The 143,093-nt window shown below is 48.9% G+C and overlaps 1 protein-coding gene across 1 annotated transcript; it reads left to right on the top strand.

Annotated features, from left to right (window-relative positions):
* Positions 1 to 37,036: 37,036 nt before the first annotated feature.
* Col15a1 (collagen type XV alpha 1 chain) lies at positions 37,037 to 138,652 on the top strand. The gene is made up of 40 exons (XM_057790402.1): positions 37,037 to 37,240; positions 37,324 to 37,412; positions 71,482 to 72,029; positions 73,328 to 73,402; positions 75,307 to 75,387; positions 81,338 to 81,482; positions 84,735 to 84,844; positions 86,583 to 86,717; positions 87,652 to 87,804; positions 89,627 to 89,950; positions 90,350 to 90,478; positions 93,404 to 93,490; positions 94,556 to 94,681; positions 95,145 to 95,207; positions 103,908 to 103,943; positions 104,316 to 104,456; positions 104,634 to 104,702; positions 105,544 to 105,579; positions 105,679 to 105,762; positions 108,332 to 108,397; positions 110,931 to 110,966; positions 113,447 to 113,509; positions 115,857 to 115,925; positions 116,019 to 116,054; positions 118,646 to 118,699; positions 118,796 to 118,855; positions 119,526 to 119,594; positions 119,698 to 119,739; positions 122,881 to 122,926; positions 125,185 to 125,265; positions 125,752 to 125,801; positions 126,304 to 126,396; positions 126,944 to 127,088; positions 129,665 to 129,729; positions 131,840 to 131,968; positions 132,107 to 132,166; positions 132,848 to 132,907; positions 135,725 to 135,910; positions 136,145 to 136,260; positions 137,592 to 138,652. Exons 1-40 carry the CDS (start codon positions 37,230 to 37,232, stop codon positions 137,803 to 137,805), a joined length of 4,182 nt encoding a protein of 1,393 aa, XP_057646385.1. The 5' UTR covers positions 37,037 to 37,229; the 3' UTR covers positions 137,806 to 138,652.
* Positions 138,653 to 143,093: the final 4,441 nt, after the last annotated feature.

Below are 143,093 nucleotides of genomic sequence, written 5' to 3'. Positions count from 1 at the left end.
TGGGATGTTAGCTGAAGGAAGTAGGGGACTGGGGGCTGGTTCTTAGGGATAGCTGGTCTCTGTCTCCCTTAGTCACTCTGCATTCTGTCTGTGTGAGAGGAAGAACGGTGTGGAGCCAAGTAATGTTGGACAGAAATCTTTGACAACCTCGAGTTAAGGTGACTCGCTCCTCCCTTATGCCATTCTCTCGGGTATTTTGGTGGCATGGTATGGGAGAGGAGTGACAGAAACAGGCTCAGAGTTGGTTTTGAATGCTGTTTGCCATAACCTAAAATCACCCGGGGAAGAGAGTAGCTGTTGGGCACCGTCTACATCATGTTGGCCCTTGTACCTGTCTGTCGAAAGCTCGTCTTGACTGCGTTTGCTGTGGGCAGCCCAATTTTTCTAAGAGTGGAGAAAGCTGAGCAGAAGTGCAAGTAAGCAAACAAAAGTGTGGGTGCCTTGGTTTCTATGCTCTTGAATTTGGTGGGACCAGCTGTGTCCAATTCTTGCCTCTGTGTCTTCCCTGCAATGGTGGATTGCAACCTGGAAGTGTAAACCCTTTCTTCCCTCAGTGGTGTTTTCTCTGGCTGTTTGATTCCAGCAGCAGAAGTGAAACTAGAATGGCAAGAAAAGTAATTGCTACATATGTCTCAGCCTGCCTTCTGTTGCTGTGATACACAGCCGGATAAAAGCAACCTGGAGAAGAAAGGGGCTTTCAGTTTACATGTTACAATCCATCATCAAGGGCATCAGGGGCCGGGCTTCAGAACAGGAACCTGGAGGCAGGAACTGAAGCAGAGACCATTGAGGAGAGCTGCTTACTAATTTGCTTCCAGGCTCACATTCTCCTTTCTTTCTTTCTTTCTTTCTTTCTTTCTTTCTTTCTTTCTTTCTTTCTTTCTTTCTTTCCTTCCTTCCTTCCTTCCTTCCTTCCTTCCTTCTTTCTTTCCTTTCCCTTCCCTTCCCTTTCTCCCTTCCTCTCTCCCTCCTTCCTTCCTTTTTAATAAGGGAAATCCTAAGCTTTATTTTATTTTATTTGTTTTTTTGATACAGGGTTTCTTTTCGTAACCCTGGCTCTCCTGGAATTCTCTCCATAAACTAGGCTGGCCTCGAACTCATAAAGATTTGCCTAAGCTTTATTTCAAAAGTCAAGACTGATGGACAACAAACTCGAAATGTGTTGTCATTCCCAGGCCATCTTCTCCCTCACTTGGTGACTCTGAGGTTGCTCCTTCTGCAAATTCTAGGGGTCTGGACATTCTCTTGATGACTTGTCTGGAATCTTCCTCAGGTAAGCAGGTCAGATGGGACATCCCATGCAGACTAATCCAGAAGCAGGAGCAAGGAGGATCAGCAGGAAGACCAGAAGGCACTCTCCTCGGTTCTCCTCCAGCTTGCTCACGGGTGGCCTGCTGGGCTGCAGCATCTTCTCCGTCTCTCATTCTCAGGCATGTGACATAGTTGAGGAGTGGCTCATGTTAAAGCAAGAGGAGTCCTGGCACTGGTTCACAAGTCACTCCCACTTGGTGGTGAGGGTGTGGCCTGTGCAGAAGTACTAAGGCTGCAGGAGCTCCAGCTAGCTACGGATGGTGCACTGTTGTGGAATATTAGTTGAAGATGCATTATGTTTTTTTTTATGCTGTGGAACATTTGTTTAATGGTGCGAAGATGTACAGCATCCTTTTATTTTGCTTTTATTTCACTCTGTGAAGCTGTGTTATTTTGCCTGTCTAAAATACCTGATTGGTCTAATAAAGAGCGGAAGGGTCAATAACTAGGCAGGAGAAAAGACAGGCAGGACTGGCAGGCAGAGAAAACAAAATAGGAGAAATTTGGAAACAGAGATTGAGGATTAGGAAAAGAAGAAGGAGAGGCCATCAGGGGCCAGTCACCAGCTATGCAGCAAGCCACAGGGTAAGAAGTAAAGAAAGGTATATAGAATAGAGAAAGATTAAAAACCCAGAGGCAAAACGTAGATGGGATAATTTAGTTTAAGAAAAACTGCTTAGAAACAAGCCAAGCTAAGACCAGGCATTCATAAGAAAGAATAAGCCTCCATGTGATTATTGGGGAGCTGGGTGTTGGGTCCCCCAGAGAGTAAAATGTAAAAAAACAAAAACAAAAACCAAAAAACCAACAACAGCGTACCAGTCCGCCATCTTGCTGCTCTGCTCTAGGCTTCCAGATCAGGAGCTGCTGCTCTCCGTGTTCAGGAGGAAGAGACACTTCTACTACAGGGAACCTCCACTCCTGCAAGTTCAGTAGAAAGACCCAGCAATGTTTCTTTACAGCCTGACCTACATGCCTAGGGATGGTACTGCCCACAGTGGGCCCTCCTGAATCAACAAACAACAAAAACAAGACAAAAACCTGCCCAGACATGCTCACAGGCCAATCTGATGGAAGCAATGTCTCTAGTTGTGTGTCAAGTTGACAGCCAAAGCTATTTACAATATCCATCAGCATTAATCCTGAGAGGAGGGCATTACCTCTGCTTACGGTAAACATTCAGGGAGGCAGAGTTGATGCTGAACGTGAGTCAAATAATCCCAAGCTAACTCTGAATTGAGTGTTCTAAGGTTTTTCTTTGTTGAAAGGGAAAACTCACAGAATCAGAACTGGAGTCCAACCTCAAGGAGTGGAGCTCAGGAAGAAGAGGCTGAGCTGGGTGGGACTGTAGCTTTTTGGGTACCCCAAAGCCATGCCCCAACCTGGTGCAGCCTCTTAAAGGCCATTGGCTGAAGGAGGTTCCCCATCACCGAGTAGCTTTTCCAAGGTTTCTACTTGTTAATGCAACACTGAGCTTCACCTCAGGCTGCTTAGAGTTGTGTTGACCTTGTCTACTGAGAATTTCTCATTGCCCTCTGCTTCTGTCCCCAATGGGTCTCCCTCTGCTCCAGGTCACCAGGTTGACACTGTCAATAATTTAAGTTGTGGAATCCTTCAGCTATTAAACGGTGTGGCAAAACAATGCCAGCGTCACCCAAATGCCCCCCCATTTTGAGTCAGTGATACCCCATTTTACACTGTGTGCTCCAGCTGTCAGTCCATCTGTAGGACAGTAGTTTGGGGGATGGAACCAAGGGCCACATTATTGCTAGGCAAACACCCTCCCCACACCCCTTAAAAATGTGTTGTGTGTTTGTGTGACTGTCATAGGTGTGTGGGGAGGTACCCTCAGAGGTCAGAAGATGGTGTTAAATCCCTTGGAGCTGTAGTTACAGGTAGTTGAGAGTCCCTGGCGTGCATGCTAGTAACCAAATATGGGTCCTCTGGAAAGACAGCAAGAGCTCTTAACCACTTAACCACTGAGTCATCTCTTCAATTTCTTCACAGTTCTTTTATAAGCAAATGAACAAACAAATGAATTCATGTGTGGGGTGGAATGGTGTGGGAGGGCGATATTTTTGCATGTATGCTCACCAGTGTGTGTGTGTGTAGGGGGCCCAGGGATCAACCTCAACTGTCAATCACTCTTCATCTTATTTTGTACGACAGGGTCCCTCACTAAACTTAGAGCTCACCATTTCTGCTAAACTGGTGGGCTAGCAAGCCCCAGAAGTCTACTGTCTCCCCTCCCCATGCCAGGCCTGGCTTTCATGTGCCTGTTAGGGCTTCTGAACTTCTTTCTGTCCTCATGAGCCTTTGGCCCGCATTCCCTAAATCTGAGCCACCTCTCCAGCCTCTTTCAATTATGAGACAAGTCTCACAAAGTTTCCCAGAGTGACCTTGACCTCACTGTGTTCCAGATAGGCTTTGAGCTTGCCATCCTCCTGCCTCAGTCTCCCAAGTGCCTGGGACCACGGGCTCGCACCACCAGGCCCTGCTTCTCTCTCTTTTCCACAATTTCAGCTGCACCCTCGTACATCAGTGACTGCTTTGTCCCCAGAGTGAACGTCTGCTAGAGTCAGGGTGAACTTTCCCCACACTAAGCTTTCTGCTGTGCGACCTCCACAGTCCACGTGTGGCATTGTGTGTGTTTTAATTGCTATCATACAGATCCACCAAGTTCATAGTTTTTCACAACTTGGCTTTTCTCCTCCCTGCTCATTTTGTTTTTCAGCCTTATCCTTAATATGCATAGTTCTGACTCTTAAACTTGTCTACTCTAGAGTGTCCCGCCATGGGAATGGATCGAATATTATACTCTGTTTGGCTGCGGATGCCTGCATAGCATTGGTCCCCAGACATCTTTGTACACGTGTGTGTCATTTTAAATTGTAGAAACCAACTGTCCAGTGAGATTTCTGTCACTTTGAAACAAGCCAGAGTCCAACGGGAGAAGAGGCTCAGCTGAGAAAACACCTGCATCAGGATTCCCATAGGCAATTTTGAGAGACATTTTCTTGATTGTTAACTGATAGAGATGGCCCAGCCCCCTGGCAGGCCACCCTAGTGAGTATAAGAAAGTAGGCTGAGAAAGGCAGTGAACAGCGCTCTTCCATGGCCTCTGCTTCAGTTCCTGCCTTCAGTTCCTGCCTTCAGTTCCTGCCTTCAGTTCCTGTTCTGACTTCCCTTCAGGCTGGACTCGAACTCTCAGATTTAATCAAGCCGTTCCTTTTCAAGCTGCTTTTGGTCATAATGTCTTATCACAGCAATAGGAACCCAGCCAAGCCACCAGCAAATGGAATTTTAGTGTGCTCTATTCTGAATGTTTGTGTTCTCTGCAAACTCATATATGATTACCCTGCAACAAGGATTTGTGCCCTTCTAACGTGGGCTGCTGGACCCTCGTTTGCCTCTTCTGAGAGTGAGGATGAGCAAGAAGGTGCCAAATACAAACCCAGAAGTTCCCCTCAGCAGTCAGGGAATCTGCTCGCACTTCGATCTTCATTTCCTAGTCTAGAATCATGAAAAATAATTTTCTGTTGTTTAAGACATTGGGTAAGAAATATGCAAATCCTTAGTTTGACTAGGTCTTACCAAAATTTCCAACAGCTCTTAACATGAAAGTGCTGTACTTAATGCGTCTGCCCCACGCGGTGTTTCTGTGGATTGGGAATTACAGCGGCTCTAAATTCTCACAACTACTTGGCATTGCCAGCAGTTTTCCTCTCTTTCTTTTTGAAAATACGTTTTTAAAAATGACTTAATTACTTTTATTTTATAGGTAGATGTTCCCTGCATGTATATGTATGTGTGCCTCATGATTGCCTGGTGCCTAAAGAGATCAGAAGAGGGCATCTGACTCCCTGGAATAGGAGTTAAGGATGGTTTGAGCCACCATGTGGGTGCTGGGAACTGAACCCAGGTCCTCTGCAAGAGCAGCAAGTACTCTTAACCAATGAGCCATCTCTCTCCAGGCCCCCTCCTTTTTCTTTTCAAAAATTAATTAAGTGTGTGTGTGTGTGGTGTGTGTGTGTGTGGTGTGTGTGTGGTGTGTGTGTGGTGTGTGTGTGTGTGTGGTGTGTGTGTGTGTGTGGTGTGTGTATGGTGTGTGTGTGTGGGTGTGTGTGGTGTGTGTGTGTGGTGTGTGTGTGGTGTGTGTGTGTGTGGTGTGTGTGTGTGTGGTGTGTGTGTGTGGTGTGTGTGTGTGGTGTGTGTGTGTGGTGTGTGTGTGTGGTGTGTGTGTGTGGTGTGTGTGGTGTGTGTGTGGGGTGTGTGTGTGTGGGGTGTGTGTGTGTGGTGTGTGTGGTGTGTGTGTGGGGTGTGTGTGTGGGGTGTGTGTGTGTGTGTGTGGTGTGGGGGGTGTGTGTGTGTATACAACTTACACTAGTCAGTTCTCTCTACCACTTGCGGGTCTCAGAAACTAAATGAAATTCATCAGACTAGATGGCCAATGCCTCCGGCTGCTGAGCCATCTTGCCAGGCCTCCTCCTTTGTTTTCTTTCCTTTTTCTTTTTAAAGTCAAATATTTTTCTTTCCATGCAAAGAGAGGCGTCTGTTTAACGTGGGCATCTGATCATTTCCTGTTCCTGTTTCTAAGCCCTCCTTTGGGTCCTCTGCTCTCTGTCAAACAAACTGGTAAAGTTTCTCCCTGCTCACCTGTGCAGGTTCCCTTTTCCTCCTGTCTCCCACGGTTTGGCTTAGACAGACAGAAGGACGGACACATACACAGGTGTGGGCATGTATGTGTACACTGCATGTATTATTTAACTGAACCAAATTAAAAACATGCTCCTTCTTCCTGTAGGCCCCTCCTACATTGTTGAACTCCCAAGCTGGCCGGCTACATCTTCTCCCTAGACTCCTCCCTCCCACCAGCCCTCAGCTCTCACCAACATCTCCCAGGACAGCCTCAGCAAGCATCCCAAACTCCAGTGAGATTTCTTTCCCACATGGCCCTGGTGCCTTTGCTCACAGGTACCACAGCTCTCGGAACACTGTCCTGGAGTGCATCTTCCTGACTCACTAGACCGTGAGCTCCCCGAGAGCAGGGCCTGTGTGGCGTGGCCAGCATTTGTGAAAGGAATCCCTTAGGTAGTCAGCAGGAAAGAAACGAGCCTAGGATGAAAGTGTGAAGAGGGGATGGAGTGTATTGCTGCTAAGAGCACGGCCATGTCAATGGCTCATACTCAAGGGAAAGTGGCAAAGTCTTCCCCTAGGGTTAGGCTCAGAGAAATGGCAACGCCTTCCTCTGGTCCAGGTGTGAATGTTGGCAGTCTGTGTAAAATTAGCAATTGCAGATATCTATAGCCAGGGACTGTCCATCTGTGCAGACCTCTACCGAGACAAACTGACCTTTTACCCTGTCCTGAGGTTCTGGGTGACTTTGCAGTGGGTACCACTCCATCAGAGCATTCACAAACCACTCGATGCCAGCTTTTCTGCATGTGTGTCTGCCCTTTCTGCCTTTCCTTGCTGCCCCTGTTCAGGCTTCCAGGACCAAGTCATGCAGGATGGAGTCATGGGGAACAGCTGGTCAGGCTGGGGAGAGAGAGAGAGAGAGAGAGAGAGAGAGAGAGAGAGAGAGAGAGAGAGAGAGAGAGGGAAACCATCCTAATAATTTCAATGTTCAGATCAGGGGATTGAGACTTAGTGACATTGGTGACCTCATCTGGAGCCACATGCTTGGTCTGTGCAGAGCCAGCTCTGCCCAGCCATCTCCTGACTGCGGGCTGGGTGCTCTCCCCTACACTGCACGCGGAAGAAGTGGGTCACACTGCAGTGGAAGGACGCATCCTGAGTCCTGCTTTCTGTCGTCAGGGACACTAGCCTCCCACTTGTCCTGCACGCTAGGAGCTAAAGGCCACCGTTCTACACGCTCGAAGAAATGAAGGGCAAAGTTAGTGACCTGTATTGAGAATCTGTTGTGCAAAGACACGGTCTCAGGCCTTTAGGCAGCTATTTCCAGGTGTGCATAGGACAGTCTGAGATTAGGCAGCACGCCCTCAGTCTCCAAAGCAGCAGATGGAGACTTGGCCGCCATATGATGGAGGGGACCAAATGGCATCTTAATCCAGTTAGTCCTCTCTGTTGTCTGTGTGCTCTATTCCTTTACAACAGAGGACCCCACAGAGGATCGGCCTGGCATAAGCAGAGCTGTCACACAAAGGTCACTGAAATTGTCCTCACTTCAGAGACTTCCTGGTCTTCTTAGTGTCCATCCTTTGCCCCAGGGTCCCCCGGTGACGTCAGTTCGAGCATCTGGTGGGCTGACTCAGGTGTCCAGAAGGAAAGAGTCTGGCCTCTTGATGGCTGCAGAAAGAAGCAGCTGGTTCCCACGAGGGGACCTATGAACCGAGCTCAGAGGTCACCCAGGCTGCCCAGGTCCACCCAAAGAAAGGTCCGGCAAGCACAATTGGCTACAGGGAATTTGATGAACGCCATCAGCTGCAGACTCCTACAAAACAAACAGAGCTTGATCCAGAGGTCTGAATAATAGCCCCTCCACCAGATGGCTTGCAGGAGCCTTGCCAGAGACAAAAAGCTGCCTCCTCTTCCCTGAATTTCTTCTTTGTTATAGACCTGGCTTCCAGGATGTCAGTGGGGTGTCTCCATGCTCCTGTGGGACAGCCATCCAGATAGTGTCTTGTGCTCAGGGAGATTAAGGCAGTTTTCCCCAGATTAGGATTTGGGGACATGGAACTGGACAAAGAAGCAGCTTCCTTGTCCCAGCATGAATCATCACAAGCTGAAGGGATCACACAGCTGTCTACATCTGGCCCTGGAATGCTGGGACAAGGCCATTCCCAAGGGGCCTCAGACCCTTATGGCCTAGAACAGGAAGTCATGAGCAAGGCCACCCTGCGTGAGGACAGACCCTCTGGCCACCTCAGGTCTCTCCTCCTTTGACCTACTGGGACCCAATGCCACCTTGTTGTCGAGTTAAACTGAAGCTGTGCTCGGGCAGATTTAGCCAGTATTTAGCCTCTTCATGGCTCCAAGGAGCGCAAGGTTGTAAGTTCAAGGCCACTGTGGGTTCAAGACCTTGCTATGTACCATGGGCAACTTGTTTGACCTCAGTGAGCATCCGTTTTTATTTCACTGTGCTTCAGTGAGAATAATAGACTACATTTTCATTGCCAGCAGCACAGTATCTGGCTGCAGGAGACAGCATAAACACTGGTTTCCTCCCTTTAGCATCCTGGTCCAAAGCCTTTGTTACCAAGAATCAGTCCTATTCCATCAATGCCTTCAGTGATCCATGATCTTATCTTTGCTGTTGGCCACACTTCCAGGTATGTTCTTACCCTGTTTTCCCCTAGTAGATCGCTGTTATCTACCAATTTTTAGCTACTCAGTTCGCCAGCATGCAGCTGAACTCGCTAAACGACTGCACATTCTGTTTGGAAGCCGACAGGCAGGGTGTGATTACAGCAAAGTTGCATCAGGCTCCTCTGACTAGCCAGCTGGCTTCAAGAACTTTCCTTTCCCTTCCTAAGATGAAAAACTACTTTCAAAAAAATCTTCACAATCACAGTGCATCTATTAAGCTGTGTAAGTTTGTTGGGTTGGACTGGGATCTGCTGCACTAACCACTCCTTGGTGTGGACAGGTTAACCATCGAAAGTTTGCATTCACCCCAGGCGGTTGCCAGGTCTCTGTTTACAAGGTCAGTCTTCAGGAACTCAGGGCTCAGCTTCACCTTCTAGAATGTTGTTAGTCACTGCTGCAGAGGGGGAGATGAAGATGAGGGTCAAAAGCTCTACGAGAAGGGTTTTGAAACCCTGCAGAAAACAGAACTTGGGAATCTTCCACCCTGACATTCACCAACAAGAGTTTACCAGATGGCTTAAAAACAGACGATGCCCTGACATTTGTGCGGAGCGATTCCTTGCCTCTCCCTTTGGTCTGCTTCAGTGGGCCTCAGCTGCCAATGTGCCAGGGACATGTTTTCACAGTGCGTGGCACTGATGGCACAGTTCTAAATGGTTCTGTGTCTCGGATGAGCACCAGATCTACTTCAGGGGGACTACTATAGTTAAAGAGTTTTGTTTTGGTTTGTTTTGGATTTCGAACATCTAATTTTCTTTCTTTTAAAAATATTTCAAATATCTAATATTTTAAGGATTCTTTTTATTTTTTAATTTTGTGTCTCTGTGTGGGTATACGCTGTGAGTGTAGGCGGCCTCAGACACCAGAAGAGGGAGCCAGACCACCCTCCCCACCCCCCACCCCTAGAGGCAGTTGTGAAGTGTCTGACATGGGTTCTGGGAACTGAACAGGGGTTCTCTGCAGGAGAACTTCTTGCCCTTCACTGCTGAGCCATCTCTCCAACCCTACAACTATACTTAATTGATCACAGTTGATCCCAATGAGTTCCACCTCCTTTTCTTCTGTGCTTTTCACTGCCAGCCTGAGAGGCCACTAGATCTCTGAATCCAATTGAAGTAAATATTTGTTTTTTTAAAATATGGACTCACAATTGTGAAAACATGGACTATTTGCCATAGAAATGATTAATAACTTGTGTGTGTATGCGTATGTATGTGTATGTGCATGCACATGTGTGGTCAAAAGGACAATCTCAGGCCTCATTCCCAGGTACGCTGCCTACTTCCTTTTGAACACGGTCTCCCATTGGCTGGGAGATCACCAATTGGACTACACTGGCTGTCCATTAAGCCCAGAGGATCCTCTTGTCTCTGCCTCCACAACGTGGGATTACAAGCTACCATATCTGGCATGTTTATGTGGCGTCTGAGGACCAAACTTAGGTCTTCATTCTGACAAGGCAAGCACTTCGCTATCTGAGCTAGTTCCCATGGCAATATAAAAAACTCTAAAATCATCTTCCACGTACCTTTTCTACTTAGTAATCCTCACTACATCCTCACAGCCATTAACAGAACCTCCACGTTATTCCCAGATGCTAACTGACCTGTCCAAGAACACAGCATGAAAATATCAGAGTCAGGATTTGGAGCCTTTTTCTGTCTGGCGTCAAATGCAGTGGCTTTTCCTTTATCCCAGGGTGACTGGATTTGGACAAAGAGGTCCTGTTTGGAAAGGGAGTTCAAGAGCACTGAAGTCTGCTCTGGAAATCTGAAAACTCAAGAGATAAGAAGAGGTTCAGACCCTGAAAGCTCCTCTCCCCTTTGTTATCCCTGCCAGCCAGGACATGGAGCTTGCTAAACCCAGCTCTCTTGTACGGATGACTTTGAGGAGTCTTGTAGGCATGCATTTGAGGAGCTGCGTGGCCAGAAGTTTGGGTTCATGAGATCTTTATTCATGGATAAATATCCCCAGAGCATCCTTGGCAGTTGACCACTATTGTAGCTTGCCCCAGTTTGCTCTCAGGCCCTGAGATTCCCATTAGTGTGCGGTGCGAGGTATGTATTGGTTGAGGTATGTATTGACATGTGAACTGCTTGTGTGAAGCTGTAATATGTACAAGCGTATAAGCTGTGTAATTTTCTGTGCGTGATCCATGTTTGCTTAGCCTTTCCTGTTATAAGACCACCAGATTAAATACAGGATGATCAATCATATTTGGATTTTAGTTGAGTAATGAATTATCTTTTAGTGAAAGTGGATGAAAAAAAAAATAAAAAGGAAATGACATGATTGGCCCCGGGTTTCAGCACCAGATGAATGAAAAACAGAAATAAAAAGGAAGGGACATGGCAGCTCCTAGGTGTGATGGAGGAGAGAGTTTACTACAGATAGTGGGATAGCATAGTTAGGGGCAGGGACATCTGGGAGTCCAGAGTGGACAGGACCTGACTGAGCAGGGCCATGTGAGGAGAGGCAGGAGGTGAGAAGAGAGAGGAGAACCAGGTGCAGCAGATGAGAGGCCCAAAGGAGAGCTGATGAAAAAGACCAGGGAGTCAAAATGGCTGGATTATATAGGGAGAGGCAACCCAACCTCTGAGTTGGAGAAATTTAGTGTAGGGGATGGATTATGCCAGCCAGGAGGGCCCTGTAACAGGCAGGGACTGAGGGATGCTGGGAGAACCTGGTGGCCAGGTCAACTTTGATGTTAAAAAAGGCACCCCTGCCATTTGTCCCAGATTTGAGACCTAACAGTAATTATGTCCAAAGTGTCCTATTGGACATCCTTATACTCAGGAAAGCACAACCCGAAAAGCAGATGTAACCAGTGTCTGTTTGTATTCTCTGAACCTGACGTGCAGATCCGCATGCAGGTGTGTCAATGTCCCCATGAGTTTACATATTTACCTGTCTCTGGGTGTGTACAGGAGTTTGTGTGCTTGTGTACCTGGCTGAGAATATGTCAGCAGATAGAGTCAAGAGCCCCACCATTCCCAGCTCATCTCCTATCAGGCAGACTTGTTGGAGTAAAAGGGAACCAGATGGGCTATGACACCAGGCCAGGGAACCTGGACTTTCTCCACATCCTACATGGCATGTAACAGACATTCTGTGGTGTTTATTGTATACATGCATGTGATGTATGTGAACGAGAGATGGGAACAGGAGAAGGGGGGGAAGGGAACGAAGTGGGAAAAAGCCTAGGGATGAGCCTGGCCTCAGCTATTTGGGGAACCCTTAAGTTTGAGATGACAGTAGGACCTTTAGGAGAAGCATCCAACAGGCTGTGTCCCTGGGTCAGCTCAGGTTGGAAGTCTAGGCTGGAGAAAGTGATACAGGGGCATGTGTGAGAAGAAAAGGGAGAGAGAAACCCCTGCAGAGAGGCAGCGTCCAGACCATTAGAGGACAAGGTGAACCAGGAGGGCAGTGGTCAGCCAAGAAGGAGGCTTCGGGGCAGCAGGGGTTGGGAAACTGGAAGAAAGGGTCTAAGATCTCAGTTGTTGGGGGCTGGACAAGGTGCTCACATGCCACCAAAGGGGGCCAGACAAGGAGTGAGGCAGAGCAATGAGAAGCATGGGCCAGTGGGGTCTGGCTGAGCCTTGAATCTTTGGGTTCCCAGCTGTGCAGTGTTAATTCCTGAGCTGCTGGATCACAGATGGGCAGGGGGTGGGAATTTGCATGTTCAGAGACACAGGTGCACAAATAGAATTTAAAAAGTATTATATATTCTGCCAAGTGGGACAGCTATATAGGGACATCCCGGCTAACCCCGAGGGCTGCCAATATCTATTCCAGGCCCGGTTATAGCTCTATGTTGAAATAGCGTCTGGCACTAATGATGGCCCGAAGAGAAGCCTAGCAAGTGTCTGGCATATAGTAAGTGCCCAATGAATGTGTTTCCAGCTTTCTTTTCAGGGTATCAAGGCACCTCAGAAGTTTCTAGGAAATCTCTCCCCTAAGCCCAGTTTTTCTGTTTAGGGAGTTCAGATTCTTCTCTTTGTTGGCAAGACCTGTCTTTTCTGACATTAAATTCCTGGGGATTTCAAAGGAACCAGCCCAACAGCCTACTGTAGTTCAGGGGGCAGTGGAGCCTGAGTGAACAATGGCCATCCCAGGGGACAGCTCTGATCAGGGTCACCCCTGCTAGCCTCCCCTTCCTTCCGATGCAGCCTAGTCATCCGTGGGGGCTTCTCGCGGGGCTGGCTCACAGTGTGTGCTGTGTAAATGTTTGTACTGATTATTTTTGTTATTGCTTTCCCTGGGCCTGGTGTTTCCTGAAATTGAATCATTTAAGTGACTCTAAAGTCTAGTTTATTTTAGTTAATCCAAACCTCAGGCTGACACCTCAGTGGCCCTGGGTTCCCAAGGCAGGGAAGAGTAATTCCAACACAATCTCCTTCCAGTTCTTTGAAACCCTCACAGTGTGGGGGAAGGTGGGCCGGCATCAGGAGCTCACTTGGTTTAGATAAACGTTTGGCCTGTGGGTACACATAGGCATCAGGCACCTTCCCCAGGTTCTGAGCATCAGGAGTCTGGATAAAAATTTGGCCATTGACTTAGACCAAATGTTTTCCTTAAAATATCACACAGGCCAGGCTCCACCCCTGCTTGGTTCACTACTGAAGATCCATTGCTGCTACACTCTGTGTCAGGGCTCAGGACACAGTTGTTGAATGAATGAGTTGAATGAATGAGTTGAGTGAACGAGTTGAGTGAATGAGTTGAATGAATGACTGATGCTAGAGTCAGACACAATCTCGGATGTTCACACCATGCGGCGTAGCACTTCTTCATCCTATTCCCTTTTCCCAACATTCAGCTGAAATTCACACCAGACCAATATGCCTGACTGCCCAGGAGCTTGCTGACACTCCTCGGTCTTCACAGGAATCAGGCAGGAGGGGTGCCATTCCACTGGGAATACAGCAACTTGTTGTGGGTGGGGTGACCTGTGATCTGACTGGGAAGAGTTGGAAGAAGAGCCATAGAGGAGACAAGTCCCGGAGGCGGGCGGCCTAGGCTCAGCAGGCCGGCCTGGCTGTGCAGGCTGCTGGAGTACTGGCTCCATTAGGGCAGGCGCAGTGTCTGCCTCATCCACCGTGAGCACAACTTAGCAGTAAGCACAGGGAAGACCCTTAACAATCTGTAGAATGGGGGCCTGGGAAAGCACCCTTGGTTTGCAGAGTGTTTGCCTAGTGGATATGAGACTCAGCATCATGTTACTAGGCCTGGCGGGACACATCTATAATCCCTGCACCCAGGAATTGATGGAAGAGGATTAGAAGGTCAAGAACATCCTCACTGAGGCCAGCCTGGGTTATATGAGACCATGTCTCCAGAAAAAAAAAAAATTGGAGGGTGAGAAGAGACAACTTGATAATAATAATAATAATAATAATAATAATAATAATAAAAGGCAGGAACTAGAAACTGTTAGGTGGGTTGCTTAGCAACCTTCCTGGGTACCTTGACCCCTTCCACCCCAACCTTTCACCTCCCTGATTCCCATAGCACTCTACCACATGAACCTATACTTTGGGTTGTCATGCCTCTTAGTGATGGGGTGCCCTTCCCACTAGGGGAGCAGTCAGCCTTAGGGTAAGGATACAGGCAGAAGGGTAGCAGGAAAAGGCCCTGAACTCAGAGTCAGAAGATGCAGGCTGACCCTGTCACTGTCCTGCCAGGCAATCCTTGGGCAGAGTGGTGTCAAGTATGGAGTCTGATGTCCTACAGAACCAAACCGTCTTTCTCTGATATCTGTGCACCTCCACAATGTGTTTGCAGACTGAGAACGGCCCTCTCATGGTTCTCAAAGAGTACGGAAAGACACGTGAGAAAATCTTGTCTTGCTTGGCAAATCCGTTTGTCCTCGGTGAAAGCTAGCTGAGGATTGTGGTGTGGCCATCTTTCTGGATCTCTGTTTCTTTGTCTATGCAATGGGAGTAAGAATCCTTGCCTGGGTGTCAGAGAGTGTCAGTGTGCATGGGGAAGAAGCAGATGAGACACGGGCCAGTGGCAAAGGCGAGGGATTCTATGTTATCCCCTTCAGTGTGGTCTTTTGCTGCAGGAGACCCCACCCACATCCCTCTACCCACCTAAAGCCTAGTTTTCTCTCCCTCGGGTACCTAGGTTTCTCTTCCTTGGTCTTGATCTCTAAGATAAATCTGTCTATGTCAGACAGGCCAGCGAAGAAAAGAGAAGGAAAGAAAGAAATGGGCAAGGATTTCTGCAGGTCCTTCGAGTGCTGGGGCCTCTGACTCTGAACCCTTTGCCAAACAGCTAGCCCATTCTTTGAAATAACCATTTCCTGCCCTCTTGGCATGCTCAGCATCAGAGAAGCAGGAGGGGCGCTGAGGTCTGGTTCCGGAGACTATAACTGGAGCTGCCTGCTTCCCTCTGATGTTGCCTCCTCTTCATGCCCTGGCTCTGGGCCGGGCTCGCTCAGTGCAGCGGCCCTGCCTGGGGTCTACCTTGGACTCACCGCAAGCCCAGCTGCCTCTGACCATGCAGGCCCCTTTCAAGAGGCTTGGCTGGCTTTCAGCACAGCTGAGATGTCCCAGGACCTAGAGTGTCTAGCACAAGAAGCTTTAAGATACCCTTCTTCCCTCCCGCCCCACCTCCAATGGCCCCTCAGAGCAGGGGTGTTCTCAGACGGTCTCCAGTTTTTCCAAAAACCTAAAAGAAAATGTATATAGCTCCCACGAGAGGCTCTCGGGCCTCTAAAGGTCTCAGACATCTCGATTTTTCCCAGGGTGGGGTCTTTGGCAACAGTAGAGCCTCTGATTGACCTATTAGCCAGCTTCCCACACCAATATCAGCTCACTGATCTTGGGTCCCAGACTTGGACACTGAAGATCTTAGTTTCACAGGTGGAGAAACTAAGGCTCAAAGGGTAAGGCGCATACGCTAAGGCTGCACATCTAGCTGCCTGAACCCCAGCTCCAGTCCTCCTCATCAGAAATTAGTCTCCTGGAAGCTAAGTTTGGGGTCTGGATGCCCAGTGGGGTTGTAGGGAAATTCTAGGATGCATGCACTCTCTGTGATAGGAAAAATAGACACGTGGAGGGATCCCGGAGGTCCACCCACCTGTTGGGGAGGACACACCAGATAGGGAGTCTTGTCCATATTCATCCTGTGACTTGACACCCTTGCTCACTGCAACCGATTCCTTGGGCCTGTTTCCAGAGGGCCTGCAGTGAGCCAGGAAGCAGGGCAGAGGCAGACCATGCTGAGCGGATGGCACATGCCCGCAGGCCTGCCTGGCAGGGTCTGTGAGTCTCCGTGCCTGTAGGCCACTCCCTGGCAAGGGTCAGACCACACATTCCGCCTGATTTTCCACCAGCCCCCACTTCCCGCCCACCAGCTACACAGTGCCTCAGCCAGCCTTGCCAGACCGCAGAGGCCTGGGGAGTTGGCAGGACCAACAGTGTGCATCTTCAGCAAACTCTCCCACTGCCTCCCCGGCACCTTCCTATCCCATGCTGGTGCTTGCACTTTACAGTTTATAACAGGCCCCCACGACAGTCATATTATGTAAGATGAGCCCAGGGTGGTTCTGGAAGCTGGCTAATATAGCATTTTATAAAAGAGGAAAGGCAGCCAGAGTCATCTACCCCAAATCCCAGTGCTCAAGGGGTTGAGACCGAAAGATGGTAAGTTTGAGGCTAGCCTGTACTACATAGTGTGTTCAAGGCCAGCCTGGGCAATTTAACAAAACCTTGCCTGAAAAAAATAAACAATGACAAAAATAAGATTACAGAAGAACAGAAGGGCAGTTTTAAAAGGTGAAGTACCCCCTTCAAGTTTATGCACTCAGATAAGAAATATTGGGGTCAGAGGTGGGGAGCGGGTTCAGTCTGTCCAGCCCCACTACAGTCCAGCAGTCTGTCCAGCCTCACTGAAGTCCAATTCTGTCCAGCCGTCTGCCCAGCCCCACTGCAGTCCAGCATCTATTCTACCTCATCAGAAAAGCTAGAGAGCATCCATGAGTCAGGGCACAGGCTGGCTCCTGCAGAGAACTTCTATATCACTAACTCTATCGGAGTTAATCACATCTTTCTTTCCCAGAGTACATTAATACAGGGACCCGTAGGTCCACACAGGTCCGCATACTGAGAGTTCAGGGTGCAGATGGTTTGTCTGGAAACAGCATAGATCCCAGACCCGCAGTCTTATGACCCTGGAAGGATCATTCCTTACCTCAGAGCTCAGTTCGCCCTGTGTGCTGAAGATGGTTGTAAGTACCTTGCTTGGTCTGAAAATAAGCAAGCCTGTCATTTCCAAGTACCTCTGCCAAAATTTAAGGACTGTTATTCAAATGTCACACATGCCATTGAGACTTTACAAGCAGCTGAGACAAGAGAGACCTGCATGCAGTAACTAAGTCATCCCTGAATAATTTATGCGTCTCCCCATATTCGTTTGAACAAAAGCCTTGTTATGGCTTGGCTATGAAATGCTTCTTAGTGCTGGCTCATGTTTTGAGAGCTTGGTCCCCAGCTTGTGGAGTTATTTTGAAGGCAATGGAGCCTTTAGGAAGTAAGTGGGACACCTGGGGAGAGCATTTGCAGGTTCTACTGTTGTGCTCTCGCATCCCCATCTGTGCAGAGCCCACACCATTTGCTCCTGGGCCTGGAGCCACCACTGCTCTTATGGCCCCTCCTGCCATGGTAGACTGAACTCTTTGAAATCAAGAGCTACAAGAAACCTGTCCCCTATAACGTTGTTTATGCTGTGAATTTTGTCACAACGACAAAAAAAAAAAAAAAAAAAAAAGTAACCAAATAAGTCTCAGGAGAGCTGGTACCATTATCATCCCAATTTTATAAAAGGAAGTGAGACCCGGAGGGTTTTGAGTAATGGGTTTCAAATGGCAGAAGCAGGCCGTCAGACCTTAGTAGTCTGGCTTTAGCAGGTAAGCTAGCAACGTTGGTGCCTCAGAGCCTCGCATGGGCTGATTAAACACATTGCCGAGCACAGCCCCGAGTTTCTGATTCAACGGGTTGGTGATGGAATCCCAGCTCCCAGGTAATGCTGAAGAAGGTGGGTCGTGGATGGGGAGGCTGAGGAGCTCTTTTTCCTTCCGTGTGACGGAAGATATTCCATCCATCCACTTATGCCTGAAACCCAGGAGATAATTGAATCCTTGCGTTAGCAACCCAGACCCCTCCAAGCAGCCAGAAGAGCATGGGACTTGTCTGGGACTTGGAGAAGATGTTCACAGCACCCCTCCTTAGACTGCATCAGTCTTGTGTCCCTAAGTGCCTCAGGCTCACAGAGCTCAGGAAACCGTCTGTGGATGGAGAGATAAGGCACAGCCTTTGAGCACAGAGAGCGTAAGTCAAGAATATATAGACATAATTAAACAACTTTATGGTTTTGGAACAAAATTAGAAGATGGCTTCTAGAACAGAAGCTTTCAGGAAGCAGGAATTTAGCCACACAAAGTAATCACAGGCAAAGGAGAGCGGAAATTCAAAGGCAAATAGTTACCCATCTTGTCCAGAGTTCTGTTTGTGATGGTTGATCTTAGATTTGGAATCACCTAGGAGACATGCCTCATGGGAAGGAAGAACTGTTCTGAACGTGAACAGTGCCATCTAGGCCAGGGTCTCAGACTCGATGGAAAAGGGGAAGTGGGTCAAGTGCTAGCATTCATCTCTCTGCAGGCACCAAGTGACCAATCACTTCACACTCTCACCACGATGGCCTATGTCCCCTCAAACTACGAGCCAGAATAAACTCCATTCTCGCTTCTGTTGCCACGGAGAACAGTAACAGATACAAATGTGTTGACAAGTCTATGCTTTCTCCACTAAACTCCTTGTGCATGTTCAGTGAAAGTCCATCATGAAAGCCTGGAATCCAGTGTTGAAAAAGAATGCTTTAGGAAGACTCCTACTTAACAACCACAGATTTCACCGCACGTCTGCAGCAAAGTGACCCTGTATGGTACTAGCAGAATCAGACATAAGGCTCAATGGAATAGAACTTGAGAGTTGAGAACTAAGACTCCACGGTTTTGATGGGAAGACTTTCTGCAAGGTGATTTGATTCAGGAAGGGCACTCTTCAACCATGGCTTTGGGACAATGTGTCCGCATGCAGCAGAGTGAAGTTAAACCATTGGCTCACACAGATAAGGAAATAGGTTCCCAGTAAACCAAAGGGACGAACGTAAAGGCCAAAGTTACAAAACCGGGCGTAGAAAGCAGCTGTAAATCTTCAGGATCCTGAGTTGAGCACGGCCTTATTTAGGTCTGGATCTCTCAGTCACGTGTGCAGTTTTCTTTGTAGACTTTTCGCATTTTGAACCAGATTTGTCCCTGAGCGTTTTATATTGTATGCTATTTTAAATAGTATTCTTAGTCAGATGTGGTGGCATACCCCAGTAATCCTAGCACTGGGAAGGCTGAGGCAGGAGGATCACTTCAAGTTTCAGACTGCTCTGGACTACATAGCAAGATCCTGTCTCATAAAATTAGGGGGGAAAAGGATTACTTAGAATTTTTATTTTCCAAGTTTTGTGTTTCTGGTATGAAGAGACAGCGTGTTTTATGTATTGCTGGTGCCCTGCAACCTCTCAGTCTGGTCTGTTGTTCTAGCAGCTTCAGTGTGGGTGCAGGGGGTTTTCTCCCTGGCTAATGACATCATCTATAAAATGAGATTGTTTCGATTCTTTTCTGATCTGAATGTCTTTCACTTCTCTAGACTTCAGCAACTTTCTAGAATCTTTGCGATAACAGAGCATCGGAGAGAGAGCAGACGCCAGTGTCTGTCTTGTCCAGCCTTCAGGGAGAACAGCAGCGTTCTGGGTTAGGGTGATGATAGGTACCAGCTTGTAGCTTCTGGACAGGTGGAAACTCTCCTTTGCGCCCTTTGACTCTGTGTTCTGAGACTTTTGACCGGGACTGGACGCCACACACTGTTGAGGCTCATAGGACATGGAGAGTGTAGAGTTCACAAATGAGAATCCAAACCCAAGAGCAGCTTTGACTCTCTCTGAGGAAGGAGAGGAAGGAGCCCTGACAGTGACCAGAGGCCTTCTTAGGGAGCTAGGTGTGCCCTTCCTTGTGCGTAGAACGTCGGTTGGTGAACTGTAAAACCATTGTTCTTTCTTTACACCAAACTCTCAAAGCCTTTGCTCTACCTGGGAAAATCTGTGAAGATGGATGAAAATCCAGATTTCTCCACAACACGAAACAGTAGCAGTCATTTGTGGAACATTTCCGAAATACCACAGACTGGCCGGGACTTTGGTAAGGTGAGAGAGCACCTTCTGATGTCATGTTTAGAGAGACACTCACTTCAAGACCCTGTGTGCCTCCCTGGTCTTACACCCTTCCCAGACCCAGGAAGAAGGGGGATAAAGACACTCCTTGAATTCACTCCCTTCGTTCTCAAACATCCCCGGAGGGGCAGGGGCTGTTTCCACTCATTGTGTTGTGAGGAAACCGAGGTGCATAGTGCAAAATGACCTGGCCAAGGAGTGAGTGGCATTGCTGGCATTTTGAAGTAACACATGTTCGTGCCTGTTTTGTCTGTGCTCCTTTCAACCCTGTGACAAAACCCATGAGAAACAGTTTAGAAGGGGGTAGTTTATTCTTCCCAGTTTCAGAGGTTTGAGTCCACCATGGCAAGCAGAACATGGCAGAGTCAGAGCAGATCACTTTATGCAGCCAAGAAGCAGAGAGAGAGAGAGAGAGAGAGAGAGACAGAGAGAGAGAGACAGAGACAGAGAGAGAGAGACAGAGAGGAGAGAGAGGAGAGAGAGAGAGAGAGGAGAGAGAAGAGGAGAAAGAGGAGAGAGAGAGAGAGGAGAGAGAGAGAGAGAGAGAGAGAGGAGAGAGAGAGGAGAGAGAGAGAGAGAGAGAGAGAGAGAGAGAGAGAGAGAGAGAGAGAGAGAGAGAGAGAGAGATTCCCTACCCATTAGGAGGTGCTGGCCTACATTTAGGGTTGGTCTTCTCCTCTTAGGATGTCCTCCCTGGAAAAGCTCTCAGACATACTCAGAAGGGCTCTCCTAGGCTGTTGTCAGTCTAATCAAGCTGACCGTCAGGATAAACCACCACTCTCTAGGCCCTGAGGGAAATCACCTGGAAGGCTTAGCCCCACCTCTGAGTGTCTGCTTCAGAAGGCAGAAGAATCTGGGCTCCTAACAGTTCCCAGAGTTCTGGTGTTACTGGTCCCGGGAACATACTGTGAGAACACCCATCTTCCAGACTCTGTGCGTCCACTGGCTACGTGAAGATTCCAAGAAAAAAAAAATCCTAGAAGGCAAGCCAGATCCATCTGGCTTGTGAACGAAGTGAGAGCATCCGTTTCCCAGGGTTGGGTAGAGGAGTCCCAGTATCACCCGGAATCATCCGGCAGCTGCGGTTTGAATTAGGGATGGAGTGTTCAGCAGTGGGAACCTTCGCAAGGATAACTCATCTAAAAAGAATGCTTGACATTTATTCTGAAAGATGCCTGTCTCTCAATCGCTGTGGCTCAAACTGATACCCCCACCCCCAGTATATGCCAGTGTTTTTAAGCCGTCTCTAATTCATTCCTGTCCATCAGAGGGGCATGGTGCATGAGATTCTGAAAGCTTTTCAACACTTTGTTGCAAGAAATGAATTGAAGCCAGGCTTGGGGAATCCTCTAGCTATAAACAACATGACTTGGGTGTTTGAGGGGTTGTTTTCTTAAACCGTCCACACCTTTGTTTCTGAGTATCCCCCACAAAGTGTTATTAGAGAAAAGCTAACTTTTCTCCATTCATTTGCTCTTTCCTGGGATTATCAAAGATTCTAGGAACACAAGAAAATAATCCTAGAAGGCCACCCAGATTCCTCTGGCTTGAGACCAGGATGAGAGCATCCATTTTCCGGGTTTGGGCAGGGTTAGTCCCAGTATTACCTGGAGCCCTCACCCAGAATCATCCAGGTAGGGATTCCTCACCCTGCTAGGATTTGGGGGAATTTGGGGAAGCTTTTTACAATCTCTGTATGCAGACTACTGCCCCCAATCCAGAGCAAGCCCAGAAGAGTCACTAGGGGCAGAAACAGTCTTGCTGGAACCTGAGTGCCAGGTGCAGCGGCCCACCCCTGCTTTCAACACCAAGTTCTTGGTAATCGCAGTGGTCTTTGTGCAGGGCTACACATTCCCTCCTTAGTAAGACCTGTGGACGCAACCGCTCTTGGGCTCAGATCTGAATGGGAAGGAACACTCTGTCAGCGGTCTTCCAGGGGCCAGCAGATTTCACAGGTCTAGTATTCCTAGGAGATGGGCATGTGTTGTAAGGAGGCCCTTAGTTTGTTTCCGGACCACCTGCCAGCTCAGACCCGAAAGAACCACACAGGAACCATATTATTTAAATCACTGCTTAGCCCATTAGCTCTAGCTTCTTATTTGCTAACTCTTAGATCTGAATTTAACCCATCTCCATTAATCTGTGCATTACCACAAGGTCGTGGCCAACCAGCAAAGTTTCAGCGCATCTGTCTCTAGCTGCAGCTGCATGGCTTCTCTCTGACTCCGCCTCCTTTCTTCCAGCATTCAGCTTAGTTTTCCCCGCCTACTCTATCCCCTGTGCAGGCCCAAGACAGTTTGTTTATTAACCAATGGTATTCACAGCATACAGAGGGGAATCCCACATCAGGCATTGTCTTTGTAGAGGAGTCAACAGAGAGGAGAAGTGACTTGCCCATGGGCATCAGCTAGAGTTTGAAGCCAGTTGCATCTCCCCCTCTCTGCTTGGGAACCTGTCCTCATTATAATACTTGCTGCCTCCAGACACAAGGAACCCTTTCCTTCTCAAGGGAGCTAGCTCCTCATTCAGACAGCTGTACCTCCCCCAGCAGCCTCTCCATCCCTCCCATATTCAGCCTCAGCCTTCGGTCCTAGTTTCTAACTGAGTTCTTCAGGCTGCTCTCTGAAGTAGTCTAGGTGGACAAATGGTTTGTGCTTCCACCCAGCTGTGACCAGTTTTTAGCCTTGCGCTTCCTGGTGCTGCCTTCTCTCCTAAGGGAAAAGAAATGTCCCAGTGATGGAGAGGATTGTTCAGATTACTTGCCTACAGCAGAAACTGAACCATCGTTCTTTTATGGCCTTTGGGGCTGCCCTGGGATCTACTGGGCGTGGGCAGTGTTGTGCTTGCTGGTCCTTGCTGTCCCTGCCACATCTGGATATGAAGAGGAAAATGGAGGGAGCATTTGCTACAGATCCTCACATCCTCATTACAAATAGAACAACAGGAGTGGTCCCCAGAAAGAGCATGTTTACAAAGAAGCCAGCGGTTCTGGGCATGAAAACGGCACACTTGGCTCTGCCACAAGCTGGGATATGGTGGGTGTGGACGTTTCTGGCCTGTGGGTTACCTTACATATTTGACAAAGATGGGATGTTCTATAGCGTGAGTCCTAGATCAGAGGCCAGTCTGTGGGTGTTCCAAAATGTCCGGTTTGACCACTCACCCCAGAGAAAGCAAATAGAAGCTGTGGTGAGAGGGTGGGAAAGGAGCTTCATCAAAGCAAATGTCTGGGACAGCAGGCACTGAGCATCTCAGCTGTCACCTAGAGCTGACGCCTGCACTAGGTGGTGGGTGGGGCTTCAGACCTAGGCAGTCTGGGGCCAGCTGTGATCTGGTTAATCTTTATCTCAGTTCTGGTCTCAAGCTGACCCAGGGAGAAGTCCATATTGCTGGATAAGAAGTTCATTTCCATAAGTATTGCTTGCACTAGTGGGAGGCGTGTCCTCCAGTACCTCACCAGGGGGTGATGGGTCTGGGATGCTCTGCTACCCATGGGATGCTCTGCAGGGTTAGGGAAATGATGACTAAGAGATGGTCAGGTGTCTCTTAAGGGTCCTTACCCAGACACTGTAGAAAGAAAGCAAACAAGATAACCCCAGGAGGGAACACACAGAGCCCTACCTCCTGGCTGATTCTAGAGGCTTTTAAGTTGACATGAACACTTACCATCACAGATGGATGCCTGGGGCGGGAGACTGGGACCCAAGCAGATGAGTAATGTCATGTGTCATGATCTTATTGAGAAGACTTCTCAAAATGGTCTGTCACCAAATGTGGCTCCTGTCTGTCATCCCAGACTTTGGGAGGCTGAGGCAGGGGAGTCCTGAGTGAGGCCAGCCCCCTGGGCTATAATATTGAGATATTTGTCTGTAAATACATAATAGAACAAGGAAGTAAACAAATGCCTTACCAGTTCGCAGCACCTACAGCCTGCCCAAGAAATCTACCTTCATGCTCTTGTCTGCGATGGGTTTCCTGCCCACCACCCCCATTTACAAGTTTTTTCCCAAGTGAGCCCATGCAAAGTGGTTCTGTGGTGTGCCTATGATGATCCCCAAGTCTTTGCTGCCTCTCTCCTTGAGAGGTGGAGTTCTAATCCCTTTGCATTGAACCTGGGCTGGCTTGAGTGTCCTTGATTAAGTGTATGATGGTCTGAGATATCTGAGTTCCTACAGGAAGCCTTGATGCTTCTGCCTTGGACTGTCGGGATAACCACTCCAGAGGTGGCAGCCACCAGGACAGGGATGCGGCCACTGTGAAGATGCTCTTGCAAAAGCTTCAGATTCTCCCAACACAGTCTCCTGCTGAGTGTCCTCAAATGCTACCAAGAGCAAGAGGACTGCCCAGCTGAATGCTGCCTAACTTCCTGACCCTTGAGATCGTGGCCCGCATCAAATGTATCCTAATACGCTGAGATTTTAGGGTGCTTTAATTAATGCAGTGACAAATGGCAGGGACAGATACCTTTGTTTCCCTTCTTTTAAAAAAGTACAATGGTTGATTGATTGATTGAGTGTGATGCATGTGTGGAGGTCAGAGAAAAATTTGTGAGAATCAGCTTCCTCCTTCTACCTTGTGGGTCCTGGGTATTGAACTCAAAGCATCAGACTTGGCCAGTAGCACCTTTACCTTCTGAGCCAACTAGTGGGTCCTTCTTTTTCCAGCTCTTGTGTGAAGTGGCTTGGTTAGTCCTGGGGTAGGATGTTGACTCTGTCATAATTGGAAGACCCTGTATGTCTGCCTCCCGCCCTCATCACTGGATCTACAGCACCTATGGAGGAAATTTCTACTCCAAAGCTCCCATCCAATTCCCCTCTATCTCCAAACTTCCTGGATGAGAAATGGGACAAAGTCAGTGCCCACAAACAACTGGTCCAGGCACAGAGAGTGCTGAGGGTGAAATAGGAACTCTGAGACACTCAGCATCAGTTCAGAGCTCCTCGACAAGACGGTCCTTGTATGTGTGTCCATGGCAACCAAACAACACAGAAATAAGAGGTTGGTTAAACACGGGATGATTTCTGCAGTAATGGAATCTCGTAGTTTTGTGTCTAGAACAAAACTCTATTAAAATTTTTTTCTTTTCTTTTTTTGCATACATTTGTATTTACCTCATTAAAAAATTGGGTGCATTCTAAAGACAATTAATGATAGAACAGGCAGTTTTCCTTCCAACTTCTAATCTTGTTATTGATGTTTCTTCCTGGCTAAATCAATAATAATATCTATTGATTCTTCTTAAAGAGTTTTCAACTGTTTTGAAAAGGTAGAGACAAAAAAATAACAAAAGAGAAAATTGAAAACAGGGTACAAATCCATAGGCCTACCATTTTGACATAGTGGCAACTACATGTTTGCATTTCCTTATTGCTTTTACAACTTGTGTGCATCTGAATATTTTTCCAAGCATTTCCACCTAGTATTTTATCATAAGCATTTTCTATGACCCTTCATAAATTTTATATCCTTTATTTTTAATGGCTATAGAATATTTCTTCAAGGCTTAGACTTAACTACCCTCCTTCCCCTTTGTTGAATGTGTGGGTTGATTCCAGTTTTTAGCTGAGTAGCTCTTTGATAGATATTTTTCTGCATAGGGCTTTTTGCTATATTTCAGGGTATTTTCTTAGGCTACCTTCCCAGAAGGGGATTATTGAGTCAAAGCTTATGAACATTTTTATGGCTTCAAAGTCTCTTTTGAAGAAGGTAGGTGTTCCATTTCATGAGGTCCCCAAACATGAGAGAGGAAATTTAGCTTACAAAAAAAAAAAAAAAAAAAAAAATCCCCCATCACTCGTGTCTGTTAGCATTTTGGCAGAAGTCCACTCTGATCATTTTCTGAGTATTAAAACTTGCCTTTTCCAATGCAACAAATATAAAAGGTTATGTCTTATTTTATTTGTTTCTGAGGACAGTCTTTTCTGAGACACTATGTGCTTCTGAGATTTTGTAGAGTTCAAGAAGCCTTGTTCTTTCCTAGGTACTCACAGACCACAGGCAGATTTTAGCATGGGGGCCCCAGGGGCTGCCCCTAATCCAGTCACAAGATACCACGTCAGTCTCGGCCCTTATGGGTTTCTTTGCACTACCATGCTGGGAGGAAAACATTCCCAAGAAAAGACCATGTGGATAGTGAGGTGGACTTAAGTAGTTTGATTTTGATTGATTTTTCAGTGTTGGGGCTTGAACTCATGGTCTTATGCTGGACAATCAGTTCCATTACTCTTGGAGGAGGCCAGAGAAATGGAAAGAACGAACCATGTGTGGAAAGATGGAAGGCTCTGCCCCTTCCCCTTCAACTGACGTGGGGGAAGTCAGTGCTCTCAGCGTCCTCATCTGTAATCTGAGGGTCCAGCCCTGCCCTTCGCTGGTCTCCTTATCCTTTGAGCTAAGGGTAGAGGGTGTCATGAAAGCCTTAGCCCTGTGGCCAGCACCACCTCATTTCCGTTCTAAGAACATAAGTCATAACAGAACCAAGGCTTTCCTCAGCTTGTTGGTGAAGAAAAGACATGAAGTTGGGGTCTCCTGGCTACTGCAGGGTTCCCCAGGCCGAGAGTGGGAGTGAGGGCTGGGCCGGTGTGTGTAAGCGCCTAGCTACAGAGGAAGAGGAATAGAGAGAGGCAATAATTTACAGCAGCCTATGTGTATAGGAACTCTGAGTCATGAAAGTGAGCAAGCAGGAAACCGTGAGCCAGGATCCGGGAGGAGCGGCCAGGGTGAGGGGCGGGGCTCTGGTTTCGGAAAGTGGTGTCTTTCAAACCACTTGGGAGTAAAGCGCAGGTAGGATGGTTGCTGAGGACATTGTTACAGTAACAGAAGAGGTGAGACAGTTCGTGAGGGAAGCCTTCACGACAGCAGAGGGTCAGCGGTGAAGGCTGGGGAGATCTGAGGCACAGAAAGAGCTGGCAGAGATCTCTACCCGCTGTGTCCTGGCTCTTATCACTGTTGGGGAAAAAATTCAGAGAAGAGACAGAGTCAAGAATTGGGAGCAAGTTTATCTCAGAGCAAGGCCCACACTCTCTGGGTGAGAGGGGGCAGAGACTGCAATGAAGGGTAGGGTGGTTATTCTTGTGTTAAGGTAGGAAAAAGTGGGAAATCCTAGGGCCGAGACGGGATTTTTTTTTTTCCAGAGAGAGTTTTCTCTCTTTCTTGGATGTGTCGTGGTGTCGGAGGCACGAAGAGAACACACAGTTTGCAAGGTGGGTGACGTGGAGATACCATTATAATGAGACAAAGCTCTCTGTTGACCACACTGGTTCCTGATGGCTGGTTCATTTATTCGTTTATATTTTAAATGGTGTGTGTGTGTGTGTGTGTATACACGTGCACACATGCACACACACAAAGCTCAAGCACACATGGCCCGTGGAGCCAGAAGAGGCATTGGTTCCCCTTAAGTTGGAAGCAGCTGTGAGCTGCTAGATGTGGATGTCAGACTCCAGTCCTCTGCAAGGGCAGCGCATGCTCTTAAGCGCCGGCCGACCCATCTTTCCAGCCTGAAGCCCTGTGATTTTTACAAGTCAAGCATGAGAGCAGAAGAGTGAGTCTCATTTCAAGAATTGCCCAACATTCCTTTCCAATGGCCGACTGAAGATTTTGAAATCATCACATGGGTCATTGCCTGTTTGTGGATCATGGAAACGATTTAAGGGGGGGCTGTGATCGGCGGATGGTTCCCCTTTAATAAAGTGGAACAGAAGAAAGTCGAAGACATCTGAGGGTGTCATATGTAGCAGGAAGTGTTGCTGCATTGTGTGTGCAGATGGCATTGTGCGTTTGAGGGTCTCGATCAAGAAAGACTGACAGCTACAGTCTGCGGCATCTCTCATGGGCACCACTGACATGATTTTGCTTGAACACTTCATGTTGGGTAGATAACCTCTCATATTGCACCACTAGCCTGCCAAATGCCCATAGCATCCCCTTCTGCTGTGATAAAAGAGATCCCCTTTAGCTCCCCTTTCCCCAATTTCTGAATGTCCCCAGAGCACTGCTGAGCAGCTGCAAACCTTTGAATGCAGGGATGAAGGAAGAAGCTGCAGCCTGCTGCCGGTCCCAGGGACCACTCCCTCTTCCCGGTGGTACCCAGGGGAGCCAGGTTCTGATAGCCAGAGACAAGAGGCAGTGTGGACAGAGAGCTGGTATGCCGCTGTCTACTCTCAAGGCGAGGTGAGGCAGTTCCAATTATAAAACACCTATCACTCGGGACCCATGTCCTGCCATCTTCTTGGGCTTAGATTAAGGACACATTTACCAACCCTTATACTTGACACAAAAATAGTAGTCCCATCTAGCACGCTCACTTTTGCCACGTCTTTGGTATAGTATTTAAGGAGGGATGGCCATTTTCTATGCATTGATGGGGGAGCCAGGAAGAACAGAGGGCAGGCAGCCTGAAGGTATGGGTTTCTGTTTGCATCCTATTGCACAGGCCCCTTTCCAACACCAGCCAGGAGATTCCTTAGCTGCAGTCTGGAAGGTTCTGCTCTACCAAACAGCACTGGTCAGCCATGGTGGGTTCATTTTCTAACCTGGGCCCCGCCTTCCTCGAAACCACTTTGTGGAAGGAAGGTGAAAAGTCTAGATTCCTAGTCTCTATACAGTCAGAGTAGGAGCTTCACGCTGGGCTCGGGAGTTGGAGATCTGTGCATCTCCTGAGTGTGCACTGCCACCGCTGGTCTGTGGCACCCAGTGACTGAACCCCGTCCTAGAATCTCTTGCGTCAGAATACATTTATATTTCAAAAACGTCCCAGCAATGATGTGTTTGCTGTTTCCAGTCCGGACACACTGTTAATACCTCCCTTGGATGGATTTCATCACCTATCTGCATTCTGCTGAGTTAAGGTTTTTAGGACCCAAGGAAGTTAACTGGGATTAAAAGAGGCCTCACACCTGCGCTCCAGCCAGTCAGAGACTCTGCTGTGCAGGTTTACTCTGAATCAGTTCACTCAATGCCCCGGGCACTTTTTATTATTATGTCTATTTTTTCCAATTCATGAAATTTGAAGAGCAGAGAAGTTAAGTAACTCTCCTAAGGTCACACAGTCTGTAATGGACAATGTCTGGATTTAAAAGCCCAATCGTCTAATTTTGGATACTCTATATTGCTCAGATGACATAGACCGGAAATGACCGCTACAGCCCTCCATTCTGCGGCTCTCAGAAGCCCAAAGTCATCTTCAGTATTTAGGCAAGTTCCCAGAAGGCCAGTATTCTTGTGTTTGCCTCTGATGCTGGCCTCCATGTCTGGTAACAAGATTTAGAAATGGTCCCTGAGAGTAGTGTCTCCTTGCTTCAGTGTTCTGCTTGTAGCTCACTGTAGCCTTCAGTGTGGGCTGGCACAGAATTCATCTCTCGGTCAATGGCACGAGACTCACTGCCCTAATTGCCCAAGCATTTGGTAGACTGAGCAAGGTTCCCAGGTTGTTGATTCTGGAAGAATTCTTTGGAATGAAAGGGCAGAAAGAAGAAAGAGAAAAGAAATAAACAGGGTTGTCTTCCTTATGCCTCAGAGAAGCTGCTTCTTGGGGGCTCCTGCGGGAGAGGAAGGGAAAAACACTTATTTGCGCATTGTTTATACTTGCCACTGTTCAAAGATGGCCACATATTATTTCCTGTGCCTTTGCAAGGGGCTTAGTCTGCACAGCAAATGAGTCCCACAGCACTTCATGCTTTGGGCTTAATGACATCCTAGAGCAGGAGAAAGATGTGGGCATGATGGCTAGAGATCCGAGGCACTGCCGGGCTGTGCCCATGGCAGATACCGAGGTAACATCACCAGCCATGGCTGTACTATGGCGGGAGCAAATGACCACCCAGAGGCAGGTAATGGTAAGAGAGGGTGGTCAGTGAGGTGGTCAGAGTGGTGCCCTGGGCTGTGCACCCCACTCCATGAACTGCACAGAGCTGTTCCCAGACAGCAACAGAACCCCACTCCTGGACAGACATCCCGGCTTTCTGTGGTTCTGATTCCCACAGTTTCAGGTGCCTGCAGTTAGCTGTGGACTGGAAACGTAAGTGATAATTCCTAAGTTTTCGTTGCATGCTACCCTGTGCATACCATCTGCCTCACTTGCTCTCACCATTGCACATCATCACCAGAGAAAGATGGAATATGGTCAGAGAGAGAGAGACAGAGAGAGAGAGAAGGAGGTGGGGGGAGGGGGAGAGAGGCTAAACCCACAGGCATTTTACTGCTGTCAGTTATTTTTGCTTTATGGCCGTGATTCTTTTACTGTTCCTAGTTTACAGAGTTCTGCTTATAAAAGTCATACATACGTAAAAAATATTCATGGTGCTTTTAGGGTTCAGAACCACCTGCAATTTCAGGCATCCACTGGGGGGTCTTGGGATGTTTCCTAGGGATAAGGGGGTTGGCTGCGCACGGGACCTTCAACTTTATGGGAACACGATGTTCTTCACATATTTTAAGAGAAGGGATGAAAGACTGGTAGTCGGGGTCCCTTGTGAGATCACAGCCAACTGACATCTCTGAAAAGCAAGAGAGCAAAGGAAACTCCGTCCCCAGCTGAGGCCCTGGTCTACTCCTCCACCCATTCTAGATTCCCTTTGTTCTCAGCCCACACTTCAGATGCTCTGGCTGGCTTGCCTGGTGAGATGGTCCAGACTTCTTCATCCTTTTGAAGTCTGGTCCCATGCTTGCTTGGACCACTTTTGGACCTCGTAGCCTTCATCCTGGGACCCAGAAGCCCCAGGAATACTCTAGGGTGTGCTCTGTCTGTGTCCTCTGGTCCATACACAGCAGCAGCCACGCTGGCTCCTGGTACCCATCAAGGCTCACTGTCCTCATTTATAGCTACTCCCTTTCCCCCCTTTTTTCTTTTCTGTTTCCCTACTATCACGAGGAACTCAAAGCGGCTCAGTTGTATGCACAGTGTCAAGTTTCATGGAATTACTATTTTATTGGAAAAGCTTTTCAGTTGGATAACGCTATCCTGAGCAGTGATAGCCCAGGGCTTCAGGGCTTCTCCGATCAAGGAAAAAAGGCTTAACCCCAACACTACTCCTTGATTTCCAGACCCTATTTGGCTCTTATATATGTGGATTCTGCATCTGGGGATTCAATCAAATGCAGGCCAATACCAAACATTCTGACTATACTGGGTGTGTGCAGACTTCCCTTGCTACTATTCCACAAACATGTCCGATAACAACCGTGCACATTAAGTTAGTAGTGCAAGCAATCGAGGAATTATTTAAGATCTATGGGAGTCTATGCTGCCTAGCTCTAGCTGATGCATCTACAGCACAAGCTCCTGTACTCAAGACTCAGGAGCATCATGGGAGATGGAGCAGGAAGATTGCAAGAGCCAAAGGACCAGAAAATCTACTGTGTCTTCTAGAAATGACAGAGGTTGGGGTTCTATGGCTGCCTAAGTAAGGCCCGAATGAGGACAACACTAACAGACATGGTGACATGGAAGAAAGAAATCTCATGGGATTCCACCCCTAGGCAAAGAACTAAGCAACTCAGGGTTGCTGAGAGCAGAAGTGGTCTCCACCAGTGGGGAGCCCTCGCTGAGCCTGTTAAAGGTTTTCTACTGCACCAGAAGTCAGCTGCGTTCTGGTGCTGGAGCCCAGGCTCACACTGATGGGTTCTTTAAATGACCGTTCATTGTGTCTTCTGTCCTAAAATGGGTCTTCCCATTCGAACCACAAACAAGATGGATGAGGCAAGTGTTGTGTGTTTGGGGATATGGCAGAGCTGGCAAAGGCACTCAACCAGGGAAGGCAACCAGCATCAGCTGTTTCAGTATTGTCAAGGAAGGCTCACTAAGTCAAGCCAGAATGGTCAGTGGCTGATCACAGGAAAGAGTCCGTGCCATTGGACAAAAAGGAAGACTGACAGACCTTCACAGGACCCTGACTGCAGAGCCTTCTCTGCAGTGGGTAGTGTCTAGAGAGCAGGGTGAGATGCAAAAGCTTTGGGCCTGTGTAGGCCAGCCCACACTCCCCTTCCCTATGTTTTCTTGTGTGGGTGGTGGGGCTTGGGGTATCTTCATATATGTTTGCCTCTTTGGAGACCAGAGATCAACTTTGGGCATCTTTCTCTATCACTAACTTAATGTTTCAGAGAGAGAGGGTCTCTCAGTGGACATGTGAGTTCCCCATTTGCCATTTCATGTAGTCTGACTGACCAGCAAGCCCCCAGGATCCGCTAGCCTCTGTGCTGAGGTTAGAGGTGCTCACACCACACTGGGCTTTTACGTGGGTTCTGAATTCAGATCCTCATGCTTTTTACATCAGGCATTTGAGCTGCTAACATCTCTTTGGTCCTCCCTGGGTCTTCCTGTCCAGAATCAGTCAACCTTGTCTTTCAAACTGCTGGCCATCATCCAAGACCTGAACCAATTTCTTGGGCTTCTCTGTGTCTCTGAGACTGGTCCTCTATCCTTCAGAGAGGCGGTCCAGCTGCACGACTTGGGCTGTACCTAGAGGGAGGGTTCCCACCACCTTTGTCCTTCAGGGTCTTACAGAGATGCTGGACTGTATGATGTCCCCCCCCTCAAGCTACAGCCCATGAGCACCTGCATAGCACCCCAAATTATCTGTGACACAGCTTGGCTCTCCTCTCCTCTTGTTTACTGGTTGCAGGAAACAACCCCATGGAGCCATAGATGTGAGTCGAAGAAGGGGCCTTGGTGTAAGGCAGTAAATAACTTGGGGAGTCTGTCCATCTGTCCCCATAGTTGGTGTTTTCTGTGCCTTTTGGTTCTAATCTCAGGTACCTCACTGGGTGCTTTACACTTCATCTCTCTCTCTGTCTCTCTGTCTCTCTGTCTCTCTGTCTCTCTGTCACTCTCTCTCTCTCTCTCTCACACACACACACACACACACACACGCACTGAGCCTTTACGTTAACAACTTGCCTCCTGCAGGGATGGCCAAGTGGGCACTTTGGAGACTACTTCCCCCACTTTGAGATAGCAGAGCAGAAGCAATCCAGACCCCAGGCAATGCTAAGGACGCCAGAGGCACCGCCAGAACTTAAAAGGCAAAGGTGTGCTGGGCCCCTTCAAGAGCCAAATGGGCGGTGGCATTGGACAGCAGCTTTTCCTGAACTTGGCCAGAGGGTAGCATCAATAACAGCTGCTGGGACAGATGCAGGGGATTTGCTGAAACAGATCAACACAGCCTTTGGCAGGGAGCTGCAGTATGATCTGGCAAGCGGGGTCCCAGAGAAGGTTTCAAAAGTCACTTTCTCATGGCAAAGATGGGAACGTAGTTTACAGTTCTCCCTTACAGCTACATGAACTCGTCAGTATCCATTATCAGGTAACTCATAGGACAAACTCTGCAATGTTTGTCCCCCTTCGGTGTTGGTAGCATCATACTAACAGCAGCCTTGAGCAGTAAGTGATGGCTACCTCAGATGCTGGGCCAAGGCACACGAATGTGTGAAAATGTGGGAGATGAATTCCCTTTTCTGTCCTGGGCTTCTCAGACAACAGCACCTGAGGCAAGTCTTAGGCGCTTCTGTTGTGTAGTGAGTACCATCCTAGGAAGCAGGGGTGGGAGAGGGGGCATGAGGCTAGGAAGCAGGAAGAGCCCTTTATAAGTGGCATTAATTGTGCCTGACCCGGTATTGTGAGACTACATTTCAAAATGCCTAAAAAAGAGCCTCAAAATGGAGCTGGAGATATAACTCAGGGAAGAGCACTTGCCTGCTGTGTGCCAGGCCCCCCTGGGGGGGTATTCCCAGGAGGGAGGGAGAGAGGCAGAGACCACGAGCGAGAGCAAAGTGAAGAAGTTACTTTCGTGGAAGAAAGAAAACGTATTAGCCAGATTCCATTGGCTAAAAAAAAATGGGAAGGGAGAATTTAATTCTGTTGTGCTTAAAGACAGAACAGGGTCCAGGGCCAGAGAGAACATTCAGGTGCTGACAGAGGAGTGATGGATGCTATGCACATACATGACAAAACGGAGGCGGGAGGGACACGTGAACAGGGCACAGGGCACAGGGTGCGTGCTTAGGAGCCCTTTGGCACACCCTCCTACCTGTTTTCTCTCATCCCCCTCACTCTTGTCTTCTCAGATTTTCACACCCATCCTTGTGTGGCATGCTGAACAAGTTTTCTCAGCCTTCTTTGCACAGACACAGTCAAGGTCATCGGAATACAAGCCCCTTGGGCAGCAGCTGTGTGGAACAGTCATGGTTTTCTCTCGGTTAGCCAAGAGGCAGCCCTCTTCTCTGACAATTTTAATAAGTTCACTTCTAGCCGGCCAGTGAAGTCTGCTTCTTCTGCTCATTAATCAGATACACAGGGCTGTCCTTGTGTACCCTGGGAGATACAAAAGACAGACACTTCATACCCACGTACTGAAGAAAGTCCCGCTCAGAATGGCGTGCACTGATTCTTGGTAACCTCTTTCCAAACAAGGCCTGAGATGCGTCTCCCAGGTTCCTGTGCCCTTCCAGCTGCTGGAGATAGTCTGAAGAATGCCCCTGGATACAGAACCTTCTGGAACATTTGACTGGATTCTAGGGAAATGGACAGCCTATTCATTTAGTCCAGTTCTGGAGAACTTGGGACGTTAAATCCCTGGTCTCCACACGTCCCAGTCCTGCAGATTGGCCTGAACCGCGGTAAACAATTTAGACTAGCTGGAGTATGACATGATGCTTCCTTTTGGCTATTTCTACAACTTGACATTGAATGGGAGGAAATCACTTAAGCCCTCGCAGCACTGTCTGGCAGGAGGTGGAATGCCTTGCTTGGCTTCCTGCCCCATCCGTCCCATACCCACAGCTGAGACTGCCAGCCTCCCCTCCACACACAAGCCCCTTCAGCTCCTAGGCCTAAGAGAGCCCCCATCCCCTCATCAATCTTAGGCCATAACTCCCATCCATCCTCAGGCCAGATTCCAAGGTAATAAATAGTCTTCTCATCTCTGAACATGGTCTGGCTTCTCAGATGAAGTAGACACAAATCAACACTATTGGCAAGGGTCTATTTCCTGTCCCCATGTAAGAAAAGGTTTGCAGGGACTCTGGTCCTCAGATTCCAAGGAGTTGGATGTTAGGCGCTTACCTAGAGTCAACAAATGTGTACGGAGGACTTGGCTAAGAGAATAGGAAAGGAACCTGATGCATTATCCACTTTGTGCTTTGGATCGATACGCTGAACCATAGGCAAGCCCATCAGTTGAAACGCAGGTATGCCTTCATCCTGCGGACAACACGGGACTGGGACAGGCCAGGCTTGCTGCACAATCCCATCTTACCCGTGTAATTAAGCTTTCTCTGTGTACTTCATATGTGCTCTTCTCCACCTTCCTTTAAACACGGCCTTCTCTCTCCATACATGTTTTGTTTGCCTGTTTGGAACAGATTGATGAGCTCACAACCTAGCTCCACTCTTTCTTATGAGCAAAGACAGACAGACTTCATGTGTGATATTAATTGGAACTGATTCTTTTTGTCTTGGTGTTGGGAGAAACAGAAAATGGTGATGAACTGGAGAGTATATTGCCTTAGCTGATTCAGTTCCAATAAAATTTGATCTAGAGAATATAGGCAGATTTACCTGAAATTTTAAAAGCCATAAATCTGAGTTTTAAAGCAAGGTTTATTTTTTGATTTGTGTGAGACTCTCTCTTTCTCTGTATGTGTGTGTGTGTGTATACATGTGTGCAGAGGTGCCCACAGAGGGTAGAGGAGGTAATAGGTCCCCAAGTGTTACAGACCATTGTGGACTACTCTGTGTGGGTGCCTGGAACTTGGGTCCTCTTCAAGAGAAGCACACTCTCTTAACCTCTGAGCTGTCCCTCCAGCCCTGACATCTAGCTCTTAATGGACATTTCATAATTATAAAATATTGTTGTTATTATTAACCCTTTAATTTGGAAGCTATTGCCCAGCAAACCAATCCAAACTAATCTGTGGGCCGCATGGAGCCTAGGGCACCAGTTTCTAGTTTCTGGCCCTAACTAGCAAACAGAAAAGCCATGGGTGCTGCTGTCTTCTCAGGTAAGATCTATTCAGGAAGTCAGTTCCAGGACCTGCTGATGCATTTTTGTAAGAAATACAGACCTGAGAAAGCCATTACCTGTGGTTAGCGGTTTGTAACAACAATTATGCCCATCCCAGAAAGCTGCAGTGAGTGGGGGGAGAGGGCTCACATCCATAGACAGTGTGAATGGATGTTGTCAAAGCCATCTAAACTGGACAGTGTCCTTAAAACGCCGTTTCTTCCTTGTTAGTTCCTCGGAGCCCTCCTGGCTCTGGGGTAACTTTGGTTCCTTGTGCCTTAGTTCTTTAAGAGCCTATGGTCCTGCCTGTATTGACCCTTGCCATCTGAGGATATGATCAGGGTAGTGCCAACAGCAGGGTAGACACACTGTTGATCACTGTCCTGAGCCGCCACTCTGAGAATTCAGTTGTAGCTTACTAACGTCTAAATTCTTCCTGGCCTGAGCAGGGACATGTCCTCACCCCCACTTTTCATGCAGTGCACTAGTAACTACAAGGATTCCTGGGGAGAATGTGTCCAAGAACTGAGCCCCGATTCTCACTTCTGTGTTCCTTGTTGGTTACGTGGTCTATTGTCTCCCCAGGAGGCAGGTAACACACCTGACCCTACCTGCCCTAGTGAACACCGAGACTTGGTCCTTTCCTCCTATATGGGGTCTCCAGCCCTGTGTCGCTCACTGGGTGTATATCTTGGTAAATCGTTTGCCTTCTCCTGACCTCAGTTCCCCCATCATTAACTTGGGGGACAGGCGGGAGGAGGCTAGATCAGGTTTCTGCGCCCCTTGATCAAGGTTTTGGGATTCCAAAATGTTCGGGGTACACACAACGTGACCTTCAAAGTCCTACCTCTGTGCACGACTTCTGTCCCCACTGCAGCTACTCTGGGACATACAAGCAGGCCCCTGGCTGGCGTGCTGGGCGTGGCACAGCAGCCGGGAAACACTTTAGTTGTGTGGCTTTGGGACACTGCAGCTCTTTTCTGAGCCTTAGTAGACTGGTCCGTCATGTAAGGAAACCCCAGCGATTCCAGCCGACCTGGGTTGTGAGGCACTGTGTCGGCACGCGGGGCTTTCTTTGCGGGTTACATAAGACCCTGGGGTGGCGGGAAGAAGGGGGCGTGGGGAGGCTCGGCCGGGACCAGCGGCGAGGTGGGGCACCGCGCGTGGGGGAGCGCAGGGCGCGGCGGAGTCGGGTTTCAGTGCGCGGGTGAGTCAGGCGCGGGCGGCAGCCGGGATCCCGCCGTCGCCACCGAGCTCCGCCTTTGTTCCGCGTGCGAAGCGGAGCTGGGGTCCGGCGACTGCACCATGGCACCCAGGTAGGACCCGCGCCCCGAGCTCCCGCGCCCTGGCCTTTGCTGCCCCGCCGCCTCTTCACCTTCTCTGTTACCGCTTCTTTCAGGAGGACCACGCAGAACCGGCGCCCGCGGTGGCTGCTCTCCATCGTCTCCGCGCTGCTCTCCGTCGTCCTGCAGACGCGCGCCGCGACAGGTAAGCCACCGCAGCCGCCGGTTGCGCGCCCGGGTGCCGCGGCGCCTCATTCCTGGACATAAAAGGGAGTGCTTGCTTGGCGCAGTGCGCTGTGCTGGCTCTTCTGTCCCGGGTCCTCCCGGGTACCGGGGTTTCTAGGCGCCGGGGAGATAGCTTCAGCCAGGGCACGCAGAGTGAGCTGGACGCGGCTCCCCAGTGAGGGCAGAGAGAGGTTTTGGCTGCACAGTGACACCACACTGCCAGAAAGGACAGGGTCACCAACAGTGTTGGGCATCCTCGCCGAGTTCCTGGCGCGCCGGGCTCTGGTTGAGCAGACCCGAAGTCCATTAGTCTATAGAAGGCACAGTCATGGGCAGGACACCTTTGCGCCCTAGTCTCTCCTAACATAGCGGAACAGAGTGGCACGCACCCTTGGTTCAGCGGGTTACCAGAGGTCCCCCCTCCACCTTCCCCATCCCTGAGGGACAGAGGCACGGTGAATGATGGACTAAGCCTGGGCAAGTGACCCTTCCTTCTGTTCGCTGTGCCTCATCCTTCCCCCCACTCCCAAACCAGGACTCTGAAACTGTCGAATTAAAGTGGATTTGGGTTAAAGCTGGCTGTCTGGGTGTGAATCGCGCCTCTGTTGGGTGACCATGGGCAATACCTTTTTATCTACGTGCCTCAGTTTCTTCATCTGAAAAGGATATACTAGACCCACTTACTTCCCAGGGATATTGTGAAGTCTAACGGACAGATGGGGGAAGAGTTCTTTCCATGCTTCTGGGTACTGGGCAGCCAGAAAATCAGAGCGGAAGATATCTTCCTCTTCACAGGAACTTTTGTGCTGAGAAGTACCTCAGCTGCAGTGGGGAGACGTAGGAAATGCAGGCAGCTCTGAAAGCCAGAACTCAAACCCAGTTGGGCAGGTTCCGGTCCCTGTTCGGTCTTCGCGCTATGCGCTCAGCAAAACCAGGCTTTTGGAACAGCAGCCTCTCAGCCCTTAAAGGATTAGCACATAGCCCAGATGAATAAATGAAGAAGGCTCAGGAGCGTGTCATGGTCCTCTGATGGAAGCTGGGTTAGGATTGGTGGCCTTGTTTAACTCCTTAGGTACTTGAAGAAGCCAGCTACCACCCGGCCTGTGGTCTGTGAGGGAGTAAGACGCAGATGCAATGACAGCTCTTCCTGCCAGGGCGTCCAGCCTGGCATTTCTTGCAGATCAAAGGGCAGTTGGAGCAGAGTTCTGGCTTCTCTCAGGATGACCAGTGTGGAAACCTTGCAATTTCCCATATGATATAGAGCTTTGCCAAGTCAACTGCAGAGGGCAGCTGACAACATTCAGTGCCCCTTTGGGATCTGAAGAGGACTCTGGGAGCCCTGAGCTCTATAGAACATGTGTGCAGCTTACATGGCTAGCTCTCATCCAGCGGTGCATCAGATGAGGTGTGAACAGCCTCCCTTCTCAGTCATTATTCCAGGGGCTGGGGAATAAGGACCTTAGCTCTCCTATTCTGAGAACTCTGAATCCAAGTCAGTTTTCCAAGTGTCTGGGATAGAATTTGACTCGGGTACCCTCACTCCAGAGACTTTGTTGTCAATCATCAAAGGAGTCTCCCAGAGATGGCCTTAAGGTCCCTCAGTCTCCTGTGAATGGTGTAGAGGGCGTGTCCTACTCATGACAGGAGCCCAGTGTATCCCCAAAGCTCTTGTAGCCTGTTGTGCTGGAGGGTCATCTCCATCTGGAGGCCCAGCAGGGCAGGCAGTTTGCCTAAAGACACTCAGTTGTTCCAAGATAGATCTGTGATAACCTGCAAGTCTATGGGAGAGATTCTTCCCACAGGGCCACTGCTCAACTCGCTATTACGAAAAGAAAAGAATAGAATAGAATAGGAAAGGAAAGAAAGAGAAAAAAGTTATAATCCCAGCACTTGGAATGCTAAGAATGAAAGAGGATCCTAACTTCAAGACTGGCCTGGGATGCACTGATAAACTATTTTTCAACCAGCCCAAGACTTTACCGTTTTATAGGAGTCCACCAAGCTCACATCAGCTCCACAGATGCAGTTTCATGGACGAGGATACTGAGGCAAAGTCATTTGCCCAAGAGCACACGACCTTCATTGGCAGAAGTACGGCTGGAAGAATTTATGCTCTTGACCACTAAGCTAAATGTTTAAGCTTGTTTCATGTCGCCAATAGTTAAGCAGCTCCTTAAGCACTCAATATTGATTACACCACTACCGAGTGAGTCTACTCGTTAAGCGTCTACTCAAGAGAAGGAAAACCACACACCCACTCAAAAGCTTTTATGTAACCATTCATAACAGCATTATACATAGTGGCAAAGTGTAGAAACAAACTTGCTCATTGGCTGTTAAGTATGTCCTTTCAATGGGATACTATTCATCAACGAAAAGGGAGGAAGCACAAATCCATGCTACAACACGGTAAGTTTACATGGCCAGATAAAAGCCTGCAGGTTCTCAGAGCCTGTTCAAACATAATTTCTGAAAAGGAAAAACTACAGAACTGGAGGGCATCCATGATGGCTTAGTCCCAGGGACAGTTGGGGACTTTGTACGGGATGATCCAAGGCTGGACTGTGGTGGTGGATGTGTTACCACGCAGACGTAGTAGCTGACCTGACTGCCTTCAGTCCAAGCTGCACATTAGACCTCAACAAAGCTGTTTAGAAAAACGAAAGACTGCACTTTGCAGGCCTCTAGACTCAGGTGAGACCCTAGAACTCAGGTCTGGTTCCCAGCAAGCCTGCGGAGAGTCTGCACCTGGCTGGCCATTTACAGACTGCCAGCCCCGTTGAGGACTGCTGCCCCCTGAAGGTTGTTCTGAGTCCAGGCTACTTCTCCAGGTCTCAAGTTCTCTTGTCTGTGCTGTCCCAGGCAAAGCTCCTGGGGGATGGAGCCCAGATGTACAGTAATCTGCGGACAGTGGATTTATTAAAAAGTAGATCTTTGTAAACTTCCTCGTTGCCCCTCCTCCATCCATTTTTTGAGCATTGGAAAACCCAGGTTTCATCTGTAAAATGAGATGACTAACTTCTCCTTCTGAGCCTCAATTTTCCCTTCTATGAAATGGGATGGCAAGATTTGCTCAGCCTTGCATTTCTAGCTTTGAATAATGGGAAACAAAATGGCATTTACCCAGATTAAGACTTACTTAGGTTCAGCAAATGGATTAAGTACGTAGTCAGTCAGGCCTTCTGCAGACTGGGGATACAAAGGAGCCAGATCCAGATCTCTCCCGAGGGATTCTGAATTCACAGTCAGAAAGAAAGGGCGTACCTCATCCCACATCTGCTTCCTCCTGAGGGCAATCACGCTTCCCCTCCTACATCCCTGAAGCTTCACACCATCATGGCCCCTTGTGTCTCTGAGGGTCAGGGCTAGTCTGCAGGATTGCCCTGTGGGTTCCTCTCCTAATGAAGCTAGCTTGATCAGAAGGGCTGCTGTTTCGGAGGGTGAGGACATTGCTGGAGCAGGAACAGTGCTGCCAGTCCTGTGCTCCCCCAAAGTACAACCCAGAAGGGAAGAAAACACCCAGGGCTTTGCTCTGCTCTGGTGGGGGTGGGGGCTCCCCACCTTTCAGGGCTGATTGCCACATGAAATTTTATAGCTATCACTTCTGTTTGTTTAAAAACAGAACTTGACACAAACACACCTCCTTCCATCCCAGGCTCTGTCTTCCTTGACTCTGAGCCTTTTCCATGAAAAATGTACTTTTCTGTTTCGAGTTCTTTCTCTGAATGTTGAGGCTTTGAGATCCATGCATGAGGCAAATAGTTTATTTTCACCGTAGCGCAATAGTCCACACCACGACTATACCTACTGTGACCTACCCGCTTTTCCCCAACAGCGTGTGGGCTGTCATGGACCCGTGGAATCTGCCAGTGTGGTGCGACTGTCCTTATGTGTATCTCAGGACACACGTGTATGCATTTCCTCTAGTTTCCCTCGGTGTGGTGTTGGGTCACAGGAGTGCACAGTCTTCAGACGAGCAGGTACTGCTGGTGTGCCTTCTTCTGTGTTTGTACCCAAGACACATAAGCATCGGGAAGCAGAGCCCTCATTCTCATCCGCCGGCCAGCATCCAGCCTCATGGCTGCATTTCCTGTCAATACTTCTAACAGGTGCAGTTAGAATCTTAATGAAGCCTTAATTCCTATTTCCCTACATGTGTGTATGTGTGTGTCTCTCTCCCTGCCTGTGACTGCATGTGTGGGTATCTGCGTGTGTGCGTGTGCTGAGGGCAACCTTGGCTGTTCCTCTGGAGCCATCACGTTGTTTTGGAAGACAAGGTCTCTCGCGGCACTGCTCACTTACGGGTGTATACTGTGTGCCCAGCTATCCCTAGGGATCTTCCTGCCTCCACCTCCCCCAGTACTGGTGTTACCAATGCGCACCGTGCTCAGTTTTTATCATGGATGCTGGGGATGGAGCTCAGGTCCTTATGATTTGTGGCAGACACTTCATCTGTGGATCCATCTCTCCAGTCGAGTTGATCAAACTTTTGTATGTCTATGAACCATTTGGATATCCTGACTGACTTTTAAAAACTGACGAGGAGCTCATCACTTTAAAATATGGAGATGGGGTCTCCCACAGAACCTGGAGTTCACAGGTTGGGCCGGACTCGCTGGCCAGCAAGCCCCAGGGATCCTCCCATCCTTGCCAGGTAACCTTTTTTTAAACATACTTCTGTTCTACTTTTTCTGGCCCTCTCATATTCCCCTAAGATTCTGCCCAGGGAATTCAGCCTCTCCTCCCAAGCATCTTGGGTGCCTCTCAGTGACAGGGAACCCATACTGCATGGTGACCACTGACAACTCCTACATTCTCTACTGCAGGAGGAACCATGACACAGGCCTGGGCCTTGTCCAACTCTGAATCCCAGAGTCTCAGACAGGGTCTGACATAAGTGGACACTCAGTGAGGCTTTTTAATAAATAGAGGCAGAAGTGAGCAGGTCTAATCTGACTTTTCACCTAACATATTCTCCATGGTACATAAGCCAAACCAAACTTTCCACAGCTCTGCCAACTCTAGAGTGACTGGCTGAGTATTCAGAGAACATTAAGGGGCTCCGTTTCCTTCCACAACTTCATAGCTAGGTGGCCTGGGATTCAGTTAAGATACCCTGATCTTTATTATTTATGATTGCATGAGCCAGGTGACCTGTTTGTTTGCTAGCTCATCTGTTCTCTTGTTTCTGATGACTGATGTAGTCAAGGGTGGAATATCATCTTTCCTCTTCTCGTTAAGCTTCTGAGTTTATCTTTGATGGCTACAGCTGATCCATTTGAAATGGACCAAAGGTGAAGGTGTGAGCTGAAGTTAGCTCTATTCCAGGAGGGAGCCAGGAGTCCCCGAGTTACCAAGTGCCAGCGGTTGCCCTCACTGTGCTTCTTTGTATATTTTCTCATTTAACCACACAAATTTAACTCTTTCATCACTATAGTACTGATTAATTTCATTCAAGAATGTGTCTGTGCTGCCTGTGTGTACATGACTATGTGTGTGCTTAAATCCACAAAGTTTTGATGAGTGTTGTTTTAAAGTCAGATGAGGGACATCACCTTCACGCTGCCTTCACTAAGCCCTGAATTCTTTGCCTAAAAAACATTTTATTTATTTATTTATTTATTGTGTACCTGCACACATGCCACAGAGCACATGTGGAGGTCAGAAGGCAGCTCCCTTGAGTTGTTTCTCCTTCCATCGTGTGGATCCTGGGGATGGAACTCAGGCCATCGGCCTTGGGAGCAGCCACTTTTACCCACTGAACCATCTCAATGGTCCAAGTCTTGAATTTTTAGTAGGTTGTTAAATAATTGCCTCATGATGTGATTGAACTCCTGGAGTGCCCTTGTATGGCTAAGGGAGGAAGGGCAAAAGGAGCCAACCTTGCACAACTCAGTGAAAGATGTGAATGATGGAGGAGAAGGGATAAACACCCAGGGCTCTGTAGTCAGAGCACCGGACTGTGGGGTGGGAACTGCTGCCCTCCACAGAGCCCAGGAAAGCTGAGATACTGTCAGAGGTCTTCAGAGGAGTCAGGTTTGCTGGCTGACCAGCTGCTGCTCCCCACCAATGAAAGGACAAACAGTCTAGGGTAAGAATAGAACCTAGAAGAAGGTTCTGAGCAGCGTATAAGGAGTTAACTGGGCCAGCGGAATTCAGTGCATGCAGCCCACACACCATCTCCATCAGAACACAATTCTACTCAACTCAATCCAACCCAACCCAATCCTACAAAACTTATCAGTTCCTCAGTCCAGTTTAACCATCATGACACAACTGGTCCCAACTCAACCCAACCCAAACCAACCCAACCAAACTGAATTCAACCTAATTCAGGCCAACACAATCATTCCATCCAAATTCAGTCTGATAAGGCATCTCTTGGGTATATTCCCAAGAGTGGTATTGCTGGGTCCAGAGGTAGGTTGATCCCGAATTTCCTGAGAAACCGCCACACTGCTTTCCAAAGTAGTTGCACAAGTTTACATTCCCACCAGCAATGGGTGAGTGTACCCCTTTCTCCACAACCTCTCCAGCAAAGGCTATCATTGGTGTTTTTTATTTTAGCCATTCTGACAGGTGTAAGATGGTATCTTAAAGTTGTCTTGATTTGCATTTCCCTGATCGCTAAGGAAGTTGAGCATGAACTTAAGTGTCTTTTGGCCATTTGAACTTCTTCTGTTGAGAATTCTGTGTTCATCTCAATGCCCCATTTCATAATTGGGTTGATTAGCCTTTTACGGTCTAGTTTCTTGAGTTCTTTATATATTTTGGAGATCAGACCTTTGTCAGTTGCGGGGTTGGTGAAGATCTTCTCCCAGTCAGTGGGTTCCCTTTTTGTCTTAGTGACAGTGTCCTTTGCTTTACAGAAGCTTCTCAGTCTCAGGAGGTCCCTTTTATTCAATGATGCCCTTAATGTCTGTGCTGCTGGGGTTATACGTAGGAAGTGGTCTCCTGTGCCCATGTGTTGTAGAGTACTTCCCACTTTCTCTTCTATCAGGTTCAGTGTGTTCTGACTGATATTGAGGTCTTTAATCCATTTGGACTTGTGTTTTGTGCATGGTGATAGATATGGATCTATTTTCATTCTTCTACAGATTGACATCCAGTTTTGCCAGCACAATTTGTTGAAGATGTACTCTTTTTTCCATTGTATACTTTTAGCTCCTTTATTGAAAATCAGGTGTTCATAGGTTTGTGGGTTAAAGTCCGGGTCTTCTATTCGATTCCATTGGTCGACTTCTCTCTTTTTATGCCAATATCACGCTGTTTTCAATACTGTTGCTCTGTAATAGAGTTTGAAGTCAGGGATGGTAATGCCTCCAGACGATCCTTTATTGTATAAGATTGTTTTGGCTATCCTGGGTTTTTTGTTTTTCCATATAAAGTTGATTATTGTCTTCTCCAGATCTGTGAAGAATTTTGATGGGATTTTGATGGGGATTGCATTGAATCTATAGATTGCTTTTGGTAGAATTGCCATTTTTACTATGTTGATCCTCCCAATCCAAGAGCAAGGGAGATCCTTCCATTTTCTGGTGTCCTCTTCAATTTCTTTCTTCAAAGACTTAAAATTCTTGTCAAATAGATCTTTGACACAATCTAGTTAGTCCAGTTCAACCCAACTCAATTTAGCTCAACCCAACTCAATTTAGCTCAACCCAACTCAACTGCGTTCAGCTCAGAACAGCCCAGGTGAACTAACTTATCCCAGTCTGAGACAACAGACTCAACTCAATCCGTCTTAATCCAGGTCAGTCTGTTTGTATCCATGGTGACACAGGCACAGAAGGAATCTGTTTTGAAGACACTGTTCTTAAGCAACCAGGACTCTAGGTTTAGGATTTAGGGAGCCTCTTTCTGGGTTTGAGAAGCTTGCCTGAAATACGGCTTGCAGGTAGCAGCCTCTGTAGGAGTTTCCCTTCCTATTGATGAGGGCCTCAAATAAGTCCAGCTGAAAAGGCTCTCAACCAAAGTCTCTTTAAACTAACTTCCTTCCCAAAGGATCTCCCGACAATGTCTTCAAGTGATCTGTCCTTCTCTTGTGGTTGCTCTTAGAGATGTCTGTCTTCTTCCCATATTTCCTGGTGGTCCTGTTCACTAAAGTGCTTTCTGGAGTGGAGGCAGGGGCTAGAGAGCTGCATGGGATCCACTCTCCATCCTGGGAGAGACTCAGGAGCTGGTAGTAGAGGCTTGAGTGTAGCAGGTGACTTGTGTGTTTGGGGCTTGTTATGAGTGTCCCCATAGATAGACAGAAAGCTTGTGCACTATCAAAATAGGGATGTCCATTTCCACTAGAAATGGGGGAGATAGAGGGACATAAACTGTGAGTGTGTAAGTGTGCATGCAAATGGAGACCAAAGGGCAAACTTGAGTGGCATGCCCAGATACCATTCATGTTTCTTATAATTGTTTTTTTTTTTTTTTTTTTTTTTTTTAGTGACACTATATCTCATTGGCCTAAAAGTCACCAAGTAGGCTATGCTAGTTGGCTGTTGAGTTCCAGGGATCTTCCTGTCCCCACCTCCCCTGCCCTTGAATTGGACATGCTAGCACATCCAATAGTCAGCCTTTAAAAGAGAAGATTTTAAAAAATACCATAAAAAGCGATGAAAGTAATGCATAGTATTATAAAAACCTGGGGGAAAAGAAGAAAAATTCTTTTTTAAAAATAAAGATCACATGTTATCCATACTCAGCAGTGAAGAAAGCCTGCTCACATTTGGGGGGACTCTCACACATGTTTTCCACATGTAAATATGCATATGATAGAATGTGAATAGGTAATTGTTGGGGGCTTTCTTCCCTTAGTAATCTTGTAGACACTTCCTCAAGAGCATTAAACATTCTCTAGCATTCTATGTACCTGAAGTAGCATTTTATAATGTCGATACCCCAATTAAGCTCATTCCTGTGTGGGCTTCTAGCTGCTACTGCTGCTGGCTCAATGTAAATCCTACTGTGAAGACCACAATGGCATCTCTGTTTGATGACTCTGTGATTATTAGTGACCACGAATTCCTAGAACAAATCAGTGGAGGTTTTGTTGCAGTCTTTGGCCAGGTCATGGTAATTTACCAGTCAGGACACAGCCAATGAGAAAGCCTCTGCCTCTTGCCCTTGACCCAGGCTTCTGCCTCTTCAAGAAAGGACAACAGCCGAAAGCCAGGGTGTGTGTTGCTTCTTCATGTTCCTGCCTCAGCCAAACAGAGATGGGGTCTCCTCTCTTCTGTTTATTCAACCATTTTTCAGGCCTTGTGGTAAATGCTAGAAGGGTTTTTCAGAAAGTTAGAATGTGGATGTGCAGGTCACAAACTTGGTGTCCATGGCCCCTGGAAACCCTCGGGCCAGCCACCAGTGGTTTTAATGGTGTCTGGTCCAATCAATGCAAAGAAGCAGCAGCTTTATGAACAACCAGTCTAAGCTGGACGTGGCAGCTCACACCTGTGATCCCTGCACTTATGAGGCAGGAGAATTGCCAGAAGTTCGAGACCAGCCTAGGCTGCATAGTGACAGCCTGTCTCAAAACAGCAACAAAGCAGGCACAAACACAAAGCAGAGCAAACCCTCCAGTTCCACAGTTTCTTTTAGGAGGTGATGGCCCTGAGTCTCTGAGGGAGTCTATATTTGACCACAACTCAGATGCAGAGCTGGTTCCCAGGGAGAGATTTAGGATGCGGTTCTTGCCTCTGGTCTTCAAGTTCTGGATTCAAATCTTAGCTCTACTACCTTCCTTTGAGTGAGATGTTTCAGTCTTTCTGATTTGTAGATTGAGACGGGATTAGAGATGAGTCAGGAGTCAGTCAGTGATGATGAAGTGCAATGTCTCATTAACCCCTCCTTCCTCACTGTGGGTCCCTTGGAGACAGGACCTTTGTCTCATTTACCTGTCTTTCCTCAGCATATGCCATGACACCCAAAGGACACAGTGAGCTCTTGAATTCATTAAAGAATCTTTAAAGCCTGGGGCTGAGGTGACCTCAGAGAAAAACCAGCACGGTAGGCCCTTTGACATGACCATCTGTGTGCTGCAGGCTACTCTGTCATCCATTCTGGTTGCAGGAGGTGGGAAGGGGGTCAGAGCAGGGCTCACAACATAGATACATCAGGAAGAGCATGTGTTTGCCGGCTGGGAATGTAACACAGCGTTAGAGGGCTTTGCCTGGCGTGCGCAGAACCCTGGTTCGATCCCCAGCATTGCATAAACCACATGGTGTGCTCAACAGGAGTTCAAGGTCAGCTGAAGCTTCCCAGGTAGTCTGAGAGCAGTGTGGGCTAAACAAGATGCTTTCTGAAGAGCAGTCTATGTTTGCTTTCCGTGCTGTAAACATTTTCTGTGTTTACAGTTTCTATGGAAACTGTCATGGTTCCATCCACTGGAGCAGAGGTGCTGAGGTCCAGCTGATGACTAAGCAACTTATTCTGTCCGTATCTTCTGCTTTTCCACCTTCAAGTCACACAGGATTGTGGCTGCTTGACTCTGCCCCTTTGTCCAGCCTAGATAGGTGCAGTGACCAGCTCAGCTAGTTGGGGGTTCCTGGTGCAAGCCATGGGTATAAAAGAGGGCGTCCTGGCTCCTCCGTTACTGTTCTGGGATTTAGAGAGTTTGCCATGGACCTGGGTACTGACAGCCATAGGGTGCTTTCTATGCATTTTATTCCATATTTTCATATAATATATTTGAATTGCTTTCCCCCAACTCCTCCCATACCCTCCACAACTCTGGGACACCCAACTTTATGTCCCTCACCTTTCTCTTCAGGAAAATCAAAACCAAGAACAAAACAAGTGAAAATCAGAACAAACAAAACCAAAAAGACAAAAAATCAACAAAACAACACAATTCTAGCACCTTATGATGTTGTTAGCACCTCCTGCTTCTCCGCCCCCAGCATAGTTTGCTTTGTGTTGACCAACTACTCCCAGGCATGGGATCTGCCCTGGAGTGTGGTCCGTCTACCCGCTGACTCTCCACTGCTCTAGAGTGTGGTCGGTTTACCCGCTGACTCTCCACTGCTCTAGAGTGTGGTCGGTTTACCCGCTGACTCTCCACTGCCCTGGAGTGTGGTTGGTCTACCTGTTGACTCTCCACTAGAGAAAACTTATTTTCCCTTTCTCAGCAGGTATCAATTGCAAATGACTTTTTGGTTAGTGGTGGGAATTTGTGCCTACTTCTTGTCAGTGCTAGGATTTTGTCTGGTTTGAATCTGTGCAGGTCTTGCATGTGCTTTCACAATCTCTCTGAGTTCATATGTGCATCAGTCCTATTGTGCCTGGAATACACTGTTTTCTTGGAGTCACCTACCATCTCTGACTCTTACAACCTTCTGCTTCCTCTTTTGAATAGAGTCCTGAGACCTGAAGGGAGGAGTCTAATGAATTTCTGTTTTAGAGATGTATTCTGGCTATAGAGAGGTGTGTGTTTCATGTTTATAAACTATAAGTACATAGTACATCTGTGCATTTTATAATTATCAACTATGTATACATGATATATATATATTGTGTGTAGCAATTAGAGGCATGTTAAGTGTTTATATGATCTGTACTTCATACATAAGTTGTATGTATATATAACCTTTTATATATTGTGTACATGTATATATCTGGCTTTTAGGTTTTGTGTAGTGTATATATAAGTGGCATTGTGAGTGTGCATGTGTGTGCATGTGTGTGTAACATACCCAAAAGCCCTGTGGTAGGAGAGAGTTCAGCCAGGAGCAACCATGTCTGTCCCATCTCCAGCCCCGGGCAGACCTCTATTCTGCACCCCCCTCAGTCTCCAGCATCTTTCTGTTCTGCTGTGGTCCGTAAACCAGCACCTTCTGGCAACTCCATGGAAGGTAGAGTCTCCAGCCCCATCTGGAACCCAGTAAATCAGAATCTGCATTTCAGTTAGAGCCCCCTGATCTCAAGGTGAAGCTTAGCCTGTCTCTGATTATGTTGCCCCTGCCTAAAACCCTTCCCACAATAATCCCTATAGCAGGCAGAGCAACAACCCTCCGAAGGAGTCCAGGTGCCACCCGTAGGCCTGTATCAGGCGATGTGGCAAAGAGGAATTAAGGCTACAGGGGGAAGGGACAGCACCTTGGGTTATGGGGTTGGACCCAGGAGATCCACGAGGTTCTTTGAATGGAAGAGAAAGGGTGAAGTAGAGGCAGGAGCTAGCTGTGTGAGTGGGGGTGACGTGATCAGCCTTCTTCAGGGGTCTGGGAGTTGGAGGACTGAGTCACAGGCCAAAGGATATGGACACCCTAAAGGGGCTGGACACAGCAAGGGGGCAGACTTTTCATTTAAAGCTTCTAGAAAAATCCTGTCTTTGCTACCTTGATTCTTATTACAGTGAGACATTTCTAACCTCCAGAGCTGTAAGGCGCTGAATCTTTGCTGATCAGAGCCATTGAGTTTGTGTGATTGATAAAAGCAGAACTTCTTATCAATCACAGACAGTCGCTCCTCTGTGGACCTGCTGCTCCTGCCTGGTCTCTTAGACCTTTGCTCTTCTCACTCTGACCCCACGCCTTCAGGGTTAGAAGGTGAGGTGGGACTCCCTGAAGAGCCAGGTCACTCCCCCAGTACTTAGCTCTGTGCCTGGCTGGTGGGCTGAGCTGGAGCTCCTAACCCTTGTTAAAGAAGTTCACGTGACCTCACTCCTGGTTAGCATGAGGCAGGAAACTGTCCCCTTCCCCAACCCACCATGTGCAGGATGCAGCTATGGCCACGAGAAGGGGTGCAGTAGAGACCAGCCAGAGCCTGTGTTGGGATTCTCCTGCTCTTTCTCTGCCCAGGCAAGTTTCCATAGCTCCCTGGGTCTCAGTTTCCCCATCTGAGAAACAAAGAGGTCAGACCAGGTGAACCCTACATCACCATTAGCAAGAACATTCTAGAGTGTCTGAGTTCAGTTTGGCCTTGACTTTGTGACAAATGAGGGCATGGATGTGACTGAGCAGGGCCCAGCCTGGCCGTCTGGTCATCTCTCTCTGATGGTCCATTCATGAGCTGGGCCCAAATCTACGGGACAACGGTGTATATTTGGTACCAAACAGAGACTTCAGCTGCTCTAGCTGCCCAGTCAAAATGCCAAATTACTCATTCTCCTGCAGAAAGCACAGGGAAAAACGAATCATTTCTCTCCACACAGTTTTTCCATGTGACAAATTTTCTAATTTTACTTCAGGTTAAGCTGACTCCAGCCGATGGCCTCATTTCAGAGTCTCCCGACCCCCTTTTGAGTTTTGAGTTTCCTGATGAAAAACACACAACGGCTTTTGTTGGTTTAATATTTGCAAGTGTGAGGTGGTACCAAATTTGCAACTGAAGGCCTTCCTCTTCTCTGCTCTGTGATGCCCAGCAATGACTTCTTAGTCTAGTTGTTTGGTTGGTTCCAGGCCTGGCCAAGTCCTGTTCACTCTTTGGATGCAGACACTTTTATCTGAAGGGAGGGGGCAGCAGCTGCTGAGACGGTGCCCGTGTGGCTGTATGGGAAAGGTGGTTACTGGGCATGTCTCTAAGGGCAGCTGGTTCCGTGAAGGCTGCTGGGATGGGGACTCACACCTGCTGTCAGCTGTGGGTCTGGGCTCGGGTGCTCCGTGCGTGGCACAACTAGGAAGCTTTGAGCATTGTAAAGAATGGTGACTGTGTTTGTTAGACATGAATTCTGCCTGTGTGGCATCTGCTACCTACCAGCCCTGTCTTCCACCTCTTTGCCACCCTTGGAGACATACCTCTCTGAAAGTCAGGTATCCCCTCTCTCTGGCCTCTGGCTCATTTCTGTGCATGCAGAGAGGCTGTCCCAAGCGCATGTCCTATCGTGTCCCTTCTTCATATCCCTCTGTGCTTTCCATTACAGCAATGAGCTCTATACTGCCTGGGCTACAGCCAAACCCCCTCCTCTTCCATCTCTCCCAGCCTCTGGCTCCAGCCATACTGAACTCCTTGCTGGTCTCCTTTCTCAACTTCACCAGTTTTTCATAGACTTGCTCCTTGACTTGTGGTCCCTGGGCCAGCAGCTCGGGCATTACTCTGGAATGCAGGGCTTGGGGTCCTTCCCTAAAGCAACAGCACCAGGCTTTGTGCTTTAGATGCCCCTAGGCAACACATTTGATGCCAAAGTCTGATCCACAGTGCTCTGAGCACTGGACAATGGGGAGCCTGGCTCTGAAGTGTCTGGCAGAGCTGGCTTGGTCCTAGGCTGGTGACAAGTGCCAGTTGATGGCCTTGAATGGCTTACAAATCCTCTTCAAGCCTCATTTTCTTCATCTGTAACAGTAGGGATAAGAATAGGATTTATCTTGGGCTACTTGTGATCAGTAAATGCATTAACCCCCGCACCCCAAGCTCTTAGCACACAGTGTAGGGGGTAAACAGTCAGGGGTGAAAGGTCTCAGATATGTGGTTTGAGAGGGACATAGACAAGTTGTTGGGGAGTGTGGAGTTTATTAGAACATTTATTAGCTCCATGGACAGACAGACGACAGCATGGTGGGGGTTTGAAGGGAGGAAATCAGGGCCCATGTGGCAGAAGTAAGGGTCTCTTCTGTAACTCTCTAAGAAGGGGGCAGGTTTTACAGCATAGCCTGGTGGTTTCAGATTCTAAGGCAAGAGCAGGGAAGGGGATGGGAACAGGATGTGTGGCTCCCAATACCCGCTTTGATATAAAATCACTCTCCAGAAGAGATCCTGGCATCCGGAAGTATGTCAGCCAGGAGCTCACAATGCCCAGCCCAGTGCTTTGTTTTAGATAACTGTGAAGTGGGGGTGGGGGTGTAACATAAGGGCTGGCTTGTTGGGGTTACCGTCCTGCCCAGTTCTGAATCCGCTGAGCAAAGACCTGCCAGGTTCGGATGGGTGGGCAGAAATAGTTGTGAGGTTCTAGACCGTGGTAGACAGGGCTGCCCTCTCTGTGGACGCCTACTAGGTTTTTGTAAACTCATCCATTCGTTCCTTCCTTTTCACTTAAACATTTCTGGACAGCTTACTGCATGCAGGCTGTGTATGACATACCGGATGTAAAATGGTGGACAAGGCAGGCCTGGCTCCAGCGAGGGATGCGGACCCTAACAAACTGTGCAAGAACAATCCTCTAATACTGATAGACGGCAAGCAGGGGTCTGGAGAAGAATAGGAGCCAGGAATGGACACACATAACTTTAGCTTAGGACTCAGGAGGAGGCAGGAGGTTTTCCAGTTCCAAGCCAGCCTGGCCTCATGAAAAGCGAAGGAACAGGGCCCTATGAAAGCACCATCTGGATGCTCTCATCTGTTTGAGGGCATCAGGGAAACCTCGCCAAGGGTGACATTTAAGATGTGATCCGAAGGTGAATGGATTTAGTCAGGGAAGGGTACCAGGTAGGTCGTGCTGAGCGATCCAGATTTCGAGCTGAAGGGATCCAGATGGGGGAGAGAGTTAAGAAGTGGCCTGCTGGACCTGGAGAGATTGTTCAGTGTTTTACACTGGGTATTATTCTGGAGAACCGGGTTCAATTCCCAGCACCCACATGTCATATCACAATGGTCTGTAATTCCAACCTCAGGGGATCTAGTGCTTCTGTAGTGGCCACCACAGGTCCCAGGTACCCACGTGGTACACTGGCATACACGCAGGCAGCATACTTATAGACATAAAAATTTTAAAAAGTTGTAATGGAGTGGCTTGCCTTGGCAGGAGCACTTGAGTGTAAGGAGACAGAAGGGACCCTGGGAGGAAGGTGGAAATCCCATTGATAGCCCAGCTTGCTATCACGGCCCTTCAGGCTCCATGCGGTGTTCACAACCCAGGGCTTGGGATAGAATGAGAGCCTTGGACCCTGGAGGTGTGCAGAATGGGACTCTGGGTTTGGCTATCTGCCTTGCTTTTACCTCTGCTTACAAGAGAATGCACTAATTCCAGTGGAAGATAGAGGGGCCACTGGAAAGGGACAAACTTAAGAGACTTAGAGAGAAACATGGAGAAGCAGGACTGGAGTGAGAACCGTGAGCCAGGGGCAAGAGCTCCTCTCATGCCATCCCCACTGCAGGCTGAGAGGTGGAGAAGGGCATGGGGAAAGTGACCGGGCCCCCAGTGCAGTGGTACTAGGTGCCAACCTGCTCCTCCCTCTCTGTTGACGGCGTTGAGAATGTACACATGGAAGTGCATTGAGTGAGCCTTGGGCCCTCCTGGCTGAGGCAGAGGAGGGGAGGCTCTGGATGGGAAGGCAAAGGAACAACTCCTTCAGAGATGCTGCACCTGTGGGAAGGGAGCCTGGCACTACCCCCTCCCCATGTTGTCCCTTCAGACCGCTGTGCGGTGGTTCCTGGCCCCGTGACAGAGGCCTGCAAAGAGCCACATTGTTTATCTCCTGGAGCATGTATTTTACTCAGCGGTTGGGAAGTTGGGGCCAGAGACCAGTCACAACTGGGGACTAATCCAGACCATCGCTGGGAGAAACAAACACCCGTGTGTTATGACGCGGTAGCTGAAGGGCTATGAAGCAGGATGCTCTCTCATTGAGTCTCCAAGCATATGGCTCGTTGGCTAAGTCATGCCCACAGGTCTGAGGTCCTGGCTCTGATGATGATGAGGTTCCCAAATCATGGAAGAGGCACAAATTGTTGTCCAGGTACCAGGACCCATTTGTGCAAAAAAAAACAAAAACAAAAAAACCTCCATTCACAGCATTTGTGTGGGGGAATGTAGTGTTTGATGACAAAATGGAGACCACCGTGGTCCAAAGCTCTTGTCAGAGAACTCTCAGTTCCAAAAGGATTTGCCTCTGCCAGTTCTAGACCTCCAGCATCCAGAATTGTGCCTGCCATACAGCAGGTGTTCTGCAAATGGTTCTCTCTCTCTCCCCCCTCTCTCCCCCTCTCTCCCTCTCTCTCTCCTCTTCTCTTCTCTCCTCTTCTCTCCTCTTCTCTTCTCTTCTCTCCTCTCCTCACCTCTCCTCTCCTCTTCTCTTCTCTCTCTCTCTCTCTCCCTCCCCCCCCCCTCTCTCTCTGTGTGTGTGTGTGTGTGTGTGTGCTCTGATGGCCTTGAGAAGCTTGCCTTCTCTTCTCAAGCTGTGTTTACCTTTCCAGGAACAAGTGAGTGGGGCTGCTCTCACGCGGGGAGCTTGTGTGGAATGTGAAACATTCAGGTCATGAATATGTATGCAGGACGCCAGCCAGTCCAGCTCTGAAGTTCAAGATTTCGAAGAATCACCCTTTGGAGGCAGCCTCCTACCCAGTGTGGTCTGTGCCGCACATTGACTCCTTGTGGGTGAAGGCACAGTTTGCCTTTCATGTACCTTGCCTGGCTGGGCTTTCTTTCTAATAGGTTCTGCACATCCCTGATATTCATTAGACCCCTCTGGGAACTAGAAGACAGAAAATGTTGGGTACTGGGGACTATCTTCTTGGGCTTTTATAAATTGCAGCTGGGAAAAGGAAGGCGCAGAAAGTATATAATCAATACAAGATTTCAGAACTTAGTCTGCAAGTGTCTGCTGCTGTCTGGGTGAGTGCATACCCCCTTCTTGAAGTTTCCAAGAACACTTGAGCACAGGTGAGTTGTCTGCCTGTCCCCTCTCAGGAGGGGCTAGCCTTGGCTAGCACTCAGCTCAGCAAACATTAGATGAACTTCGGATTCCAGCTCAGTCACTTGCTGGTGTTGTGACTGGAGTACCTTACCCAGATGCCAGATCCACATCTGGACAGAGGAGCAGGAGAAATCCTGCATCCCAGACTGTGCGATAGTCAGCGGGGGGAGGAGGGGGGTCCGAGCCTGAGGAAAGCTGCTGGCCAGCACTGGGTGCTCCTGGGACCTTGGACCTCACTCTGCTGGGCAGCAGCAGCCTTGGGAGCTTCTTGAAATACCAAAGCCTGGGCCTCATCTCCTGACTGGCAGTATGTTCAGAAGCTCCCTGGCGCTTCAGCTCCCCAGACAAAGTGAGGAGCTCAGGGTACCTGTGCTGTAGAAACAGGATCATGTCTGTTCTGTCCTCTCTGGATGCACAGGACTGGCAGTGACCAGCACTTTCTGGTCATGGTCCAGCTGTCCTTGCAGTGCTGTCCTGAGAGCTAGGTACAGCATCATCTCCATGCCCAGATAGAGAATTAAAAGCTCAGAGATGTTGAAGAAAGAACCCAAGGTCCCCTGGCTAGGAAGCCATAACACAGGGTCTTGCTGGCAGGTCTCTCTGGTATCCGTGTCCATATCTTTTTCTCTGCACCGTGCTGGGGGAGACTGGTCATCTTCTGGTCCTCTAAGGTCCCTGTCTCTTCATTCAGTTTCTGATGCCTTAGCACCTTGCTGATTCTCCCACAGCTCCCTAGAGGCCACGGACTCTTTCTCCAGGAAACGTTTGGAGACTGTCAGGCTGTTTTTTCATCTAGTTAAACAAGAGTCGGTCTGTTTCAAAATATGACTTCAGGGTCACCATCTGTCCTGGCTGTCCTCTTAAACTCAAATCCTAGTTCAGAGCCAAGCCCTCCCTCAGCATCTCTCTGAGGGCAGGTCTCTTGGCACGATTGGGCCAGGAAATTTTTACAAAGTTGTAGTGTGTTTGATGACAGCTGCAGAACACACTTAAAAAAACATTTATTGTTTATTGTCCCCTCACCAACAACATCCAAATCATTGCATGAGGGCAGCAAGCCCAAGGACAAGTTCAGTGCACTCATCTCTCCAGCAAGCATCTCCTTGCTGTCTACCAAGCACCTTGCAAGGCTTTTTGCCAGCTCTCCTTTCTTTGGAACCACAGGTGGGCGTGGTCAGAGTAGCTTGGGGATTTGACATTGTGGGGATTTGCCCTCATGACATCAGCTTGGACCTTGCTTTGCTCATCTTGGGGGATCTGGCATTTCCCGAGACCCTTCCTAGCTTTCAAGGCGACCCTGGTTTGTCTTTGCTTTAGAGAGCGTAAGCATGATTTCACCCTGCCTGTTACAGTTGTGTGCTCAGTCTGCTATAGCAACTTGCCCGACCTGGCTGACTCCACACCAGTGCATCTGTGTGGATGCCTCGGGCCGTTCTCAGGGCAGCTTGATTTGCCTCAGGAGTCCATGCCAAGTGCTGAGAGACTGCAGGCAAGTGTGTCTCCTGCTGCTGCCAAACTCCCGCCTGGGCTCTGCATTCCAAGTCACCCAGTCCCACCCTCTCCTTGGCAAGGGAAAGGAAAAGGGGCTGACTGCCAGGGCAACCGCTGGAGGAGAAGGAGGGATTCCTCCTAAAATGGTCAGGGGAGCCTTCCTCAGAAGCCCTCCGAGGTGCCCTGCTGCCCATCCATGGCGTCTCCTGGATCTGATGGCCAAGCGCCTCTGCTCTGAAGAGAGAAGACAGATGGGCTCCACCTCCTTTGCCCTCAGTCCACTCACCTGAAGCAGGCACACGGCCCTCAAATTAAATGTGCTCACATGTTTAGCCCCCGCGTGGCCTGTGGGTGGCCTGACATTTCTGGCCCGTGAGCTCCTGGCAGTTCTTTGCCAATCTCTTTTCTTCCCTTCCCGAATCACTCAGATCTTAGCTTTCCTCACGTGGCCTTGCTTATGCACAGCCTTCTAGAGCCTGTCAACTGCCCCCTCTTTCAGGTCACTTCCTAGAACTTTCAGTAGGTGGCGAGTCCTGCGGGTCCCCTCCTGTCCTTGGCACATGGTCTCCAGACCCAGGCCTTCAATATCAAGGCTATGGAGATTGGTGACGAGGTTGAGAATTAGCTGCTATTAGGTCTCTCATTCCCTCCATGCCTTTAAGCTCTCCCTAGGCCAAGTCCTGACAGGGATCGATGAGGGATGCTGGTTATGGGCAGACATGGGCTGGTTTGGGATAAAGCGAACGGTGGGAGGGCTGCTCTTACTTCCTCTTCAGGGCTCCCGTCTCCCTTGTGACTGTGTTCCCAAGGGCCATGGCCTGTGGATGGCCACTCTGAAGAGGTTGCTAATAGCATCTAGGCTATACTCAAAGATTCAAGAGATGCCCTAGCCCATGCTTCACTTACAGCCGTTACGCTCAGGAAAGCTCCAGAATTAAAGAACTTTCTTCCCATCTCTCCATGCCACACCCACCCAGTGCCTGTCTCTTTATCGAGGTTGGGCTTCATCCACATAAGAGGACCAGGGGTCTCAGAGTTCTGCTCCTTGTTCCTGGAGGACCGAACAGTCTCGGCTCCTCTTGCCCAGTGACCTGAGCTGGTGTCTAGCACCAGGATGGTCTGTGGACACCCTCCCCCACAGAGGCACCCAGAAGGGGAAGCGGATCTTATCCACAAGCCCCACCCAGAACATTGTTGCAGGGAGAGGGAAGGTGGAGGCGGCTGGAATTTGGTCTGAAGTCTGAGAAGCCAGTGTTTCTCAGAGGCACTCCCTGCCCAGCTGGAGAGAGAGAGAGTCCTGGGTAGCCATCTTGCAGAAGGCTCTATTTTTCAAGCCCTTCTGCTTCAGGGTCAGCTGATGATGTGGGCTTGCAGCCCTCCTGTGAGTCAACAGCTAGGCTCAGTGTAGCTATTGATATGCTATTAATTATTAGTGTATTAAGTCTAGACAGCAGGGGTTAGATGAGGGTCGGGTTATAAAGTACATGCTAACTGAGTGGTGTTGGTAGAACAATGATTGACTTTTCTAAGAGTTCTTTATGATCAATGATAATAAATACTCAGTGCTGAGGGGAGCATAGAGCTATTCCTATCCAGAATCCATAAACTTATCCATTTATGCAATATTTGTTCATTCATTTATTCATCCACCAAATGTTTGATTTTTGTCAATTCTTGGGTGAGACCTATTTCAGAAAGATGTAGGGAGAGTTTGGAAGCTTTAGATGAGATGCAAAAAATACCAAGTATGTCCTTCAGTGCTTGCGGGCCAGCGGGCGACATGGACCTATGAATAGATGGTGACAGAGAAGTGGAAAACTGGGTCTTCCTGGACACTGGGCCAGGGAAGAGCTCTTCCTGGGGCATGGCAGAAAACACAGATGAGCAGGAGGGGTCCTGGAAAAATGGTAGCTACTTGGCCTACTCCCTCTTGTAGATGGGGGGCATTCCCTGGATGTCTGCCCATCTCTAACTATGTGGGACAAGAGAGACTGGGAAAAGCTGCAGAAACAGGTGCCTCAGACCCCTTGGGAGGACTGGACTCGTTCTGCTCTGGACTGGGCAGTCCCTTCATTGGTCAGCACCAAAAAACTCCCAACTCCTTGTGACTGGCTAGAGAACCCTTGTCCAGCAGTGCCTGGGTCTGCCCTTCCTCTACCCGTGCACATCCAGGGACATCCCTGAACAGGCTTCTTGCTAGTCAGCCTCCTTCTCCTCAGTGGAGAGCATGTGGCACGGGACACCATTGTTCCCTATCCATAAAATCTGGTTATTCATGCAGTCAACTTGGCTGGGAAGCTGCTTAGCTGCTAAGTTGCATATCTCAGGCAAGGCTCAGCTTTCCCATGTAGTCCTGGGGCACTTCCTGTACGAATCTCTTGGGAGCAGCATCTGGATTCCTGCCCTTGGGTCTCTGGTCCTGCAGCAGACTCCCGCACTGTTTGCTGTCAGCTCCGTGACTCCTCAAGACTGAGAGTACAGGTACCATATTAGCCTCAGCCACAGAGCAAGCCTCAAGTTTGAGTGTGAGCCACAGACACTTCCAGGGTTGGCAAATACGTGTCATTCAGGATTCCACCCCCAAATCTGGGTGTTTGGTGTAGATCCTGAGATCCAGCAAGCTCCCAGATGCTACCAGTCCAGGAGTCACACCTAGAGAACCTCCAGTGCCTTAGGACAGCAGATAGGCTGTGGGATCTGAACCCAGGCCATAAAGGTCCAGATTCAGCCTTACTTGTGCGGTTGAACCCTTCTGCACCTCCACCTCTGTATCTGACAAAGCAGGGGTCACTGTAATAGCTCTCCACTGGGTTCTTGTGAGTGTTGCCTGGAAGAGTGTTTGGATGTATGAGTTACCTGGAGCTGCTATAACAATACTCCACAAACTATAAGTATGCAAAAAAAAAAAAAACAAGCCAATGATTTATCATTGTACAGTTGGAGAGGACAGAAGTTTGAAATTGAGGTGTCCAGAGCCCTTCTCCTCTGAGCCGTTTTCCCCCAGAGCTGCCTGTGGGGTGCGATGGTGACTCATTACAGATGATGTCAGATTCAGGAGTCAAGGCCCTGCTTATGCTCAAAGAGCCTTTGTTCCCCATATGGAAAAGCAAAGTCCTCAGACTAAGAGGAGTTGATGGCAAACTCTTCCCTGATGCTCTTGACTGTATCTGGTCTACAGCATGACTTGTTACACACAATCTCTGGGACAACATCATACCCAGGTTCCAAATCAGGTGTGGGAAGGCAGGTGATGGGAGGAACCAAAGTCTGTCACTGCAGAGCCCACTGCACACTTCCTGAGGCTCAGATATGGATTTTGTGGGTAGGGTTGTTTCTGCTGTGTGCATGTGTGTGTGTGTTTGCACATATACATGTTAGGTAAGGTGAGCAAGTACAGCCCCAGAACGAGGGAGGCCATGCTCTGTAAGCCTGATTTTGGCAGTTTATTTCTTTCTGGCTCTATTCAGTTAATCACATTCTTTCTTTTGTGATGCATGGATGGGGTGCTTGTAAGGCCAAGCTGGGATATGGTATGTTGAGTTGCCGGAGAAGTGGGTGAACAAAAATCAACTTATCCAGGCCTCTGGCCATAAACCAAGTGATCCACACATGCCAGGCCATGTTCAGCACAATCCTCAATGAACGACGGGTCTTACTTTCTCAACCAGGGTCTCTCGCTGTCACACTAGACAGACTGGAAGACCCCAGCCCAGAGAGGTGAAGTGGCCAGTCCATGACCACACAACTGGTTAGTGGCGGACCCAGGACTCAGTTCAGATATGTCTGATGTTGAAATTGACCCTTGCCTGTGACTGCTTCCTGGGACAAGGCATCAAAGCCACCTATGCCAGATCCTAGAAAATTCTGCTCCCTTGAGACTAGTCAGGAGGGATGTAGCTGAAGCCATCAGCTCATATCATCCTGCCATTGATATCCTGACTCTAATCATGCATGACCCTTCTAGACCCAGAACAATGATAGAGCATCTTCCAAACACAGGTTTCCAACCTGTGAGATGGGGCTAACAGTACTTTATGCCCCATAGAGAGTCACTCATGAAGAGGAACAGGCCTGGCGAACTGCTGAAGAGTTCCAGACATGAAGAAAAAAAAATCATGGATGTTGTTGTTTCTTGTCATTCAGTTCATCCATAGGTCACCTTTGTTAAGCCTTTGCTGGGGCCTGAGAGAGAAGCCAGAGTGCTCCATCCCCAGGAAGTTCATGTGGAGGCCTAAGACACAGCAAGTGCATAGGGAGGGGGTGCCTAAGTGGAGGGATAGTGAGGTGAGCACAGAAGAAGCTGTTGTGGGCAAACCCATGGAAATCATGGAGACAGAGGGATGCAGTGGGCAGAGAGCCCTCTTTCAATCCCATTCCTGATCCTGTACTGAGCAAGCTGTCCCCTCACTTTCTAGGAGTCTTTCTTTGAGAGGTGAGAGAATGCTCCCCACCTTACTACCCTATTATGGGGGGGGTCAGGTGGTGAGGAGGTGATGGGGAAACTGGAGAGGGTACCGGGCATGTGACTTCTGATGCTTTCCCGTGGAAGACCAGAGAAACAAACTGCAATCCTAGACCCCAGATCCTAGACTCTTATTAACCATCCTTTCTTTGGGTTAGAACAGAAGAGGGAGAGGGAGGGAGGGAGGGAAGGAAAGAGGGAGAGAGGGAGGGAGGGAGGGAGGGAGGGAGGGAGGGAGGGAGGGAGGGAGGGAGGGAGAGAGAGAAGCCTAGAGCCCAGGAGAGATGGAAAGAGAAAGGAAGGTGGGGGAGAGAGAAAAAAGGAGGGAGAGAAAAGGGGGAGACCACGCACACTTGCTCGAGGGAGTGCTCACACAGTAACTTCATTGAGAAGGAAAATTCTTTCACTGTATATGAAAACCGGAAAAAGGAAGAGGCGTTCTCAGTTTACACGGAGAAAAATGCCCTTCTGTGATTCAGAAAAATGAGGTCTTTGATCGATGCCCGGCCAGGTCTCCTTTCTACGCGGGTCCAGGACTTTCCCCTGGCAGGGAAACATTCTTCTTCTAAGAACTGCTTTGGGAGGTAGGTTTGTCTAAGAACCTCTTACACCTCGCCAGATGGAGATTGATGCTCTGTGGCCTGGTGTTCTGCGTTCATGTCCCTCCCAGAGGGAGTCAGGTACCATCGGGGCCTCTAGAGACTGGAGGGTCCTTGTAGTTTCCTCATAGGGTGGGGCTGAGTTTCCTCACAGGCAGAGTGCAGTGACATTACCGAGGGCATGGTTACGTCCCTATGCTGGCCAGGCTACTCTGTCCAGAGACCAGGAAGTCTGCAGGGAAGAACTGTTCTCCTGGTCCCCGCAGGAGTCATTTCTTCCAGGCCTAAAGGGACGGCTGCCTAGGGTGGTTAGAGAAACTGGAAGGCAGACGAGGATGAGGAATTGGAGGCGCTCCGACCTGGCAAGGGCCTTGGGAAAACATTTAGTCCAGACTCTAGCTTGCAGATACTGAGCCAGAGACTTGGAAGCGACAAAGAGACTCCTGCACCCATGTGTTGAGTTGATGACAGAGGCGGCCTTGCAGGCTTGTGCCATTTCTATTATCCTTGTGACATCTGAGAGACCACCATATGGAAGTGGACTTTTTGTGGTTCCAGGGGGCGGAGCTCTGCCAGTTGGAGGGGATGGGGCATTCAGCCTGAGTTCATTCAGCCTGAGAGAGACCCTTGAGAACTTAGAACGTTCAGTACCTAGAGCTGTTTACTGTGAGCGAGCTCTCCAACTGTGGAGGTGAGCAAGCCAGAACCAGGTGGCCTTTGATGGGTGTGCACTGGGGAACCTCTGTCCCCAGAGAGGACAGAGTCCTCTTTGTCAGAAGTGTGCAGTTCACTGAACTCCTCATGTTTCATCCTTGGAGAGTGAGAGCAAGGGAAACCACAGGTCAGGATGGGGTGGGGTGGGGTGCCTTAGCCACACCCCACACTTTGGTACCTCGTCTCTGTATGGGTGTTCAGCTGGACAGAAAAACGTCTTAAGATGGGCCTGTTATCACAGGCCTGTAGTCTCAGCTATGGAGAGACTGAGGTAGGGGTTTTACAAGTTCAAGGCCAACCTGGGCATTTTAGTGAAACCCTGTCTCAGAAAGTGAAGCAGGCTGAGGGTATAGCTCAGCAGTACAGCCTTTGCCTATTGTGCAGGAAGCCCTAGATTCAATACTCAGAACTGAAAACAAAAATCTATCAGTCCCTAGAAGGGTGGGCATTACTGTTCCCAGTAGGATACCTGGAAAGGGGGCATGATCACGGAGTACTTCATTACGTCATGCCTACTCTCCTGGGTCGCTTTCAAATCTCTGGCCACGACTCTGTGGTTGGGATATGGGTTCCCCTCGACTCCCCAAGTCAGGCTCAGGCCGCATTCCTCGGACCCCAGGCAATGTGATCGGAGAAGACGCAGGTCCCTGTGAGGCCGCTAGGAGCCGCTGCCGCGCCCGACAGTGAAGCGTTCCCGGTTGTGGTGCAATACTCTTGGGACTTCTTGGCGGGCCTTGTCCCGGTGCCAGAAGAAAAGCAACTTAGTCTCTTGGGGCCTTAAATGCTGACAAGCGCGAGCCCTGGGCTCAGGTCCCAGATGGTCATCTGTGGGACAGAGCTTCGCAGAGCCAGATACGGTTCTTTAGGGACGCCAGGCTCCAAAGCCCAGATCAGCCCTGGGTACTGCTTGAGGACCCCATAGATGGAAAGGCTGGTCTCCCCCCAGTGCACAGAAAGGGAAACTGAGGTTGAGGGCAAAGGGAGATGCGGGTGTCCAGGAGCTTGTGGAAAAAGAGGAGAGATGAGAATTCTTGTTTCTCACCTCCTCCAAAGGCTGAGCCAGTCCAGTTTGTTTCCTCACAGCCAGGATTCTTTTCTGGTTTCCATGGAAACTGGCATTGTACCCTTGGGAAGAAAGTGGCACCCTGTGGTGACTGCTCAGATTTTCCTCCCAGGGCTCTTCTTTAAAACCCTCTAACGGCCCCTCCCTGTACCCCCGGGAAAGACCACCCTGAAATCCCCGAGGAATCTAAATCCAAGTTTCCAGGGACGAGAGGCTCAGGCTGTTTCTGTCTGTCCACCTTTCCCCGGGCCACGTTGCAGACTGCCAGCTCTGCCAAACCTTCTGAGTGTGTAAGGGGAGGGACGCCTGGGGCTCTGTTTATAGGACTAGAATGGATCTCCTTGTGTTGGGGTCCAGCAGACTGAACCGGGAAATACCGGTTAGAAGATGCAAAACATTAGGGTGCTGGAGAGATGTCTCCGTGGGTTTTTTGCTCGTTTCTTTGGTTGTTTTTTTGTTTTTCGAGATACGGTTTCTCTGTGAAATAGCCCCGTCTGTCCTGGAACTAGCTCTTGTAGACCAAGCTGGCCTTGAATTCACAAAGATCCGCCTGTATCTGCCTCCCGAGTACTGAATTAAAGGCGTGTGCCACCACCACCTGGCAGCTCCGTGGTTAAGAATATTCACTGCTGTGGCAGAGGACCTGGGTTCCACTCCCAGCCTCCATATCGTGGCTCATAACCATTAGTCATGCCAGCTTCAGGGGTTCGGGCGCCCTTTTCTGATCTCTGCAGGCTCTGCAGTCGCATGGTATGCAGACAAAAAAAAAAAAGTAGCAAAACTTACCCATTCACATAAAAAACACTTTAAAAATATTATTAATTAAACCAACATCATGGGAAAAGAAGAAGGAGGGAGAGGAGGAGGAGGAAAGAGAAGAGGGAAGAATGAGAAGCTGAAGTTTGGTGTGTGTCCCACCCTCTACTGTAGATAGACCCAGAACCCACATATGCTAGGCCCTACCTACACCCTAACCCCGTAAGTATCTGGAATGAAGCTTTGACTCCAGTGTTGAAGGTACCAGGGAGCCATTGGAAGCTGTGGAGCTTCCAGAAATGTGAATGACAGCGGCTGTCACCTAGACAATGAACTTCTTGAGGCTAGATGGGTCCATCTCTCCATATCTTCAGTACCGTGTGGGGAGGGGCTTTATTGGAACATCCTGCCCCCCCTTGGGAAATGAAACCGCTTTTATACTTTGAAGAAGTAAAGAAGCCAGGCAGAAGTTAGATTTAACCCTATGAGGTTGTCTGAGGGCCACAGCTATACACAGATAGCCTGTCTTGTTCAACCCGGAACAGATAGAGAAACTGAGATCTGAGAAGGTGAGCAATTTGCCCTACAGCACAGCTGGAACATGACCTCAAGCCCCACCTCTCCCACCTGGGGTAGTTTGATCTGAGGCTGTGTGGCCTTCAAAGAGGCTCCCTGGGAGATAGGAAGGAGCTTGCTCACCTACAGGACAGATGGATGTGCAGGTAGGTGGTTGTAGGATGTGGGACTGGAGTCTGGCCCTGCTGACCCTAATCAGGATTTCAGACTTGGAGCCTGGATTTCAGCTCAGCCAGCAAGCCCGTCTGGAGCTGAGGACCAGGATCTGTGCTGGGTAAAGGGGAAGGGTGGGAGCCAGCTCCAATACTCAAAGGTCTCCCAAGATGGAGAAGAGGTCCGTGAAGTGGAAAGGTACACGACGCCTGGAACAGGAGCCAAGTCAGATGGGAGAGGACCTAGGCTTGCCAGTGTGGGAGTCCAGGAAGGCTTCATGGAGGAGGTGAGGGTGGTATAATGAGAAGCTTGGAGACCTGTGGAGCGTTACTTCATATAGAAGGAACGGACCTGAAAGGATGGGACCTACCCGGTGTGGTGGCATGTACCTACGATCTCAGTGTTTAGCAAGAGGAAGCAGGGAGGGTCATGAGTTCCAGACTGGCTTGGGTGGCATTAATGAGACCACGGCTCAAAGTTTGGAAGGAGGATGGGCTAGAGAGCTAGCTCAGTCAGGAGAGTACTTGCCACACAATCGTGAAGAGCTGAGTTCAAATCCTGGAACTACAACACAGAGAAGAAAAAAGGAACTTCTTGTAATCCCAGGAGAGGCAGGTGGACCTAACCAAGTCAGCAACCCCAGGCCAGTGGGAGACCCCGTCTCAAAACACAAGATTATGTTTTTTGAGGAATGACAGTGGTCTTCGACTTCCACACATGCACACACACACACACACACACACACACACGGATGGGGCCCTTTCCTGACAGTTTGATCTCCAACGTAACGACTGTATGGAGAAATGACAAGATAACTATAAAAATAAGAGAAGTGTATGATGTATGTTCTAGGTACAGTTTTGCTGAAGACTTGAAGCTGCCCTACGATAGACGTCAAAATCTATGCAGAAGTGTGAGTCACTTCAAAGACCCCAAGTGTTCCAACTTCCCAGGCTTTGTCCCTCCAAGATGGAGAGATGTCTTCCTGCCAGCTGTGACCTCCCTCTCTCTCTTGCCCCCAGCTCAGAGCCATCCCAGGACAAGACATGGACCAAATTGCTGAGCCTGTTTCTCTTGGCTCCCAGGCTCCTCCTCCCCACCCCTTGTGGCTGCCTGAGCAGGTGGCCTTTCCACTGGAAGCCAGGACGAAATGAGCCAGCAGGCACGGGCCCAGCGCTGAGCAGGGGTCACTCCAGGCTAGGGGTCGTTCCCCTCCGTATCACACCATGGGACCATGCATGTGGAGGAAGGCGGGGCTGCAGAGCACAAGGCTGAAGGACTAGGGATTGCAGAAGTCTGGTGTTCTATCTGTGGCTGAGTCAGTGGAAACGGGGCCTGTGGGCCAGTGCCTGCACACTTGTCCCCGCCCCCCCGCAGGTCTGAGACTTTAGAGTCAGGGTGGGAGCAAGGAGGCAGCTGGAGAGAGCCCTCAGACTATGGCTTTTGTTAACTTACACCTTGCAGGTTGTACAGTTTGCTGATAACTTGGGCTTCATGTCATCATCCCATGGGATCCCCATAAGGGACGTGGGCAGGAAGGCTCCATGTCACCCTGGTCATTTACCCAAAGGCTGCACATTTGGTAGTGAGTAGGGACCCAGCCCTGATCAAATTGAAGGTGTCCTCTATTGCAGCCTGCTTCCTTTCCCCTTCTCCAGCTGGCCCATCATGGGCCAGAACCTGGAAAGACTGGGTAGCCAGGGATTTGGGTCACCCCAGATTCTGCTGCTGGGCCCCATTGCCATGCTTCTTCCCCCTTACTTCCTGCTCTCTGGCCCAGAAAACACGGAGTTTGGAGAGGGCTGTGAAAAAATTTGAAACAGATGTCCGGAAAAAGAAAGTCACAAAATGGCTGTGTGCAAGTCTAGATGTGCCTGACCTGGAGCAAGCCTAGGCAGATTTAAATGACACTTTGTGCCCCCCAGTCCCTCACCTGACCCTGTAAGCCAACTCAGAAATAGACCACTGGATGTGGGCCAGCCCATTTACCCTCACAGAGCCATGAGCTCCGCAGACACAGAAGCATCCCACCAGAAAGGTCTTCGCCTCCTCCTAGTAAGAGAGTGAGGGTGGAGCTGAGAGGATGAGACAAAGAAGGAGGTCAGACCATTTGGGCTTGGTCTTCATTTTATCTGGAACTGTGGTGGGAAGGGGGAACCCTGACTGGGTGTTAGATCCATTTCTTGTCCTTCTCCTTCCTTTCTTTCATACAAAGATGGCTACATCCCAATGAGAAAAGGCGTACATCTTTAAATTTCTCTCTTCTCTATCTTATCTTCCTTTCCCTTCTCATCTCTATTTTCCCTCCCCTCTCCTCCCCTTCCCTCCCCTCTCCTCCCCTTCCCTCCCCTCTCCTCTCCTTCCCTCCCCTCTCCTCCCCTTCCCTCCACTCGTCTCCTTTCCTCTCCTCTTCTGGTCTCTTTTCTTTTCTTATTCTGTCTTCTCCTTCCTTCCTTCCTTTCTTTCTTTTTTTTTTTTAAAGACAAGGTGTCTCTGTGTAGCCATGGCTATCTTGGAACTCATTATGTAGGCCTCAAACTCACAGAAATCCATCTGCCTCTGCCTCAGGAGTGCTGGGATTAAAGATGTGTGCCACTACACCTGGCAACAGTTTAAAGGAATTAACAATATGTAAACGATCTTTATTTTCACACCAAGCGAGTGGTGTAATATTGCAAAGGTACCCAGTGAAGAGGAATAGCTCCTATCTGCTGCCTCTTCTCCCTTCCCTGTACATAATCTCTAGCCCCACTTTCTTGGATGCTCTTCCTAAGATATCCTAATATATTCTAATGTATGCATGCTCATGCCTTGATGAATGACAGATGCACCCTGAGACGTATACCCTTAGCCCCGCCATTGTGGGGACTTCACAAGTTTCCTTCAGCTAAGAGCTTTGGTGCCTCTAGGCAGCACAAGCTCTTGGTCCACCTTACACATGTGGTTTATTGTTGGTCCAAACCATCATATATAGAACATGCCTTTGGACTTCAATATCCTTTACATACTTATGTATTTGCTATAAGCTAGCACTGGTATTTCCAACTGACAGTAATTATTCTGTGCCTTATTATTTCTGTCTTTTACTGACTGTGTCCTGGTTACCGCTCAGATCAGTATCCGGGACACACATCATTCGGAAAGCTACATTGAATTCTCTTGCATGAATATATTGTATTATTTATACCGGGTCAAAGAGTACATAAGCATTTGTACTTTTGAAAAATGTCACGTTGCGTCCCAATGGATGCGACACGCTTTAGGATCTCGCTCGCTGTGCAGGAGAGGGCCTCATGCTGCCTCAGCCTCTTGCCAGCATTTTCGATTAGCCAACATGCTGCATGGTGCCAATCTGATAAGGAAAATGGTTTCGCCTTGCAGCCCCTGCACTTCTTCCGTTATGAGGGCAAATATTTTCCATATACTTACGTATGAGCTGCTTTGTTTCTTTTGCTGTAGCTCGAATCCCCTGTTCTTTGCCGATCTTTCTGTTGACTGTAGCGTTATCCATTTGCTTTTCACGTTAGAGACGCGAGTTTGTTGTCCGTGATGCCGTGATTCTGCTCTCTCTGTCAACTTTGGTTTTTAGCTGGCGTTGTGGGGATTAATATTATCATGATTTAAAAAAAAATGTTTTGGTCCTCAGGGTTTCATTTCTTTGTAGTCAAATTTATGTCTTTAAGTTATGAAATCATTATTATGAGTTTTTTGCTATGCAGAATTTTATTTCTGTCTAGTTAAATTTAGCCGTATTTATTGTTCTTTTAGCCTATGATAGCCTCGTGGAGTTTGAGCCTCAAACCCGAGTTACTCCCAGTGGATGTCTGCCTGTTTTTAAGCAAACTGCAAGCTGGAGAGGATAGCATTCAATTGAGAAATAAACCTGGGGTCGTGATCATCGGGAGCTTCCCCTCCACTGATCTTGCCTTCATGTTCTGTGAAGTGAGAAGGTTGGAGTTTTCATCCTTCCTTCCACCCACCTGTCTGTCCTCACGTTGAGTCATTAGTTCGTCCATCCACTCCCTCATCCTCACTGGGCTGGGCCCTGGGAACACTGAATGGTGAAATCCCTGTCCTCATCATCCCCTGTGGGTAGAAACAAGAAGCCAATGGTGGCTTGAGGAAGGTGACATGGGGAGGGGGCTATAAGAGAGGCCCCCAGTGTGCGTGCAGGGGGCTTCTAGTGAACCCCCACCAAGAAGAGCTTATGAGCACTGGAGGGGAAATGGCTGCAGGGGAGGAGACCTGGGCGGAGGAGAAGCAGGAGCACAATAAGTTATTCTGAAAGACAGCCGGGGCAGGTGGGCTGAGTGACTGAGGAGAGGCATTGGGATAGAGGACCTGTGACAGCAGAGGAGAACTCAGGGAGCCATCGTAGGTTATTTTGAAGGACAGGGGAGATTGGCACTGAGGCGGCGGAGGTGGGCAGATCTCTGTGATGTTGTGACCAGCCTGGTCTACATAGCGAGTACCAGGCCAGCCAAGGCTGCTAGTGAGACCCTTTCTAAAAGTAATAACAACAACAATAATACAGCGAATGCTTCCTTGGAACTAATGTAAAAATCAAACATACAGAAAAGCCCTATGGACATCTCTAAAAGTGAGTCTCTGCTTCCCCCAACATGGCCATGCTGGGCCACCCATGGGTGTGGTCAGTGGCACAGAGTTAGCAAAGGGCACTTCAGTAGCAGTTAGTGGAATAGCGAGTGAGCAGCCCGTGTGGCCCACAAGTGCCTGTCACCTCCACCGTGGGATGACCTGTACCCATAAGTACAGGAGATGGGGATAAGGGAATCGGCAGCAACATTGTCTGGAAATTCACAGAAACCTTCCTCTCCATCACCAGAAAAGCCAGCCTGCCCACTGCGGCTCATTCACGCCATGAGTACCGTGGTAAGAGCAGAGCCACAGCTTCAACAAGGATTAATTCAAAATTTACAACTTCGGGAAGGGGGGAGAGAGGGAGGGAGGGAAGGAGGGAGGGAGGGAGGGAGGGAGGGAGGAAGGGAGGAAGAGACACGGGCATAGGCAGCAAGCAAGATGGTGGTCTGCTTGACTTCTTTGGTGCTGTAATAAACACTGAGGCCAAAAGCAACTTGAGGAGGAAAGGGTTTATTTCATCTTAACCCTTCCAAGACGCTACCCATCACTGATGGAAGCTGGGGCAGGAACGTAAGGCAGGAGCTTGAAACAGAAACTACAGAGAACTCTGCTTACTGAATGCTCCTAAACCAGCTCAGCTAGCTTTCTTACATAGTCCGGGACCTCCTGCCTTGGGGTGACACCACCCACAGTGAGTTGCCCACTCCCTATAGCAATAGCAGTCAAGAACATGCTCCCACAGACCACACTGATAGAGACTCCTTCAATTGAGACTGGAGTTATCTGAGGGATTCAGGTATTCTAGCCTGTGTCAAGTTGACAGTTGAAGCTAACGGGAAGTGATGGTCTTAGTCATTCGTTTGGGTTGTCCTCTGACTTCCTCGTGCGATAGAAGAAGAATCTTAGCCATGGTCTAGGGGCTCTCACCCTTGGCTGTAGCCCAGGTGGCCACTAGGAAATCTGCCCTGCCTTCTGGCCTTCAAGGAGGCCACAACTCCATTCTGAGGCTCATAATTTTAGGCCCTTTGCCCTGGCCAAATCCTCAGGATCTAGCCTTGTTTCTGAAGCCTTGTCCACAGGCTCAGTGACACTGGATGCGGCCACTCTGCCCGAGACCCGTATGCCTCTCTCACTCACTGCTGCCACTTCTGCATCAGTTCAGGGATGTGGGCAGACCCCCTGGACCAGCCTGTAGCTTTTGTCCAGAGACAATGGTCAGACCCAGGTTCTTTTCCAGGCCACTACAGGGGTCGTCTATCCACCCTCCCAAAAGTACTGGTGAAGAGCACAAGCTTGGGTCAGGGACTCCAGGACTGAATTCTGCGCTTGAATCTTGCTTGCACATTGGTTAGATTCTGGTAGTCTTGGTTTTTTTTTTTTTTTTTTTTTTTCAGAAGTAATCATGGAAATCACGGTACCTAACCTCGTGAGGGTTCTTGTGAAGATGAAATGAGTTCAATTGCATAAAGTGCTCAGAGCAGTTCCTTGTACAGAGAAAGAGCTGGGATATGGTTGATGGTGGGGATGCTGGGACTGCCGCTGCTGCCACTGCCACCGAACGGTTACCACTATTGTGCTGAACTCCCGGGAACACTTGCCTTTGTGCCTGCTTTCCCGCTATGCTCTGAGGATGTAAACAGGAGACCCCATTTAAAACTAAGCGGTACACTCCGATTCCACTTCGTTAAAGAGATCTCCAAGTTAATGGGGGGACGGGGAGCACTATATATTCTAGACGTGATTTGTAAATGTTTTTCCAGACCATAGATTATGACCCATTAGTGGGTAATCAAATCAATTAGTAAGTCTTTCCAGCATGGTTTTAATTTTAAAAAGAGAAAAACAGTAATTAAAGGGAAGGAGAAAAAGGTCAAGGGCCTAAGTGTTCGCAGTCGCGCTGGTGCTTTCGGAAATGGTGTCTCTGGGTTCTGTTCATGTGTGTTTGTGCACACTGCACATCGAATTCCATTATTGGAGGCTGCCGTTTAGGAAGTCTAGTTTCTGCGGATGCCCATGGGGTTGTGTTTGTGGCTCCTTTTCCAGTGTAGTGGACTCATGGCCTCTCCTCCTCCCTGCAGGGTCGGCCTCCCAGGACCATCTGGACCTCACGGAGCTCATCGGTGTTCCATTACCCTCATCTGTGTCCTTTGTCACCGGTTATGGTGGTTTCCCGGCTTACAGCTTTGGACCTGGTGCCAACGTCGGACGCCCAGCCATGACCCTTTTGCCACCTACCTTCTTCAAGGATTTTGCCATCGGTGTGGCAGTGAAGCCCAGCGGCGCCCAAGGAGGCGTGCTCTTTGCTATTACCGATGCTTCCCAGACGGTCATCTACCTGGGCCTGAGGCTGTCCAGCGTGGAGGACGGCCACCAGCGGATTATCCTGTACTACACGGATCCGGGCTCCCATGTGTCCCACGAAGCCGCTGCCTTTTCAGTGCCCGTGATGACCAACAGGTGGAATCGTTTTGCTGTGACCATCCAGGGTGAGGAGGTCGCCCTTCTCATGGATTGTGAGGAGCACAGCCACGTCCTTTTCCAGCGATCTTCCCGGCCTCTGACCTTCGAGCCCCGTGATGGGATCTTTGTGGGCAGTGCGGGAGCCATGGGACTGGAGACATTTAAGGTGAGTTTCTGTTCACTCCCCAAGGCTAGAGAAGCTGGGGCGTGAACTCTCACACCCCAAGAAGTAACGATGATCATTGTTATTTTATTCTTATGCTCTGACAAGGCACTCTAGCCCTGGAAGTCAATGGTCCCAGTACTTTGTCATAAACCGAGGCTGCAGGCAACTGTGCTGAAATAATTTCCGTAGAGATGGATGCACCTGACGATTGGAATGAGGAGTAACTTCCCCTTCCTCTTTTGAACAGTGCATCCTGAAACAAACAAAGCGGAAAACCAGCTTCCCTACCAGAACGAGCTTCTGTTAAGCCATTCTAAAGAAAGTAACTAGGTTATCAGAAGTTTTCATTTAATGCACTTGTGTATTGAGCCAGGGACTCAATACACAAAGGAAGGGTGACTCAAACACACTAAGGAAGGCAAGAGTCCTGGGTCTTTCCTGAAATCCCAGAATTCAGGTTACAGTGAGTCATGAGTTCCTGGTTAGCCTGAGCTACAGAGTGATTTCCAGGTCAGCCTGCAGATTGGAATTCTTTCTCAAAATTGGGCATGGTGGTACACACCTTAATCTCAGCATTCCAAACTCTGTGAGTTTGAGTCCAGCCTGGCCTACACAGTGGCTTCAGGACAGCCAGGACTACATAGACACTCTCTCTCTCTCTCTCTCTCTCTCTCTCTCTCTCTCTCTCTCTCATCTCTCACTCTCTCTCAATCTCTCTCTCTCTCTTTCTCTCCCTCTCTCTCTCTCTCCCACACACACACACATGCTCAAACTCAAAAAACTAAAAACCACCAACTACAAAGAAAAGAATACCACTAGAGGGCAGAAATTGAATTTATTTGTAGCTCGGGGGATACAGAGGTTATGTATACATATTACACAGGTGTACACACTGACTTTGCTGACTTTTAAAGACCAAGCATCAGATCTGGAGAGTCCTTGGGAGTGGGATGGGGAGGCTACTGGCAGCTCTCCATGTGGCAAGAATGTCTAGCAAGGAAATTTCGAGCTTTGGCGGGGTGGGAAGACACATTTCAGGTCTACTGTTGACCTGCAGGCACCCTGGAGACGGTCTGCAGGTTCTGAACACAGGCTAAGGTAGTCCATATCCAGTGGGAACAAGCAGGGAGAGTCCCCTGAATGGATGGAGAGCCTGGATGGGGTGTGCCCGGCGCTCCTGTCACCTCCATAGACAGCACACTGCCGGCCATGCTAGTCCTTCCCAGTGCTCGTCCTCATCTTCTTTGGACATTGTGATGTATACACGTAACCCATGCCTCTTGTCTCTCTCTTCCCAGGGCTCCATACAGCAACTTACCATCTATGCGGACCCCAGGACCCCTGAGGAGCTGTGTGAAGCCCAAGAGTCCTCGGTGAGCCTCCACTTACCTCTCCCCCTCCCCTGGCACGCTGTACCCTCGTCCCCCAGTCAGCCAGGGGAAGGCTGGTTGCACAGCCTTTCTCCCCACTCAGCGTCAGGCAGCCTAGAAGTCTCTCATCATGGCCAGCACTGCCCCAAGTCCTATTTTGGGCTTTTGGCTTTCCTTCATCCTTTAAAGCTCTTTAGCCGTCTCCTTGGAGTGGGGGCTGTGCGTCTTATGAGATGTTCCTGTGGCTGTGGCAGTCAATGGCCTGGTTTCCAGCCTTCCTGCCAAGAAGGGTGTCAGGATTCTAAAATCAGAGTTTAAAATGCTAAGATATTCTGGGCGTAAAGTCCTATAAAAATGAACCTAAATTTAGGTTCATTTTATGCTTGGCAAGTGAATTGATTCCTAAGTTGGGGGTGGGGTGGGGGCCAGGGAGGAAAGATGGCTCCTTTCTTCCTTCCTTCTTTCCTTCCTCCAGGGCTTGCTGGTTATGACGGTCCTGGGTGTAGGCTGGGGATAAGGGGACCGACTTCAGGAGCTGTCCCCTCCTCCATCACCTGACACACACCTGTAGACACAACTAAGTGGCAGAGCCTCAGACCCCACTCAGCCGGTCAGAGAGCAGGATGGAGGAGCAGGGGGAGGAGCCGGAAGCCAGGCAGGCAGAGGCGCTGTCTGAAGAGCCTTCCAGGCAGACAGGAGCATCATGCCAAAGCCAGATGCAGGCAAAGTGGTGTTTCCTGCGACTGTTGCTCTTTAAGTGATGTCAGCCCCTGAACAAATTGGAAGCCGGTTTCATTAATTTGGTGTTAAAAAAAAATCTGTCCACCAGAGATAGCATTTGGGCCAGTTTGAATGTCTGAACTCTTGAGTCTGTGGTGTTCCCGGGGAGCTAGCGGAGGGGATAAGGGTGTTGTCATGTAATTGTCTCTGCTCTGCATTCATGTTGAAGTATAAACAATCCAGGGCACAGCACGCACTGCAGAGCCACAGCACAGACTCCTGGGCTGACATAGGGCGACCCTAGAAAACTACCTTGGATGAGTGCTCCCTGAGTGGGTTCCCGTGAGCACTTTGCACAAAGTGGGAACAAAGGGAGCCTGGGCACAGTTGGAAGGTGAATTAACACAGACTGCAGCAATAATAGTGTGGATAGAAATAGAATAAACAACCGTGCATACAGCATTTTCCACCCTGTCCCTGATGCCCATGTTATATATACATACATGCACATACACATATACACAGGTTCAAATACTGCATATAATGTATTAATGTGCACAACCATGTATGCATGTATACCGCACAAACATGTATACACATGCATACATGTGTTTACATACATATACACATGCATGCATACCATACATATGCATGCACACAGATGCATACCCATGCATATACATATATGCAACTGTACACATACATGCACATGCAAATGTACACACATGCACACACAGTTCCCCTATAGGAGTCTGTTGGTCAGTCTCTGGCCTTCCCAAGTACCCCAATGCTGTATAACCTGCTTTCCTGCTTTGTGTGTTGTTGTGGGATATTTGTACACTGTGTGAAAATTGCTGTGATTGGTATAATAAAAACATTCAACAGCCAATAGCTAGGCAGGAGGTATAGGCGGGACTTCCAGAGACAGAGAGAACTCTGGGAAGAAGGCAGAGTCACCAGTCAGACACAGAGGAAGTAGCATGAGCAGTACAGAGAGATAAAGTAACAAGCAAGGAAACAGAACGTAGATTGAAATAAATGGGTTAATTCAAGTTAGAAGAGCTAGTGGAACAAACCTAAGTTAAGGTTGAGCTTTCATAATTAATCAGTCTCTGTGTCATTATTTGGGGGCTGGCGGAACAGAGAAAAACTCCTTACAGTGTGTGGCATGATGTATCTCCTCACAGGCATCTGGAGAAGCCAGTGGACTTCAGGAGATGGATGAAGTCGCTGAGATCATGGAAGCTGTCACCTACACTCAGGCCCCGGTGAGCATGGGCACCACCCCTGTGGGTGGGTTAACTGTCCTAGGCTGTTGTCAGATGTGTGAGGTTAAGTACAAGATCCTCTGGGGGAGTCAAGAGGGTTCTTCACAACCTCACACCCATACCCGAGCAAACATACCAATTACCCAGGGCCACCGGCATGGATGGCTATGAAAACTGGGCAGAGGCAGCCGTGTTCAGGGCCTTGGAGAGCTTGCTCAGTCCCTCTGAACTTCAGAGGTCTTCTACACTACAGAGCGATGATAACATCTCTTGTATCTTAGGTCACTGGAGATTTAGATGAGGCGGCTTGGGGTGAGTCTGAGAAAGTGCCTGGCATGAGGGAAACAGCCCTGAAAGATACTCAGTGCTGCTTTGGACCCAAGCAAAAGCAACCTTCACCTTGGTGTTTACGCTCTCCCTCATGGGGACGTGCTCTGCAGCTAAGAGGGAAGGGTTTGCAAAGTCTCAAGTCAGTCCATGGGGTTAGCAAGGAACACACACACATGCAGAGAAAGAGAGGTGTGTGTGTGTATGTGTGTGTGTGTGTGTGAGAGAGAGACAGAGAGAGAGAGAGAGAGAGAAAGAGACAGAGAGAGGTGTGTAATAATGCATGTATTAGACTATCAAGGAGCATCTGAGCTGCAAGCAAAGAAAGCCCCCAGATTGGGCTCATCACTCCATGAAGGCACTTCTGATAGAAAGCAGAGAGACAGTAATAAGGCTTATAAGTTATAGTTATAAGTTATAGACCTCAGGGATCAGGGATGCGGGCATGGCAGAACAGAACCATAGTCCGCTAAAGCTAGAAGGACCTAGAAAGACATGTGTAGCAAACTGCCTATATTACAGATGGGCAGACAGATCCAGAGAGGCAAGCTAGGCTGGTGCACAGATCTTCTGACATCTACCACTGGGTGTATGGTCTGGGTGGGAGTGTGGAAGTGTGCCCCCAAAACCTTGGCCAATCTTGGCTGAGATAAGAATGTCAAGGAGTCCATGTACTACTGCTCAGGCAGTGCTGGAGTCTTGTGTGCCTGTCAGGCCTAGCCACATGGGCACGTCCTGGGCACAGGTCAATGGGCCACACGCTCAGCGCTCTGAGCACAACGCTGCTTTGTGCTGTACATCCAGGCCCATACTGTAGAGGTAGACTGACTCAGATAGAGGTGCTAATGACCCGTGGCAGTCCCCAGAGAGGGTCTTAAAGGTGAGACTGGAACAACAGTTTAGGAGGGAAGGATGGAGACAGACAACTTGGGAGTAGAGGGAGAAGCAGAAGAGGAAGAGGGTTAGTGCTTCTGGAAATACGATGTCACTTCTTCCTTCAAACCCCTGCAAGGAAGGTGGCATCATTCACTGTGCAGATGTAGAAGTGGGTGCCCAGGGGGATGAGCAGATCTTCAGGGTCAGACAGTAACAGAGCCAGGAATCAAACCTCCTGAGCCTCTTCCCATGTGTCTTAGCTAGAGTTTCTGTTGCTGCAAAGAAACACCATGACCAAAAAGCAAGTTGGGGAGGAAAGGGTTTGTTTGGTTTACACTTCCATATAGCTGTTCATCATCGAAGGAAGTCAGGACAGGAACACAAATGGCAGGAACCTGGAAGTAGGACCTGATGCAGAAGCCGTGGAGGGGTGCTGCTTACTGGCTTACACTTCATGCCTTGCTCAGTCTGCTTTCTTAAAGAAGCCAGGAACGCCAACCTAGGAATGGTACCACCCACAATGGGCTGGCCCCTCCTCCATCAATCACTAACTAAGAAAATGCCCTACAGCTGGATCTTATGGAGGCATCTTCTCAACTGAGTTTCCCTCCTTTGAAACAACTCTTGTTTGTGTGTCAAGTTGACATAAGACTAGCTAGCACACCATGACATCAGGTACCGGGACTGATGGCCAACATCAGCCCAGAGAGGGTGTAATGGATCTCTGAGGACCTGGAGAAGTGACAAAGAAAAGTGTCTGGTGGTAGGGTGCCCTTGGAGTCTCTGGGGGCAGCTCATTCCTTCCTTTTCCAAGTTCTTAGGCACTTGGGAGAAGAGCTGTATGTCCAATCCTACCCAGAATAGGTCTTAGTCTTGGTGTCCCTGCCTACTGGCTTTAGCAAGAGACCTACCCTTTCCAAGACAGCTAGCATGGAACATGCCTACTCCATGGGTTAGTATGGCAGGTGGGCAAACCGCCTTGGCACATAGCAGTGATGGGTGAAAGCTGGTGGTGCCAATTGGCCGGCGATATTCCAAGAGGCCAGGGAGCTCAGGGCCAGACTTGAAGCAGCACACTATGAGTTCCCTGTTCCTTTGGGACCCCCTCCTGCTTCTTCTGGCATCTTGTTATGCCAACCCCCCGCGGCTGCCTTTTGCTCTAAGAGGATTCCCCTAGGCCCAGCATTGATGGCCCCAACACTCACATGCGAGATGCCATCCTCAGAGTTCTTGTGTCCTTCTGAAGGTGTCCCACTACCTACACAGGTGGCTGACTCACTCTCGAGACTCTACTGCTCGGCCTTCAGTGGCATTTCAGACAGGGCTCCTGAGGTCTATTCTGTAGGAGCATGCCTGGAACAATCATGTTGTTGAGGCCACCCAGCCTGAAGGTGATGGAACCAGATGTTGGTTGTGAATCCAGCATGTTCTCAGTCACTCCACCCTGAGGGCTTTATGGCTTTTCTGGCAGTTACCCTTCTAGCACAGGGAATTCCCACCACCCCCTGGTCCCAGACAGTCCTTCCTTTTTCTGTCTGGCTTCTTTCTTAGTCAGAATCCCACTTCCCCATGCCCAGCCTTTATAGCTTGCCACTCTTCAGGACACGGAGCCGAATGGGCAAACTAACTGGACTAGAGGCGGCCTCCCTCTTCCCACTTCCCATTTAGGGTCAGCGCCTTCACTGTTCTGTGCCTGTCTCTCCGGCCATGTCTGCTGCTGCTCACATACCTTGGCATTTATGGAAACCTCATCTCTGACTGAGTTAGGATTGACATGGCTGTGCCCGTGAGTCCCCTGTGCCCAGCTGTGCGGGACTGGCAGAGGCCTTTAATAAGGAGTCTCCTGGGCGGCTTCCCTGGATGTTCAGCGTGTCTGGAGCGAAGAATAAGAATGCACATTGGCGCCGGGCGGTGGTGGCGCACGCCTTTAATCCCAGCACTTGGGAGGCAGAGGTAGGCGGATCTCTGTGAGTTCGAGACCAGCCTGGTCTACAAGAGCTAGTTCCAGGACAGGCTCCAAAGCCACAGAGAAACCCTGTCTCGAAAAACCAAAAAAAAAAAAAAATGCACATTGGCAGAGAGCTACAGGCGGGTGATTCCCAGTCCCAGCCAGGCCTCCTTCCAGTCACACCTAAGGGCTCTTGGCTTCCCAGACATACCATCTGGGACTTCCTCCCAACAGCCCCATGCAGTTCTATTTGCCTGGAACCCCCCACTCCACCCCCACTCTTCCTTCCTTCTGGCAAATTCCTACCCACTTCAGGATCCAGGCCAAATCCTCCCAGTGAGGCCTCTCCTGCCATGCCCCCTCCCAGCTTGGCCCTTGCTTCTGCTGTTCTGTGTCCCATGAATAGGCTGCTGGGGTCTGATCTGTGCCCCTCTGAGCTCTAGGAACCGTGTATTCTTTATTTCTTTCTCAAGCCCCAGGGTTCAGTTACCAACCTGGCACTCAATGGGTTCATAGAAACCTGTCTGCGGAATGAGGACATCGCATTGTGACCATGAGGGTGGTCAAAAAGACAAACAAAACGAAAACACCTCCTTAATACCCTGAAGATGTACTAAAGTCTTTAAATATCTCTACATTGTCACAGCCCACGCTTGGTTCCTTGTGCATGTCATCTCTGAAGCTATTGGTTATGTGCTCAAGATGAGATACTTCACTCTCTCCCCAGCAGCTTCTGGGAGTCTCAGCTTTCCCCAGAGCCAGGGCCCAGGTGGCTATGGCTGCCGGGATACGATTCACTGTTAGCTTTTGGCTGAAAGGCAACCCAAGAACTCACCTGAGATCTCTTTGAGTAACAGCCCAGGCTGTTTCAGGCTTGTCCTCTTGTTGGCCCAGCCTCAGCCTCTCCAGGTGTCTGTCCAAGGCCCACGTGTCTTACAAAGTACTCTTGTTTCCAGCTATTGGCTCCCCTGGAGGCTACATTTGCACTTCCATGGGCTTTCCTAGCTCCATCAGGGACCCATGGGAAACAGCTTCTTCCTGAGCCCCTCACAGAAGAAGGTGTCTATCCCAGGATGGGTCAATCCTAGCTGGGTTTTGCTGCTTTTCCTTGGGGATTCCCACTATTACAGCACCCCTGTGTAGCTCCTGCCCTTTGGGCTTTTTCAGTGTCCCACCCAGACCTCCTGGGCTGGACCTCAGCATCCCTACTCTGGACTCTTTTGGCCACTCCCACCCTCAGCACCATCCTTGTGCCTACATCCAAGCCCACCTCTCCTTTCATTCACCCTCCACTGTGCTGCTTCCACAGGCTCTAGCCCAGCTCAGGTACCTGAGACCAGATGTCTCAAACACTCCCTCTATGCTGCGTTTTGCTGCCCACCTTCCAGGTCTAGTCCGTACAGCCTTCCTTCACACCTTTGCCGTGGACAAGACACTGCAGTAAATCATTGGCAGTGTCTTAGGCTTGGGGCTCAGAGTCATTGTTTCACGACTTCATTTATTTCAATTACAGCTTTCTAGTAATATAGAATATTTCACTACTAAAACACAGAAATAATCTTATGCATTTATAAAACATCTCTTTTCCTTTTTACAGACCTGTTCATTTTTTATTTTATGTGTATGGATGTTTTGCCTACATGAATGCATGTGCACCATATGTGTGTGGTACCCACAGAGGCCAGAAGAGGGCATCGGCTCTTCTGGAGCAACAGCCATTTGTTAGGTACCAAATGGGTTCTAGGAATTGAACCTGGGTCCTCTGGAAGAGCAGCCAGTGCTCTTAACCACTGAACCATCTCTCCATTCTCTGTGGAGCATTTCTTATTGTTACATTGCATAGAGGAGAAAACTTAGGCCCAGTGAGGCTGTATGATTTATCCAAAATAGGTCAGTCAACTAAATACAAAGCAGGCATTTGACCCAAGTCTGACTGTAAGGTCTGCACCACAAACTCTGAAGTCACAGGGCTCCTGACAGTCCTCCCGGTTATGAGGGACCAAAGATCCACTGTTTGCACAGTAGAGTCTAATGTTAAGAAAGGAGCTTGTTCTTGCTAGGATGCACACAGAGTGCTGCAGTAACAAACAAGCCCTGAAACCATAGCGTTGTAATACAGCAGAGATGTGATCCTTTTCTGCAGTCAAGTTCAACACTAGGTGGTTCCACTCAACGCCCCATTCTCCTCAGCAATCTGGAGCTTAGAAAAATTTTTTGAAGAGACCAAATGCTGACAACCCTGGGTCTCACAAACTGCTCTCAGCATCCAGGGCATTTAGGACCGGCGTTGAGTTTCCTGCCTGGATTTCCAATCTCCTTTATTTCCAGGTGTTGGGTTTTGTATCCACCCCCTCCTCAGCTGGTAAGACTGGTTAAGACCTCGCATGGCTGTCAGAGCCTCGTCCTCCGTGCTGCTCTGGGCTGGATTTACAGGGTGTTACCCGTGCAGCCCGACTCACTGACACAACGGCCCACACATTCCTGAACCCAGCATCTGCTCTGTGCTCTCTGGGACTCAGGCATTACAGAAGTGTGGTCTCTGAGCTTAGAGACCTTAGTCTGAGATCAACAATATCTCCCTGGACAGTGAGTGGAGATGGAATTACACTCAGTGTGTACCTCTTTCAGGCCTGGGAGGTGTGACGCTGCCCAGAGACACAGCCAGCATAGGCATTCGGGATTATTCAGGATTCTATGGATAAATCACTTTCTATGTTTTTTTCAGTGCTTCACTGTTAGGTAAATCCCTTTTTACTTAAAAGATTCTTTTTAAAGTAAATTTCATTTTTCTCTCTTCAGCCTAAAGAAGCGCACGCCAATCCCATAAGCATGCCTCCTACTTTATCCTCTCCTGCTGAGGACCCGGAGCTTTCTGGTGAACCTGTGCCAGAGGGAACCCCAGAAACCAACTTGAGCATCATTGGACATAGCAGCCCCGAGCAAGGCAAGTCCTGACACACGCATGAGAGCAGTGGTCTACCACGGCGTGGTCACCATGTGTGCAACATACAGGGCTCCCCTCACCATCTCTTCACCCCTCAAGGGAAGAATGACACTCACACCCCTTAAACACAGGACAGGGAAACCGAGTCACAGAGAAACTGGGTCACCTAGCCGAGACCATGCAACCTGAGAGGGGCAGAGTTAGCACTTGCTCTCCAATGTCTGGGCCTTTAACTTTCAGATTCCACCTCTGTTCTCCTGACAGGAAAGTTTATAATAATCATTACTGCTAATTGAGTACCTAGTCGGTGGCAATACCTTTCCATACCTCTCCAGTCCCACCGGCGTGCCTTCTAGTCAGTACGGCTAGCTGCAGTTTTACAGGTGGGAAGAGCCTGCCCTTGCAAAGGGGGCAAGCAGCATGCCTATAAGCTCATAGCCTCATCTCAGAATCTTCCCTTGACTTTGGCTACAAGCTGTCTGGGTCTCAGGGATCAGCTACCTGATGGCCAGAGACTGGCATGGTTACCCAGCAGGCCAACGGAAGCCTAAAGAGAGTGTGACTCCCCCAAGCAGCAGACTGACATGTACCCCAGGCCCGAGAATACCACTTCCCAGAGGTGGTGACCTTTGCTTCAGCCAAGGCCAGAGCTCTGAGATGTAGGGGTAAGGTCACCTCCAGAAGCAATGTTCACCCAAAGTGCCCATAGTAAGGATGGGTTGAGCCAACTTGACGTCATTCATCCACGTGATGGGAGGACCTAACGAGTTATGCCATGCTAATGGAGTCTTCACCGTAGGAGCAGATTTCAAACCTGCCTCGGCCACTGCTTTGAATACATGTTATTTGTATGTGTGGGAAATACATTACCAATTCAGTCCAACATACAGCGTGTGGTAGGACTGCAGGTGGTTTTGATTCTGTTAAATTTCTGTGTCTCCAGTGTCGTTTACAGTAATAGTCACCCTTGTTCTCTTTGCTTTTGCCATTGGCTGACGAGAGTTATTTTAACAACAGAGCTTGGGGAGTCTGTGGACAAGGCGTAGAGAATACTAGACTGGAAAATTATAAATAATTTAATAGAGTTACAATGGAAATACGGAGTTGTGGTAATGTGGCAGAGGGAAGCTTGGGAGGGGGAGTAGGAGGAGCTTGACACAGCTTTGAAGACGCCCTACTTGGCTGTCTATTTGCTGTGGGCCTGGGGCATGGCTGACATTGCAAGCCTTCTTAACCCTCCTTGGGTACTGAAACCGTCCTTGCCTCCTGATGAGTGAGAGGGTGGGGTGCCCTGTATTTTCTCTGTTCTTGGCGATATAGAAGCATTATCAATTGTGTTTACTGGTGGATGAATTGGGGCCTTTGCGTAGGGCAAGGGGTTCTTCCAGTCTAAGAAGGCAAGAGCCGAGTGAAGGCCGAGCCTCCCACCTGAGCCTCTCATCTGTACCAAAAACAGCTCTGCTCCGCATCTAGGAGAAAGAAGGCCATAGGGAAACCCTAGAACTTGTTTAGTGTTCCTTTTCTTGGTGAATAGATATTCCATTCCAGATGATAGAGAGAAGGTTAACCAGTGCCCTAAGTGCCGTTCTGCATGGGGAAAGCTCTCCATTATTGGAAGCATGTGTATGCTATACTTTCTGACAGCACCTGACCCATCTCTCTCCAGGGTGACCCTGGGGGCCAGTAGCTGCTTGCACAGCACCCCCTGGTGGTCAGAGCAGGGAGGACTCAGGCACAGGCCAAAGTCAGACAGACCACTCCTGGAGTTCCATGGATCCCACCTGAGGCCACATAGGATCAGCCGGAAAAATAGGGCATGTGTGACTGCTACATGCATGGAGAAACTTTGGTCTAGAGACAAGCCTGCCTGACTTACAAGCCCTTTGTAGCCACTACTCTCACAGTGACTTCACTTGTCTGGTGAGAAGGTACTTTGTAGCCGGTGTAAGATCCTAGGCTCAGTCTTCAACACTGCTAATAATAGTACTAATAATTATTAATTATTATTATTATCCTAAAGTTGTGATTAGGACAAAATACCTGCCTCAGGGTGTTATGGAGGAGGCTGAGAATGTGAAATTTTGGTCTTCTGAGAGAAGAGACAGCTTGGCTCACAGGATAACGGGCATGCATTTATTTTAGTGCCATCTCTTCTTTGTTTTAGGATTCGATTTGTCTTTTGATGCCCTCCCCACAGGTGTGCATGTGGTAACATTTCAGTCAATGTAGAGTTGTAGGAATAGCAATGACAACAGAAAATAATAATCTCCCCTCTCTTTCCGCTCCTATAATCTTGAAGAAGCCTAAATTCAGCACTGTGATTTAGCTGTGTATACATAAATATGCAGATGCCTACACAAGTAATACGTATGCTAGGTAATAATGACTTCATAGCATAAATATCTAATAGAATAGTCACATGTGTACTTGTAAGGAGTCGCTTGTTTGTTCCCAGCTGCCTGGTAGCTCAGACCCGAAATAATCACACACTCTATATTATTTAAAACTCTATTATTTAAAAACCTGCTTGGCCCATTAGCTCTAGTTTCTTATTGGCTAACACATAATTTAACCGATTTCTAGTAATCTGTGTATGCTACATGGCTGTGGCTTACTGGGTAAAGTTCCCAGTGTCTGTCTTTGGTGGGGCTACATGGCTTCTCCTTGACTCTGCCTTCTTTCTCCCAGCATTCAGCTTAGTTTTCTCTGCCTAGCTCTGTTCTACCCTACCGGGCCAAGCCAATTTCTTTATTAACCAATGGTATTCCCAGCATACAGAGGGGACTCCCACATCATGTACTCATATGTAGTCCTTTCTTCTGTTCATTGACTACAGAGCTCAAATGATAACAAATGTTTGTGAGTAGCTTGCTCTGTGCCAGGTGCTGTCCCCAGTATTTCTCCCATATCAGCTAGGTAGAATGATGCATGATCCTCAGAATAATTTCTACTCAGTGAGCTAGGAATCATGATCTCCTTGCAGATGAAGGAACCTGAGGCATAGGTTAAGCATTTGCCCTGAGTCCTATTCTGGGAAGGGGCAAAGCAGGATTCCAGACAGCAGGCAGTGCCAGAGTCCATAATGGCACCAGATCCTAGGGTCTTTCCCTGTCCTCTAGGCTGGCTCTTCCCTCTTAACACTGTATAATGGAATCATGGACACCTCCCCAAGTTACTAGGAAAAGAGTGGCCTCATTCTCTTCTAAGACTGCAAAATGTAGCTGTTGATATCACAATTTTTGCTTCCTGTAGGGTCTGGTGAGATTCTAAATGACACCCTGGAGGTTCATGCTGTGGATAGGGACCCCAGTACTGATGGTGGTTCAGGGGATGGAGCCCTGCTGAATGTCACCGATGGTCAGGTGAGTGAGTGGTAAGTTTGATATGATGGCCTAATAGGAGACTTGTTTGCTTATTTCAATTTGATGATGCTGAATGCCATCAGGACCAATGTCCCCAGGGTATAGAGGAAGCACAGTGGCCAAGCTTCAAGGGCACACCAGCATAGGTGGAGGAGAATCAACCCCAGCTTGCTTTCACCCATGCTTGGTGATGAATACTGGGTCCTCACCATGGTGACCCCTGGCACTGGACCCTTAAGATGACACAGTCTCCTCAGAACATTATTAACTGTGGCCATGTCCACACTGTTCTTAGCAGGTGTCTTTCAAATCTACAAAGCCAGTTTGAGAAATGCTTGGCTTGATAGGGTCACAGCTTCTCAACTCCAGCGTTTGTGCACAAGTGTGAAGAGCCAAGTGTGAAGACCCTAGCACGCCCATGTAAAACCTAGGTGCAGTGATAAATACCTGTAACCCCAGTATGGATGGCAGGGGGACAGATAAGAGGATCCTAGGGGCTTGGTAGTCATCCAGCCTAGATGAAATGGCAAGTTCCAGATGTAGTGAGATACCCTGTCTCAAAAATAAAGTGGAGAGCCGTGGGGGAAGACAACAAGTATGATCTCCACAGATTCATGTGTGTGTGAATGCACCCATATCACATGTGCATCCATACCCACCCCACCACACTGACACACACACTCACACATACATACTCACATACACACACACTCACATACATACTCACACACTCACACATACATACACACACTCACACACATGTCACACACATACTGTCTCTCTCACACATACCAACACACACATACACACACTCACACACACTCACACTTTCACACTTACTGTCTCACACATACTGTCACACAATTCACATATACACAGACACTCACACACATACTGTCACACATACACACACACTCACACACATATACACACACGTCACACACACTGACACATACACACACACACATGAAACCCTAGAAAACAAAAATAAACATGCCCTCCCCACCCCTTTGTTTTGAAACAGAATCTGATCTCGTAACTGGCTGGTCTAAAACTCACTATATAGACCAAGCTGGCTTCAGACTTAGAGAAATCTGCCTGCTTCTGCCTCCCGAGTGTTGGGGTTAAAGGTGTGCACTGTCATTTCCGGAAAGTTTGTCTCTTTCTGTGACAGCTGCAATCACAGCTGCTCTATTTCCCCATTCATTGTGGGACTTATCGCAATCTTTTCATTACTCAGAGGAAGCTATTCTACAAACCAAGAAAGAAAGGCATGTTAGGGCTGCAGTGGGCTGAGGAGGGCAGAGTGCTGCCTGCATGTGGCTGAAGCACCATGGAGAGAATGTCATTGTCCTTCTGTCCAGATGGGTGTACAGGGGTGATCACAGGAGTGATCACAGGAGATCTGTGTATCTAGACCCAAGGCACAGAGCTGCAGCCAGCTGACCTAGGAGGCAATTGCCTATGGCCACAGGGTCTGCTGACAGATGTTAGCATGAAATGCAAGACATCTGTGCCTCAGAGATGTTTCTTATCTCCTGACTTTTGCAAGCCTGGAACTGGTCTAAGACTGGGATGAAGTCACAAATATGGAGGTGCCTACAGTCGGGAAGCTGGTGGGATGTCAGATGCCAGGGGCCATGTAGTGATCCAGATACTCAGTTCTCTGCAGCCATTGGCTTGTTGATCAGAGCTAAGGGACCTGTTGCGGGGTCTCTCACTGGGCCCTTGTTTCTAGGTGTTATCAGCAACAGCAGCCGGGGAGGCCAAGGTGCCTGTCACCACTACCCTGGAAACAGAGATTAGCAGTGTACCTACTGGGAGCCCCAACCTGGCCATGACCACCCAGAACTCCAGGGAAGTGGCTACTTCGGTGAGTAACTTAGACACACATTTCAGTTCTGTTAGGAGCAGTTCCTAGCCTCCTGTTTGAAAATGCACGCAGGGGCAGCACTATGCAGAGTCCAGGTGGGCAAGAGCAACGGGCTGCAAGGGTATTCATTCACTGGGAAAGGTTTGCAGAGAGCCATGCCACACCAGGCTCTGGTTCTGCTTGCCAGAGCTGATTGTCATTAGGATAGGCTATGTTCCCAAGACACAGTGGTCAAGGGACAAAGGACTCCCAAAATACTCTGGGAGTGATCTTCCAGGTCAGAGAGGTAGAAGGTCAGCCTGGGGGTTTGAGAAAAGTAGTCAAGCAGATGGGCTAGATGGATGTTACAGGTGGGGCCCAGAGACGACACAGGAAGTGAAGAAGTACGGGGTATCATGGGGTCAGCAGGGGACCCTGGTGTCAGCTGTAAGCTGGAGAGTTCGGGAGCATGGCGGTTTCTGCTGGGTAGCTTGGCAGCATCCAGTGAAGAGGCGGCTACTGAAGCATAGGAGAGGGTGAACGGATCTTCTTAGGATTCAGATTCTAGAAAGATCACTCTGGCTTCTAGGTAGAGAAAGGATGGAGGAAGCTGGCAGGCTGGATCCAGGTCCAGATGAGCAGGGGTGGCCATGAACATGTCAGAGCTTTTCAAAAGCTCCAGCGAGTGATTCTGAGTGACAGTGGTGAGGGCCACTAAATGTGGGAGTTACTGATGTAGGGGAGCAGGAGGCAAGAAGCAGTCAGGTGATTGGCAGGTGTAGACCAGTGAGAGCAGAGGCAAAGGACAGGTCTTAGCTGTGCCTGTGCTTTGAAGGTGAGGGAGGGACAGGACACAGGTACATGAGGGGCTTTGACTGTCTATCCCCTAAAGCCACGGACATGGACCAAACTGGTGGTTCACTAACCTGGACCTTTGGGATGTCTTTCCATTCAGGATCCAGAGAATGAGGAAAATCTGGTATCAGCAGCATCAGGGGACGGCGAAGTGCCCACCAGCACTGCTGGGGAGGCAGAGGCTGACACCATGCCTACTGCAGGGCCAACTCTGTCAATGCTTACCCAGAAACCAAGAGGAGAGGCCACTCTGGTAAGTAGTATGATGAGTTAGAATAACCCTCTCAGCCTTACACTCAGCAAGCCCAGATACCCTGGCCTGGGGTGTGTGCGAGCACCTCTGACCAATGCTCATTCAGAGGTGGGACTTGTCGGCCAGGAGTGCTGCTTATGTAGCTCAGACCGTGTGGTCCAGCAGGGCCTGAAGAGAGATGGGGATACCCTGTGTGGTCAGAGGAGTAGGGAGGAGTCTTGGGGCCATGTGCAGAGTCTCTTGTCCCCACCAGCAGGGCCAAGGGACCAGGGTTGGAAGGCGTGGCCTGTGTGTGAGGAAAAGAGGTTCTGGTGTTGTTGTGGGTTGTCAGGAGAAGGGAGGCAGGGTACAGACAGGCAGGCCAGACAGGGTAGAGGGAAAGATCAATCTGCCTGTAGTATAGAGAAGGCTGGACACACACACCCCAGCTGGACACTGACTGACCCTGTCCCTGGGATAGCCCATGAAAGTCCTTTACACAGCAGATTCAAACCCCATGGCCACCCCTGTGTTCCCACCCCATGTGAATGGGACGGTCCCTTCCCAGCTGCCTCAAGTAGAATGACCTTCCCTCTTCCTCCGTCCCATATCCCAAGAGAATGAGGTCCTGTTGCTTTTCAACCTAAATCTGTCATTCAGCAGCATAGGCCCTGAGCGGCCTCCTTTCCCAGCCAGGCCTTGCTCACACCCCGTTGGAGCCTCTCTCTCGCAAAACCTGCCTGGCTGCTCCCCCTCTTCTGGGATGGTTTGCTAACCTTGACCTACTGACCTAGCTCCCCTGAGAAGCCAAGCAGGGTCTGGTCACTGGCCTTCTTGGCTGCACCTGGGGCTTCTGTGTTCCTCACCTGAGCCACAGCTTCCTACCTCAAGATTTTCTGAGTTTTTTTCCTGCCCTGTGGTCTTCCCACACCTCCTCTCTGCAGAAAGCCTTCCCCCTCCCCTTCCTTCACTTTCCTGCTTGTCCTTCACAGTCAATCAAACATCGTTTCTGTAGGAACACACCAGTGTAGACTGTGAAGGCTCCTAGGCCTTGTCCTTGGGAGACTTCATCCTAATTGTATTGGTAAAAAGCTCCTAGGGCATGCCTGACTTTCCTAGCGGATCAGGAGCCTGGTGGAGACAGGGCTTAGCAGCCCCCGCTTCCCAGATCTGCTTTGCTCCTTCCAAGTGGTAGGTGCTGGATGAATCGGCTGAGCAAAAGCATGAAGGCAGCAGGGCCCACCAAAGTCAACAACCTCCAAGTCCCTCCCCATGCTCGCTCTCCTGTCTGTAGTGAACAGTGCAGGCAGCCTGTGGTCTGTTCTCGTATCCACACAGCCTAGAGACAGAATTCTCCAGGTCACCTGACTGTCACACAGATGATTTCAAAGACCAAAATGTTTCCTTTTCCTTCCCTTTCCTTTTCTTCTTAAAGACAAAGTATGTGTCACAGCAGGAGAAAACCGGGGACCAGACTCCAGTTCTAAAAGTCCTAGTGTGACAGAGGCTGGAGCTTGGCCCTCAGAACAGGATAAAAGGGGGGGCTGCCTGCAGAGGAGATGAGCTCCCCATGGCCGGAAGGATGTGAACTAAGCCCAGATACTGACTGAACAGAGATATACAGGCAGATGGATTCCAGAGGTGGGCTGACGATGCCTGGAGGCCTGTACACTCAGTTGTAGCTTCCCATTGAGAGAGAACTCAGGCAAGGCCGCAATAGAGCTGATGAGATCTGGGGGTCCCAGTGGTTTCCTGTCTGTAGCATGTGCATAGCCCCCAAAGGAAAAAAATGGGGGGTGGGGTGGAGATCCTATGGCATAATCTGATGTCAGTTCTATTTCAGGGTCCAAATGGTGAAGAATTGTTAACCCCAGCTGTGTCCAAGGTACCACTCGGTGCTTTTGAGGAAGAGGAAGCCAGCGGGACTGCCATCGACAGCCTAGATGCCTTCACACCCACAGCGGCCCTTGAGCAAGCCAGCGAGATCCTTACAGACATCCAGAATGTTCCCACACCCACAGCAGCCCTTGAGCAAGCCAGCGAGATCCCTACAGACGTCCAGAATGCTCCCACACCCACAGTGGTCCTTGAGCAAGCCAGTCAGAGTCCTACAGATACCCAGGCCACTCTCACACCCACTGTGGTCCCTGAGCAAGTGTTCACTCCTGTAAGTCCCAACTGGCATCCTCTCTGACTCATGGGGGACAGAAAGCTCAGCACTCTGAACCAGGAGCCCTTAAGGTTCTCCGCAGAGGCACACACAGCTTCGTCTCTGTTGTGAGACCTCGGGAAACGCCAACTGAACAGAGACAAAAGACGGTGACAGAAGGAGTCAGGTGTTGGGTTTTATCCCAGTTGGCTACCTCCTAGCTGTGACTGAGAACTTTCCTAAAGATCAGGGTCCCAAAGATGGGAGGGGTTTTTAGCATGACAGAGCTGGGTGTGAGGTTGCCGGTAGTTAGGTGAGTGTTTTGACATTGGGTTGCCATCACAGACATGACACCCGCAATCCTACAGCCTTGTGGGCTGGGACCATGATGACCCCTCCTGTTGACCTCCTTTTCAGGCACCTGCTGGTGGAGAAGACTTGGTGGCCTCCACAGAGGACACTGAAGAGGAGGGGTCTGGCAGCATACTCCCCAGTGGGCCTCCGCTCCCCACACCCACAGTGACTCCCGAGAGGCAGATCACTCTGGTGAGTGTTGGGGCAGAGGGGTGGACTCAGCTGGAAGATCTTTCAGTGTGGAGAAAGGCCACCCTGACCTTCTCAGGGTTGATTCTCATCTTGATTTGTAATGATGAGATATTTGAGGGCCTTTGGCCTGAGGAACCCTAGATAGAAGACTGCAGGTTGGGTAGGAAAAGGCAAGAAAGAAATGTGGAGGGACCTTTCCGAGGCCTTCAGTTGCCTTTGTAATCACATCAAGGTTAGCAACGTCTCAGGACATAAACAGTGAGTGTGGAACTCAGCAGGGTCTATAGAGACAGAACATGAATGGTGTGTGGACCTGCCGGGGCCTCTCAGCTGAGGGTCTGAGGCTGTCTGTGGTCCGCTACTCCGAACCGTCAGCCATCCTTTGGTTTCTTCAGGCAGGCTTCTGGTCTGCACAGGACGGCTGGGGAGTCAGTTGAGAAGATGTTCACAATCATCTATGCACACGGTGCGGTCACCAGCTGAGGGGTGGCCCTTTGTCTCAGAGAAGCAGGCAACTCAGAGTCAGGCCTGTGTGAATCAGGGAGCAAACTGCAAGCCTGCATCAGGATGAAGATGGTTCTCAAGGAGAACCTCCTGTAGGTCACCCATCTCAGTGTGTCAGTGCCTAGAGTGGCTCTCTGAAAGTCATGATTCAAGGTTCAAGGTTCAGCCATGTGACCCTTCAGATGCAACGCTCCAGTGGCCTGCACTAGGGGTTCAGAGACAGAGAATAGAAAAAACATAATGAGAGAGAGAAAGAGAGAAAAGAGAGAGAGAGACAGAGACAGAGAGAGATGAGAGAGAGAAGAGAGAGAAAGAAGAGAGAAAGACAGAGAGAGGAGAGGAGAGAGAGAGAAGACAGAGAGAGACAGAGAGAGAAGAAAGAGAGAGAGAGAGAGAGAGAGAGAGAGAGAGAGAGAGAGAGAGAGAGAGAACATATAAAGAATAGCAGGGTTATAAGGAGAATGAGTAGCTGTGGTGTGGGAAGGGAAGCCCATGAGCTGGAGGGAGTTTAGGGTAGAGGAGGCACTGAGAAAGACCAGGATGATAGCGTGGACTGTGAAATGTGTAACAAGTACATGTGATGCTGAGGGAGCCTGAAAGCAGCAAGCACTTTGATATGTTAACAGGCGCCACAGTTAGCCATGTGTCCCTTCTGTCCAAGGTAAGGAAAATGGCTTCTTTTGTTAGAGGTGAACCAGCTTCACAAGTTCCTGAGGCTTTTTATCTAGCCACCAGAAGTCCTCCTACAGTCTAGGTGGGCTGCCTTTTGGAGTCTGGGGAATTGGAGTCTCCTTTGGACCTAACAATCATCTCTCAAGTTGTTGTTTTTTTGTTTTTGTTTTTGTTTGTTTTTTTTTTTTCTGTCTCTGCCTCCCACCTTTTTCTGTTTGGTGTTTTGGAGAAACTGGACCACCCACCCTTATATCCTTGAGTTTTCTGTCCTAAGAAGTTAGATTGGTGGGGTTAGTCACCCTGGTGGTGGGGAGTAGGGGTTGTGGTCGGGGAGCTGGATGTACTTGCTGCTTCTGGGAAACTCCGTCCACATATATTAGCGACCCTAAAGCTGCATATTAACAACTAGAAGTTAACCACCACACAATTGCAACCAGGAATTTGGTTCTAAGAATCCTCCTCAATGGAGATAACTTGATAAGTAACAACGGATTTTGTTTACTAGGATGTTAGCCTTAATATCTGCCCATAGTAGAAGAATTGGGTATGATTTAATTAACCAACAAAAGAAAGCTAAGTAAAGTCTATTCAAATAATGGAACATTCGACATTATTAAAATTATTCTTATTTGTACTCAATGTTGGAGAAAATGCTAACCATATCATGCTAAGTGAAAGAAGATGGCTATAAGTTCCTGTGTATTGTGTGGTCTTAACTGTTAGGAAATACAGACTCTGGAAGGAAGCGCCCTTCCTAAATGTTAGCAGCGTTGTTTCGAAGTGGTGGGACTGTGGGTGCTGTCAGGTTCTTCGTGCACTTTGTTGCTTTTGCTATGGGACTGATAACTTCTACAGTAGGTTGTGTTTTATACTGGTGTTTGTTTTGTGTTTATAGTGCTAGAGGTTGAACATAAATCTCCTCCATCAGAAAAGCAGCAACCTGATTGGGTCTCCTTACATCTACTACTATCCCTGTCTTATATACTGTTCTAAGACCAAGGCAACTTATAAAGGAAGGCATTTAATTTAACTGGGTGCCTGCTAACAGTTTCAGGGGTTTAGCCTATTATCAGTATGGTGAGAAGCAGGCAGGCAGGCAGGCAGGCAGGCAGGCATGGTCCTGGAGAAGAAGGTGACAGTTTGCTTACATAAGAGTCTCGACTTATGGATCAAGGGAGATGGAGACTGGACCTGGCATAGGCTTTTGAAATCCCAAATCCAATGGCACATCTCCAACGAAGCCACACCTCCCAATCCTTCCCAAATGGTTCCACTAACTGGGGAGCTAGTATTCAACATATGAGCCTATGGAGAACGTTCTCATTCAAACCACCACGCCTCCCTCTGATAGCCACAGGACAGTGACCTTCCTGCCCCAGCTCTAACTTGCAACCCTGATCCTCCTGGGACCTCTTAGTGGGGACTCAGGATATACATTCTCAGTGATCAAATAAAGCCTTATCCAAACCTCACCTTCAGGGTGGTTTCACACTGGAGGCCACCTAGGAACTAAGGAGTTCCCTGGAGAAGAAACGGGAGGGATTAACAGGATGCTGAGACCAGGCCACCTGCAGGCCGAATGATGGGGAGGCTGAGGCCGGACTCCCGCTGGAAAGGGGAATAGAGGTGAGGCCAGAAGTTGGCCACAGACATTTTAAGACTGCCGAATATGGGAGCACTTGAAACGGCATGGCCGTCTGTGGAGACTGGTCCCTGAACCTCCTTGTGGGAATTTCTCTTTTTCTGCAGGTAGGAGTGGAGACCGAAGGCTCTGGCCCTGTTTTGGACTCAGATGTGGGCTCTGGAGACTTTGTGGGCAATGAGGATCTGTTGAGAGTGAGTATTAGGGGTGCTGGGGGCTGGTGTTGGGGACCTGGGAGGGAACGTCATGGGGTCAGGCAACCGATGAAAGTAGATGGGCCCTTAGGGACTGTTTCCTGGAGTCTGTGGGGATCATCATACATTTCTCCTTTATTTTCACGTTTGACATTTCCGTCTCATTTTAGTCAAGTGCAAGCCTAATTTTCATTGAGATCTCTCTTCTCCACCCTTCTCCTTTCTCTGGAAGCTGCTCCTATCTCTTCATAGCAAGTTTGTTCATTTCTACCCATAACTCCCACCCTACCCTTTACCTATGAAAGAATTACCCTGGTCCCTTCTCTGTTTGGATAGCATTTCATGGTAAGTTTCCAGTATGAAACCCTCCCTGCTCTTAGCCCCCAGTCTGCTCTTAGCCCATTCTTGGTGCCTATGATACGTCTGGCATGCCCAAGGCTGGTTTTACTGGTCCTCTCTAAATTACCCACAGGGGAGTGTGGCTGGTTCTCCATGTAGCTGTTGCTCCATCCTTGGGCCCAGGCCTCTCTCCAGCCCTTCCCCTGAGCCGCCATGCTGCTCCAGCTTGATGCTCCACTTAGCTGCCCCCACTGGTCTCCGTGGTGTGAAAGCCCAGTGGATCTACCAGGAACAGTCTGGGCTGGTGAGACCCAACAGCCAGCAGGAGGCTGGGGAAACAACAAGTCCACTTTGGAAAGTGTTTCAGGACGAGGTCAAACACAGGCTGTTTGGCTGATCTTACAGTCAATTAGAAAGCAGAATTATCTGGGGTTCCTCTGGGACTCCAGCTCATTGGTTCTTTATCGTATAAGCCACTGGGGAGAAAGCCTGGTGTGAGCTGCTTGGAAAACCTTACATTCAAATGCCAACTCCGCTGCTTTTCAGCCGTGTGTGTATGATTCCCTGAGTTGTGTTACCTCATTGAGCCCCAGTTGCTGCCACTGCAAGGTGGGAACCCCACTCTTTCCTTATGGGAGTGTTAGGAGGATTGGAAAGGAGGTTAAACGAAAAAAAATACTTGGTATATTCACCCTCCTTCATTACTTTCGACACACTGTTTTTCAGGGTCCTCCGGGCCCCCCAGGCCCACCTGGATCACCTGGGATTCCAGGAAAACCAGGAACGGATGTTTTCATGGGACCCCCTGGCTCTCCTGGAGAGGATGGAGCTACTGGTGAGCCAGGACCTCCGGTGAGCAACCAAAGCCTCATCCTTCGCTCTGTGCTCATGGGGCTTCCTTTCACAGACAGATTACAGACCCAGCACCACTCAAGGCTAGGGACCAAAATCTTCCCCTTCTGGGTCATTTCTGAGGCTCCACGGGAGGACAACCAAGAACATACCAGATGCACCGCTTTCCTGATTCATATGGGGCGGGGTAGGAGTGCAGGCTCATGGAGATTTTGGAACCTGCCACAGGATCCAGAGTTAGACCTGGTGTGGGAAAGCCTTGGAGGCCATCTGGTCCTATGCTGCTCCTGATGTCCTCCTCCTCCGAGGAGACTCAGGGAGCCGAGGATGCTTGTCTTGGGGCATCAGCAGCTAGCCCTGTGCTCACTGGCCTCCTGTCCGCTCAACCTTCCCTCCTTCCTAGGTAGGGTTTTGTGTGGTCTTTAGCAACCATGCTGTGAGCTGATTGTCATATGTTCCGCAGGGCCCTGAGGGACAGCCTGGACTTGATGGAGCCTCTGGCAAGCCTGGGATGAAAGGAGAGAAGGTATGGAGATGGTATGAGTTCCCAACACAGGGAACCAGCCTGGCCACTCTCCGACCTCTACCCTGAGTTTGTTCTCTGTTATTCTCTTCGGTCATCTCTATTGGATGTCCGTCCCATCATTGGGTTGGGTTCACAGTTTTCTCGTCTGTTTCTCCTTCCCACTCCTGTATGCCCTAGCACCAGTGAATGGCAGTGCCGCCATCCACCCTGGGGCCTATCTTCCCAGGCTCCGTCTTCTGGTCCCTTCCCTGTCATCACTGGTCAGTTGCCAAGAGTGACTTGCACACCTGTGACTGTTCTGTGCATCCCAACCAGACATCTCTTTCTGCCTACCGTGTAGCATTAGGACCCTCACTGATGTCCTTTCTACCCACAGTCACCCCCCTATGACTGCCCACGTTCATGTAGTGGGCACTCCCTGGCTCCTGAGAAAATGCTAATGGCACTCTGTTACCACTAAAGCCCTAATGCCCATCTTCATTAGCACCAGCTGTCTCCACAGCGCAGAACCCCCTGCTCACTGCTCCAGCTCAGAGCAACAAGCCAGTTGCTGCGTGCTTCTCTTTGCCAGCTTCTAAATCTGCATGTGTTATTCGCCTCGTCTGGAATGCCATGTCTCTTTGTCATCAAGGCCCAGTTCAGATGCAGTGACTCTCCTTTATCCTAAGTGTTGTGTTGCAAGACTCCTCCCCACACATACAGATTATGATCTTTGTGCATTCATATCCATTTAATTTCTAGATTAAACACAACAAAAATTAGCTGCAATAACCAATGATACAGTCGAACAATCGTAACAATATAACAAAATCGCTAGCATCACTACTCTTCACTTTGGAGTCATTATTAAGTAAAAGAAAGGTTAAGGAACGGGTGGATGATTCCATACTTGGTTTGATAACAAGGTGGCAGCTAAGTTACTGGTGGGTGGGTAGTGTACACAGCGCGATATGCTAGACCAGGGAATTGCTCGTGTCCCAGGATGGATGGAGGAGGAAGCTGAAGGATTCCATTACGCTCTTCAAAATGGTGTGTAATATCAACCTTGTGACTTGCTCATTTCTGGAATTTTCCATTTAATAATTTCAACCTGTGGCTAACTGAAACCACAGAATAGAACTGTGGATAAGGTGAGGGGGACCCTGAATGTCTTCCTCCTCGTTCTTTCATTTGGGGTTAGTATTTTGTTTGAGGTCTGTTGAGGCAGGGGCTTGCTACACAGCTGGGGTTTGCCTCAAACTTGTGATTCCTCTGCTGAATGTCTAGTGCTAGGGTTATAGATATCACCTAATGCCCGACTTCTCTCAATTCCTCCAGCACCCGTCTCCTTCCTCTTTCTGTGAACACATGGTAAATGTCACTGAGAACTAACCAGTGACACAGAAGATGCTAGCCAGCCTGTGTACCCTACATCCTATCCTGCCATAGAGTGGAAACAGCCTTTCAACCAGCACAGGCCTCTATTAGTCTTTTATGAAGAAGTGGGCTATTCTTCAAACACCATTTTAAGCTATCGTTTCTAGTTAGTCTGCCTTCAGTCTTTGTTGGCAGGTCTGTCTGCCTACTGTCTGTGCTAGTGCTCCTGGAAGAAGGCAATTCCTGCCCCTGCAGCCTTCCCAGCCAAAATGAGGACAAGTCTCTTTCTGCAAAGAGAGATAATAAATGTTTTTAAAAGGCAGTTTGCACTAGGGATGCGCTAATAGGGTGAATGAGGGTTCAAGGCACCCACTGGATAGGAGGCTGGGCCCTAGGCATCACCTCTATGAACATTGTTTGAAACGCTTCCTTCCAGGACACCCCGACCTCTCAATCCAATCCAGTTCCACCAACTTAACGGAAAGAGTAGTCTGATTTTGGTTGCAAATTAATTTCTCAGAAAAAGACACAACGGTGAGATTTTAGGGAACTCATCTTATGCGAACCGACGGTTTCATAAGGAATCTAGGTCTGCAGGAAGCACCGCCAACCCACACTTACCTTGCCAGCGCCTCCAAACCAGCCGCTGGTCCTCCCACACTGTCTGTGCCTGAAGACACCCGTGTGCTGCTCCTGCTGCCCTTGTCAGCTGCAGCTCATAGAGCTCATAGGGCAGCAGGCAGGAAGAGTGGCCCTGCCATGGGTGACTGCTGAGGATCAGTTTTGCTGGTTTATCCCTGGGGCTTGTTAAGAGCCCCCATGTTGTGCCGGGTACATGGACTGCTTTTGGATTAAGCAAAAGCAGATTCTAGAAGGACTTGCACTTTTGCATTTGGAGAGTTGAAGGGCAACCAGACAGTCAGAAATAAGTGTCTCAGGACCCTTATGAGAATGGTACATTTGACCAGTGGTACATTTGACCCCATCTCCTGCCAGGGTCTGCTGTGACCTACACAGCTTCATCAATAAGGCCTAGACAGTGCCTCCTATGGCTGGATAGACTGAGCAGTAGGAAATCTTTTTTCATGCTATTTGCCAGGCACACAGAGCATCCCAGGCAATTATCTCAATGTGTGTGTGTGTGTGTGTGTGTGTGTGTTCTTGTTGCAAGATGGGGTCCCATGCAGCCCAGGTTGACCTCAAACTCTATAAAAGCTGAGAATGACCTTGAATGCTAATACCCCTTCTTATCCCACCCAAATACAGGATTTACACGTGTGCACTCCCACGCCCAGCTCAAAGTGAGGCGCCTCCCCTACACATGATGAATAAGACTCGATTTACTTGTCTGGGAAATTTAATACACTTATACATAACCATCATTATCACACATAAACCTGTTGTCAAGGGTGCTCAGAAGAATGTATCCGGTAGATTATTTATGATGTTTAGTATAAATAGAAGTATCTTTTATTTTCCCCACGCTAAGTTGAACTGACACGTTTGTCCCAGGCAGAAGGAGATGGAAGTGGCCTACTTTCCCAGCTGCAGAGCACATCTGGTAGGGAAGCTGAGGAGCCTGCTAGAGAGCAGGGTCCTCAGACACCACTGCTTTCTACACTGCTGCTTCTGCTCCCAGCTTTGCAATGACTGAGGGCATGAAGTCGTCAGGATTCGGGGCATTCGAGTTATTCCTCAGCCTTAGAAGGCTCTGAGACACCCACACAGAAAAAGTCTGTCCTCTGAAGTTTTCTCAATTACCCAGAATCGATGGGGAACCTTGAACTCCCAAGAACTGTCTCAGAGTAATCTCACTGGGCTGGAAATGTCACTATAGACCCAACTTCTGTCTTTTCATAAGTTAGAAGAGAAATTTGATGAAATCATCACCACTGTCCCCATCTCTTAGCAATCCCAATCTGCTTTGGAACGTGGTTCATGTAACAACATCAGGGTACCCTTGAGAACTCTGAGCATTGTGCTGCTTTTGCCCAGAATCCAGGAACCAGCTGTATTTGAAGTCCAGCACATCACAGTATTGGCTTGGCTTCTGTCTTCTCTCTTTCACTAGCAGCTGGCTTTGGCACAACATTTGCATGCCAGGCTTCTATAAAACCAAAGAGATTGAAGTCTGTAGGGGCTCCTGAAATGAAATTATTATTAATACTAACTCCATGAACAAATTCAGCAGACAAACTTGAAAAAAAAAGAAGAAAAAGGGCTACATATCTGCTGTCTTCTTCTGTGCTCCTGTATATTGACATCTCATAATGCCTTTGATGATTTAGTTTACCACAGTGAGTCAGAATTGCTAATGAATTATGTTAGCCTTCTTGTGCTGTGATAGAACACCTGAGAAGAGGTGGGAGGGTTTGCTTTCAGGTTTAGAGATGTCAGCTCGTAGTAGTGGGAGCCCATGGTGGAGCAGAGAGAGGTCAGAGGCTCAGGCCATCATGGTGGAAGCCCATGGTGGGGCAGGTGCAAAGCAGCTCATGTTGGCCAGAAAACAGAGTGCGTGCCTGAGCTATGAGCTCTCCTTTTTCCACTTCTGTTCTATCTGAACCTGATTCAGGCTGGCGTCCCCTCCTTATTTAATCCCCTCTGGAAACACCATTACAGACATGCCTGGAAGTATGCTTTGCTGATCTCAACACTGTCAGGCCAGTCAAGCTGACAGTCAAGATTGATCATCACAAATTCTAAACTACAGACCAGGCATGGTAGTGCACACCTTTAATCCTAGTGCTGTGGAGGAAGAAGCAGGAGGGTCTCTAAAAGTTTGAGGCTAGCCTAGTCTGCATAGTGAGTTCCAGGCCAGCCAGAGCTACATAGTAAAACCTTGTCTCAAAGCAGAATATATATATATTTAAATTCTGAACTATGATCTTGTGACACAGAGCCCTATTGTGACTCATTCTGCTGTGGAGGGTGAGCCTGTACAGTTTCCCACTCAACCCCGTGGCTCTACTAGATGGAGTTCCAAGAAAGTGCCTAGACTCGATGCACACAGATTTCTTCCAGCTAAGGAGTGGTGTGTGCTGCTGCCCCGTTTCGGAAAGCAGATTATTTCCTGAACTACTTATTAAAGCTCTCAATGTTCACCCTACTCACTCATGAAAGATCTAATAGGTTAGAGTCTTCCATCCCCTGTCTAAACTGCTCATGTTCCAAACTGCTGACCCCCATACCCATGAGCCGTGGACCAGACCTAAGTCCTACCTTCTCAGCATGTTCAAGCTGTGTTAAAATAATCAGAGAGAAAGATCAGGGACTAAGATGGATTCTAGAACTTCCTCTCAATCTGCTACAAGGTGCATTTGGCTTAAACAAACTTGGAAAGTAATGGAAAACAATGCAGTTTCCCACTTTGTGATAATAATTCTATTTAATGGCATCAGTTGGAAGCACAGCTGAGTGCTCTCAGAGATGGGACAGTTTTAAATGTGATTATAAGATCTCTGCTGCTGGCTTGATGTGTGGCTAGAGGTAGATACTTTTCTTAAGGAGGGGCTGAAGCTGGTCATATGTAAAGTCTAACTGCTCACGCCCAAGAGGAATAGAATTAAGACTGCAGCCTTGACTTTTAGTAGCTCAATAGGAACCCAGTACTGGAGTCACGTTTCTGCCCCAGGTAGAAGGTCCTACTCAATTGCTCAGTTTGCCTGTGTTGGTTCCCGGGGTGGACCGGGGTGGGGGTGATGGCTCTGGTCATGGCTACTTCCTCTGCTTAGTGTTCCATTTCCTTCTGCATCCCCAGAGAGCTAGGGCGTCCCTGGTGGCTCCTGGGCTAGGGAGGTACCAGGGGTTCTGCCAGGCTGCCTAGGACCAGCTACCGAATGATCTGAGTGTACAATTCGGTGTACTCCAGCACTCTCCCTGCCCTGGGGAGCCTCTGACAGGCCCAATGCTTTTTCTGCTGTTACCTGTACTGCCCACATCATTAGCCCAAGGACTGAGCAGGGTCTCCCAACCAAGGAGACTTTGTCCCCATGCCCCACACAGACCAAGCACTTGTCTTCATCCCAACACTCCTGGGCAGCCCTCACCAGAGAATCGTGAGCCTCACAGGGAGCCCCTCAGGGCCTGAAGAAGGTTTCGATCCTAATACATGAACTGGCTATGTGGGAGCTTAGCCTGTTTGGACGATCACCTTCCTGGACCTAGATAGAAGTGGGAGGACCTTGGTCTTCCCGCAGGGCAGGGAATTTGGACTGCTCTTCAGTATCGAGAGGGAGGGGATGGAGTGGGGGGAGGAGAAGAGGAGTGGGGATAGGGAAAGGGGAGTGGGGGGAGGGGCAATATTTGGGAGGAGGGGGAGGGAAATGGGAAAGGGGACAGGTGGAAATTTTAATTAAAAAAGAATAAAAATAGGGCGTGGTGGCGCACGCCTTTAATCCCAGCACTTGGGAGGCAGAGGCAGGCAGATCTCTGTGAGTTCGAGACCAGCCTGGTCTACAAGAGCTAGTTCCAGGACAGGCTCCAAAACCACAGAGAAACCCTGTCTCGAAAAACCAAAAAAAAAAAAAAAAAAAGAATAAAAATTTAAAAAAAAAGATTATTGCAGCGGCCGGGCTTCCCAGGGTTGCTCTCACTTTTGTTGATCATCTGAAGAACTTTGTTTAGGCTCATCTCCAGCAAGTGTTCCCAGAGCCAGCTGGAAGGAACCTGAGAATTATTCAGTTCCTGGCTTCCTACCTGTGTCTTGGCCAAGCCACTGGACGAGGAAGTGTGTTGGACTCAGATGGAGGGAGAGAAGTCCTGCCTTAGGCAACCTTTTGAGTGAATGTGTAGTTCCAAAAGCAGTCACCTTTCACTGCTTCCCACATCCTGCGCTTCCTCCACAACCGTTCTTGCAGGACCACATCCCTGCAGTGTTTTCAGAGCGGGTCTGTGCAAACTTTCTGATTTGGGCTGCTTAAAATTCTCCTTTTGGCCTAATGTGCAGATGCATGCTTTTAACTCTAGCACCCAGAAGGCAGAGGCAGGTGGATCTCTATGTGTTTGAAGCCAGCCTGGTCTAGATAGGGAGTTCCGAACCATAATAATGACATCGTGTTTTATTTAGCTGTGTATGCAATTTTAAATTTGAAACCATTTGCCCCTGAGGTTTGAAGGTAGTCTCGCTGTTTTCTGGGACAGATTTTGCTGCTGTGTTCAATCTACCTAAGGCCATCTGACTTTTCTCTTTGGAAAACTTCAGGAGTCTTTTTATTTTTTTCTTGACATGTTGAAATCCCCCATGTCCTGTCACTGGATAGGATTCTTTAAAAGATGTATTCTCCCATTTGGTACTCACTAGCCTTGGGTGGGGTGTTGTTTAATCTGGAGACCTCTGGATTGTGGTGTTTTGTTTCTTGGTTTTTCAGAAGTGCTCAGGAGAGCCCCTCTGCCTTCTGCCGAGGTCAAGTGCAGGGTTGCCCAGCTACTGCTCTCTCTTGCTGCTTTCTCTGGTCTCTTTATTTTTTATTCTATTTGATCAGATATCGGAAATCCTGCCTATGCTCTGAGCTCCATTTGGTCATTCTTTCTAGGTCTTTTATTCTTTTGTGCTGTCTTTTGGAGCAATTCTGTAGCCTGGTCTTTGGTTTTCTCTGTTAATTTTCTCTTTGGGATATGTCTCTTTTATTCCTATAGAGTTCTTCATTTTTAATCATGATATATTTTTATATCCATGACTCTTAACTGGTTCTTTTTCATACCCATTATTCTGAGATAATTCTCATCTCATAATAGTTGGTTCTTGTTTCATGGTTATACAATACTGTTTCTTTTCTCTCTGAGTATATTAAAGTTCTGGTTGCATTTGCTCCTTTTGTTCTGTTGTTGACTTTGTCTCCTTCCTAGTCTTGCCTTCCCTCAGATTGCTGATTCTTCCTCTGTGTTTGCTTTCAAAATTGGCATCTCCATTTCATTCTTAGGCCGCTGTTGGCACAGGCCATTAAGGAAGTGGGCAGTGACTGCGTCTGAGGCTTGTGAGTTTCTCAGTAAGTGTGGTAAGAGTAAACTGTCCATCAGACAGGGTTCCTCCAAAATTGATCTCATTTTGGGTGCCCATGCACCTTCTAAGCTTCCAGAGCTCTACCCCACTTCACTCCTAAAAAGAACTCATATTGTTTAATGTGGTACTAGGGCACCCACAGGTGCTCCTTGACAGGGGGTGTGCCTTGAAGGTGAGGGGAGCTGGTTGGTGTTGGACTGCCGTCCTGATGTAGGAACTCAGCCTGTCTCCCTGTCGTAGGCTCCTGGGGTACTTCTGCTTCCTCCAGGGTCACCCCCTACTTCTGCCTCCTCCTTGGCTGCCTCTTGCTCTTGTGTTCTTCACCACTATGCAGGGCCTTTCAGTCTCTACAGTTCCTCCCCATGGCAGAGACCTTGTCGCTTCTTGTCTGTTTCAAGTTGGCATTCCTAGTTACTTCCGGCCAGGTGACTCCCATCTTAGTTGAGGATGGGTATTGTAGACTCGCCACCCAGCCTGTGGGTGATGTGGGTTATTTCTATGGGTTTGATCTAGCCTGGGAAAGAGGCAAGGAGAGATGCAGTCTTCAGTGGCGGGCATGTCATAATCAATGTCACAGCTTCTGTGTGGCCACATAATGTCTGGACCGTCTCCCGCAGGACTCACAGGTTCAGAGGTTCAGGCCTGCTTGCCTAACTCCGTTGTTTGTGTCTGGGCCATGGTGAGGCAGACGGGTAGCAGCAGAAGATGTAGCAGAACGAATCTGGGAACTCCCTTGGCAGCAGAGAGAGAGATTGGGGTAGTGTGGATGTTGTGCTAGTTGGCTCTCTGTTTCTTCCAACTTGACCCATGGGCCCCCAGCCTATGGAAAGGTGCTACCCACATTCAGGGCAGGTCTTGCTCTCTTATGTAATGCTCTCTGGAGACTCCCTCACAGACATGCCCAGAAGTGTGCTTTCAGATCTTCAAGGTGCTCCTCAACCCAACTAAACCGATAATCAGAATTAGCCACTGCCTCTTCTCTTGGTTTAAAACTGGAAGCACCCCATAACCTCCGTCATGGCAGAGGGTGGGGGTGGGGCGGGGGGTCAGCCTCCTCAGTGTGAGTCTCCCAGTCTGCTTCATGCCACCTGCTTTAGTTTAATCTCAAAGGCAGGGGATGGGGGTGGAGTTGGTTAATTATTGAGGAATAGGTTTCTCGAGGTGTGGGCCTGACTTGTTTAGCAGACTGATAGCCATGGTAGTGTGCTCAGCTTGGAGACACCAGCCAAACCCAGATATATGATCCCGTTGAATCCTGCTATTCTCAATGACTGTAATGCTGTGTTTTCCTCTGAGCAGGACTAGTCCGACACATCCTAATTGGCCCCTGTGTTCATGTGTTTCAGGGAGCAAGAGGACCTAACGGCTCGGCTGGCGAGAAGGTAATGAGAATAGCTTTTCCCTCCCCCCTCTTCCCTTTGCTATCAGTGTACCCCTGGGCCAGCGGAGTGAACCCATAAATGTCACAGGGCAGAGAGAAGCACTCCTCAGAGCAGTGGCTCAGGGAAGAGAGGCCAGCTGGGACAGTGGGGCGCGTACCCCTGCAACGCTCCCCCTTCCTCACCGCTCTGGTGAGCACGTTGGCAAAGGGAAATGTCAATTAGCGAAGCAGCTGTTCTGGGCCATCAAGCAGCGCCCATCAGAGAATTCCCCAACTTAATTAGCTTCAAGGAGCCATCTTCTGACTCAGGTGCACACACTCTTCTTCCACGGGGGAATTGCAGCTGGTAACTATCCTGTCTTCTTCCTTACAGGGAGACCCTGGCAACCGAGGCTTACCAGGACCCCCAGGGAAAAACGGACAAGTTGGCACTCCTGGGGTCATGGGACCACCGGGGCCTCCTGGTCCCCCTGGCCCCCCAGGCCCTGGATGTACAACAGAACTTGGATTTGAGGTACTTTTGCCCTTTCTGTGGCTGCAGAGTGATGGTTAGGAAGGACCACTGGAAGGCACAGCACACCGGGTACTGACCCGAATGTAGAGGTCTTACTGAGCTCCCTGTAAGCCCCCAGTCCCCAGCATTCCACCTGGCAATGAGCTCTGAAATCCTCACTTCTCCTTCTCCCCCCAGGACTTCGAAGGCTCGGGGAACATCCAGCCGCTGAGCAAACCCAGACTCACGGGACCCTCTTCTCCAAGTGTAAGTAGACTTTTACAAACCCTTTTATGAGCACCGTCCTGCTATCATACCTGAGTGAAGAGGCCTGGGGTCACCTGGCCTTTCTCTTTTTCATGAGTCACACTCCAGCCCTGAGCCATGCAGCCTGTAAAGTGCTCATTGAAGGCTGTAAGGTACTCATCACAGGGTCCAAAATGTGCAGTCTCTAAGGCGCTTATTGCAGCCTGTAAGGTGCTTATTGCTGACCCTGAGCTGCGCAGCCTGTGAGCTGTTCATCACAGGCTCTCTCTCTAAGGGCCACATAGAAGCTTTGCACAGACTCACGTAGGGAAACTTGATAGTCATCTTTGTCCCCACCGGCCAGTTCCTCACTACTGGCCATCTCTGCTTCATGGCTTCCTGTCACCATGTTAGAGTCACTTTGCCCCCTTTAAAAATGCTGTGTTCCTAGCTAGTGCCCTGCGTGCTCCCTCATCCCCAGAAGGCATTGTCCTTGTCCTTTGTGGTAAGCCTGCATGAAGACCCTCCACTGGATCTTATCATCTTTGTGACATGAATCAATGCCAAGTGCCCAGGGAATAACTTCTGGCACAGAAACAGAGCTTCGTGTATACACCGGGATCAGAGGGTGGAGTCAGGGGACACTTGCAGACTGGGAGAGGGCCTCTGCAGCTTGCCCTCTGCGGCACTTCTCTTCTGACCCTGGAAGGGGAATTTTCCCCCACTTTTTGATTCCATCACCTGGTATAGCATCAATTGCAGAAATTAGGGAGAGTTGGCAAGATGCCAGTTAGGCCGAATGCACCAGTAGACAGGAGGAAACCAAAGAATGTCTCTTCACCTGTTTGGTTATTTTTGTCAGGGTCCTAAAGGAGAAAAAGGAGAACAAGGACCCAAGGTAAGTTAGCCCATCTGTGGTGGGGGTCTTTCTAGAAGGTTATAGAAGCATTATCCATGGACTGAGAGCTTTGTTCTTACTTCCCTCTACTACAACTAGGGCGAACGGGGAATGGACGGAACCAGCACTGTGGGCCCCCCTGGACCCAGAGGGCCCCCTGGGCGTGTCGAAGTCCTGTCCAGTGTGAGTATCATTCAGATTGGAGCTTGGCCACGTGCCTTCTGCTTTACTAAATGGGACAGCAGGTCACCTGACCCTTCAGGACTACAGGGCCTGCACATGCCAGCAAGCTCACCTCTCTGTTTGTCCCTACCCCCTCCAAGCCACCGCTTTCCTACATACGACCTGCAGAGTCTACTCTTCTGCTTGGCAAGATCAGGGGTCAGATAGCAGCCTAGAAAGTACTGGAATCTTGAGGAAGTCCCAAATAAATCTGACTTTCCTTCTCAACTGACTGAGGTTCTGAACTAGTTGAGAAAGAAAGTCAAAGCTGGAGATGCAGGCTTGAGATCACTTGCATATACCTTCTCAATGATGGCAGAGGGTATGTGGAGGCTGGTGGCCTCCGCCCTGTGGGAGAGCCCACACAGGCCTGCTCACTAATTCCTGAGTCAGACAAGAGAGAGAAGGATACTGCTGAGCATGCCCCAAACTGCCATTAGAAAGCATCCTCCATCTTCTGGGGTGGGAGGAGGAAAGAGACCAAGAGAAGCCAGATATATACCCTGAGGTACCCTCAGATTATACCCCTGAGGGCCAGTTCTTGTCAGGGAGGCGTCTTCAGATGATCTCATTGGATGTCTCTTTAGCAATTTGTTTAAAACTATTAATAGACAGACTCCAAATTTTCACTTGGAAAGCTCTCTGCACAGATGAGCAGAGCAAGTTCTCCCCACACTGACCCCCATTCCCAGGGAAGTAGTAATCTGTGATTTTGATGTCATCATTAATCCATATCACAAACAAAGACTTGATAACCTGCCTGTCCTCCTGCGAGCTCCTGGTCTTCTGCCTGTCCTCATCTGAGAAGTGCCATTTAAATCTCTGTGCCTACCATTAACATGCATGCCCGGATGATGGTGGTGCATGCCTTTAACCCCAGCACTCGGAGGTAGAGGCAGTTGAATTTCTGTGAGTTCAAGGCCAGCCTGGTCTACAAGAGCTAGTTTCAGGCCAGGCTTCAAAGCTACAGAGAAACCCTGTCTTGAAAAAACAAAACCAAAACAAATAAACAAAAAGAAACACTGATGCAAGCATTCCTGCACTCATGGTCTGCACCAGACCCAGGGCTTAAAATCAACTAAGAGGCAAGCACTCCTGGCTGTTAAGAGGATGACTGGGGCAGAGTGTGACCCATAGCCCGAAAAATCAAGGAGGACCTTCTAGAGGAGATATCTTTGGGCAGGGCCTAGACAAGAGAGGAGAATTTTCCTGAGCAGGCATGCGGATAGGACTCTCGGTGACTCTCAATGTTCTGGTGGCAGCAGCACCCTGAGTCAAGGGAGGAGACAGAAAGAACTGTGCTGGTTGTGTCAGGACACCAGGAACTCGCTGACAGTAGGTAGCAGGTTTGGGGGTTACTAGAGTGATAGAGAGAAGCTGAACTGTGGTTGGATCAGATGTATGCCTGCCTGTTTGTGCATCCATCCACCCACCCACCCATCCATCCATCCACCTACCCATCCATCCACCTATCCACCCATCCATCCATCCACCTATCCATCCATCCACCCATCCACCCATCCATCCACCCACCCATCCACCCACTCACCCATCCACCTGTCCATCCATCCATCCATCCATCCATCCATCCATCCATCCATCCATCCACCCATCTATCCACCCATCCACCCATCTATCCACCCATCCACCCATCTATCCACCCACCCACCTACCCACCCACCCACCCATCCATCCACCCATGCACCCATCCATCCACCCACCCATCCACCCATCCACCTGTTCATCCATCCACCCAGCCATCCATTCACCCAGCCAGCCAGCCATCCTTCCATCCATCCCTCTGTCCATCAGATATACACATACTAGACCATTCCTTTGAGAAAGATCATGGTACTTCTAAGAGAATAACAACCAAGCAGGCAGACATGAGAAAGGAAAATAAAGTCCCAAAGACCTAGAAAAAAGAATGACCAGAGTTAAGAGGAAAAGAGTGTGATTTAAAAGTGCCAGGCATGTGGGGAAATAGACAATCTTGAGTGCTTGTGGGGGAAGTGTAAATTGCACAGCCCCTTTGGAGGGCTCCCTGACAGTCTGTTCAAACTAAAAATAGATGTCTTCCAGAATTGCACGTGGAAAGCTCTCCACACAAGATGATTGAGTGGAAAAGAATGAGTCGAAGGAGAGTTCACACAGTCTGATGCCTTTTATGTAAAATAATGACATACATGAGTTATTTTACACATACATACACACATACACACACACACATATGGGCACACATGTACATATGTGTGTATATACGTATGTATGTATACATACATTTACAATTTTAAAAGAAAACATTCATCTCCTGAGTAATTTTAAAGTAAATTAAAAAGGAAAAGTGACTGGCAGGCTGGGACTGTTTGACGGAGAGTGGGAGGGTTGGGAGTGTTTGGCAGTGGCTTTGAGGTGTGATCAATGTATCAATGTACTCCATGCTGGGTGGCTTCAATTAAGGTCTCCTTGCCAGAAGCAAGGAGGAGCACAAGCCACCCTCTGTCCTCACTGAGTATTTTTTCTCCTTCAGTCTTTGCTCAACATCACTAATGGATCCATGAATTTCTCGGACATTCCTGAGCTGATGGGACCTCCGGTTTGTATCTGTGACTGCGCCTAAGAGAGGCTTCTATCCAGATTCCCCATTTGGAAGTGTTGGGTTGGGTTGGAATCCTTTTAGCTGCTGGAGCTCTCAAAGTCAAAAGGAAGAGAGCCTGAGTTTCTGAGATGCTTGTCTAATACTAATGTCATCGTGGAGACTGGCGTTCAGTTGAGCGGAAGTGTTCCATTCCATGCACCAGAGTTCTGTGTGAGATCAGAGCGCTCCTCACACCATGCCATCTGCGCGATGCTGTGGCCCCACGCATGTCGGCTCAGTCTCGTTTCTTTGAACAGGGCTGCCCTAATGGAACGCTGGACCCACAGGAGGACTGAGGCCCACTTCAGTTTTTCTCACACCATTTTAGAGATGAGGAAATGAGCAGACAAGGGACTCACATGACTCCCTGAGGCTTTAACATTGACCCACACTTGATAGGGTCTCAAAAGAAGGAAGCAGATTCTCTTTGTTCAGTAAACACCCATGGCATCTGATGGGCATTGGGGTGGACAGTTCTGGCCACAGGAGCCCTGAGGTCCAGCCTCGTCTCTGCAGGCCACTCAGAGTCCCTGGTTCTCTTTCCAGACTTTGGGATAGCCAAGTGAGGGAGGTAAAAGTGCTTATCACACCGTAGTACTCAGCAAGTCACTGTGGAGCCAAAGGTACATGCCCACAGCTGTGGCCAGAAGATGCTCTGGGGAAGCCCACCCAGCCACCCAGGGAGGCTGGCCATGCATGTTGTTGGCGGAGGACCTGGAACGTAACTCAAGATTTCTGCAGTTATCTGGTGGTGCCTCTGGCCCCAGCTTCCTCCTGTGAACAGCATCCTCTTCTTTGCTGTGTCCCACAGGGCCCCCTTCCATTGATTGGTTCTGAAACGAATAATCCACAGACCCAGTATTCAAAGCCTAAGGCAGGCCAGCCACTGGGAAAAAAATCGTTCGTGGGATCTTTGTTCTCCCTGAACTACTAAAGAGAGGTTTGGAGTGTGAGTGGTTGATGGTAGAGCAAGAAAGACAGTCTAACCTCGAGCAGGCGCTCTGTGGTGCTGGCCCTGAGCCTGGGTCCTGCACTCCAGCCCTCACTTTCCATACTTCCTTCCCCATTAATGTCCTTCAGGGGGTGAGTCCAGGCCCCCCTCACCCCTGAGGCTGGATCAAGCTTCACCTTTCTCTGTGGCAACTTTCTCCTAAGAGGACTCAAGTCGTTACCTTCATGTCCCCTTTCCCCATAACCAGTGGGTTAAGACGCTTGTTTCTCTCTAATTGTTTTTAAAATCTAATTTATTGATGGTGTGTGTGTGTGTGTGTGTGTGTGGTGAAGGGGGTATTATTATGAAAGGGTGACGTGTGTGTGTGCCATGCAGTGTATGTGGAGGTCAGAGAACAAACTGGTAGAGCTGGTTCGCTCTTATCTCTTTTTAAACATGGATTCCAGGGATTGAACTCAGATCATCAAGGTTGGCAGCAAGCACTTTTATTTGCAGAGATACTTTGCTGACCTTTCTCTAGTTTTTGTCTCTATCTATCTATCTATCTATCTATCTATCTATCTATCTACACATTCATTCATTTATCCATCCATTTATCTATCTGTCTGTCCATCTATCTATCATCTATCCATCTACCCATTCATTCATTTATCCATCCACCTATCTTTTATTTATCTATCATCTATCCATTCTCCCATCCATCCACCAATCCATCCATCCACCCATCCATCTAAATATCTATCTATCTATCTATCTATCTATCTATCTATCTATCATCTATCCATCTATCCATTCATCTATCTATCTATCTATCTATCTATCATCTATTTATCCACCCATCCATCCTTCCATCCATCAATCCATCTTCCATCCATCCATCCTCCATCCATCCATCCATCCATCCATCCATCTATCTAAATATCTATCTATCTATCATCTATCTATCATCTATCTATCTATCTATCTATCTATCTATCTATCTATCTATCTCCTCTGACCTGTCTTAGTTCATCAGATCTCTGGAGTTGGCAGAAATGGGGGCTGTGACCCTATGTGGTGAAGTACATACACCATTTGTGATGTCCTTTAAAAAAAATCACCATCTCTTTAATAAGTCTTACTCCCAGCATGCTCCCACTTCTCTCCCCAGCCCCCCCAGCCTATTCTCAAGTCCATCTTCAGAGCTGACTAACCCAGGTTCCCATGCTGTCCATCACACTGAATGACGTCATGCAGAGGAAGCTTCACTAAGGGATAGTGGCAGCTTGAGGAGCAGCATGAGCCCATGGGTACTTGAGGACGGTCCCTCCATCACTAACAGCTGTGTGACTTGATGGCACTTTCCCTCCCAGTCTCCAGCACCCCCTTCTACAAAACGAATCAGGGATTCACACTGGGTGGAAATAGGCTTGAATCTTTGGCAGGGGAACAGTGGACCCTGCTGGGTAAAACAGGCCTGGGCTGATGCCCTCCTGAGGGACAGTGGTCCCTGAGGGGTACTTCTGACTCTGAGAACTCTTTGTCCTTGATGTGTTACAGGGGCCGGATGGTGTGCCTGGGCTACCTGGATTTCCAGTAAGTACTGTAGTGGTCAGCATCCACCTGCGCTCAGGCTCTATGCTCATCCTGTTCCCACCCCTGAGATGCTGTTTCCCTCTATCCATGCATGACCAAGCTCTAGCAACACCACACACGTCCATTTTTCATACCCTCTCCAGAAGCATCCCCTTCTTTGAGACCCATTGGGTTTATTTTTACCATTTTGTGATTCTTTTTTTGCCTTAAGTGACAGATTCTCCCGTGGGGTGTGTGTGTGTGTGTGTGTGTGTGTGTGTGTGTGTGTGTACTCTATGACAGCTATAGAGGGCCAGGTATTCTGTCTCTACCCCTGTGCCATCCAGACCTGGACAGCTGGGTAACCCTAGTGTTTCAAGTGACAGACTATGCAGAAAAAGCCCCTCGAGACACAGGAAGGCAGTGGTGTAGAGAGGAGGACAGAGGACAGTCACAGAGCGGAGGGCTATAATTAACAGCCTGTGTGTGCCTTTGTGGAGGGCGATGTGCTCTTGCATGAGAAGCGATCAGTTTTGTCTGGCGTACGTGCCTATGCAGAAGGCCAAGGCTGACCCCAGGGGTGGGACCTGCTTCTCTGAAACTCTGCAACTTGGAAAGGCCTGAGGTGCCGCTTCCGGAACAAATGAAGGAAATGGATAAAACTGTCATAAAAATGTGTTCCTGACAGCTGAACTGTAGATGATCTTCTTTTATCTTTTTAGACTTTTCTGAACTTTTCATATTTTTTTAATACACTGAAACTTTTTTGTATTTTCTAAATGATCATTAATTATGATGATGGTTAAAAAAAATTACCATGTTCACTAGACATTAGAACAGAAGTGGGGGAGGGGAGGCAACATTATTGTTAGCAGAAGAGGTCCTACCTCTTAGCTGCGGCCCCAAGGCAGCCACTTCAAGACTCAGAGCACATTCTGGAACATTCCAACATGCCTTTTCCATGCAAATGATCCTGTCTTCTGAGGGGCCTCTGCAGGGAGTGGGGGTGGGTCATGAACAGGATCCAGACCACACACGCCAGATATGAGGTTCCAACAACTGATTTTGCCCATTTGTCCTATATTTAAAATTATTTGAAAAAGAAAGGATGAAAAGTTCGCTGCTAAACAATAGCACTGAAATATTTCCATGTTCACTGTGATGGAAGCATACCCTTTTACCTAGAGGCAAGACAGGGCTTGTGAAAGGTTAAATAACAATAAAGCAACAAGATGCCTTGGAACGGGACAGTGGACACCAGGAGTAGACCAGTCCCTGTCACCAGTTCTCTGTGTCTACTGGAGTTGAAGAGCCTGGCCTCTGGCTGGTGTGCCCCATGTGACTCTGCAGCCCAGCAGGGGCAGCACGAGCTTTAGTTCAGGGACACCAGGTCCAGTGTGAGGAGGTCAATGGAAGGGAGTCACCTCCAGGGCATGGGTGATGAAGTGTGAGGTCCTGCCAATATTAATGGCAAGCTAGGATGCTGGATTCCATCTTGTGGGACAAATGTTGGGCAGACAGGTACAGGATGCTCCAGGGGAGCTGTGGGTGAGTCAGCCCAGGAGGACCAGAAGAGAGCAGATCCAATAGCATCTGCCCGCCTATAGGAACCCGATGGTCAAAGGAGTGATGCTGTCTAGGGATGCAGGGACAGGCTCATTTTCTCTATCAAAGAATTAAAAGGCAGGAAAGAGGTTCTGGAAGTCTTGGGGAGTCTCAACAGCAGAGCCATCATACACCATGAAAATTGGGATCTCCTTATGGGGTTCTTAGTTTCAATAATAAAAGAAATAACGTACTCAAGTGGGAAGCACAAGGACGTTTCATTAGCATTTAGGAATACCCAGAGTAGACAAACTGTAAATCTCACAAGTTTCCTGGAGGAGGAAAAAGGAGAAGATAAACACGGCCATTGGCCATCTGGTGGTCCACAGCCATATAGCGGGAGTGGGGTGCTTTAGAAACAGCAAGAAAGACAGATCTTTGATTAGGGACTTGAAAAAGCATCCTTAGGTTCTGGTCAGCACCCAAAAGAAAAAGACAGGGGAGAAGAAAAAGAAATAGATCCTCCTGACGAAAGAGGGGCTGACGCCACGGAATCTCAGCCCCCCCATAGAAACTGCACCAAAGGTCTGGGAAGGAAAAACATCTTGTCTTAAGGTGAACAGCCTTCCTGGGAGTCCTTCCCTGGCCAGGTCCCTGACATGCCCCACTGTGTTAACCCCAAAAGTATGCTTCATTCTCCACAGCCCTGTGGGCTCTCCAGGCCTCTAACACTCGGTGCTGCCGTCTGTCCCCGGTTTCCAGCCTTCTTACAGTTAGGAATAGATCGAGTTAATCATGACTTCTACCTGCTTGAAAAGTGGTTGTTCTGAGGGAGTGAGAGAGACACAGAGACAGACAGACAGAGACAGGAAGAGAAAGAGAAAAACAGCAATGTTTTTCTTTCTCTGTAAAACCTTTTAACCATCAACACAGTGTCCTTCAACAATTCTTTGCAGGGCCCCAGAGGACCAAAAGGTGACACTGGTGTGCCTGGATTCCCAGGTCTGAAAGGAGAGCAGGTAAGACCCTGATGCCTGGGTGGGGATGTGCTTGGAATTGGCTGACCATCTCCCTTCATTTGGTCAGCTGTTTCCTTCTGGAGAGTCAGACCCGACAGTGACATTTAGAAGACTCACAACCACCAACACTCTCCAGATCTAGGATGCTTTCTTTCATTAAGATTTTTACTTTATTTTTGTGTGCGTGAGTATTCAGCCTGCATGCATGACTGTGCAACACATGTATTCAGTGCTTGCAGATGCCAGAGAAGACATCAAATCCCCTGGAATTGAAGACAATGAAGGTTATTTGGGGCTATGTGCATGTTGGGACTCAAACCCCAGTCCTCAAGAAGAGCAGCCAGTGCTCTTAACCTCTGAGCCATCTCTCCAGCCCCTAGAATTCTTTTTCTTTTATCATCCCAAAGAAATACTGTGCCTTTCCACAGTTGCTCTCAATCTGATGACTTCCCTGATGTCAGATTGTTGATTCCACCCTTCCCCCATCTGAAAAGAAAGTACGGCTCAACATTGTTCTCGCATGTTGACCCGTCTTGTCTCCTGGTTATCGTATGTGCTTCCTGGCTACACACTTTTCTGAAGCTCTGGGATTAGTACAGAGTCTGGCCCACAAATGACACCCAAACACTTGCTGGATGGAAGAATAACGATCAGTGAATGAAATTAGTTCCAGTATTTGGTGATTGCAAGTTAGACATTGTGCAGTTGAAGTACATGTCATGCAGGGCACTCCTGGAGAACCCCGGCACTCAGAGCCACCCTTTGTACGCTCACATGACCTCTTGCAGTCAACTTCCTAGAAGGTTTCATAGCTGAAGAGGACAGAAATGTCCATGAATAGATGGCAATGACTCTGGATTATACTGACTTAGTCCCACAACTATTTCTGTGCTATCTATCTCTCATTTTTTGATCCCCTAAGGGACCCAGCAGTTTTTTATACCAAGTATTATAGAAAGACAATGACCGGACGGGAGGCAGAGTATCCTGCTATTTCAGGGGCTGCAGAGAGGGGGCTACACCTCCCTGGAAGTCAAGAAGAAGCATCCTCTCTGAGAGGAGTAGGAATTGAAGTTTTCTCCTTTGTCCCAATTGTGCCACATTACCCCCAGGACAAGGAAAGAGGCCCCAGAGACTATTGGCCTTCAACACTAGGGAGTAGAGAGTTCAGTGTGTTGGGTAACGTTTGGAAGCACACGATAGTGGTGGTGTCTGGGTGCTTTCGCTGCCGTGGGCTTGCAGAGGAGGGATGGACTTAAGTTGGCTCTGGCAGGTCTTGCTTTCAATGCTCCTTTTCATATGTGGCAAAGGAGGTGGACCTAGACTCTAGATTCCATGGGCTACTCCTGCCTCTAATCCTCTGCTACTTTGAATGTCTGGAGCAGACACCAGGTAGCTCTGCTCTGGCCCTTCCAGCAACTACACTTCCTGCCACTCTGCATCTAATGCTTCTGTGCTTGCCTCTCGCTGCTGCTCAGGACTGCCTTTCCTCGCCGGCCAAGTGGTAAGACCCACATATTAGCTGCAGACTTTGGGGGGTGGAGAGAGGGGCTTCACTGCTCACTCTGGTACCCTGGCCACTTCTAGCTGTGGAAAGGAGGTTGCTGTATGGTCAACCTAGTTCCCCAGGGCTACTGTGGAGGCCCAGAAGTATGCCACTTTCTCCACCTGGCCTTGTTTCTCTTCATGTATATCTTTCTGGAAGTCTTGGGATAGTAGAGGACCTACTGAGGACAGGGATTTAGGAGCAGGATCCTGTGTCCTTAACCCCCAGTCTCCCATCATCTCTTTCCCAGCATCTAGAATAGCTAGACTTAACCAATAAGGCGTTTGCATGGGGGCTTGGAGAATGTACAATGGAGAGTTGTACATGAAGACAGGAGGCTCCTGTGTTGAGAGAGGCACCATGCTTATAGCTTTGTCTCTCTGGATTTCAGCTGTTTAACCAACAATAAGGATCCTTGATAGAGACAGATCTCAAGTCATTAGAAAAGCAAACTATCAAATCTGTCATGAGCCAGGGGTTCCTGGAAGGGCATTCTATGGCAAGAAGTAGACGGCCATCCTCGGGCAGGAACGGGTCTGAGAAAGATGCTACGTATCTGTTCTCAGAGCCCTTGAGGGTGCACTTGGACTGTGAACTCAACCAGACATGGAAGAGCTCAGAGAACATTCCATCATGCAAGCGGCTGTTCTATCCTCTAGCAAGAAGGCCATGCTGAAGAGGTGGGGCTAGAGGGGTGGTCTGAAGACGAGATGTCATACCGACAGAGTGCAGACGTCTTAAGGACCCCTTGAACATGGTGGCAGGAGGAGGCTGGAATTTAAAAGATTCTCTGCATTGCAGGGTGAGAAGGGAGAGCCGGGCGCTATCCTGACAGGGGACATTCCTCTGGAAATGGTGAAGGGGAGAAAGGTAATTCTGTCACCGCCCCTGCCTTGGCTTGCCAGCTTTGGTTGTGTCATAAACAGAGTCTCCTGAGTGACAAGTGCCTATCTCCTGTTTTAGGGTGAACCTGGAATGCATGGAGCCCCAGGACCCATGGTAAGCTGGGTGTCTCTCCGCTGGGTTGGGACAATGGCTTCAAGCTTTTCTCAAGCTTTGGTTCTGATTGAATTGTTCTACTTGTGAAAACATAGAGTAATACAGTGACAGGTGGCAAAACATGTGTCTATGTTTATGGGAGGCGAGCTCCAGTGACACAGAAATCTCAGTGGTTTCCAGGCCTACAAGAGACTCTCAAAAACAAACAAAACAGGGCTGGAGAGATGGCTCCGTAGTTAAGAGCATCTGCTGCCCTTGTGAAGGATGCAGGTTCAGTTCCAATGCCCACAGGTGGGTCAACCATCCATAACTTCAGTTCACCTGTACCTCCTTCTAGTTTCTGTGGCCACCAGCCATGCATGTGGTACACATACATACGTGTAGGCAAAAAAATCCTACATATAATAATAGAAATTTGAACAACAACAAACAGACAAATCCCCAGTGATTGAAGACGGGAGTGTCCTACAATCCGCTATAGACAGTTCTTGCTAGACCTCTCTCCTCCAAGCAATGACTCCTGTATCTTCCGGATTCAGAGCCATAGAGCTGTCTAATTGGCAGGAGACTATAAAGGGTAGTGCCCATCATGTCTAGTATGTTCTACTGGTCAGATTCTTGGGATCTTCAGATGTATAGCAGAGCCTCGTGTACAGGAAACGGAAGAGAACTGTACAAGGGGCCAGAGACCTCACAAGGACCTTCACGTGTTGCTGGGTCTGCTGCTCTATTGCTATGAGGCTGGGACATGTCTTCCTCTCCCTTTTTCCAGGCTTCAGTCCTGCTCATCTGAATGCCGAGTGCCTTGGGCTCAGGTTAGATAGTGTTAGAGCTCTCTGGCTCTACTGTTCTAGAAACAGGGAGCACACTTGGACTCTCGAACACTTGCTGAGTTATTTCTCCCGAGAACGAACGGTAAACTTCCCAGTCATGCATTCCCCCTGGAATGCAGAAAGTTCTAGTGCCGATCACCACAGTGGGTCAGGCACTGGATAAGCTTCCTGTAGGACATCTCATTTCAGACTCGGGTATGATCACAGAACCCCAACTCCCACCCCAGCCTATAGACAGTGAAACCAGGGCTCAAAGAGGACACAGTGTGTAAGACAGAGGCGGGTGGGAGGCTTGAGGCCAACCTGGCATGCCCTGTTTCCAGAGTTTCTCCCCTACTTCTCCACGCTCCCCCAACTTCCAAAAGACAAGCTGCCCTTTATTATTTGTTTATTTATTGGAGCCCCATGGACTGTCCAATCGCGCAGTGGGTCTGTTCGACTGATGCTGGATCCCATCCTTCAGAAAACCTTCCGAGGCTTTAGGTGCCTGAAGTCAGGCAGAAAGGGCTGAATATAGAGGACAAGGGCTGAGAGTGAAGGCAGATGGGGGAGTCTTGTTTCCAACTGGCTAACCACTCAGTAACCTCCAGTTCTATGGGAAATGCAAACAGTAGTGGGGCCAGCAGGCGGCTGCAGATGGCTATGGCGGGTATCCCACCGGAGGCCAGCTTGTGCACAGCTTGCCAAACAAGGCAGTAAGGGCACCTTTTAATTTGCATAATGTCTCCATCTGGGCTCACTGTGGCCCTAGAGACCAATGGAGCTTACAACTCTTTTTACGAACAGGATAAGGCTCGTTGCTCAAAGTGTGGTCCGTGGATCAGCATCCCTGACATCACCTGGGAGGCTGGTCATAATGCATAATGCAGGCCCCAGACCAGATACCAGTTCAGACACCATTAATCTGCACTTTAATGAGACCCAGGACACTCTGTGTACCTGTGCACTTGGAAAGTGTTCCAAAGAACCACCCACTAAGTGGCCCAGTCCCTGGAAACTCCCTTGAGTTTTGCTTTTCCCTTCCATAAGAATAACATAGACGAGATTTTTTCATGCAGACCCTGTCTTAATGTAATATTTCCTTGTTGTCTTTTAGGACATGCTACCTATGTTAATGGTGGTGGGCAGAGGGGCTGGAGGCTCCCAGACATATTCATAGCTGCCATTCTTTAGGATCCAGTAGGCAAGATGATTCCCGCTGGGAGCTTAGATCAGGGCAGTGACTGGAGAAGTGTATGGACCGAGAAAGAGTGTTTGTGGGTCAGGGACTCTGCAGGAGGATGGCGGCACCATGCTGAGGCTGGGCCTCAAGATGAGTAAGAACAGAACAGGAACCACATCCTGAAGCCGGTTCTTGGGCAAACTGGCATAGAGAGAGGTAGGGCTGCAGAACAGAAGGACATGGGGACCCTGGAATGTATGACCAGTGGCAAAGCTCCGTCTTCTGAGCCAGCCTAGCATGTGGTCACCCGGGACCTGAGGCACTGAGCTGCTGGTTTCTCGCTATGTTGTTCACCCTCACTGAGGGATTGCGTCCTGGGTGTGTAGCCTTCAGAAAAACAGGGAGAGCGTAAGGACTGAGCAAACTCTTCTGAGAGGCAGGAGACCAGGAAATGGGTGGGTGGTTGCTTCAGAATTGTTGCTCATGTTCCCCCCTCCCATCCCTGCTTCACTGCCTCAAAGAGCAAGCCCAGCCTTCCAGATCTCTGGAGCCTGAGTTTCTGTCATTTGCTACCCTGGTGTTTGTTTTGCCTCTAGGGACCCAAAGGACCACCAGGACATAAAGGAGAATTTGGCCTCCCGGGACGACCTGTAGGTATCAGCGTTCCCCACACTAAAGGATGGGGCGTGTGGTAACCAGATTGCCCCACAGCAAGAGCTCACTAAGGTATCTTGTATGCATCTCAGGGTCGCCCAGGATTGAACGGTCTCAAGGGTGCCAAAGGAGATCGAGGAATCATGATGCCGGTGAGAACTGTATCCGCTTCTCCCATCCCAGCTGCCCCTGTGCTGGAGGGCTGATCACACCCTCTTCGAGAGGGTCCAGTGCCATGAAGTCCAGGGAGTGGGGTTTGCAGAATGCGTGTTCAGGAGTGTTCGCCTTCTTCCTCCATTGTCACTTCTGAAGATCCTCACACTTAGCCCTGCCCCCATCTCGCTCTCAGGAGGGTCCCGTGCCACCTGGATAATGCCCATGCTGAAGAGTGTCAGTCTCCCCATGCAGACACCAGATGGAAGGGGGAGGCAGGAGGAAGGGATTGGAGCCTCTTAGGATCCTGATGCCCCTCTTCCCTTCTGCACATAGTTCCAGGAATGCTGACGTTAATGGGAACCAAACTCTGGGTTCCAATGTCAGCTTTCTGTAAACTTTGAGCGGGTTGTGTCCCCTCCCTGGGCCTCATTATTTGTGGCCATTAACCAGTATGACATAGTCGCTCTGCTGTCTCCATGGTTTACCGACATTTTGGGTCAGATGTGTAAGTGCTCTGTGGAGGGGACTGGGGACCAGAGGCAGTTGTGGGTTGTCTCCAAAGGCTCCTCCCTTCCCGGCTTCCAGCCCAGTGTGGGGCCTACCCTGCAGTTGCTTCTTACTCCCAGATCCCCAAACTCAGTAGCAGCTTTTATTTTATTTCTTCAGGGTCCACCTGGCCTACCTGGACCCCCAGGACCCCCCGGACCCCCTGGAGCTGTGGTTAACATCAAAGGTGTAAGTCAGGATGGGCCTGGGAACCATGCAACGGGCACCAGATTGGCCTCAGCTGGAGCAGGGTTTCCTGAGGGCCTCACCCCTCATATTCTCTTTCCTACAGGCTGTTTTCCCAATACCTGCCCGACCACACTGCAAAACTCCAGTAAGTAACATGTGCCCATGTCATTGGCAGCAGGCTAAGCATGAGTGCCAACTCAAAGAAACAGATTAGTCTTGCCTCGAGCACCTTCCATCCCTGGATGTATCTTCTATCCACATCAGGACCCTTAAAGGTCTAGATGTTTCTAGATGATAGACACCAGTAATGAAATATATGCACACCGCTTCTTTTGATACAGCCAGTACGGCTAGTGTTCTGTTAGTGAGACCACCTTGGCCTCATGGGCAAGAGGAGCGTAAAATTGCAAAATAGATCTCTTATAACAGGAAGAAGCGACGCCAGCTCATGGTGTCTGTGCTGGGAACTTGGGGATGGAATCTGTAGCTACTCTGTCCCATCCTTCCCGAGGATTGTGTTACTGCTTACCAAACCTCCCCAAGAGGCAAAGGATATCTCTCCCCTTCATCACGGGAAGGCAACTGCCCACGGAAGCTCTCGGGCTAGCCCAAGGTCATGGGGCATGGGGCAGCTGGGACCACAGCTAAGATCTCCTGGTCACCAGGAAGCAGGTGCAGGCACTGTGATCCCTTGCCCAGCCTCCTCCTGCCCCTCCCCACACAGGCCGTTGGCAGCACTGTCTTTAGGATTTTGCCAGTCTCATAGAGAGACATTTATTTCTGTGAGGAAACACGGGGACAGGCATGAGTCACGGATCTGTGAGTAATCAGTCGCTCATTCATTCAGTAAATATTTACTGAGCTCTCACCAGTGCCAAGGACTCTGCTAGGCCCTGGGGACACAGGGATGACCTAGACAGGCTTGCTCTCTGCTTTCTGGAGTTTGCAAATGATCATTTCAAAATATACTTTGAAGGGGGCTTGAATTGATTCCTGTGGGAGTGGCAATGGGGCTGCTCTCTGAGGCTTCCAACTGACACAGACTGGCTGGCTGTGTGTTGTCCTAGGCATATGTCCAAGTCTGACCTTTGCGGCATCCAAGTGGGCAGCCCACAGTCTAAGCATTCTAGCATGGAAGGCAGAGCATGGGATCCACCTGGGTGCAGTGCTGAGCTCCACGCAGGTGCAATAGCACCGCCAAGGGCATGTTTCTACAGATAACTGCATAGCGGTCTCTGGTTCAAGGGCAGGTTCTGGAGATAGTCCCAGAAATCTGTGCACTCACCTCCACATGTAGGAGCTGTAGGCTGCCTAGATTCCCCTGGCTATGGGTGTTGAAGGTCCCACCTTCCACCACAGAACCCAGCCGCGTTACCACCTCCCACAAAGCAATCCCAATGCGCCAAGTGTGGGACGGCCCACCACAAACTTTAGAGTGTTGTGGGAATGCTACTGCAGTCACGTGACCTATGCTTGGGACCCTGTGCCATATCCACATGTGGATGGGTGTGCTGTGGAGTTACTTAAAAAGAAGTCAATGCTAGGCTCGGAGTATTTGGAATGAGTTTTGTTTTGTCTTAATTTCCTGTGGCATACTGGGACACCTTGGGATTTGGAGGAGAGGATGTTTCCTACACAGCCACCCTCAAAGTGGACATCACCAAAGAGAAACATACCCAGCACCTCATAAGCACTTTCCAGCACAGTTTAAACCTCACAGTTTATACCCCCACCACCGTGCCTCTTAACCAGAATCTCTGCAATATGCATCCTTAATTTTTTTTTTCTGGGAGATTCCTTTCTCTGCCCAGCATCTTTTCATGACAACCACTAAGCAGCTGGCAATCCCAGATATTCATAAGTATAGAAAGATCCTGGATCCAGGTGGAGCACCATCACTCAACTGGGGAATGATGGTGGTGGAGTGTGGTAGTTCCCTTTAATAGTAGACCCAGCACAATCAAGAATCGCCCAAGAAGAGAGTCTTGATGAGGGATTGTATAGGTCAGGTTGGCCTGTCTGTGGGGGATTGTCTATATTACCTGCCCGCTATGGGTGGCACCATTCCCTAGACAAGAGATTCTAAACTGTGTAAGAGTGGAGAGAGTGAGCCGAGCACGCTCACGCATACGTGAATCCCTTGCTCTCTGCTCTTGACTATGGATTGAATGTCACTAGCTGCTTCCTCTCAATGCTACCTTGACTCCCGAGCAATATAATTTCAATAACCTGGAGTTGTCAATCAAAAAATCTTCTGTAAGCTGTTTTTGCTAGCGTGTCCTATCACAGGAACAGGAGCTGAAGCTAAGACAAGGCATACTGCAAACCAGTTTGCAGGGGCCTCTGCCTTCAGACTCACCTAAGAGCTCACACAAGCTAGGCGAGATCTGGGGAGTGGCTTGGTGAAGGACTTTCTTTCTGCACAAGCAGGAAAAACTGTTTGGTGCTCAGAACCCAAGTGGGGGGGGAAAGCCATGATGGTGCACATTCGTAATCCTAGTGCCACGGAGGTGGAAACGGGATGTCTGGGGCTCACTGACCAGACCCAGGCCAGTGACTCAAAGAACAAAGTGAACAGCGCCTGAGGAATCACGTGTAAGATTGACTACACACGAGAGAGAGAGAGAGAGAGAGAGAGAGAGAGAGAGAGAGAGAGAGAGAGAGAGAGAATATGAATATGAGGGGGGAAGGGAGAAAGGGCGAGGGGGCAGCAGGGATATGGGAACGAACTGAGAATTATATTATCCAGAACTGCTTGGATTCCAGACCCCTGTGACCTAATGAGGAGCCCATAATAGCCACTCCAATCAATGACAACCCTGTTATTTATCACGGCAACTCCTGCCAGGACCCGTGCCTTATGCCTGTCTTTGATTACACTCAGTAGCAGACGACTAGCCCAGCTTCAGAGCTGGCTCAGGGCTGGCTTGGACATTTGGCCTCAACCATGAGCCAATCTTAATTGATAAGGAAGGAGGCCAAAACGCTCAGCATTGGCCGACACTCTCGCGAACACTATCTGAAGGCCCTGGGTTTCCCTTTTGCTGAGAGTTTTGGCCAGAAGTCTCGATGCTGTGTTCTTGAGGCCGGCTATATCACGGGCTTCCCGACTGAAGGCCTGGGATGTCTGTGTTGAGGGTGCTGGGAGATCTGGAGCTCCAGAGCTAAGTCCAAGCTTGGACCTGTGTCATTTCATCCTCTGCAATATGTCCCCAGGACTGTAACCACCCAGACAAAAGCCAGGGCAGAGCTTCCCATGTCTGACCTGGTCTTTCTCTCTCCCTAGGTTGGTACTGCTCACCCTGGGGACACAGAGCTTGTCACTTTCCACGGTATGCGCTTTTCTTCACTGTGCTTCTCTGAGACATTCCTGATCTGTAGGCGCTTATGTGTGTCTAGTGCTGGCCACAGATGAGGTGGTCGGGAAGGGCTGACTGGCATGGGGGACAAGTGGCAGCTGAGCTGTAGTACACATGTCTTTCTGGTTTTCTCACATGCCCGTGCGTCCTGGCTAAACTTCCTAGGTTACAGGAAACTCTCCCTTTGTTCATTCCTTTGCCAATCGCTTCAAAAGACATCCACAGATGCCCGCTTGGTGCTGCCCCATGCGTCTCCTGCCTCCTCGGCCCTTAAGATCTTTCGGGTCCCAGGAACCATTAAAACTAACTATAGGACAGAAAGAATGGCTCCATTGGTCAAGAGTTCTCGCCTAGCGTGGGGGAGTCCTTAGGTTTGATCCCCAGTTCTGTGAGGAGAGGGTGCGGCAAGGCATGGTGATACATATCTATGATCCCAGTACTCAAGAGGCTGAGGCAGGAGGATCACCAGTTCAAGGTCAGCATCTGTCCTCATTGGTCCATTGGAACCTGTGTTCTCCTAGTTTACAGGAAGAGCTTCTGTGAAACCTTGCTCAGTGTGTATATGTGTGGGTGGAGGAGTGACGGGGGGGGAGGTAGTAAAGGTTAGCACGCTCAGCCTCTTAAGATCACACCACAGAGGGACAGGCCTCTAAGAGAGCAGTCAGAATCCTCTTCCACCTCCACTCCCTGCCACACAGTGCCTGGTTTTTGATGGAAGAATCAAAACACTCACAACTTAAATAAGGGAAAGCCATTCTTACTCTGTGGTCCCCTGCAGCTTAGCTGTGTCACCCTGGTCTGCCAGGGAGGGTCTCCCTAATGAGGTTTTCTGTATTTTTCCGTCACTTTGGTTGCCAAGTCCAGGCCATGTCCTGACCTGGTACTCAGACCTGCTCCAAGGTCCCTTTCTCCTTGATGTTAGGTGAATCTTGTTCTTATGGAATTTTGTTGTCGTTTGAGACAAGATCTCTCTACGCAGCTCATTAAGTAGACCAGACTAGCCTTGAACTCATAGAGATCCACCTGCCTCTGCCACTTGACAACCGGGATTAAAGGCATGAGCACCACTGTGCCTTGGGCTTGTTTTGAGATTATTATTTGGTGGTAGTGAGGGCCATACGTAGGCCTTGGGTAGGAAGGGGAGCTGGGTTTGCCTTCTCAGACCCTCAGCTGCTCCCTGTCCTGTGAGGCTACCCTGTGAGGGAGGGGCAAGAACAGAACTTTCTGGATGCACTGGCCCTGGCGAGAGGTAGTATCCCATAAGTGCTTCTGGGTGTTATATCACCTCTCAGGGCAGCACCTGTGGGTCTCTACTCATTATCTCCTCTGCCCTCACCTCTGGCTGTGGCTTGGGTGGGAACCCACAATGCTCTGCCTATGCCCTTAGTCTCACCTGTCCCCGTGCACCCGTGGGACCTGGGCCATGTGGTTGGACGCCCCAGCTGCTCCCTCGTCACACCTTTGGTGCTCCTGGCTGTTCTCCTACATCGAGGAAGCCTGGAGCCCACAACCTTAGGACAGCCACCTCTAGACTAAAGAACACTGGAAGATTTATCTGCTGCACTTTTTAGGGGTCACAAACTGGGGGGGTCTCACGTCCACCTTTAGGTCCCATCCAGGGAAAGGGAAGGGGTGATTTTCCTCCCCAGCTACATTTTCCTGAAAGCCTCCCTCACGTGCCTCTCCCCTATGAGGAGCAGAGAAAAGGTGGGTTGGGAAGGCAGCCCTTCAGACCCCTGGCTTCCTACCACTTAGGGTGGCATGTGACCCACAATGGGTGTTCATCCCCTCAGCCAGCTGTGCAAGTGAGTGATTCAGCCCCCTTAGCTGAACTGTGTCCTCGTCCCTGGGGGATTTATTTGCTCCTCAAGACCTCAGGCTGTACAGGCCCTAGGGGAGAGGAGACTGAAGGGCAGAGTGGAATGGGGCCCCAGCCTGTTCTCACAAACTGTCCTAAGCGAGTGGGAAGTCAGTCCCTGCTGAGTCACTATAGTCCCTGCTGGACTCTACTCTTTGTCTGTCTTCTCTGTGACATTACATTACTATGAACTGGGTCAAGATCTGGAAACCTGTCTGATGCCGGGATCACGGCCCTGCAGGCTCTTTCCTACCTGCTGGCTTCCCTGAGCCTTCTGGTCTGATGGGATTTGCTAAAGGGCTTAATTCTAAAACCCGATTTCCCACAACCTACTTTTCCTTGTTCTTAAACGTGTACTTGTGTTTGATGTCAGGTGTTAAAGGAGAGAAAGGGTCTTGGGGTCTTCCTGGTTCAAAAGGAGAAAAGGGGGACCAAGGAGCCCAAGGACCGCCAGGTATGCCTGCTCCTGCCCTAGGCTTTGCTAAGTCAAGGTGGCTACACAAGCTAGCCACCCTGCCCACAAGTGCTGTGGTTTCTAGTAAGAAACAGTCTCGGGCCTGACATGTCCAAAGTAGGACACTCAAGGGAGACTGGGGGGGGGGGGGGGTGTGGCTGAAGGTGGGGTACTGTTGAGCATGCTCAGAACCCCGACTTCCAGCCCCAGCACTACAGGCGGGGTGGGGGTCAGAGGGAGAGGGCGACTTTCTGTTGTTGTTCATAGGTAAAATATGGCACTGAGAGAATCAGGCACTTGCCCAGGATCCTACAGTCCCTGTGTAGTAGGGCCTGAATTAGGACTGGAGATGCCTCGAAGCCTACTGTCAGCTCTAGTAAATCAATGTAGTATCACTTTTATTAAGAGATAACCATGGCTACTAACTTGGAAACTCTGAAATCTCTGCTGCTACGATGATGAACTTATAAAGTGTTCCTTCTTCAGGCCCTCCAATTGATCCAGCTTACCTGAGACATTTTCTCCACAGCTTGAAGGTGAATATTCATTATTCAGTGTTTGGTCTATTATCCTAGTCTGTTTGCTGTTGCCGTAACTGAATACCACAGACTGCATAACATGGAAAGAATAAAGCACATGGTTCTGGAGGGATAGGGCTCCTTACTGGTTGGGATTCTGCAAAGTCCTGAGACGATGCAGGAATCACAGAGCAAGACAGAACAATAATGCTAAGGGTCATATATATGTATATATACACATACATACACACACACACACACACACACACACACACACACACACACATATATATATATATATATATATATATATATACCACTCTCTAGCTCACAAGTCACTCCACTAACCCAGACTTCACCTCTCAGTGCCAGCAATACACAAGTTTGGGTGTAATGTTTCTGACACGTGGACTTTGGGGGTCCCACTGATATTGCAACAGCCTGTGACTCGGTTTCTTGAGTTTCTGTTAAGGAAGGTTCATGCCTGTCTTACTGCAACCTCCCACGGTCTTTCTTCCAGGGGGAGAATGGAGATGCAGCCTTCAGAGGAGAGTCCAGCAACAACCTCTTTGTGTCTGGGCCTCCAGGCCTACCAGGACATCCAGGCCAGATTGTGAGTAGTAACTCCCTGGGGACCTGTGGCTTTCCCTGTGCCTCACCTCCAGTATGAGTAGGTGGGTTTAGAGTTGAAGTCGGTGTAGTGCATACTCAGGCCTAAGCAGGTTTTCCTCCTGTGTTGTTGGCTGGTTAACTCAGTCTCTAGAGCTGTCCAGGCTATGTGCGGTTAGTGAACCCACGGGCATTAGCTGTCCACACTGTGGCAACTTCCCTCTGAACAGAGCTATCAATAGTGAGGGGTTTCTTCGTAGGATGAACGGAAGGCACTGGCAATAGCTTTAGAAGGACTCTTTGGTTCTTGTGACATGTTCTTGCACTGTGATTTAAGGCCAGTCCTCTCCACTCTGAAGGCTCAGTTCCTTCATATGTGGAGTGAGAAAGCCAGACTAGATCTCAAGGAACCTCTGGCTGCCTGGACTGCCTGGTGTCTTTGGACTCCATATCTGGGCTGCTGCTTGCTGACATCACCTGCAATTACCGGATCTTGCAAACATCCTTATTAAAAGAGAGCGTTCTCCATGACTATGTGCTTGCCTCAACAGGGACAGAAAGGAGAGGCTGTTGTGGGGCCCCAGGGCCCCCCAGGAATTCCAGGCCTGCCGGGGCCACCTGGCTTTGGGAGACCTGGTGTCCCTGGACCACCGGGACCCCCTGGGCCACCAGGACCTCCTGCCATCCTGGGTGCAGGTTAGTGCTGAGTGGCGCTTCATTCCTGCTGCTTCTCTCTTTTTGCTCGCGGTGGCACACCTGGGTGGCCTGGCAGGTGTCTATATCCAACAGGGCTTTTTCCTGCCTTCTTTTCTTCCTTGAAATGAATATAATTCAGATATTATAACATACGTTCACTTCAAGTGTACAATTTAGCAATGTTGCGACTGTCACAATTGCTTAATTCCAGACATTTATTACACCAAGAAGAAGTCTCATGGGATGGAGTGAAAGTTTATAATAGAGTATGGGGGAGGCCTTAAGTTTTATCCTTAGAACTGTAGGAGAAAGGAAGGAAGGAGGGAGGGAGGGAAGGAAAGAAGGAAGAAGGGAGGGAGGGAGGAGGAAAGGAAGGAAGGAGGAAAGGAAGGAAGGAAGGAAGGAAGACTAATTTTTGCTGGAAGCAGTTACCTCCCCAGATCTCCTTTTTGTCTCTGGAGTTTCCTACCCTGGACATTATTTATAAACCAGATGTCCTGGGTAGTTCTATGTAAACCTGATACAACCTAGAGTTATCTGAAAGGAAGGAACCTCAATTGAGAAGATGCCTTCATAAGATCAGGCTGTAGGACATTTTCTTAATCAGTAATTGATGGAGGAGGGACCAGTTCACTGTAGGTGGGGCCATCACTGGGCTGGTGGTCCTGGGCCATCACTGGGCTGGTGGCCCTGGGTTCTATAAGAAAGCAGGCTGAGCAAGTCATGGGGAGCAAGCCAGTAACCCACAGAACCTGGGGCCTTGCAGAGGGTGGCCTGGGGCTGGCTTTAACATGGCCTTGGCTTTACTGACTGAAAGCAGAAACAAGGCTCAGAGCAGAGTGAGTGGAAGGGAAGTTTGCTCACTGGAAGGAGGGGCTAAGCAATGAGCTCATGGGATGAGTAGACCGGAAATTGGACCCCAAGAACAGCCAGAACCTAACTCAGACTCGTACCCTGTCATGATGCTCTGCCCTATCTTATCTGTGTACCAGCTTCCTCCTTACTCCCCACAGACCACATCCTCTGCACAGAGGAGAAGGTGGTTACCTACAGCTTAGTTCTTCCACCGTGAGCTGTAAACCATGAGCTCCTCCTCAGCTCGGGTCTGAAATATCTTGGAATAGGGCAGTTGCAGGAAAAGATTCTAACTGGCCTGTCTCGAGCTAGGTGCCAACTTTGAATGAATCATCTATAGTCAGGAGGGAGGACCACTTGAGAACCTAATAGCTCTTTCTGTGAGGAAATGACTATGGGTGTGAAGGGAAAGACCTCAGGAGAAGATTATGAGGACTTTGATCTGCAAAGGATGCTGGGTAGATTAAACCAATGTGCCAACAGGGCCTGGAGGGATGCAGAGGCGTTGCAGAAGATACAGGCAGTTGGCAGCGAGAGTGTGGGATGCAGAGAATTTGTTGTCCACAAAAGCATCATTTTAGGGGGATCCAGACACCTTGCTGCACTGAGCAGGGACTGTCTTTCATACAATGCATGACAAGTCGCAGTATATAAAACCCTTGCATAGTCACTACCCACATAGACTTCCCAGCGATGCTGAAGGGAGGTGAAGTGGATAGTATTATAACCCCAAGGAGGCCGACCCTGAGGCTCAGAGAGGACATATGACTTGCTCCAGGTCATTCATGCTCAAGGGACACATGGCTGGATCCACATCCATGTCCTCCACTAGCCACTTACCACCTATGTGTGGACGTTCAAGCCCTGTGTTGGAGCTAAGGCTCGCTTGCGGTGTCCTGAAGAGACAATGTAGTTGTTTTCTAGGACTTATAGAGACATCTTTGCATCTGCCAAGAGCTGTGCAGATGCTGACGGCATGCGACTTAGAGAGGCAGAAGAAAAACCAAGGGGAAATGCTAATACTTCTATGTTTGCCTGAGGCAAGGACCTTTCAACTGGACACTCATGCCCTTTCATTTTTCTGGGGGATCAATATGGCAGCCTTGAGCTGATTTTTAAGGGTCCTGTGACATGCCAAGAACTGAGAAACTCTGGGAAGATTGCAGCCTGAATGTTACTGGTTCTCACCAGCATGCTAATAGATTGTTAGAGTAGAAGGAATGTCTCCCAATGTCTGGCAAATAGCCTTCAAACCTGCTGCTTCCTAAAATGCACAGCTGGCGATGGACAACCTGGTCAGCCCTCCTGTCACTGTCAACCTGGACTTTTTCCTCTCCTCTCTGTGGTCCACTTTCCTCTACTTGGTGGTCACATGCTCTGTCTCTTGAGTAAACTGTATGAGTCAGGGTAGTTTCAGATACAAGTAACAGAAAGTTCGACTCAAACTGGCTTTTACAAATAACCACCCATGGGATTTCCTCACAATTCTGAAAAGTCTTGGGCACAGCTTCATCCAGGGCAATGATAAAGAATCTCAGCTCTTCCCCCAAGCCAATCAGCATGGCCTTAATCTCTTGCTGGGTCAGAGTGCCCCCTTTCCAGCTGCAAGATGGCTAACCCTCAGCATGGAAGGGACTGTGAGCACCCCTCTGGGGGCCAGCAGGGACCTCCTGTGACAGACACTATGCTTTATATAACTTCTCTCTTTTGTTTTGTCCCAGCTGTGGCCCTTCCAGGCCCACCTGGCCCTCCAGGACAGCCAGGACTCCCGGGATCCAGAAACTTGGTCAGTATCTTGTATAGTAGCCATTACACGTTGGACAGACTTACTTCAGACTCTGGCGACAGTGTTTGGAATCCCTTTTATTTTGGAATTAGAACTCTCTAACAGGGGCTGGAGACCTAGCTCAGTGGGTAGCCTGTTTTCCTAATGTAGGAGGCATAGTTCAATCTTTGGTATCACATAAAATCAGGCATGGTGGCAGATGCTTGCTATCTTAGCACTTACAAGATGGAGGCAGGAAGATCAGAAACTCAAGGTTTGCCCTCAGCAACACAAGTTAGAGGCCAGATACATGAAACTCTATCTCTAAACAAACAAACAAGTAAAATTCCATGACAAAAGAATGTGCCATTCCACCAATAATAGATGGCCATTTATTTCCTATTCAGATGACTTGTTCAATAAAGAGCTACAGAAAACAAAATGACTGATTATTGACGCTGTAGCCTGTGACTCTTGAAGTGACTAAAATCCAATCATTTCTTTTTTTAAAAACAACATGCACACACGTGTAAACAACACCATAGGTGCTCTGATGGTTACACTCACACTGGGTTGTTTCTTAGCTGGAGCATCGCATATGGGCATTGACAACCCCACAGTGCACTGCAGTGGGCATGGCTTGTCTGGATTGTTACAATGCACACAGAGAGAGAGAGAGACAGACAAGCACCTACCAGACTGGCAGCAGTCCAAGGAAACCTTTTTGGTGGTTACTGGGTTTCATTCTTTAAAAAAAAAAATTAAAAAAAAAAACTGACTTTCAAAAGACAGAATTGTCCAGAAGGTGACAAAATTTGACACTTTGCCTCTTCGGGGATTTCTATGTCAGTTTGATTAACGTTATTATCATTAAGGTAAGATAAAAAAATTTGGGGACTTTTTCTCAGTTACAATGAGACTCTCGACTGATAGTTCCTTGAGACTTGATGCTATTCAGAATAGTGTTTGCAGTCTCAGCTTCCTGAATCTGCTTCTGGGGCTGCTAACTATCTGCCATTCTTATTTTAGGCAACTTTTGAGACAGAGCTGCCGCAAGCGCCCACTTTTGAAACACATATTTAATATTGCAGCCATCCAGCTAGACTAAAGACTAAGTATAATTGCCCACTTGCTTGCATTTCTTATCCCAAATGAAAATGGATTTGAAAGTCACTAAGGAATGTGAGATGGCACCATTAGCCAGTGGAGATGCTACAGAGCTGTGTTAAAAATCAATGCGAGTGGCAGGGGAAAAAAAGGCAATGTGCTGATGATTCTGCTAAAACCAAAACCCAGCAAAGATAACTCTGGCGCAACATCCTTCTCTTCACAGGAAATTATCTTTTGGGTTTTATTCATTTTTTATAATTTAGACTTGTGGTTCAAAGAAATGCATGTTTTCATTTCATGAAAAAGAACTCCCTTAGCCAAGCATGATAGTACACTCCTGAAATCCCAGCACTTGGGAGGCTGAGGCAGAAGGATTATTGAGTTCAAGGCATGTCTTGGCTACAGTGAGAACGTCTTTAAAAACTAGAGGCTGAGGAGAAGATCAGCAGGTCAAGTGCCTGAACATAGGCACTGAGACCCCAGTTCATCCCTAGCATCCACTTTGAAAAACAGAATGCGGCTTGGTTGCACACATCTGTAACCCTGTGCTAGGAGAGTGGGAGCAGAGACAAGTGGATCACCGAAGCTTGCTGGATGGCAGTGTAGACAATCAGTTAGTGCTCGCTTCAGTAAGTGACCTTGCTCCAAAAGATAAGGTCGAGAACAAGTGATAATGGGAAAGACCACGTGACTACATCTGGCACCTCACTGAACACATACACACACACACACACACACACACACACACACACACAGAGGAAGAAAGAGAGAGAACAACCGTGGTCTGATGATCTAGTTCAGTGGTAGAGCACTTGCCTAGCTTGGACAGGTCCTGAGTTTGAGCCAGAATACTGAATAAATTTAGTTATTAACTAATAAGTTTATTTGTTAGTTATTGACTAATATTATAACACTGTCCAATGCAATAAACCTTTTTCTCGGATGAGGGGTTACTTATAAAAAAGCACATCACATTTTGCTACTGCTTCATGACAGTTTGGAATTTAAAATGCCCTGACAGGTCACAGCACTCAACGACATGGGTGACATGCTGCAGAAAGCACACTTGGTTATAGAGGGGACGTTCATCTACCTGAGGGACAGTGCAGAGTTTTTCATTCGTGTCCGAGATGGTTGGAAAAGGTTACAGGTAATTCTTCAATTTCCTTGCTAGCCCTCTCCCCTCCAAATACCCTCCAAGGTGAAGAACTCCCCATTAGTGCCGGTTTTCTGTCTTGGAAGCTGTTTCTTACAGCTTTTCATTAGCAACATCTTTCTTCTCTTGCAGTTGGGAGAACTGATCCCCATTCCTGATGACAGCCCCCCACCACCAGCACTTTCCAGCAATGTGAGTAACTCCGCTGTCTGCTTCCTGGGTGCCCCCAAGGACCTGGACCAAGTTCTCCAAGCCTAACTTGTTCTGTGTGACTTAGCATCTCACGGAAGCCCAATAATTACTAGACAGAATGTTGTCACCCCAGAGTGGAGGGAGACCTGGGTGCGGAGGCTGGAGACCCCTGTTCCCATTTTACCCATAAACCGTCTGGAAGAACCCTCCCTCTTTTGTTTACTTATTCTGAGATAAGATCTCACTAGTAGTCCTGGTTGGCCTGGAACTCATAGAGATCCACCTGCCTCCGCTCCCTGAATGCTGGGATTAAAGGTGTGCACCACACACCGACCAGGCCGACCTTTAACATTTACTCACAGCCGTAAAAGAGCAGAAGCAACTGGCATAGCTTGATGTTGAGTTCTATTGCAACCCTTGGAGGCCACTACTCTCACCCCATCAGATTATAAAACTGAACCTTTGACGAGGTAGACACGTTGGCTTTAAAGCTGAGGTCCTCTGCTTCTCCAGCTCAGGGATCGTTTTAAAGAGCATGAAAGTCCTCCCACTTGAGAGTTCAAAGCATCATTTTAAATTTATTTAAAGGGGACATTAGACTCGTACCTCATTGTACCCTGGAGAGTGCAGTGTGTATTCTGAATGTATTCATTCTTTACCCTTTCCCATTTCATGTTGCAGCCGTACCAGCCACAGCCTCCACTGAACCCCATTTTAAGTACCAATTACCAGAGGCCTGTTGTAAGTACAGTCATACATTTGCTTGGCAGAGAATGAGTATGTGCGTGTGCCCGGCAGTGCTGAGCCCTGTGTTTGGTATCTAGGTCCTTTTTTTTTCTTTTTAAGATTTATTTTATTTCACATATATGAGTGGTTTTTTTGCCTGCCTATATATGCGTGCTCCATGTGCGTGCCTGATGCCTGCAGAGGTCTGGAATCTGAATCATATCCCCTTTAACTGGGGTTAGAAATAGCTGCGAGCCACCATGTGAGTACTGGGAATTGAATCCTGATCCTTTGAAAGAGCAGCAAGTGCTCTCAACTGATGGCCACCTCTGCAGCCCTGGTAAATAGCTCTTACCACCTAGCCAGGAAGGCACACACACTATGGGCAGCTGGATCATGGTTATTTGAGCGAGGCAAAACCGAGATGCTGGGGTCACCAGAAAGACAAAAGGTAGTCAGTCTGCAAGAGGTGACCTCTAGCTTCAGACCTAAAGGACACTGACATTCAGACAGGGAAAAAATGAAAGGAGGAATTCCTGATAGAGGGGAAGATGGAGCATGGGAGGGTGGGGTGTGTGTGCTGCTCCTTCCTGACTGCGTTTCAAACTGGCCAGAGGAGTAGACTTCACAGCAGAGGAAAAAGTTTAGGCTACAGAAGCTCACAAGGGCCAGAGCTAGGGATTTTGACCCTTTCCTGTAATTGATGAGAGCTTCGGATAAGTTAAAAGTAGAGCAAGGGGCCGGGCGGTGGTGGCGCACGCCTTTAATCCCAGCACTTGGGAGGCAGAGGCAGGCGGATCTCTGTGAGTTCGAGACCAGCCTGGTCTACAAGAGCTAGTTCCAGGACAGGCTCCAAAACCACAGAGAAACCCTGTCTCGAAAAAAACCAAAAAAAAAAAAAAGTAGAGCAAGGGGAAGTGGTAGGGATGTTATCTTGAAATGACTTTAGTTTGAGTGTGCAAGTCGAGGAACAGTGATGGCAAGGCTGTGAGCTGTAGAAGAGGGCTGGTGGGAGTCACGGGAGTCAAGGGAAGAGGTCCCTTGGTGTGAGTGTTGCCAGGAGAATGAGTGAGATGGAGAAGGATGCCCAATCCCCACTGGGCTGATGCAGTGGGCACAGGCCCCTTCCCAGGCATCATCTGGCAGGGTGGAGATTGGAGATGCACCCCAGCCTTCACTAGTGTAAATAAAGACCATGTCCTGGTCACTTCAGGGACGTCATAGAGCTTGATCACAGGACGTATAGCCAGCCTGGGAACTCTTGTCCCTGCTCTCAGACGCTTTGCTATTTCCACAGACCCTGTTGTAGAAGAGTGTCCCCCGCTAGGCCTACCCATACAGGCCTGTCTGGATTGCCACAGTGCGCTCTCGTGCCCTAACTCTTACCTTATGGGTGCAGAGCCCAACCCACCTGAGTCAGTTCAGAGCCTTGGGAGAAGCAGCCTCAGGTTCTGTCTTAGATCGGTTACTCATTCCCACTCCAACAGGGAGACAGATTCAGAGGCCTAAGGCCTTCACAGTACAAGCCACACAGCACAGAAATGGGCTTTCTGGAATGCTCACACCTCCAGAGAAGACCTCAGGGTCAGCAGAGTAAGTCTGAGGTGGCCCCAGGACACCCAGGTGAGAGTGAGAAGGAAGGGGTAGAAGATGAATGTGCTAAACCCAGCTGGAGACGTCAGCAGAGCTATGGCCATCGTCATGGGGACGGCAGGAGTCCCAAAGAGAGTCCATACAGGGACAGATGCAGAGAGAGGCTAGTGGAAGAAACAGGAGAAGCAAATGAGAAGCCAAGGCTGAGACAAAGAAAGAAGGTGAAAGGGGGTACTCCAGAATCAAAGGCTGGGGGTGGGGGCAAAATGACTGAAAGGTGCCCTTCAGGTTTAGAAGAGAGCACAAAGCATTTTAGAGACCAAGATTCTAGGAGTAAATGCTCAAGGGAGAGAGAAGTGAATTTAGGTAAGCCGTCAATGAGCCCCAAAAGTCAGTAAAGTGGCTAATGGAACTTTAACGCAGTATATTGGGGTTTTCATTTTCAAATAGTATATCTGTACGTGAGGGGTGTGTGACTCTGTGTATGTGTGCGCGTGCACGCGTGCATGTGGTGCATTTGGAGGTCAGTGCAAGCTTCTTACTCTTGAGATGAGGCTAGGGAACGGGAGAGGGTGAACACTCAGACTGTGGACTGTGTTTCATATGGAATGCCAGCAGAAATGGCTGAAGGGGAGGTCAACAAATGGATTCCAGTGTATGAGAGAAAACAAAGTCTAGAATGGCTTTTGTTTGGGGCTGATGAGCAGGGTGTCGGGAACAGGAGCCTAGAGAGTAGCTATATGACCCTAGTTTCTAGAAGGTTCCATCACAGCTGTCTTGATAAGTGCTGTGAGTTCATTCCTGGGCATCTCCCATGATCAGCCCCTGGTCTGCTCAGGAAGAAGTAAGGGCAGCCAGCAATCGCTGGAGGAAGCTTGGGAGTCAGGGCAAAGTCAACTTAGAAGCTGTGGTGGGAACTAAGCTAGGAGCATACACCCAGAGTGCTCGAGCATGGGCTGCAGGCTCGAACAGATCGCCATAGGGCTTTGCTCGGTCCAGGGAGAATTTTTGCATTCTTTTTTAAATCCAAGAAAGATATTCCCACCCCAAGGGACTGTTCACAGAGCTGTAATGAGCTGGCTGGAGCCCCAAGGCTGTCTTGACTGGGGATGGACACAGTTCCACTGCCCTTACAGGTGGCCAAGAAGCCTATGGCACACCTTGCAGCCAGAAGGTGGCTCCTGCCCAAAACAGGAGGTGGTGGCAGCTCCATTAACTACACTGTCTTTCTCTTTGCAGCTGCACCTGGTTGCTCTGAACACACCGGTGGCCGGGGACATCCGAGCCGACTTCCAGTGCTTCCAGCAGGCCAGGGCTGCGGGACTGCTGTCCACCTTCCGTGCTTTCCTGTCGTCCCACCTGCAGGATCTCTCCACGGTTGTGAGGAAAGCCGAGAGATTCAGCCTCCCCATTGTGAACCTCAAGGTAAAGACGAACCTCCATCACTGCCCTTAGGCATGATGGTCCCCAAGAGACTCAAGCATTTGCCACTCCAGGGTATCAACCATAGCTCAAGGCCACACTTTTTCTCTTTTCAAGTCAGTTTCCTTTCTGAGCTGGGGACTTCAGGAGAGCTGACATCTGAACCCTCAAGAATAAGCAGAAGCCTAATTGTAGGCCACTGGCAAAAAAATTCTAATGTGGCATTTTTCTTCATAGGGCCAGGTGCTTTTCAACAATTGGGACTCGATCTTCTCGGGTGATGGAGGCCAGTTCAATACACACATTCCGATATACTCCTTTGACGGTCGAGACGTGATGACCGATCCGTCATGGTAAGTGGGGCCCTGTTGTGTGGCACGCTAGGTGCTTTTAGGATGTGTTCTAACAATGAGATACCTTTGCCAGCACGGCCCTGGAGTACTGCCAATCCGAAGCCACAGGGAGGCCTCTGAGTCATGGCAAAGCCATGGCCTTGGTGCCAGAAGACCCAGGTCTAGTAGCTCACTACAATACGTGGGCAAAGCACTTCATTCTAGGGATCTCAACGGCCTTGCCTGCCTGTCAAATGAGTAGATCATTGTGTGTACGCCATAGGACAGTTGTGCGGATGATTATGGGTAAAAATGCAGTATACCATAGACATGATGTGACTGGTGGCCCTGTGACTTTGTCCTATAAATGGGCCTCTCAGTCTTTGAAAACAATATGTGCTGTTCAGAATAGTCAGTGTCTATGCTCTAGCACATTTCGTGCTAGGTCCGGAAGGCACAATAATAAGCTTACCTGGCCCCTTTGCTTTAAGGGTCTTTGGCGTCGAGGGGCAATAGATAACAGACCAAATGGAAATGCAGACAGCTTTGTAGTTTTAAAAGAGAAAGACGACGAGAGGAACAGAGAAGAGCCATTGTTTCTGAGGGTGAGACGCAAAAGCAGAGTCCTGCGAAGTGGAGACTCCTAAGGTGAAGGAGTCACAAGTCTGGTTGGGAGGAAGCAACCTCAGCAGCAACGGTCGAGATTCATGAAAACTAAAATTTTTCATGCTATTGGGGGATGCTGCAAGCTGAGTCTGGCTGGAAGCAGAGTCTGCCTAGAAAGCTGGTAACAGCCACAAGGCCACAAAGAGGATTTGGCTTGGATCATGGACTGTGGATGAGGAGGAATGTGTCTTAGTTCACTATACCTACGCCAATTCACTTACTAAGATATACCACACACACAAAAAAAATAGCCATTTGAGAACTGAGGTGATGGCTCAGAGGGTAAAATGCTCACTGCACAGGCATGATAACCTGAGTTCAGATCCCCACTATACATCTAATTAACAGGGGGGTAGCACACACCTGTAAACCCCAGCCCTGAAATTGGTGGATCCTTGGGATTTGGTGGCCATCAAATCTAGCTAAATTAGCAAACTCCTGGTTTAGTGAGAGACCTTGCCTCAAAAATAAGGTGGAGAATGATTGAGGAAGATACCCAGTATTGATCTCTGACCATATGTATATGCCCACGCGCATGCGACCACACACCCCCACGCAAATACATATATGTGTGCATGCACGCACAAACCACACAACACAATAACTGTAAAATAAAATAAGAAATAAAAAACTTGATGTTATTAAAACTGCCACTTAAAAAGTAACACTCTAAAATTCCTTTCTAGGCCCCAGAAAGTCATCTGGCATGGATCCAACCCCCATGGAGTCCGTCTTGTGGATAAGTACTGTGAAGCCTGGCGAACCACAGATATGGCAGTGACGGGGTTTGCCTCCCCACTGAGCACAGGGAAGATTCTGGACCAGAAAGCCTATAGCTGTGCTAATCGGCTAATCGTCCTGTGTATCGAAAACAGTTTCATGACCGACGCTAGGAAGTAATAGCCTTCCCACGATTCTTAAAGAGTTTTCTAATTTTTCTTATGTGAAGAGTTGACACTGAAGTCTAAAATGCTGTAAATATTACAGGATTTATATATATATATATATATATATACTACACATTTGTCAAAAGAGAAACCAAAGAAAACATACCTCAGTATACTCAAAAGTAAAGACGCAAGGGACTCAGATCCAAGTCAGATCCAATCTACATATTGGTGCTAGATCCTGCAGGAAACCCCAGCAGTGTGAACACATCCCAACAAAGAGTAGGGCAATCAGCAAACAGGCCAGAGGGATTGCCCAGTGCGTTCTTCAGAGAATAGTTCCTTCCTTCCAACCATGACTATTGAGTGTAAGATGTCCTTCATGTTTGTTTACAAGGTCAGCTTTTAGACACACAGCCCCTTCCTAAGTTATGTGTGAACCAAGTGCTTAGTGATTCCACCCATACCCATCCACCCAGAGGAAGGGAACTGCTCCAAAGATTCCATTCATATTCTCTTCTATCAGGCTTTAATATGGCTCCCCCTTAAAACATCACTGCCACCATGTTGTTGAGTTTTGCATGTTTACCCAATCATAGTTGAGCGTGGCATCTGTTTCTGTAATTCTGGCTTGCTGGAAAAGTTGAGACTCTAAGAAAAGAAACAGCGCATAATCATTACCTGTCCTTTGCTGGTCCTCCTTCCCATCCCCCACCCCAAATTTCCACTTGGCAAGTGTTGAATTACGACTGCAGCTGAAACAGATTCATTGACGCAAGTTTTCAGAAAAATCTGTACCGTTGCGCTCTCGGCTTCGCTACCTTTTTTCGTGTAAGAACATAAAGACATCTTTTCCAGGTGCTTCCTTCCGTGTGACTTTTTCTCCCCTGGATCTTTTAGTCTTTGCCACTGAGGCAGAAGTGGCCTGGGTGGATGTGCTAATCTCATCACCAGCACCGGGGACAATCTATTCCAGACCTGAAGAGGGGCGGGGGTGAGGTGGGGCAGACGAACCTGCGTGGGAGACGAGATCTGCTATGATTGCACCGTTGTCTCCATTCATGACTGTGGTGGGCTCGTCTGTCTCTAGGAGGCCAGAATAGATGTACAATGTCAGCTTCATTGGGTAAATGCTACTCATCAGAGGTACCCCAGCTCTGCAAAGGGTTTTTTTTTTTAACCACCACTTTACAAATGAAGATAAAAGAAAGAGGGGGCTCAGGTCCTTCCTGAGTCCAGTAACATGGCTGGCATTGCTGGACTGGCTTCACACTCAGGCTCTCTCTCCCTCCCGTGCCCAAGCTCTTTCCAAGGTGCCGAGGATATGGCTGCCTGTTGGCCTCCTCTCCACCCCAAGTGCATCATTCTAGAAACATAATTAGTAGTCAAGAAGCATGCTGAGATATTTCCTCCCATTCAGCAGGGCTGGCTCAGAAAGCCACCAGAGCAAATGCATTCTCCCAAGTCCTTGAAGTAGGAAGGAGATTAAGAACAAAAATAAATTAATGAATGAAGCAAAAGCAAAACAGTCCAGGAACCTCCACGTCAGACTTCACAGCAGGAAGAGCAGCTGGAATCTAATGAATCATGGACTAAAAATGGTTCCAGGGGAAAACCCCAGGGGTGGATGGTTGAGGATGGAGCCACGGCTGAGTTACAGGTGGGGAGTGTTTGTCATGGGCAGCAGCGGGAAGAGAGAGAGGACACGGGAATCCTGAGTTGGGAAGTAGAGATGTCGCCCACTTCAGTCAGTCACAAGACCCAAGACCACAGAGAGGACAAGATGGAGATGAGAAGCCAGGAAGAGAGACGTCAGCTTCTCCTGACCCTAGGAGAGGGCATTGAGGCTTGCCTCTGCACGCGCTAAAGGACACGCCCTCACAGATGGAGTCCCAGCGAAAACTGTGGGCCCATGCGCTCTGACTAAGCATCTCAGTCCTGTGCCCGGCCCTTAAGATTCTTTGCCAAACGTCTGCCTCCACCTGATCTTTGCCTGGCCTACCTCATGAACTGTTAGGCAAGCTGCATAGGCTCTTCTGCTGGGCCGTGGTGCTCGTGTCCTGTGCCGTCTTGGCAGAGCAATGATCGCTAAGTGTCCCTCCGCTCTCCTCCCCTCCCCTCCCCTTCCCCCAAAGCATCTATAACATCCCCTAGACCTGTCTACCTGGTGCCATGCTCCTCCCTCGGGATACCTGGTGGGTTTCACATCTGAAATCTGTCACTCAGCTAGTTAAAACAGAATGACTTAAGGGTCTCCAAACCTTTTACCCATTTGCTTGGAAGTCTTAAAGGCACTAGAAGGCTGTGAAGCCAACTCTCACACTCGGCTCAAACCCAGGAGGGAAGATTTGGCACGCACAGCTAATCACCTCTATAAGGTGGAGGACTTTGGGGTACGTGCTCTGAGTCTGTAAGAAAGACCCGCAGATCTGGAGCCTATAGCTTTCGGCTTCCTGAATCTTCCACTAGCAATAGAACGTGGGTGGGGGTGGGGAGGAAATGGCTGCCAACCCCTATAGATGGGGCAGAAGTGGGGTGGAGAGACAACGGAGCAAAAGAACTGGGCAGTTCCTGTGGTAGTGTGGAAGCCAGTACCAAGAGCATCTGAGAAACTTATGTGGCCACATGGTGTGGCCTGAAACAGACCCGGTAAGCCCAGGAGTCACCCTCAGGTTTCCCGTCCCCTCTGGATCCCTTGTCTGAGTGTTGTGTCACCCAAATCTGAAATGGATACAAGCAGAATCATGGGAGCTGTGAGCAGCCTGGTATAGCTGAGTATTAACTGAGGTTCAAAAGAGTAAAAATAAAAAGAGGAATGAGTTGGTTCGTAAGACCAAGAAGTGGGGCATGGAACACAGACTCAGTCTGGCAATGTCACGCTTGGGTTAGGGTGTGTGCCCATCTTCCCGTCTGGCTGGCTGGCTTGCTTCTGCTTTTCTCTGTGTATGTTCTTCTTTCCAACCAAAGACAAGTTGCCGTTGTGGGCGGGGCTTCAGACTTGTGTCACCCTCTGTTAGCCAAGAGCCACAGAGGGAGGAAGAGGCTTCCTCTCCCTCTGGGATTACATCAGTTTCTAAAAACGACCGCTATTCGCTTGAGTTGTGTGTCCTGGACTGTGACTGGAAGCCTCAGCAGAGATGATATGTACAGGAAAACAAACAAACAAACAAACTTCCTCCATCCAAAATGCCTAAGATTTTTGAAATGACCAGAACATTGAGAAGAGCAAAACACAAGATTCATCACACCCAGCAATAGGGATGGGATGGATGGGATGGGATGGGGTGGGATGGATGGGATGAATAGGATGGATGGGATGGATGGGATGGGATGGGGTGTGATGCATGGGATGGGATGGGATGGATGGGATGGGATGGGGTGGGATGGATGGATGGATGGGATGGGGTGGGATGGATGGATGGATGGGATGGGATGGGATGGATGGGATGGATGGGATGGGGTGGGATGGATGGGATGAATAGGATGGATGGGATGGATGGGATGGGATGGGGTGTGATGCATGGGATGGGATGGGGTGGATGGGATGGGGTGGGGTGTGATGCATGGGATGGGATGGGGTGGGATGGATGGGATGGGGTGGGGTGGATGGGATGGGGTGGGTTGGGGTGGGCATGGAGCAGCAGGCAGAAGTGAGATCATGCCAACCTGGAGTTCTAGGATAAAGCAGCTAAACTTTATCTTACAGTGAATGGTCAGGGTTCATTGGGAAGATCTAAAGAAGGGAGAGATGGGTTCAGCTCCATGTTTGTTCATTTGTTCGCTCACTCAGAAATATCTGGGATCATTATTTTCTACGGAAGATCATGTTTCAATATGGAGGCACAGAGATAAGCGATGGCTCTGTTTTTCAAGTCCACCAACCCCTTCCATTTTTTTTTTTTTTTTTTTTACATTTTAAGTGTGAAACATAATGACATCATTTCTATTCATTCCTTTTCCTTCCTTCATCTCCTCGCATGACCTCGTCAAATCCCTGGCCCCCTCTTCTTTAATTAGTGTTCATAAGCATAAAAAAACCAACCCAACCAAGGCGATTCTAATGTCAAGACTGTTCTGAATTCCTCGTGCATCCTTCAGAACTTAGGACCCTGCAATGGGGACAAATGTATTGTCCAAGTCTTGCTTGACCTAGCAGCTAGAGACTTTTCCTATTCCTTCTGAGCTCCTGGGTCATCAGAGTATCACTGAGCCTTTTCAAAGCCCCGAATGGGCAGCAACTGATTTCCCCCTCTTGACTTCCAGCCCATACTCTAAATCACACGACAGGTGAATGCTGAGAGGTCTTTGCGTGGCTCTGCCATTTGCTGCCCATGTCATCCCTTGCATGCTCTCCAAGTTCCTGAGCACAATCCCAGCATTTAATCCTTCCCAGCAACTCAGTGCTTCCCTCTGGCAAAGGGGGAGGCACATAAAGTGCCTTCATTGGATGAGCTCACTGGTAGTGTTTGGAGTGAGTTTCTAGCCCAAGCAAGCACTCCGTCAGTGTGGCCTCCATCTTGGCCACCCAGGTGTCTCCAGGAGGAGCTGAGGCTTCTTCCCCAAACTGTGCTAAGTGGTATCTTCCAATCAGCTTAGTTTTTCTGCCCATCTTCAAGCCCAGGACTGATTTACCATGTCCTCACTGATGCACAGCACTCCTTGAGTGCTGTTCTTAAATTTGTTCCATCCCTAACCCCAATATTCTGGCTGCCCTGCTCCACTCCTTCCTTCTTCCTCACTCCAACAACCACAATGCTTTATCATCTTGCTTAGCAGGGACCCCAGAACTCAGTCCCCATACTAGGGCTAGATTCCTTCTGGTTAGCAGGAGCACATGTCATATCGTTAAGTAGACTTCCTGTCTCCTGTATAAGTCTGCCCAGTGCCCTAAGTTCCAAGAAGGTTCCAGAACTCTGGTAAGAAGAAACCTTCCACTTTGTTCTCCTTCTAGACTTGTTCTCTTTCTCATCCAATGACACCAACATCTAACCTGGGCCTGGAAAGTCATTTATTTATTCATTTAACAAATATTCGAATTATTTCCACTTGATGCAATGAAAGCATATTTACATATGCTGTATAGACAGTGTGACATTTCACACACGAATACAGTGAGCAGTGATAGGATCAGGCTGATGAGCATCACATCTCCTCAGATACCTATCATTTTCTCGTAAATCTTCTCAATTCTCCTCCACCAGCTATTTTCTTCAGCAGTTATTGATGGACTTGTCTTTAGTATTCAATATCGAGAAGCAGTAGGTGCTTAGGACTTCCATGCTAAGGTCTGCATCCAAAATA

This window comes from Chionomys nivalis, chromosome 16, assembly GCF_950005125.1.
Source record: "Chionomys nivalis chromosome 16, mChiNiv1.1, whole genome shotgun sequence".
In the NCBI taxonomy this organism is placed as follows: Eukaryota; Metazoa; Chordata; class Mammalia; order Rodentia; family Cricetidae; genus Chionomys; species Chionomys nivalis.
This window is presented reverse-complemented; position numbering and strand designations above follow the sequence as displayed.

Bases quoted from the DNA above. Each gene is read 5' to 3' on its own strand.
- Col15a1 (XM_057790402.1), top strand. The intron at 94,682-95,144 runs GTGAGCAACCAA...TATGTTCCGCAG, and splicing joins CTGGTGAGCCAGGACCTCCG to GGCCCTGAGGGACAGCCTGG. The intron at 125,266-125,751 runs GTATGCCTGCTC...TTCCTTCTTCAG, and splicing joins AGGAGCCCAAGGACCGCCAG to GCCCTCCAATTGATCCAGCT.